General features: G+C 31.7%; 5 protein-coding genes across 6 annotated transcripts; 2 read left to right on the top strand and 3 right to left on the bottom strand.

Annotated features, from left to right (window-relative positions):
- Positions 1 to 57,610: 57,610 nt before the first annotated feature.
- Positions 57,611 to 58,762, bottom strand: LOC139492865 (RING finger domain and kelch repeat-containing protein DDB_G0271372-like). Its single transcript, XM_071281017.1, has one exon. The coding sequence runs from the start codon at positions 58,760 to 58,762 to the stop codon at positions 57,611 to 57,613; it is 1,152 nt and encodes a 383-aa protein (XP_071137118.1).
- A 2,586-nt stretch (positions 58,763 to 61,348) lies between these two features.
- Positions 61,349 to 65,653, top strand: LOC139491585 (uncharacterized). The gene is made up of 2 exons (XM_071279344.1): positions 61,349 to 61,461; positions 63,899 to 65,653. The coding sequence occupies exon 2, from the start codon at positions 63,903 to 63,905 to the stop codon at positions 65,592 to 65,594; it is 1,692 nt and encodes a 563-aa protein (XP_071135445.1). The 5' UTR covers positions 61,349 to 61,461; positions 63,899 to 63,902; the 3' UTR covers positions 65,595 to 65,653.
- A 16,534-nt stretch (positions 65,654 to 82,187) lies between these two features.
- On the bottom strand, positions 82,188 to 89,092 carry LOC139491594 (trafficking protein particle complex subunit 3-like). Its single transcript, XM_071279354.1, has 5 exons — positions 88,951 to 89,092; positions 86,455 to 86,552; positions 85,927 to 86,026; positions 83,891 to 84,073; positions 82,188 to 83,147 (listed from the first exon to the last, which is right to left on the bottom strand). The coding sequence occupies exons 1-5, from the start codon at positions 88,990 to 88,992 to the stop codon at positions 83,028 to 83,030; spliced, it is 543 nt and encodes a 180-aa protein (XP_071135455.1). The 5' UTR covers positions 88,993 to 89,092; the 3' UTR covers positions 82,188 to 83,027.
- A 55-nt stretch (positions 89,093 to 89,147) lies between these two features.
- On the top strand, positions 89,148 to 112,851 carry LOC139491593 (RWD domain-containing protein 1-like). The gene is made up of 7 exons (XM_071279353.1): positions 89,148 to 89,338; positions 90,130 to 90,204; positions 94,088 to 94,215; positions 94,892 to 95,035; positions 96,359 to 96,485; positions 97,688 to 97,750; positions 112,696 to 112,851. Exons 1-7 carry the CDS (start codon positions 89,266 to 89,268, stop codon positions 112,803 to 112,805), a joined length of 720 nt encoding a protein of 239 aa, XP_071135454.1. The 5' UTR covers positions 89,148 to 89,265; the 3' UTR covers positions 112,806 to 112,851.
- Positions 112,852 to 119,971: 7,120 nt separating this feature from the next.
- LOC139491584 (uncharacterized) lies at positions 119,972 to 123,425 on the bottom strand. 2 transcript variants are annotated; one of them, XM_071279342.1, is made up of 2 exons: positions 123,293 to 123,425; positions 119,972 to 122,151 (listed from the first exon to the last, which is right to left on the bottom strand). In XM_071279342.1, exon 2 carries the CDS (start codon positions 122,131 to 122,133, stop codon positions 120,691 to 120,693), a length of 1,443 nt encoding a protein of 480 aa, XP_071135443.1. In that variant the 5' UTR covers positions 122,134 to 122,151; positions 123,293 to 123,425; the 3' UTR covers positions 119,972 to 120,690. The 2 variants fall into 2 exon arrangements, with proteins under 2 accessions (XP_071135443.1, XP_071135444.1); XM_071279343.1 differs by having other exon boundaries at positions 123,317 to 123,417.
- Positions 123,426 to 144,179: the final 20,754 nt, after the last annotated feature.

The raw sequence follows: 144,179 nt of genomic DNA, 5'->3' as shown, positions 1-144,179 counted from the left end.
TTACATTTGATGCCTCAGGAGAGTGCCAAACTTTGTACATTAAAAAAAACCTGGCTACAACTCTTTGAGGTGTAACTCCATGTAGGTGGCCTTTTGCAAGGCTGAATTTCTGTCCAATGTACAATGTACCTCATTTTCCCCAAGCGGTCCAAATATCACTTACCTTCGTCCCAAACTGCCTCTGTTGCAGGACCTATCTATTGTGCTAATTGTTAATTTGGTCTTGTACTGAACATGTATAACATGTATAATGCAATTGGATGTTCAGCAACCAATAATCATTTAACCATATTAAATTCTTCAGCAAATCATGATAAGTGTAATGTATTGAAATGTTTCTATGTTTAATGAATTTATATATTGCATCTGGTGTGATGCATTTAAATAGGTGGTAGTGGTATACATTGATGTAGTTTTTTAAGGACAGTCCTTAATAAATGTTCATCTTGTTGTATTCACAAACATGTATAGTTGTGTATAAAAGCTTTATACACGCATATGTTTATTTGAAATAACAAATCATTATATATGTGCCTGACACAAGTCAGCTGGAGCCTGTAGTTCACTTGTTGTTGGTTCATGTTTGTCAAATTTGTTTTTCGCAAATTGTTTTGTTATGAATTAGGTCGTTACTTTTCTCAAATGAAAGTTTCATATCTTTCATGTCGGGGCCTTTTGCAGCTGATCACACGGTACGGGTTTTCTCATTGTTGAAGGCAGTATGGTTGCCTATAATTGTAAATATCAATTTCATTTTAACTTTGGAAGATAGTTGTTTCATTGTCGATCATAACACATCTCCTTATTTTTATAATGCATCAATTATAACTGTCACTAAACATGAATGTGTACCTGAATGATGCTGTTGTACTATTTCATTTTCAGCTAGATCTTTATTTGAGCAGACTACATAAAGTTGTCTACGCTTTGCTTCTAGTCATTCATGTTTGTACTTGAAATGTTGTGAATAGATTTATCAGTGTATATGAGAACGTATTAGGAAGCAAAAAAGGGTAAATATATGAAGTAGGATATTAAACAAATAAAGAAATGAAGCATCAAAACTGTGTAAATATCTGATCACTCGCTTGCATAAAATGCTTTTCATAGATTTTTACTTTAATATTTCAAAAATAAGATCGCTCGCTTGGAAAAAAAATAGTGTTGCCTGCCAAAAAATAAAAATAAGAAAGAAAAGAAAAAAAAAATCAAATAAAAAAAAATTGCTCTCTCGCTACCTTTTTTTTTGGAAAGTGTCCGAAGAACTTGAAATTAATTTGGTTTAGCCTAAATTTGTTGTAAATCTGTCAGTGCAAAAACGTCCAAATGTCATGATCTACTTTTTTCTTATTTTACTTAATTTCTTAAAAGGAGTTATTGCGCTTTAGGATGATTTTCATTACTTTGTATTATAAATCAAAAATGTTGAAACAATAAAAGATGGTGTGTGAAAACTTTATAAAAAATGAGTTTTTGTTCTTAAATTAAGACATAAAGGTTTTTATTTTAAAATTGCGTTTTAGGCGAAGTTCTTAGCAGATAGAAAGAAACTGTAAAAGAGAGGCGAATGATACCATAGGGACATTTAAAGTCGGAAATAAACTGACATGGCAGAAAAAGGAAAGGACCAAAAGACAAACAATAGTATACAACACACAGCATAGAAAACTTAAGAAAATGCAACACGAATCACACTAAAAACCGGGTTGATCTAAGGTACTCCGGAACGGTAAGCAGATTGTTTTTTAACACATAAAAACTAAATATTTTAGTCATGCAGTATATGCTTTATGCTTGTCTTTAATGTTGGATAGTGGCTATATATATATAGTTGAAGATGACATAGTTCGAGTTGAGTAACACAGATTCTTCAGAGCCTGAAGGTGTTACAAGCTTTACAATATATGAAGAAGATACTGAAGTTTGGTAACGATGATCGAAGAGTTTGTCATTCCAATTGTCCATCTCTTGTAATTTAATATGTACTGTTCTTACACATTGTATATACGTTGTATATACGTAATTCTCACATAATTTTAATTTAAATTTCACACTATATTAACTGTCATTATAAGCTAAAGCTGGTGTTAATTAAATGTATTAGTTTGTTTTACATATAATCACTTTGATATACGATAATCAATTATATCCCTCTGTTAACGCCTACGTTATCGAAACAGATATGTTATTGGTAGGATTTAAATTCAAAATGCAACATTGAGAACAGAGACACGCTGACTGCTTGGTAAATGCTTAAACAAATTTACGGTAAATTATTTTTAATTGCATTTTTTAAGGATGTACTTAGCAGAAAAAATCAAAAGGGAAAGTTCTTAATCAATTGTCAAAATCAAACCCATCAAACGAATGGATGACAACTATCATATTCCTGACTTGTACAGACATTTTTGTATGTAGAAAATGGTGAATTGAACCTGGTTTTATAGCTAAATGAACCTGTCACTTGTATGACAGTCGCATCAAAATCCATTATAATGACAACGATGCGTGAACAAAACAAAAAGACACAATAGGTAAAATTGTCGAAAAAAGGGGGCATAGCAGTCAACATTGTGTTATAATTTCAATCATTATAAAAACTAACAAATATGTAAGAAAGAAGCACAAAAGGCTTATGTTAAATCCACCATAAAGGATTGAAAGATATTAATACTGGGATCAAATCCTTACACTGACAGGCACATGTTATGTTAACATTAACTCTAACGTAGAATCGCGCGATTGACGTACATCAGTTGATAATCATGTAAACGTCACACAGGTAGACATAAAATAATTTTGACGTTCAAAGTATGAGCAGAATATAGTCTATAGTTCTTTTAGTAATATCCTCTGCACAATTTAAATTAGAAGCTTCCCTTGTCTTTCTTGTGAATTACTTCTACAAAAGAGGCACGTCATTATGTATCAAAGAAACACAACGACAAAGCATTAGAAAATATGAAAGACAAGAATATAAACATAATCATAGAACATTAACACAATGGCGGGATGCACTTATAAAATTAATAAATCATCATTTGTATTTTTTTACAAACCCATATTAAAATTGATTATATATCGACATAATCACATTTGACTTTATTAATATTTTAAGTTTCAAACTCATATTTTGTATTTTTTTTTAAATATTTATATACTAGTACTCGAATTTTAATTATACAAATATTTACATGCCCATCTTCTGTTTTTGTTGTAAAGAGTGTAACTAGTAATAACAGTATATTCTATATAGAGAAATAAATTTCAAGATATATCATGTATATTGGTCATGATTTGTAAAACTTAGAATTGTAAATTAAATTTAAGACACAACTCAAAATGTTCAGAATATGTCAAGCAATACTGAAAAATAAAATGTCGTGAACCTGTTGAGAAATTTCAAGACAGTATTCAAATGTCAAAAATTTGTCAAAAATTTCAAGACCATATTCAGAAATTTTATTCAAATTCAATATAAATCAGAAATTGTCAAGAAAAAATAAGACACAAGTCATACTTTTGGAGAATGTCGAGTAAATGAGATATTGCATCTACAGCCATACCACATCGCCTTATGTATATATAAATAGTTTGTATAACAACAATGTCGCTGTTTTGATTACGTAGCACATGAACCTGTAAAACTCCGCCTCTTTTTTTAAATAAAGCTAAAGCCACGCCAAATTAATTCCTCGTTCGTCGGCTTTCCCGCGTATTGCATGTATTGTAAAAGGTCGACAAGAAAAAAGCATTCGGCAATCCTCGGTAGAATCCGCTACTCTCCTTCTATCCGTACGGAATCGGCCGAGTTGAGACGAATGAAGAAAAAAGTACTTTTTTTTAAAACCCCGAGTCCAGTATGGAGCCAAGCGCGTTTGTCTCTTAATTTATAAAACCAAAATTTTAATCCGTTGTGCGTTTTTAAAAAAAGCCATTCAAGCACGACAATTTACATCAGAAACGATCTAGATAAAACATTCTAAAAGTAAGACACAAGTGGAAAAGGTGTAGTAACACTGGAAACGCAGGCAAACGGCCTTACTTCCAAACACAGATGTGGAAATTAAGTGATTTGAAAATTTCTTTTATCGATAATGCGATATGTTTAAACTTAAAGTGCTCTGTGGAAGACCACAATTTGGCACAAAGCACCAACGCCTCCGAATTGGAAGATTTGAATATCTTGATGACATTATAACATGGACGAAAAGAGCATCCCGATGATGGCGGTACATGCATTGGAATGGCTACGCGATGTTAATTTTTTTTTTTGTATTTTATAATAAATTTTTTTTTGCCTAGACACGTTTATTTATTTTTTACAAATTTTCTGGGTAATTGAAATAACACATCAATACAACTTAACATTTGACTAAATCTTCTTAAAAACAAGAATTTGTATGATTGTCAATTAGACAAACTAACACCAGAGACCAAATTTGTTGAGGTTTGTAACCAGTCAAGTTCACATTATGGCCTTCAACACAGAGCAATATCCCAATATACATCAAGATCTGGTTGCTATAAAATTCTTCTCCCCCTAGGGTGACTGGGGAATAGAAATATGATCACCTTAGGTCTTTCTCATACTCAAAGTAAAACCCTCACTAGAGTAGGGCATTCATTTGACTGTACGGGATGTATAAGTGCACAGCCACGTACGGTAACAATTAGGATGTTACATTTGATGCCTCAGGAGAGTGCCAAACTTTGTACATAAAAAAAACCTGGCTACAACTCTTTGAGGTGTAACTCCATGTAGGTGGCCTTTTGCAAGGCTGAATTTCTGTCCAATGTACAATGTACCTCATTTTCCCCAAGTGGTCCAAATATCACTTACCTTCGTCCCAAACTGCCTCTGTTGCAGGACCTATCTATTGTGCTAATTGTTAATTTGTTCTTGTACTGAACATGTATAACATGTATAATGCAATTGGATGTTCAGCAACCAATAATCATTTAACCATATTAAATTCTTCAGCAAATCATGATAAGTGTAATGTATTGAAATGTTTCTTTGTTTAATGAATTTATATATTGCATCTGGTGTGATGCATTTAAATAGGTGGTAGTGGTATACATTGATGTAGTTTTTTAAGGACAGTCCTTAATAAATGTTCATCTTGTTGTAGTCACAAACATGTATAGTTGTGTATAAAAGCTTTATACACGCATATGTTTATTTGAAATAACAAGTCATTATATATGTGCCTGTCACAAGTCAGCTGGAGCCTGTAGTTCACTTGTTGTTGGTTCATGTTTGTCAAATTTGTTTCTCGAAAATTGTTTTGTTATGAATTAGGTCGTTACTTTTCTCAAATGAAAGTTTCATATCTTTCATGTCGGGGCCTTTTGCAGCTGATCACACGGTACGGGTTTTCTCATTGTTGAAGGCAGTATGGTTGCCTATAATTGTAAATATCAATTTCATTTTAACTTTGGAAGATAGTTGTTTCATTGTCGATCATACCACATCTCCTTATTTTTATAATGCATCAATTATAACTGTCACTAAACATGGATGTGTACCTGAATGATGCTGTTGTACTATTTCATTTTCAGCTGGATCTTTATTTGAGCAGACTACATAAAGTTGTCTACGCTTTGCTACTAGTCATTCATGTTTGTACTTGAAATGTTGTGAATAGATTTATCAGTGTATATGAGAACGTATTAGGAAGCAAAAAAGGGTAAATATATGAAGTAGGATATTAAACAAAGAAATGAAGCATCAAAACTGTGTAAATATCTGATCACTCGCTTGCATAAAATGCTTTTCAAAAATAAGATCGCTCGCTAGGAAAAAAAATAGTGTTGCCTGCCAAAAAATAAAAATAAGAAAGAAAAGAAAAAAAAATCAAATAAAAAAAATTTGCTCTCTCGCTACCTTTTTTTTTGGAAAGTGTCCGAAGAACTTGAAATTAATTTGGTTTAGCCTAAATTTGTTGTAAATCTGTCAGTGCAAAAACGTCCAAATGTCATGATCTACTTTTTTCTTATTTTACTTAAATTACTTAAAAGGAGTTATTGCGCTTTAGGATGATTTTCATTACTTTGTATTATAAATCAAAAATGTTGAAACAATAAAAGATGGTGTGTGAAAACTTTATAAAAAATGAGTTTTTGTTCTTAAATTAAGACATAAAGGTTTTTATTTTAAAATTGCGTTTTAGGCGAAGTTCTTAGCAGATAGAAAGAAACTGTAAAAGAGAGGCGAATGATACCATAGGGACATTTAAAGTCGGAAATAAACTGACATGGCAGAAAAAGGAAAGGACCAAAAGACAAACAATAGTATACAACACACAGCATAGAAAACTTAAGAAAATGCAACACGAATCACACTAAAAACCGGGTTGATCTAAGGTACTCCGGAACGGTAAGCAGATTGTTTTTTAACACATAAAAACTAAATGTTTTAGTCATGCAGTATATGCTTGTCTTTAATGTTGGATAGTGGCTATATATATATAGTTGAAGATGACATAGTTCGAGTTGAGTAACACAGATTCTTCAGAGCCTGAAGGTGTTACAAGCTTTACAATATATGAAGAAGATACTGAAGTTTGGTAACGATGATCGAAAAGTTTGTCATTCCAACTGTCCATCTCTTGTAATTTAATATGTACTGTTCTTACACATTGTATATACGTTGTATATACGTAATTCTCACATAATTTTAATTTAAATTTCACACTTGTCTATATTAACTGTCATTATAAGCTAAAGCTGGTGTTAATTAAATGTATTAGTTTGTTTTACATATAATCACTTTGATATACGATAATCAATTATATCCCTCTGTTAACGCCTACGTTATCGAAACAGATATGTTATTGTTAGGATTTAAATTCAAAATGCAACATTGAGAACAGAGACACGCTGACTGCTTGGTAAATGCTTAAGCAAATTTACGGTAAATTATTTTTAATTGCATTTTTTAAGGATGTACTTAGGTGAGGTTAGGTGAAAATTAATAAATCAAGAAATTCAAAATGATACTATTAGCCGGCAAAGTATTCTTTAAAGTCATAAGAAACCTCAAATCAAAAAAAAATAATGCATATGATTTTAATAACTCAATGGATAGTTTTCATTATAAAACTTATGTACATATACTTTTTTCTGTAGAAAATTCTTTAATTTATTCATATTTAGAAGAAGTTTACTTTATTTGAATAGCTTCCTTCCAGCAAGCAATTCCCCCGAGATATTTTCCGTATGCAAGGTGACTTTAGTGTGACCCATCTCGTAAAACTCCGGTGACCACAATACGCATGGATGTCCTTAAAATAAACTATTATCTGAATTTACATGTTAAACACGTGCTCAATTTCCATGCTTTTTTGTTTATTTTTCGTCAATTGTTGACAAACAGGTGACAATCGTTAAACTTCGGCTTCAAAACACGAACTTTAATTACCTGCCATATTTTCACAACAACACTGACCGATTGAAAAAAAATTGACAATTATACGAAATTTACACGAAAAAAATGATAAATTCGAGCACAGAAGACTAAGTTTATGATGTTTGTATGCATTGGTTCAAGAATTGGAAGAACATTATTTTTCACCGGTCACTCGTTTCTTATGACTTTAAGGATAAAAATAGGTTAAAAATATTGATAGGTCATGGACCACCTTTTCGAGATTTTTAAGATTAAAAATATGGCGGGAAAAGGCTGACTCGGACTATTACCTTATATTTGCATTGGTATGATTTGGGTCTCAAAACAAAAGAAATGAAAATCAAGAATCTTCTAAAATTTTGGTAAAAGACCTTTCATGAGCTATTTAGTTTTATATGAAAAAAATAAATGGGTGTTATGGGGCAAAATATTTTACCTTGTATTGTATGTCACACCAAGGAGTCCGAACATTTGACATGAATTCAAAAAACTCACCTAAGAACATCCTTAAAGATTGTTATTTATGTCACACCCTGTATTTTATTAAAGGTTTTTCAATGTCTGTATAGCAAGTGATATTGTTTTGTATTATGTAATATCATTTTACAGCATATACGAAAAATTCTGAGCGCCTGATTTACATGTACATCCATTCCTGTATTTTTTGGGGTTTGTGTTATTCAATCATCCCTTTTCTACTAAATATTGTGTGATTTTTTTATGCTCATGATACAATCTGAGGGTACCACCTGATTTATTCAATGCAAGATAAACTTTTTATTGATCTTAAATGTTGTTTACCAACAAATGTTGTAAATGCCGACACATATATTTAAAAAAAATCGATTTAAATATCAGTCTTAGCCGTTTTAAAAATATAATTTCTCATTTTTGTGATATATTTAAATCTTTTATTTGACGCATTGTTGATTGAGTATATCTCATGAGTCTTTTATTTGTAATAACATTGTTTGGTGACGCTATAAAATGTTCACCCAGTAAGACAATATCGTCCGCATAGTTAGCGAGCCTATTTGCATGTTGCATAACTTTGCGCTTAAATTGTTGGTGAATATTGCAATGATAATGGTGTTATTGTATCGTTTGTACAACAGAGATGATCATTTTGCTCCTTGGCGAAGCCCTTGCATTCTGATGTTTCATTATTCCACATAATTTTAAGAGACAGATTTTGATATATGTTCCGAAGTAAAATCCACATATCGCCGATAATTCCATCATGAAAGAGCTTATTTAACATGATCACATTGCTCAGGGTGTCAAATGCTTTTTCTACGTCAAGGGCTACGAGCTCTAATAATATTTGAAGTAAATAATGACAACAGTAGTATACCGCTGTTCGAAAGTCATAAATTGGTTGAGAGAAAACAAATTCGGGTGACAAAACTAAAACCGAGTGAAACACATCAACTATAAGAGGAAAACACCGAAACAACAGAAACACTTTTAAAAGTGCAACAAAAAACAAACGACAATGAAATGTACACAGAAACGAACTATAAGATAACAACTGCCATATTCCTGACTTGGTACAGGACATTTTAAGAAAAATGGTGTGTTGAACCTGGTTTTATGGCTAGCCAAACCTCGGACTTTTATGGCAATGTTAAATATAAAATGACAACATTACACGACAGGAATACAGTACAAATAAATGCAAGAACATTCAGAACAGAGAAATATACAAATAAACAATACAATAGTTCATTTCGACATGCTTACCACAGAATAAAAAACAAACACGTAAAACAACCTAGGGCAGTACACAAAAACAGCACAACAGAACCACGAACTGTCTGTCTCACAACTGGATTAACGCCACAAAAGTGAAGTCTGAAGTATACTTCTAAACATTTGATATAATTCATGTCGTTATTTCTTTTAAATCAAACTGTAAAACAAGTAAATCGTGTATTTATAGTTGCTTTAATCTAAGATCTTATTAATGAACTGTGTGATTAATTATCTTTACTTTTACATACGAATAAAAAAAAATACAACTACCAACGATAAGATATTTAACAATATCTGATCAGAATTACAAAAACAACATCATAACTAAATACATGAATGATGGATAAACAAATACCGTGACACGTCTTATAGCAAATGCGAATTCACACTCAGTAATACAGCCATTTTCGGGAATAGGTTATGTTCGGTACTTATAAGACCAGACGACGTAAATAGTAAACCACAATCAAAGACGTGGTTAAAATGTCCTTAGTTAGTTTAGAGACAGACACATCGTATGGATCAACCAATTCGGGATAGTATCAATAAAGTTTACGGAGTGTCATTTTTAATCTCTCCTCCTCATAACTTTGTAAGAGCAGTTTATTGCGTAAAGAGCACACTCCTGTATATGAAGTCCGTATAGGGTGAACATGCACGAACATAACGTATCAACTGAGATATTTAAAAACCATACGATGGGACAGAGGGTATTTTACCTCTGAGAAATGAAATTGGAAATTAATTATTGGAAAGTTGAAATCGTCCTGTTTGTCATAGATTTTAGTGTGAAGTCGTCCATCTGTGTGAATATTGAGGAAAAGTTTAAGGTATGAAGCAGTCCTTCTAGTATCAGTTGTATCCTTAAATTCAAGTACACTAGGATATATGAAATGTTTGTACTGACTTAAATATAGGTTATTCAGTGATAGGACATCATCAATATATCTGAAAGTTAAATTACAGAATTTCGCGAAGTTCTTTTTCTTTTTGTCTTTTAGAAGGTTCTGAATGAGTACAAAAACAGATAGGCCAATAGGGATGCACAATTAATTGGCAAAACTTTTAGGAATTTTGGTCCTCAATGCTCTTCAACTTCGTAATTTATTTGGCTTTTTAACTTTTTTGGATTCGAGCGTCACTGATGAGTCTTATGTAGACGAAACGCGCGTCTGGCGTATTTACTAAATTTAGTCCTGGTATCTTTGATGAGTTTCTTAATACACATTGGAATAACGACTGTCTGTTGGAATATCAATCTTCCAAACTCAACAAATATATTGTCGATCGAAAGTCCAGTATTTTGATAATATCATCTTTAGTATATGGTAGATTCAGTGTGATTCTTCAAAAAAATAAGAATTATCATATCCCAAAATAAGCAATTTTTATCTACGATTTCCATGTAAACATTAAAACGAATCGTTTCAGATGTAATAAAGGCTACACACAGGCTTGATGACATTCTGTACACCCTCGTTGTAATAGATTTTGTGATTGTTGTAGTTCATATTAAAGCCTCCGTTTAACAATAGATTCAAATATTTTAGAAACTTGTAACGACAATTTCCCTGTGGTTTCCAGGTATGGTTTAATCCTTCTTCTCTTTAAGGACAGGTGTTGCTATTCCCTTTTTAAGAATCTGATCTTTTTTTTGCAGAGCTGACATAGGAAACAACTGTCATATTTCTGAATTAGTACAGGCATTTCCTTATGTAAAAATGGCTGGATTAAACCTGGTTTAATGGTTAGCCAAACCTCTCACTTGTATAAGAGTCGCATTGAATTTCATTGTATTGAAAACTACTATATTTGAAAATAAATTTTCGTGCTTTCATCAGGAAACTTTCTAACCTTAACTCTTAAAATGCAGTGATGTATGAATACATATAAACACTAAGAAACATATATATGCCAAATAAGAATCCTTAAGAAGTAACGATATAGTTATCAAAGGTACCAGGATTATAATTTAGTACGCCAGACGCGCGTGTCGTCTACATAAGACTCATCAGTGACGCTCATATCAAAATATTTATAAAGCCAAACAAGTAAAAAGTTGAAGAGCATTAAGGAATCAAAATTCCAAAAAGTTTTGCCAAATACGGTTAAGGTATAAATCTATCACTGGGATAAGAAAATCCTTAGTTTTTCGGTAAATTAGAAATTGACCTATGTTCAACTTTCCTTGACAGAGTTTGAACCTTTTTTGGTTTGTAGAGAATAACCGGTTATTCCAGGAAATAGTGTTGAAAATCATGTCACAACTGAAGCATCAGAAAAATAAATAAGGAATACATAATCTTTATTTCAAGAGGATAACTCAATTTGTTAAAAGTAATCTCCCTGACTGAGAGTCTTCAAAATAATAATAATATATTCATAAAGTACACATAAAGTTATAATTAATGATATATACAAAATACACAATTTCATAAAGATATTAAATTAAATGAAAAGCATTATAATCTGACCTCGTCATGAAAAAATTGCAAAAGATACGAGTGTCTTATTTATCTTTATTTCATTTGGTAAAATGTTCCATATTTGAGAACAAGAATATATAAAAGTTTCTTAAAAAAAAATTTTTTTGGCTTCGGAAGTTTTAATAGTTTTCATCCACTGAACGTAAATTATAATTTCGATTATCAGTAAAAGTTACGGTACCATACACTTTGACTAAGATTCATTTGGCTCTTTTAATTTCATAACATTTTTAAACATAATATTTACTTTGATTCTGACAAAAATATAAATAATTCAAAAAACTTGAACCACACACTTTATCGGAAAAATTTCTTTGGATATATAGCAGTTTGACAAACACTAATTTTGATTATGAGAAGCTTAAGGGCATACGATACAGTTACAGGGGAGGAAATGACGTTGCTAACGTAAAATTTTCTTTTCGTTACGTCAAACTGTGACATATTGGGAAAAGATGCATTTTTCGACTGATTTTTATCATTCAAACTGATTTAATTTGAAAACGAGTGCATGGACCCCTATTTTTAAAAACGACCATTTGTTTTATTTTGCAGGTAGGTTATGTGGACCAAATTTGATAAAACTGTAGATAATGAAATTTTTTTTATTTTGATAAATATACAGCAATAAATTACGTTTTTTCTCAATTCATGACCATTTGATAAATATGAGTTATTTCTGAATATAAAATGCATAAATTTTTATGATACTTATAAAATACAGAAATTACAAATTATTTAACAAAAAACAATTTGTGTTTATCTTTCAAAACAAAAAAGTTCCGGCTTTCTTTGGAAAGGACAAATACGGCCACAAATCCAAATTTTGAGCAAATTTATAAAATTTCGACCTAATTTAGGCTAAAAAAATAGCCTAGTATATGGAAATTTTCATCAAACTGTAAATACGGCATCAAAACGATTGAAACTTTTGTAGTGTAACTGGGATAGGTCTTTCAAATGTTTTCCATGTGGGATAAGGCTCCAATTTTTATATTTGTCAATGACATAACATGCTTACATATATTTTAACAAATTCATTTCCCCATTTTTTCATTGGAGAATCATAAAACAGGAAAAAAAACATTATTATTAGACTTTTATTCATTAAAGGAATATATTCCTTTAGTTTAGTTTAAATATATTTATTTATAGTGGATTGGGAAACAAGTTTTGCGACTTATATTTATCCCTTTCCACTTTGCGGGTGCGAGTGCTGCCTTGTAGCGGCATCAGCCTACTCTTTTTTGAAATCTACAAGGGTGTCTTTAACATATGTACTCCTTTAGTAATTGGTCATACAATTACAAAAAAAAAAACCACAACAATTAGAAGAAATAAAGAAAGATTTTGATTTTACTGTTATTTCAAATGTTAAGAGTAAGCAAGCAAGAACAAGAATGTATATATGTTTTTTTTTTTGCTTTCTTGCAGGGTATTCAACTGCATGTCGTATATTGCACTACATTTCCTCTTAATGTTTTTATATCCGAATACTATGACATGTATGAGTGCTCGAATTTCTTTTATATAATTGAAAACTCTTTCATCTCTTTCACTTTTTCTAATAGGAGATAACTCAAAATATAACTTTTACTCTTGCGGAAATCTTAATTATTTTATAATTTCCATAATATTTCACAATTGATAAACACCAGAACAAATGTTTGCATTCCTTCATTTAGACATTTGTTCCATACTTGACATGAGCCTTGCCCAAAGTGTTGACTGTATGCAGAGTGGAATATCAAAAACAATAGTCATGAATAAACTGCATTATTTATTTATTATTTTATTGACACTGATATTTGATAAATTCCATCTTGTATCCCAGTGTCACTATTTGAATTAATTTTTAAATACTTTCCTAGTTTTATTAACTTTTTATAATATGTTCTTACATTTTTCACTGTATCACTAGATTTTATTATATCCAAAGTTTTCCGTTTAATTTTCTATAATATATATCCCAATTACAATTAGATAAGTGCAGAGTCTTTATATCAAATCCATAATTTGGTATTTTTTTTTATTATTTCCAATATCACATTCAAAATAATTATCCTCACAATACAAATGTTTTGGAATATTTTATTTATATTTTTCACCATATCATTGGATTTAAGTATATCCACAGTATTCAATTTTTATTTCATTTCCCATGCTATATATCCCAATTTAACAATATTAGATCAAGAATTTTATTATGATAACACTTTTCCAATATCACATTAAAATTGTTATTCTCACGTGATATATTTTGGAATATATTTTACTTTTATTTTTCACTTTATCACTAGATTTGTGTATATCCACTGTTTTCACATTTTATTACATTTACATGATATATATCACATTTAAACAGGTTAATCATCTTCATATTCGATCCAACATTTTATAATGATTATTTTTAAAATCACATTTAAAACCACAGAAACATGTTGGATGAACTTATTTCTCCTACTTGCACTCCAGTTTTGATTTTTTTAAAACATTTTAGATCAGCTAAATCCCGTCTTATAAAAAAGGGAATTCCCTGAGTGACCACAGTATTTTTATGCACAAAAATCCTTATAAATTTCACTGCATTGTATACTCCAAATTATTTCGAATTTTACATTTACATCATCATGTGAAAACCAAACAAATTATTTTGATTGAATAATTACACTCTATGTAAGAATGCTGGATTTTGATTGGTCGATAGTCAGTGTATTTTTCACCAATTTACTGTTATTAAATGAAAATCGTTCATTTTTGTAACGCCGCCGGTGTATTTGCCAACAGGATATGCCTTTTTTACCCTCACTGCCGTGGTATTTGCCAAAAAAATACTCCATCCGACTGGACGCTTGTAACGTCACGATCATCTATGCGTTTTTGAACATTAACATTCGGTGTAATTAAACAGATATATCATGTTCTTGAGGTGTGTTAGGGGAAAATACCAGTCTTGAGAATGAATTTCTCTCGCCTTACGGTTCGCGAAATTTAACATTCTCTCGACTAGGATTTTTCGCAAATACACCTCCTTAACATGATATATCTGTTTATTTTTTCCTCCTTGGTATATTCATGACAATCCATCCTTGGAAAAAAACCGTCATATTTTAAGAAGCAAAATGAAACGGCATCTCAGAACTGAATTCAAATAACATACATCCCAATATTTTATGCACATTGACTCCAATAGATTTCAACGATACGAATACTACTCCAAAATGGAAAGTTCAATGGGATATATGGAAAAATGCATAACATATCCATCTGAAAACTGAAACTGAAAACACCCGAATAGCTATTTCTTGTTTCAGTGACAACTGGACAATACCATGTATAAGGGTTAGAAATTTAAAGATTCATTTATTATGTTAAAACAGTTTTAATTTTCATACGTATTAACATGAAGTTCTGAAAATCTTTCACTGATTTATATTTTTGGGTCAAATAAGATTAATCATCTATATTGGGGATTTCGGTGAATAAAAAAAAACAGTACAGGTAGCTTACATTTTTTGGTCATAATGATATTTGTCTTAGGCTCTTCTATATGTTGTCCATTCAAGCATTGAAACAATATAATTTTTGAACAACGAACTTTTGTTGCAAAATATAGTTAAGTCATCGAACAAAAAATGCCACGATAAGGAAAAGAAAACAAAATTTAACTACTTTTTTAAACATCATTAAGGATGTATTCTTCTGACTTTTCAGTCGCGTTCAGTCTCGTTGAAATCTCGTTCTTGAATTATTTCCAAAACATGTGATACAAGTGGAAAATATCAAGGAATTTTTTAAATATTATTATCAAACATAACTTTGTGAAAAAATTGTGTTTTTACAATGAATGGTAAATAAATGGTTTTTGAGTAATCCAGTTTTCAAATTTTACGACCAATCAAGTCAGTATTTTTAGCCCAAATTTTGAGAAAATGGGTGGGGGATACAAAAAATGATTTTACAAAAATTATGGACATCCCATATCATTTTGGTCTTTTCAAATTTCTTAGATATGTATTTTTTCAATCATTTATAACAAAAAAGTTGAAATAATATCCATTTTGTTCTTAAAACTGATAAAATTTACAAAAATACAAAGTTGACAAAATATGATAAAACTTTCTTATATTAACACCTACCTATAGTTTTTGAAGTAAAATTTATTCAGATTGGTCCACTTCATCTTTATAGAAAGTATGAAAAAAAGTTTAATTGTAGAACTGTGATTTTTTTTTCATGATAATAGCCCAAAAATATGTAAAAATCGATGAAAAATGGGAGAATCATCAAAATTGTGCATTTTCTATGGGCCGTAGCAAAAAAAGAAGTGCACCACCATATGATTTTTTCTTCACCAATGATTTTGTTACAGTCTTATAAACCCCAAAATCAGGTTAAGAAAAAAAGTTTAATTCTAGAATTATTTGGCTCTTCAGAGGTGTACATCCTTAAGTATCTTTAAAACAAAATATACTGACCGACTATAGAAACGCAATACTAGATTATTCTTTTTAATTCCAGTTTTCAAATATGCAATTTTTATTAAATAAATGTATGCACATAGATTTCATTTAAAACTTCAATGTCTAAAAAAAAATTAAAAGTTCGAAAGTTAAATTAATTACATCATTATTTTGTCAAATGTATGCTTTGCTATCATTCGTCACAACTCGGCCGATTCCGTACCTCATCTAATGGATATAAGGGGAGTAGCGGAGTAACCCGAGGATTGCCGATTGCTTTGCTATTAAACTCTTTTTATGAAGTACGGTACATGTTCTATGAAAGCCCCATGTTTCACCATCGCTGTGACAGTGTTTCCATGAACGCCTCATGTTTCCCCATCGCTGTGACAGTGTTTCTATGAAAGCCTCATGTTTCACCATCGCTGTGACAGTGTTTCCATGAACGCCTTATGTTTCGCCATCGCTGTGACAGTGTTTCTATGAAAGCCTCGTGTTTCACCATCGCTTTGACAGTGTTTCTATGAAAGCCTCATGTTTCACCATCGCTGTGACAGTGTTTCTATGAAAGCCTCATGTTTCACCATCGCTGTGACAGTGTTTCTATGAAAGCCCCATGTTTCACCATCGCTGTGACAGTGTTTCCATGAACGCCTCATGTTTCGCCATCGCTGTGACAGTGTTTCGATGAACGCCTCATGTTTCACCATCGCTGTGACAGTGTTTCTATGAAAGCCTCATGTTTCACCATCGCTGTGACAGTGTTTCCATGAACGCCTCATGTTTCGCCATCGCTGTGACAGTGATTCCATGAACGCCTCATGTTTCGCCATCGCTGTGACAGTGTTTCCATGAAAGCCCCATGTTTCACCATCGCTGTGACAGTGTTTCGATGAACGCCTCATGTTTCACCATCGCTGTGACAGTGTTTCTATAAAAGCCTCATGTTTCGCCATCGCTGTGACAGTGTTTCCATGAACGCCTCATGTTTCGCCATCGCTGTGACAGTGTTTCTATGAAAGCCTCATGTTTCACCATCGCTGTGACAGTGTTTCCATGAACGCCTCATGTTTCGCCATCGCTGTGACAGTGTTTCTATGAAAGCCTCATGTTTCACCATCGCTGTGACAGTGTTTCTATGAAAGCCTCATGTTTCACCATCGCTGTGACAGTGTTTCTATGAAAGCCTCATGTTTCGCCATCGCTGTGACAGTGTTTCCATGAACGCCTCATTTTTCGCCATCGCTGTGACAGTGTTTTGATGAACGCCTCATGTTTCACCATCGCTGTGACAGTGTTTCTATGAAAGCCTCATGTTTCACCATCGCTGTGACAGTGTTTCCATGAACGCCTCATGTTTCACCATCGCTGTGACAGTGTTTCTATGAAAGCCTCATGTTTCACCATCGCTGTGACAGTGTTTCTATGAAAGCCTCATGTTTCACCATCGCTGTGACAGTGTTTCTATGAAAGCCTCATGTTTCACCATCGCTGTGACAGTGTTTCTATGAAAGCCTCATGTTTCACCATCGCTGTGACAGTGTTTCTATGAAAGCCTCATGTTTCGCCATCGGTGTGACAGTGTTTCTATGAAAGCCTCATGTTTCACCATCGCTGTGACAGATGGTTACTTTGTTATTATTGTTTTCTTTATACCATCATGACCATTGGATCTACAAAGGTATTGGAATAAATTTAAACTTCAACGGTACGAGTAAAAAAATGTAAAGTTAATGACAATGCAATAGTTATTCAGCAATGCAAAATTTAATAAGATGCATCAAGGGATAAACCTGCGATCTTCATTAGCAGACAAATGTCTTTATACAATTTTAAAAAGGTTTGTTATTTTTTACGTCACACTAAATGATAAAATATTGAGATAAAATATGAGAAAATAGTTCTTATAAAACGCTTTCAGAATATCAAAAGAAAAATGGGTCAGCTTACGTTTTTTTCCTGCTATAGAAATGTGTTGAAGTTTCCGTTGTACATCAATGAATAAGCTTAATTACAATTCTAGACCATTTGTGTTTTTCTATTTTAAAATCGAAGATGGCAAAAGACATCAGTACTGACTTAAACCAATTCTTATTATTTCCACTCCGAATGAATAAATAATAGAATTAATCAACGCAAAATTCCAAAAAGGGCAGATGTTGCGACCGGAACATGTACATTTCATTAAAAGGATATTAACGATCTACTAATTGAGCGTGTAAAATATCATTTAAGCTGTTAATTTTAATTGATAGTATATACGTTCAGTTTGGATAAATGAATACCTACAAGTAATCGGTATTGCCTTTGAGGGTATAGTGCATCTCTAATGGCGAATTAATTCCTTTACTTACAGAAATACAAATTAATCGCGAAGCTTTAAATAAACCTGCAAACCACCACTTGAGATATTTTCAACAAAACAATCAAATATATAAATAATATATTCTAATAAATACATAAATCAATATCTACCATCAAAATTTTGTTACTTTTATGAATAAAACTACTATAGTCGCCGTCAGCTGAAATTCGTAGCGGTTATCTGTAAAAATAATCTAAACTATCAACTACGTTCACTCGAGATATAGTTTTTCACATTCCATTCATAAATCGCGAAAAGAAAAATCACTACTGGCCTACCTTTTAAGTGATTGCACTGTGATAATCCTGACGGCGACTATAAGCCCGAATGATAAGATTGAAATTAAGAGAATTATGAACATGTAACACCACTGGGTCGATGCTACTGCTGGTGGACGTTTCGTCCCCGAGGGTATCACCAGCCCAGTAGTCAACACTTTGGTGTTGACATGAATATCAATAATGTGGTCATTTTTATAAATTGCCTGTTTACAAAACTTTGATTTTTTCGAAAAACTAAGGATTTTCTTATCCCAGGCATAGATAACCTTGGCCGTTTTTGGCACAACTTTTTGGAATTTTGGATCCTCAATGCTCTTCAACTATGTACTTGTTTGGTTTTATAAATATTTTGATATGAGCGTCACTGATGAGTCTTATGTAGACGAAACGCGCATCTGGCGTACTTAACTATAATCCTGGTACCTTTGATAACTATAGGAACGGTGCCTACTAATGTGAAGTCAAAATGAAAACTATGAGATAACCGTTTTTAAAGTTGTGTTTTCATTTATTTCATTACAGGCTACAACATCAGTGAGACCTTTTAAAACGTAGGAAAACAATGAATGTAAGTAGAAATAATTGAAGGTTTTAGAACATGATATGAATATACATTGGTATCATTTCCCTTTTACACACCGTATCAATAGACAATAAGCGACCGTTTATGATAAAGTTGCAGGAGTGCTTCAAAGATTATAAAGCACCATTCCTCTCATAATCAATATGATACGATTTCTTTAAAATACAGTGTAAAGCATTCACTTCCCAATTGGTCTTGTCTTAAATCACTATCTCCATTTTGAATACAAGTTTTTTTGATTTGCCAAAATTTCATTTACAAGAATGTGCAACTTTGATAGATGAAAGTAAATTTCTATATTTTTCCAGATTTCTCTATATCTAAATTTTCAAACGTAACATCAGAAAGATTTTTTTTTAAGTGGCTTTAAATTGATATAAACTCATCAAACAATTATCCAGACAGCATAATATCGTTAACTAGTATTGAATCCCAATCTCGGGCACACAATGTATGTTTTTTAACATATTTGGTAACAAATGCAAATTTGCATTAAAAGTCAAATTTACACTTTTTCCATATTTAAAAAGATAACTTTGGTTATGCTACATTAAAGGAGAAATGGTGTAAACCAATGAAAAAGCAACCCAACAACAAGGAATACCAAAGAGGTTACGTACAATCCTCAACATATAACATATGACTACTCAAAAATAACAAAAATTAGCTGAATTTGTCTTTTCTTTGGGTATAAAAACAAGGAGATGTGGTTTGATTGCCAATGAAACAACAATGAGTTCAGATGAAGTGGATTTAAAAAGTAAAATTACAAAAATACCGAACTCCAAAGAAAACTCAAAACGGAAAGTCCCTAATGAAATGGCAAAATAAAAAGCTCAAACAAATCAAACGAAATGATAACAACTGTTATATTCCTGACTTGGTACAGGCATTTTCTTATGTAGAAAATGGTAGATTAAACCTGGTTTTATAGCTAGCTAAATCTCTCACTTGTATGACAGTCGCATCAAATTCCATTATATTGACAACGATGTGTGAACAAAACAAACAGACACAATATCAACAAAGAAACACAAAATGCATACAGACACAGAAAACCAGCAAAAACGAAAGAAAAAAGTACAAAAATTTACCATAGCACAAATATAGACAACCGTACGGCCTTCAACAATGAGGTCGCTTTTGGTAACAAAGCTGCTCAAGTATTGAAGTATATATATATATATATCATTGACTTTCACAGTTTTTGGTTAGAGCGTACCTTATGAACTTACGAAGTTTCGACTTTAGACAAGATGCATTTAGCGGGGTTTGATGAGTTTTTGAGATCTCAACTATTTCCGTTTTTATCTCGACAAGCGATATGTCATTATTATCTTAACTTTAGATGGAATTATATCTTCACAATATATCACTATTTTTTTTACATTACAATTGCGTTATTTATCTGATACATTTATCTTACATATAATCTTACAATACTAGTTTTTAATACTAGTATCATTTTAGACAAAATGTGTACTTAAAACTATATGTACAATAATTTAATATATCCGAAAATGTCCTTAGTCAGCAGTGGAGAGTTGACAAATTGACAATCATACCACATCTTCACCTTTTTAAATATTAAACGTGCTCCTACTAAGAGCAGATTAAAATCAATTTTAAAGCTGATTGTTGTGTCTCTTTTGAACAATTGATAGAATATATACCTTGATCAATATGAAAAGAAACTAATCTGAATAAAATCTTGGCATTTTAAAGATACGGAATAGCGCAATAAAATCCATATATCGAGGAATTGTCGGCAAAACATGTACCACGAAAAGACAAAAACATCAACATACATCAAAACATAAAATTAGCATCTATGAACCCTTACACGTTTTCCAAAAAGGCTATCCGTGGAATTGTAGCTCCACATCTTTCCTTAGAAAATCGATAAAAACTTGCAATCGTTGATATTCAAACATGGAAAGGATAACGGGATCGTAGCTAAGACGAGTGAAACGTAACCGTGAATAATTTAATTTTGGTTGTAACACGTCTTCTGATTGACTGAAAGTTTTTTGTCTATCAGCTCGTAGACATATTTTTGTCATTTGACCGGGACTTCATCAACTTTTATTGATGATTTACTCCTTGGAAATGGAATTCAGAATTAAATAATAAGGAAAAAGTGTTATAATTTGTCTGTCTATTCGAAATTAAAAAAAATGCGGTGCACACTTTTAAATAACCCGCTATCATGAAGTAATAGATTTTTTAAAATAAGCAAGCCCTTAAAAGTAAACGCGAGTCCTGGAATAATGTATCGACCAGGAAGCAATATAACACCTGTTTAGTCAAAAATTTACGAAAAAATATCATGATGAAATACCATTATATGATTTTTCTTTTATTCTGTATATTTAAGGAATGACTTTAATATTACGCGTCTTCTGATTGGCTGATGTCATTTTGTTATCAGCCCATAGACATAATAAAGGGATATTTTTTCTGTCTATGAAGAAATAACATAAAAAATTTGGTGCTCACTGAATAACGCGCGTAGCGGGTTATTTAACAGTGTGTAACTCATTTTTTATGTTATTTCAAATGGTAGAAAAAAATATTACAGTCATTTCTCATAATTAAATTCAAAATTCCATTTTAAACCGTAGAAAACCATGAAAAACGTTGATGACGTCACGGTCACATGACTTAATTATGTCTATGAGCTGATAACAAAATAACGTCAGCCAATCAGAAGACGGGTTACATCCACAATTAAATTATTGCAAAACGTCATCAAATTATACAATTGGTTCGATCAAAGAAGATCGATCTATCAATACAGGTAATGCAAATCTAAAATCAATGAAAATTATTGATGATTGATTTGTCAGTGTTTATCGCCACTCTCAGCACTATTGACTATTTCATGGTGATAATTTTGTATTGGCTAAAGAAGCCGGAGTACCCGGAGATAACCACAGACCTTTGGTAGGAAAACTAACAATTATAGACAACCAAGGTTTGAGTCGAGCCCACGTGTTGGATTCAATAAAAAGTAAGCTTTTTATATAATATACTAATTTATTCGCATCTTTTTAGGTAACAGTTACCATGCAACCGGCTGAACAGGTTAATCGTACAGCGACAGTTTGGTTTGCTGTATTAGCTGGACTTACAGTTATAGTGGACATCAGTTATTTCATAGTCTGTTTTAAGGCTCTGAAAAAAAATTTTCATCCATCTTATGATTTTAGGTCTTTTTTTCAGCGACAGTATTCTTGGGATATCCTCAGCACTCTTTTCTTTAAGTTCTTTAATAAAACACGAATTCATCGGATCCTGCCTAGTACAGTTCTTTCTTTTTCTCTTTGGTATTCAATTGAACTATCTTTTGATATTCATGCTGTGCCTACAGAGGTACTTTGCGGTGAAGTCATTCAACTTTGGAACAAATGAAAGATTTGATAGGAACAAATTTAAACACATCGGGGTAGCTATCGTTCTCACGTTCTCAACTTCAATATGTGCATTACTGACTCCAAAAGTTGAATATGTTCAAGTTTGCACAGGTTCAGCCGTATTTGGGGATAGTTTTTATATTTTTGCAACTATTATCTCTTTACCCATAGCTGTGATTATTTTTTCTATACTGATACTGTCAATTATCACAAGTTTTCGCTTATGGAAAATATATTTCAAAGGAACAATTGCACCGATTCGAAGAGAGGATATTAACATTTCTTATCGAATGCAGTCGGCTGTTTCATACACAAATCATTGTTCTCACAGTTCAGATAGGAATGCTTCTGACATACAAATACAAGATGAAGACAAGGAGGAAACTATTTCATTAACTGATATAGAAATTCTAAATGTGACATCAAGCACCGAAGTCAATGGAGATATGTCAGAGATTCGAAAACCATGTAAGATGAATTCAGGTCAGTGTTGCAATGTCGTGAGTTGTCAACACCCTCAGATTTTCACGATGACGAATTATGAAAAACACTCGATCTACAACTCAACTACAAATAAGGATAAAACAAACATGTTTCAAGTGCAGAAGACAGTGCAAAGAAAATCAGAAAGTTCAAGCTCAAAGAAAAAAGATTTTAAACACGAGGAGAACAGCAATGCGATGGTTGATTTGAAACTCTATAGACATAGAAACCATGTTACGACATCCACTGACGACAGCCGTTCATTTGATGAAAGTAGACAGTTTAAAAAGTCCTGGGAGATTCGAGCATTTGTAACTTGTATTATTATTGCTTTCCAAACAATAATATTAACAGGACCTTTTGTAGCGTCGCTTTTGGTAGAGGTGTTCTCGGATGCACCGTTAACACAGCAGTCTGAAATTCTGATCTTCATGCCATACTTGATCAACTCCATATCGAACCCTTTTATATATGCATGGAGAATCCCAGGAATTCGACACGAGTTTAGAAAACTCTTTAGAAAAAATAATTGATTAGACTGAAATCAACTACACTCAACGTAATGCATATAGTTTAGAGAGAAATATACAATATTCTTGCTTTGTAAATATGCAAAATGTCATGTACTACATATAATAACAGATTGCAAATTTTGGTCATGTACTACATATAATAACAGATTGCAAATTATAGGTCATGTACTACATATAATAACAGATTGTCATGTTCTACATATAATAATAGATTGCAAATTATAGTGTATCATCTGTGGTACTTGAACTTTTCTTTCTTCACAATAATTAACCGTGAATGTTGGTTTACGGTTATGGAACGACGGATAAGTTTCTTAAAAATTAGTCGAAGGATACCAAAGGGACATTCAAACTCATACAAGTCATAAGCAGGCATGGGGTAATGCAAATTTGTAATTGTTGTAATGCATGGTAATGCGTTACATTTTTCTAAGTAATTGCATGTAATGTGTAATGCAGCATTTTTTTAATTACATGTAATTGTAATGTAATGCATTAATTGGGGGAAAAGTTGTGTAATTTCATGCATTACATTGCATTACCAAGCATTACTTTTTCACAGATTGTTGGAGATTTAGCTAAAGCAGAATTTAATATTTCTAGATTAATTAAGAACATAATCATTTTGGATATTGATATTATTATTTGTAAGGCATTACTGTAAAAGTTTTTTATTTTTGTCAAAACATCAATGAATACCTTGTCATTAAATAACAGACAACTGACCATTGTCATAAAACACTAATTAGTTTGTTTTACAATCAATCTTTTCACCATTTTGACACTTGGTCATCAATTAGGCTCTTTGTTTATTATATAATTAGGAAAGAAATACTCAGTACATATTTTTGATTTGAATTAATAAAACAAATGTATATTAGAAAAGTAAAGTTAACAACAGTTGAAATGATTATAAACTTCAAATCTGTAATTTCTTTTTAGAGAAAATTAACACAGACTGAGAGATGTATACCTTGAAGCCCTTATTATGTTAAAATGTAATAGTCGAATTGAATAGACTTTTTCTTGATACTTAAATTTAATACGGATGTATACGGAATAATCTTTTCTGACCTCATATTGTTTTTCAAAATGTTTGACTTTTTTTCACTTAATAATAACATGTACAAATGGAATGTGTAATTCAGTGCATTACTTTTCAAAGGTAATTGTAATATAATGCATTACTTTGATAAATGCATGTAATTGCAATTGTAATTTATTGCATGGTTTTGTCAAAGTAATTGTAATATAATGTATTAAATTGCAATGTAATTCGCCCCATGCCTGGTCATAAGTCGAAAATAAACTGACAATGCAATGGCTAAAAAAGAAAAAAGGCAAACAGACAAACAACAGTACTCAACACATAAAATGGAAAAACCAAGGCTCCGTGTTGAAGGCCGTACTTTAACCTATAATGGTTTAATTTTTAAATTGTTATTTGGATGGAGAGTTGTCTCATTGGCACTCACACCACATCTTCCTATATCTATAAACAACAGTACTCAACACATAAAATGGAAAAACCAAAGACTGGGCAACACGAACCCCGACAAAAACTGGGGGTGATCTCAAGGTTCTCCGGACGGATAAGCAGATTCTGCTCCACATGTGACACCCGTCGTGTTGCTCATGTAAGTACAAACCCGGTGATAAGTCTAATTTGGTAGGTACATTCATGGGAAAGGGACCGGGACTGTGATTTCGACAATCGGAACGTATCCGTTGTCATCTGTGAAACGGATACTCAATAACGGTCAACCAACGCGTGATGGCGTCTGTAAAATTGATGAAGGGAAGCTTTCAACTTTACCACTAGTAAGTCTTTTGTTTTACAGCTTACTTGTAAGCAGCAACCCTCTATTAAGTAAATTATGATAGAAAAATACAAGCCCTGGAATATCGTATCAACTTTGAGATATAAACTCCGTATGCAGGAGCTGCGTGAATGTTGCTACTTAGAAATGGAAAGTGCACAAATGGGAGGCTGAAATAATTTCTTTTGTAGCAAAGTTTTGTTTTAAACCGACCATCATTGTCAATTTCTAGATTTCAGTCTAGATATGAGGCAGATTTAACTGTATATGTTGTATCCTGTATATCAAGTTTAATGGGAAAGATGAGTTCAATATGGTCACAAAATTTTGATTTAATTAGTGCGATAACATCATCAATATATCTAACTGTCATCCCTACAGTTCCGTCGTCTTTTCCTCGAATGTAACATCCACAAATAAGACGTATCCCTGATCTGCATACCCCTCCGGTTGTTTTGTTTGGTGGAATGTATTGTGTTTTACGCATTTATTTTCATATGTTGTTTTAGTTGTTTGCCATTGCGTTTTCTGTTTGTCACAGACTAATGAGTCGGACTATATTTTGTACTTGAGCGACAAACTGATCCAGATTTTCAATATGCTTGTTCACGGGGTATCATTCCGCAGGAATACATTTCATCATACGGACACATTTTCTGACTCCGGGCAAGTCATTCTTTGCTTTTACTCATAAAAATGCATTCTATGCGGGGAAGTAACAATACAATTTTTTAATTATTTTGTTTGACCTGCCTAGGGATCGAACCTTCTACCTCCCGCACTCGAGGTGAGTACGCTACCAGGAAACAGACGGCGCGGTTAAAAAAAATAGTAGTAAGAAACACCTAAGTTTATTACGCCATCGTTATTAACAACACAAATTATAGTTCATGTAACACAAGAAACAACGTAAACTACAATGTATCAAAACATGCTCGCAGTTATTTAAAACAAACTCAAAGTTCTTAACATCTAATATAGTCATAAAACCTTCTTACATTCGGTGGCTATATCTCTGAATAAATTGAAACTAAGTTATCCGTGTATACTCTATAACTTAATACTCTTCATATATCCCTCTTGCTGTCGAGTTTTTTCTTGCTTTCACGCGCCAAGAGCATTTTGACGTTGAGTATCTCACGTTGCAAAACTTGTGTAGAAGAGGGCTTAAATTCCCGCCGTCCATAATTTTCCCGCGTCAATGAAGCCGTTATTATGAAAAGCGATGTAAAAGTAATTTTATGAAAACTATTGCTCTAATATGGTTATAAATGATGTTTTTAATACAACATTACTGAAAAATACAACTTTATACCTCGAAGGATAGTTTTTTTTTTTTATCTTTCTTGTCTTTAAAAAAATTGAAAATAATATACCCATTGCTACTAGCTTTATAAGCGCTTTTGTTTTATCTTTGTCAAGATAAATGCATAACTGATTGTTAACCAACTCTAAAATACTACAATATATGTATCCTTGTTTTCCGATTAGCTTAGTAAACCTTGTTAAAATATAACTGATAAATACCGTAAACAATCTCTCAAATAATTATATAAACAAAACAATGGCACCCAATAAAAATAAAAATAAAAACAATGCGTGTACAAATAAAAATAAATAAAAACTCCGAGCAGCCGATTCTATGTCAAACTACTTCTTGTTGTAAAGTATCAAACGTGTCAGATTTAAATTTTCATTCAAAGCATTGTTTCGGTAGGGGAGGAAATAATTTTTATAGACGTTATTATTCATATTCATTTTGTTTATATTTTAATCATGTTTATTATTATTTTGTTGACCACTTATTGCTCAAAATTTTAGAGAAATTTTTGAAAAATCGAATTTAATAATAAAACAACAGAAAAACGAGGAAAGAAATTCTCTAAAATTAATTTCTAATGTCTACAAGTGAACCTGAATCAATAATAATTCATTTTCATTTTCTATGATGAAGTTCACACTGTAATTGGTATACACGAAATATCTTTTAAAATCTGTTGATTGGTAAATTGTTCTCTTCTCAACGTTCAGTGGCAAGTATTTCATGCAATATTCAGGACGTCTAAAATTTAATGTACAATAAATATGTTGCTCAGTGGGTCCTACAAAGTAAAAAGGTCTGTGATGAATGGCTGAAAATTGAGGTTGCCACTGGGAGGGGTCTCATTGGGGGTTCTGATCCCGCATCCCGCTTACTGTTTTGTCAGATTCCCGTATCCCGCTTTCACTATGTACGTAAGCAATTCTCAGTATTTTGTAATTTCCCGTGTCCCACTAGACTTCATTTCCCGTTTTCACGGAACAATAATTTGACTTTCACGTGTGACACTTACAAAAAATCCACAATCCCGCTTCACGCTTAGACCCCAATGAGACCCATCTGGGAAAGGATGATATGTAGGATAGGAAAAGAAATCATTGGGTCACCTACTAATTTAACATCCCCATTTCGAATGAAAATAAATATTTTTAGATTAGTGCTTCAATGATGAAATGGGTATAAAACGTAATAAAATATCGTATGGCAATACAAGTATATCGGGTAACATTTGTGTGCTTTTACAAAAAAAATCTTCACTGAGAATTCAATCGCGGCATTTGAGCCCTAAATAAATTTTCCACGTAAACCCTACAATAGGTAAACGCGACGTCGTAACTCCCGCGGTATTCTCAACATCCTCCAATCCCGTAGCTGTATTTGAAATTCCGCGAAATATAATGACGCTTGCGGTCAAATAGTTTCATCGAGGTCCAATAGTTGGAAACTATTGACCGGTCAAATAGTTCAACTATTGCAATTTGCAAAATAGTTAAAATATTGTGTACTTATTTTATAAGAATTCGTTAACTGAGGTATAATAAAGAGTATAATTTTATATTCTTCACTCTCGACCGAGTAATTTGAGCAGTTCTTTATATATAGATCTGCTTCGGGTATCAAACTTTAATCTGTTAGCGCTGTGGTCATTCGCAAAGCCGGATCTAAGGTTTTCGAAATGCGATGGCCTAATGCTATAATGTTTAAACCTTGCCGAGCATATAGGGTTGTTTTTATTGTAATTTCGCAAAAAATTATGTGTTTTCTATCAAAGGAGAGGGAGAATATGCGTTTCACACCAAATTAGTCCATCACTTATCATGTTAATCTTTTAAATGATTGTGTTCTATATTTAAACGAGGATCGCACAATTAAGCTTCATTCATATCTTAAGTATGGTAATATTAAGTAAGACGAAAGTGTTCTACAATACTAAATAAATTACACATGAATATAAGATACATAAATCATTTTATTAATCAATAGTTTTACTATATATACTTTGATATAAGTACAATAATCTTGTCCTGGATTGGTCGAAAGGAACCTGGGTTCTACCCTTACGAATTTTTGTACTTCAATTTCCGAATTTCTGAGATGAATTCAAAATTTATTCCACAACAAACTTGGGCCGACACATTTTTTGTCTGTAGCAGTACGAAGTTTCTTCGATGAGATCACGATAATCCATGATCTTATTTCCATTGTTGTTGTTGTCAAGGTATGAACTTCCCCTCCAACATTGATTAACGACGACGGCAATCCATGATAGTCCTCTGGCCAATTAGACGAAATTTAGTACTATGTCCTTTTCTGAGTTTGCAATACGTCACACATTTGTAAATTACACACTAAATTAAGCGGTTATTCAACTTTATTGATCCATCTGAATTATGGCGACTGTGGTGTTTGACCTTGTCTTACTTGTGTTTGACTAAAGTGTTAACGTTCAAATATGATCACTGGTTATTTTTCACGAAAACTCATGTCTGATTTGACGATTCGGTCTCCTTCTCGGAGAAGTAAGCTACAAAAAGTAAAAACACAAAAATACTAAACAAAGAGTTTACTACCACTTAAAGACGTGGAACAGTTAAGGTATCTTTTTTCATATTGTATATCGGAATCGCATGTTTTATATGTTTGTTCATCTAACGTCATAAATGTAATGCATCTATCACATTCTTCGATTATGTACCAAAGCTGCAGCATTCGCCTTTTTTTCGTTTTTTCAAAGTATTAAAAAACAACAGGGTTGATCAATTGTTATGCACTGTACCTTTGCAATTATATCACGTGGCATCAATATACGTATCTATTGTCCAGTAAAACTATTATGATCTCTCTAAATCTGGATATATAAAAATATGGAGATGTGGTACCATTGCCAAAGGAGACAAATATCCACCAAAGTTCAAATGAAGTGGATGTAAGCAATTATAGGTAACCGTATAGTCGGCTATAACAGGATCCGACATGTAAAATATGAAACAATTCAAATAAGAAAACTAACGGCCTTATTTATAACAAAGCAATTTGCGAAAAAAAAATTACAGACGTGAACCAACGACAACCACTGAACTACAGACTCCTGACTAGGGACAGGCACTTACAGAATGTGGCGGGTTTAACAAGATTGCTGGCGCCAAACCCTCCCCTAAATCTGGGACAGGTTGTACCAGTTCAACATAAGAACAAACTTCATTTTTAAAGGCCGTATAGTTGCCTTTAATTGCTTACATCCACTTCATTTGAACTTTGGCGCATAGTTGTCTCATTGGCAATCATATCAAATCTTTTTATTTATAGATATATAAATAAAAATCCGTTGAACAGGGCTTTACTCACCAGAAGGAAAAAAAAACATATGGTCTGAGAACACAATTATTTCCCCCATCTGTCTATTATAACATAATGACAAATAAAATAAAAAAATCCCACCTGCGCTTTTCTAACAAGATTTGGTGTACATAAAGTTTGGCATTAACCATAAAACATATAAAAAATAAAAAAAATCATCGGCTCATTTTCTCTAGGCAACATAAAACACAAGGACACCGGTATGGGTTAAGCCAGAGAGCTTCCGAGAAGAGGAAAATACACCTAATTCTACCTAACCAAATCACTTATTTCTGCTCAAAATATCAAAAAGAAAGTTTACAGAAATTATCTTAGATTACTTTACATTCACATAAAAGCAAAAAAAGGAAAAAATTCAAAGGAAAGGCAAAAAAAATAAAAAAAATAAGAAAAAATATACTGAAATTATATATTTGTGTGTTCCCGGACCTAATATAGCGAAAACCAAGACCTGATGTGGCAGCGTATCTATACAGCCCACAACAAAAATACACGGAGTAAAGACCTAAAAGTACTTTGAGTTACTAGCAGCTATTTAAAAGCCAATAACAAGTAATAAACTAAAGCATGTATCTAAGACTGAAGAATAATCAGTACACATCTAACATATTCAATGGATTTATGGATTTAGTGATATTCAGCAATGCAAGATACATGTTTGACAGGTGAGCTATTCAGGCTCTTAGGTATCTTGTAATTTTAGTTTAATGAGAAAAGTCTTGTCCAATAAATGCAGCAACATATTTCAGTCTCTCGAATATATGAGACAGACTACAATGTATATGTTCCGGACCTTATGAGTATTTGGACCATACGCGTATGGTTATGACCATCTGCGTGTATACTCGTATGGGCCGACCATACGCGTATGGTCCGGGTAATTGACACGATGAACGTTGAAAAGGTGTCACATAAATCAAGACTTTCTAAAAATGAAATTTTGACTTATTCAATCATATGGTAGTCATGTTTACATGATAAAGTTAACAGAGTGAATATTACTTACAAATAAGAATTATAGTAAAATAATTTAAACATGATCATTATCGATTTGTCGATACGTACCACAATATGCCGACTTTAATTGGAAATTTACTTCAAGAAATATCTAAATGAACCGTTAAACAATAAGTAAATTGCTTAACTCACAAGCACTTGGTCATTGAACCCTTTTTCTTTTCTTTTAATAATTTCTTTTGGTGTTTAAATTTGTTTTTATCAAATTATAATTTCTTAAAATTTCTTATTGTTTTTAGTAAATTTGTTCTTGTGTTAATGCTCCTATACATACGATCTTACAATGACAGTAAGATCGTATGAATAGGAACAAGAACACATCATTTAAATGAAAATAAGTAGAAAACATAGAAGAAATTTTGTTTCTGAAAAAACCAATTTAAACACTTAGAAAACATAAAAAAAAACAATGCCCCATACGCATGTGGTTTCACTTACGGACGAATAACGGAAGTATAAAGGCGATTTGAATTGACTCTTAACGAAAGCATTATAACAGTCATACCAAGATTTAGACAATATCTATAAGATAAAACCATTCAAATAGTAACTTGTGTCGTTTTTTGTTCAGAAAATGAGCTGTGTGTTCCTGCAAAGAAAGATAGAATTATTAAAAAAAATACCTAAATGGTCTAAATATTCGTATGGTCCGGCCCGTTAATAACCAATCGAGTATAATACTCATATGGTCCGACCATACGCTTATGGTCGGACCATATGAGTATTCGCATATGGTCATGGCCATACGCGTATGGTCCAAATACTCATATATATGGTCCGGAACATATATAGATGCTTTTGAATATAGTCTACTATTTTACTGTATGGAAATACTCTTATCCAGGAAATAAAAATTGAGTTCTCAATTGACGGAAATACGCGAACTCCGAAACAGCGGTTACGTCATCTTTACTACGCTACGTTGACTTTAATAGTTTAGCAAAGCAACGTCACCACTGTTTCGGAGTTTGGGAAATACGCCCAACAGATGTTTTGCAGAACTACAATAACTCCGCCACCGCCAAACCCTCGGTCCCCTAAGAAACGGCTCACCTGCACTATATACAACTCGTCTAAACATCAACCCAACAATGTTAGATCTGTAAATTTGCTTTCGCAAATTTTTGGTTCTTCCCTCGCCGGGATTCGAACCCATGCTACTGTGATATCGTGACACCAAATCGCCTGCACTGCAGCCGTCCCGCTAGATCACACGACCACCTGGGCTCTCAATAAAAAGAGCTTCCGGTGGGCATGTGTTACCTTTCCACGTCAGCGTTAATCTAGCGGCGTACTACAGTACATGATATATAAGGCATGAAGATATTATTGTTACAGATCAGCTAAATTATCTATAGTAAAGGATCCTACAAATTAATGTAAGATACAGTCACAGAAAATAATTATATTCATAAGTACGTCTGAGTCAGTGACAACCCTATATATATATATAAAACATCTGAATAATAGTCAACGATTTTTCCCACGAGGGCGCTGGATAGTTACAAGTAACGATACATGTACACAATAAATAAATTATAGAAACACCTAAAAAGTGTACACAACATCAATAACAAACAAAAGGAACTATAAATGTAATTATATTTCGGATAACAGATATCCTTCATCGGTATATATGATTGTGATGTTGAATTAATCATTTATCAGTCTATCACAATCTTGAAATTTATACAATAAAAAAATCAAACCGAACATCAGGTAGACGCTTGCACAATACTAAAAAATTGTTAAACACGACATAGGTTATACCTGCAAGCGTCTTACCTGGCAAAATCAATTCCCAATGTCAACCATTTGATGTAGAACAGATAGACGGTCGTATAATAGCAATCACCACTGGTTAGGAAGGTGGCAAAATCATACTGAGGGAAACGTTAAGTTGATATTTAAAGATCGTTTCCTCTAAGTATCGCTTTGGATCATTACGGGAACATTTACGTAGTCGGATACAAATTTTCAAATATTGTTGTTATCTCGCCGGACGGAAAACATAGCAAAGTTATATTGTCGTCTGCAGATGGACTTGATTGTCCTCAAGTTTTTCATTGCAATCGAAAAAATAACCGGCTGCTACATGTAGTTGCAAACGAAAGTGGACATGCTTTTCTCTTCAATGTAACATTGAAGTGAACAATCATACTTTAAATGCTCTTACATCTTACATGTCTTTTGTACGATTATTCAGTCTGTTGTTTTCTATGCTTTTATTAATTTTGAATTTCCAATTCAATGCTTATAAAACTTTGTCTCCTTTGATAAATTTATATATGATATGGTTCTAATTGTATCATTAGTATGACAAATCTCCATGTATCATTTAATTTTAATGCTACTTTGTAGTCGATGTGAATTTGATCACTGTATAGTATACACACCATTTATTAAAAACATGTGCATAAACACTGTTTTGAAAAGAATGATCAACAATTTTAATCAATCTCCTATTTGAAAGTAGCCACGCTTCTTTTTCGGAAATAAGTTCTATTTTGTTCACAAGGTTCATACTACAGGGAAGACGGATAATTCTTTCAAAGTCGTTCTTATATTCGTCCGAGGAGTTTTCGACTCAATCATCTGGCGCTGTACATGTGTATTCAGCATCAAACCATTCTGTATCTGAGTCTTCGTCAGGATCTGTTTGGGTTGCAGTATTAGAAAATGAAGAATTTAATAGTGCAGAACCTTTTGATATAGATTTCTTATCCGTTGCTCTAATCAAATTTTCAATTAAAAGAGATATACCTGCTGTGAAAACAGCTTGTTGATCTTTTTTGTGTTTGTAACAGGTAGAGGAGCATAATTTTATTGCGGACAATGTATTCATGATATAGTCAAGGTTGTGCTCGTTAAGTTTATCAACGTCTAAATAAGTAAGTTTAGTTCGTTAATTGTTGATCATTGTCTCATGTTCTTTAAAAGTTGTTTGGTAGCCTTTGAATGTATAACATACCTCTGACAGCAAATATTCCTCTGACAAATGTAGTTGTTTCCTCACTTTTTTCACTTTTGATCTTATTTCGCCTTTTAAACTTTCCTCGTCCCGAAATAGCTCTTTCTTTTTCTCAATGAAATTTTCTCTTAGAATATGAAGTTGTTCAATGAAATTGTCTTCTAATAATATGTTCCTTATTTCTTTCTTGATATTTTCCTCGGCATTTTGTATTCCACATATATCGTGTTTTTGGTGTAGTTGTCCTAAGCATTCAAAACATACGAAATCCTTGCAGTCATTGCAGAATAGCTGACATTCTTCTTTGTCGTGGAATCTACAACGAAGTGTCTTTGTAGAGTTAGGATCTTCATGTATTTCAGCACTTTCTAATGTATAAGCCGCCATTATTGAAAGTGTTACTTAATATGCCTATACATTAATACCTGGTTACTATGAGGTAGTTTGCCATTATTGATTTTATATTGATTCTTTCTCATGATATCGTAAACTATTATTCAACATGCATTATATGTTACGACGTATACACTCGGTGGCCTGTTTCAAAAGTAAAATATCGATTACAATGAGTTTAAAAGTATAAATGAACTGTAAAACCTGTTTTCAACACATACATACTTAACTGAAAGTAAATGATTAATTAACAACATGAACTATGCAGTGAAGAGTTGTAATGCTGCAGTCCAATAGTCCCTGTGCATTTTGACGTTTCAATATTCTTTCACATCCTATTTTAATAGATGAAAATATTCTGCTTAAATGAAAATAAAAAACTAGATTGCAAGAAAAAACAATAAAAAAACCTAACTATTCACAAAAAGACCCTTTCATGAAAGAGGTTACATAATTTATGACATGTTAAAAAATATTGAAAAAAGTAAGCCAAATGGGCTTTACCATAACCATAAGTCTAAGTATGGCAGACAAATACCACGACGAACAAGGTAAGGTCCCCCCCACCAAATATCAATACAAAGCTAATTGGTCAACATGAAACCACTTAAATATTGGCTAACCTGATACGCTCCGATAGAAAAATAAGTTCGTACTTCATTATTGACACCTATATTGACATGGATGACCTAAGTAAGATTTGGTACAACTATCATATGTTTTATGGACTATTTGGTCCGTCGTATAGTTTTTAAAGTTAATTGATATGTAAGCAATCAGCAGAGTTATAAAAAAAAACTTTCGATATTACGTATTAATTTTACAGTGTTTATACAAAATAATTATTATTGGATGTAAATGCAATGAATCAAAAGTAGGATCACAGATACTGCTTATATTTTTATACACCAGGTGCCCATTAAGTTCATATAAGATTTGCATTATTATGTAACATAGGCAACCTATGTTTATTCCTTATTAAGTGAATTGAATATCTAAATACATTTTTTTTTGTTAAAGAAATACAGCAATAGTAAATCTAAGCATTGCACATGCACTATTTTAATGTACATTTTTGAAAACAGAAACAAGTTAAGGAAATGTCTCGATTACAATACTCAAATTTGATATTCAGATTCCTACACATCAGCATATTATGATTTATTTTAAATCAGTGATTTTTAACCAGTTATTTGGAGTGCAATGAAGCATGCATTAAGTTCCATTATAAGTGACTTGTAAATAAATGAATAAATGGCTAATGATCTGGAATGAACTAATTGCTGGAAGGTTATGACTGACGTTACGTTAGTACGACGTTGTTGTAACGTTGTGAGAATGTAATTTTACGTCACGTCAGATACGACGCAGAAAAGACGTCACATGCGTCAGGACAACATTATTATTGTTTTCAATAAAGTCCATCTTACGTTGTTGCAATGTCATATAAAGAAGTATCTGTAACGTTTTAGCAACGTCGTCGTATTTTTGGTCGATAAAATATCAAGTTGATTTTTACGCTGTTATAAAAGAGGAAGTATGTTTTGGTCATCAATAATACATTGCAATAATAAAAAAAAATAGAAATAAATTAGATAACTGCAATATGTACTGTATCCGATCAAAAAAATCACGTAATTAAAACGTTGTTGCGACATAATTATCGACATTCCTAAATTTTACAATGGCAAATTTTCTTCTTTTACTGTTTTTTCTTTTCTTTTGTTGTACTCACATTAACGTAATGTTTATAATTACATTTTGGTTTAAGGACTCAATTGATGTAGTTGTATACAGAGAATTACTTGTGAACTGTGCATATTCCTTGCCAGTTGAACTCACTCCACAAGTGGAAAGAGTCAATCTATTTTAATTATGTAATGTTGTAAACTGAACGTTATGGAGTATTTCCCTTTAGGGAACAGTCATTATTTATCAGCTGAGGGGGTCGGTGCATTTTAGGGGGGGGGGGGGTCATTGCCAAAAATATCATACCACTGGGGGGGGGGGGGGGTTACCATCAAAAAATATTTTAACTAGGGGGGGGTCACACAATAAAGGTTTTTATGTCTGACTTGTATATAAATTGTTGTGAGTGTGCGATCTGTGAAATAATGTCTGTTTATTAAATCTTTGATAGCGTAAACTGTAAAGCACCATGCAGCAGGATATGCCTAATTTCTCAAGGGCAGTGAATCTGATCACTCCTTATCACAGCTGTGTAAATTACAATCAATAAATTAACAACTCTATGAAACGTTTCTCCTTAGTTTTGACCACAGGAAACAGTGAGTTGGAAAGGTTTCTGGACATGCATAATTAACTTTCTATAGTCATGATAGTGTTTAAATCATTTTGATGTGATTCTTGAGATGAAATGGGTGTGTATTTATAATTATTTTGATGAAAGCAAGGATGCATGTTAGTTATATGTCCGTCGCGTGGTAATAGGTATACTTATTTTATGAAATTATTACAAAGATATCGAATAAGAATAAAAGATGATCTCGATATTATAGGTATATCCCTTCTGTATTCTTTAATTTTTAAGGTAATATTTTTCTATTTGTTAGTATTTTTTGCCCTTTTCTCCTTTTATTCATATTTGAACACCAGTGTTCTCTGTTCTTTTTTAAAAAAAAAATTTTTGGTCCATTTTTCTGTAAATTTTATCCATTCTCCGATATTCTTTCCTATCCAGATTTCAGACCTTTTTAAAAAAAAAAATACTTGATGGGCACCCTGGTATTCACACACAATAAACAATACACTATATGATTTGGAAAAAGAACAAATATATTCAGCTGGAGCCTCTAAATAAAAATGTGTACTTGTTCAGAAAAAATTGATAACACACTAAACTCTTAAAACATACATCTGTACAAAACAGCTTGGTTGTATATTTCTTTATCTCAAATAAATCATTTACATATTTAATCAAGAAAGGACAAGAACCATTTAATCCGTGTTATTTTATTTGCACTTCCTAAATCATTTGTACATTGGAATCCTGAACCCCCCCCCCATTCATAACTAGATGTTTTAAAGTTCAAAGGTTAAAAAAAATAAGATACAAGGGCCTGTGACTTGGATTAAAATAACAGTCAGTATTGAAAGTTTATCTACCAGTATACTGATAAAATTTGTAGAATTATAGGTTGCAGTAAAATAAATTAATAAATTGGAACATACAATTTTCTGTATATTTTTTTCTATTTGTCTACATGCACGTGTCAGATATTCCTTTTTGAAAAAAAAAAACAATAAGAAAAGCTGTTTGTTATACTCAGAGCTTCTCAAAGCCGGTTACTATGTAGCTGGTCATCATCTCCTCAACACAACTGGGAATTCTTTTTTTTTTGGGGGGGGGGGGGGGGTCAAACTTTTGAAATTATGTTCTTAGGAGGGTCATTATGTGGTTTTATAAAATAATGGGGGGGTTCCCAACATAAAATTTTATATTGAAAATTTGAACCGACCCCCTCAGCTGATAAAAAATGACCATTCCCTTACATATGCGGTTTTAAGCATATATGTAGTCTTTATAAAAATATTATTATTTACACCTTAATAATTGTTGTCATGTAATTGTAGGTATAGAACAAATAATATCTTTTGTCCCGATTAGTTTAATGTTATATTTGCAGTTTTAACTTTAGTTTTGTAACTCAGGAATAGATTACCGTAGCTGTATTTGGCAACACTTTTAGGAGTTTTGGTCCTCAATGCTCTTCAATTTTCGACTCGAGGGTCACTGAAGGGTCTTTTGTAGACGAGACGAGCGTCTGTCGAAATATAAAATTTCAGTCCTGGTATCTATCATGCACAAAGTAAACCAGTGAACATTATATAATACACTATATTTGATAGACGGTACCATTCTTGTGAAGTGTATCACAATTGAAAACCACATTTATGATTCACGTTGAAGATATATGAGGTTTCCATGGTAAAAGAGACCATAAGCTCTCCCGTTCTCACCAGACACAAGTTGGTTCCTTTTTCCTTTTTCCTTTTTCGATATTCAAATTTTAAAAAATATTACAAGTCCAAACTAAAAAAAATTTTTCCTCAGAATTTTTTTCCTCAGAATTTTTTTTTCCTCAAAATTTTTTTTCCTCAAATTTTTTTTTTCTCAAATTTTTTTTCATAAAAATATTTTTTCCTCAAATATTTTTTTCATCAAATTTTTTTTTCCTCAAAAAGTTTTTTAAAATTTTTTTTTCGTTTCCTTATTCGGTTTATTTTTCCTTATTCGATTTTCATTTCCTTATACAGTTTCTATTTCCTTATTCGATTTCCATTTCCTTATTCGATTTTCATTTCCTTATTCGGTTTCTTTTTCCTTTTTCAATGTTCATTTCCTTTTTCGGTTTCTATTTCCTTATTGGTTTTCTATTTCCTTATTGGGTTTCTATTTCCTTATTGGATTTTCGTTTCCTTATTCGATTTCCATTCCATTCTTATTCGATTTCCATTTCCTAATTCGGTTTCTTTTTCCTTTTTTAATATTCATTTCCTTTTTCGGTTTCTATTTCCTTATTCGGTTTCTATTTCCTTATTCAGTTTCCATTTCCTTATTGGATTTTCATTTCCTTATTGGATTTTCATTTCCTTATTCGGCTACTTTTTCCTTATTCGGTTTCTATTTCCTTATTCAGTTTCCATTTCCTTATTGGATTTTCATTTCCTTATTGGATTTTCATTTCCTTATTCGGTTTCCATTTCCTTTTTCGATATTCAAATTTTGAAAAATATTACAAGTCCAAACTGAAATTTTTTTTTCCTTCAAAATTTTTTTCCTCAAATTTTTTTTTCCTCAAAAATTTTTTTTCCTCAAAATTTTTTTTCCTCAAATTTTTTTTTTCCTCAAAATTTTTTTTCCTCAAATTTTTTTTTTCCTCAAAACTTTTTTTCCTCAAATTTTTTTTTCCTCAAAATTTTTTTTCCTCAAATTTTTTTTTCCTCAAAACTTTTTTTCCTCAAAATTTTTTTTTCACAAATTTTTTTTCCTAAAAATATTTTTTCCTCAAAAAGTTTTTCAAATTTTTTTTTCGTTTCCTTATTCGGTTTCTTTTTCCTTATTCGATTTTCATTTCCTTATACAGTTTCTATTTCCTTATTCGATTTCCATTTCCTTATTCGATTTTCATTTCCTTATTTGGTTTCTTTTTCCTTTTTCAATGTTCATTTCCTTTTTGGGTTTCTTTATAGTATAACTAATCGCCGTATTTGAATATCAAAAATAAGACAACTTGTGACCGAACGCCGCTATGGATTAAACTCGTGCTGCGAGTTTAATCCATAGCGGCGTTCGGTCACAAGTTGTCTTATTTTTGATATTCAAATACGGCGATTAGTTATTCTTTTTATTACATTGGCAAGTGGCTTTTTTTTTTATGAAATTAATGTGGAAAATGTAAGGAACTATATCTTTTTCCTACGCATTGACAATTTGTTTTGATCCGACGTTATCGACGTCTTGACAACGCCTATTGTTGTATGACGTCAGAGAGTGAAATAACCACGTTTATTTCACATGTGAAATTATCGGTTTTTATCTAACTGGGAAATCAATGTAATTCATTGCAACCAATGTAATAAATTTCCTTATTCGGTTTCTATTTCCTTATTCGATTTTCATTTCCTTATTCGATTTCCATTTCCTTATTTAATTTCCATTTCCTTATTCGGTTTCTTTTTCCTTTTTCAATGTTCATTTCCTTTTTCGGTTTCTATTTCCTTATTGGGTTTCTATTTCCTTATTGGGTTGGGTTTCTATTTCCTTATTGGGTTTCTATTTCCTTATTGGATTTTCGTTTCCTGATTCGATTTCCATTTCCTTATTCGATTTCCATTTCTTATTCGGTTTCTTTTTCCTTTTTCAATATTCATTTCCTTTTTCGGTTTCTATTTCCTTATTTGGTTTCTATTTCCTTATTCAGTTTCCATTTCCTTATTGGATTTTCATTTCCTTATTGGATTTTCATTTCCTTATTCGGTTTCTTTTTCCTTATTCGTTTTTTTTTTCCTTATTCAGTTTCCATTTCCTTATTGGATTTTCATTTCCTTATTGGATTTTCATTTCCTTATTCGGTTTCCATTTCCTTTTTCGATATTCAAATTTTGAAAAATATTACAAGTCCAAACTGAATTTTTTTTTTCCTTCAAAATTTTTTTCCTCAAATTTTTTTTCCTCAAAATTTTTTTTCCTCAAAATTTTTTTTTTCCTCAAATTTTTTTTCCTCAAAAAGTTTTTCAATTTTTTTTTTTCGTTTCCTTATTCGGTTTATTTTTCCTTATTCGATTTCATTTCCTTATACAGTTCCTATTTCCTTATTCGATTTCCATTTCCTTATTTGATTTTCATTTCCTTATTCGGTTTCTTTTTCCTTTTTCAATGTTTATTTCCTTTTTCGGTTTCTATTTCCTTATTCGGTTTCTATTTCCTTATTGGATTTTCATTTCCTTATTCGATTTCCATTTCCTTATTTGATTTCCATTTCCTTATTTGGTTTCTTTTTTCTTTTTTCCTTTTTCAATATTCATTTCCTTTTTCGGTTTCTATTTCCTTATTCGGTTTCTATTTCCTTATTGGGTTTCTATTTCCTTATTGGGTTTCTATTTCCTAATTGGATTTTCGTTTCCTTATTTGGTTTCTTTTTCCTTATTCGATTTTCATTTCCTTATACAGTTTATTTCCTGATTCGATTTCCATTTCCTTATTCGATTTTCATTTCCTTATTCGGTTTCATTTCCTTTTTCGGTTTCTATTTCCTTATTCGGTTTCGATTTTCTTATTCAGTTTCCATTTCCTTATTGGATTTTCATTTCCTTATTGGATTTTCATTTCCTTATTGGATTTTCATTTCCTTATTCGGTTACTTTTTCCTTATTCGGTTTCTATTTCCTTATTCAGTTTCCATTTCCTTATTGGATTTTCATTTCCTTATTGGATTTTCATTTCCTTATTGGATTTTCATTTCCTTATTCGGTTACTTTTTCCTTATTCGGTTTCTATTTCCTTATTCAGTTTCCATTTCCTAATTGGATTTTCATTTTCTTATTGGATTTTCATTTCCTTATTCGGTTTCCATTTCCTTTTTCGATATTCAAATTTTGAAAAATATTACAAGTCCAAACTGAAATTTGTTTTTCCTTAAAAATATTTTTTCCTCAAATTTTTTTTCCTAAAAATTTTTTTTTCCTCAAATTTTTTTTCCTCAAAATTTTTTTTTCCTCAAATTTTTTTTCATCAAATTTTTTTTTCTCAGAATTTTTTTTTTCCTCAAAATTTTTTCCCCAAATTTTTTTTTTCCTCAAATTTTTTTTTCTTAAATTTTTTTTTCCTCAAAATTTTTTTTTCCTCAAAATTTTTTTTTCTTCAAAATTTTTTTCCTCAGTTTTTTTTTCCTCACTAACTTTTTCAATTTTTTTTTCGTTTCCTTATTCGTTTTCTTTTTCCTTTTTCGATTATCATTTCCTTATTCGGTTTCTTTTTCCTGACTCGATTATCATTTCCTTATTCGATGTCTATTTCCTTATTAGAATTCCATTTCCTGATTCGATTTTCATTTCCTTATTCGGTTTCTTTTTCCTTTTTCAATATTCATTTCCTTTTTCGGTTTTTATTCCCTTATTCGGTTTCTATTTCCTTATTCGATTTTCATTTCCTTATTCGATTTCCATTTCCTTATTCGATTTCTGTTTCCTTATTCGGTTTCTATTTCCTTATTCGGTTTCTATTTCCTTATTCGGTTTCTTTTTCCTTATTCGGTTTCTGTTTCCTTATTTGATTTCTTTTTCCTTATTAAATTTTCATTTCTTTATTCGGGTACTATTTCCTTATATTCGGGTACTATTTCCTTATATTTTCAACTATCAAACATCAACACACACCAATCTGGATGTAATTGAAAGATATCTAGAGGTCAATATACAGGCTCGAACAAAAGACAAAAAAGGAAAAATATAGCGAGCTTTTTTGGGATGAAGATGTAGTAAAGACCGAACGTCAGTTTTAGTCGGATATACTTTAATGTTAGTCTTACATGTTGTTCTGGAACTCATTCCTCATTTATTCGTCAAGTGATCATCATTTTATATTGTTAACGTTCCATTGCGTACATCGATTAATGTGCGCCAGTTTTAGGAGTTTTATACAGGACAGTGTAGGAATCCATGATACTTTCCCCTTTCTCTGAATAACGAAAACTGCTCAGCGTGTCATGTGCACAACTACAAGGAACATTCAGCGGACACGTTGCCCAAAGGAACAATTCATGGCTAACCACAGCGTGAGTTACATTTACATCAGCCATGAACTGTTTTAATATCTTTTCTTATGTTATAAAGAAATTATGAACATTTTACCGTTCAAACTGTTCGTATCTGCGATGAGACAACTTAATTCCAGACAGAACCCGACGTGTGCAAGAATATTTATCTGTTTATTATTATAAAGAACTTTAACGGCTTTATATATCTACGAACTGTTTATCCGTATATTTTATGGACTTAAATTATCATTGAACACATTGTAAAATTGTATTTATATTTGTATTTTCAGTTTTTCATCTTTTGGATTGGTAGTAAAATAAAAGTCAGCTCCTGATTGTTATATCCTTACATTAACCCAGTCATCTGGGTTACACTCACTGGTCCGGCCAGTACACATGTATAGATGTGTATATATATCATTGATTCAGTGGCGATGGCAAATAGACACTGATAAGTCTTAAATAAAATTTTATAGTTTTGAATGTTTCTTCATCAGTTGACTAAAAATAAGTGGAGGTATGTTCTTATTGCCGACAAGAGAGGCACTCTACCTATATTAATTTGTGCATAAAGCGATTGAAAGTTGTTAGATACTGAATGCTTTTACCACAAATGCGCCTAAGTTTTAATCTGTGTATATATACTTAAAATACGATGATAAAATTCATGTCTTTTTCAGGTTTTCTGTCAGATCCAACCATGAAGTAAGTCATGTTTGTGAGATATGGTTTTAGTCGATGATGTTCATGAAGGATCTGTAGTACAAAGTATATCACTGGATTGAGCTCTCTGTCTAAGTGTATCATTAAAGTGCTTTGCTTTGAGCTGAGTTCATTGCGGTGCAATTCATTTTTTGTGAAATAAAGATTTGACAGACAACTCTCATGTACAAGGATTTGTCAAAGTAGTATTCATTCTATGTACAATGTATGTAATCACTGTGCTTAAACGGCCGTGGGTAACTTAAGTTACCTACAGCCCAAAATGGAGCCGCCTGGCTTCGGTTAGGAAGTTTGCTCCTATATGATAATAATACAATGAATACAAAAGAAATGTTCAGTACTTAAAAAGTTATATAAATCTTTTAAGAAAACTCTGCAATGTAAAACGTGGTTTATTACTACAAAATAATTGATTACAGCACGATTTTCCAAAACACTTATGATGTCCGTAACTTCAAAACAGCTCGTCCGTAACTTTTTTCCTTATACCAATAGGGCTGTCCGTAACTTTAGCATGATGTCAGTAATTTTCAAAGAATCTTTATTCGTAGATGTAATTATAAAAAAAAGAAATGATAAATAACAAAAATACCGAACTCCTAGGAATATTCAAACGGAAAGTCCTTTATGGAATTGCAAAGCCAAAAGCTCAATTTAACACACCAAACGAATAGAAAACAACGGCCATATTCCTGCCTTGGTACAGGCATTAAAAACTAAAATTACAAAAATACTAAACTCTGAAGAAAATTCAAAAAGGAAAGTCCCTTATCAAATGGAAAAATCCAAAACTCAACCGAATGGATAACAACTGCCATTTTCCTGACTAGGTACAGGCATTTTGTTATGTAGAAAATTGTACGGCAAAATTAATGTATAATCATACATTCTACTGACTTTATAGATTGTTTACTGCTTAAGTTTTAGATGATAAATCATGACATGCAGGTTATAAATCTCACCATTTCCAACTGTAGAAATTACATTAATAGTGAACACCCCAAAGGGTGACTGGGGAATAGAAATATGGTCACTTGGTCTTCTCCCGACCGACAGTAAAACGGTTGCCGAAGTGAGGCGTCCGTTTGACTGTGCGGGATGTATCAACTACGCAGTCACGTCCGGTCAGATTTGGGACGTTAAATCCGATGCCTCGTGTAAGGAGGGCACGTTAAGAACCCTTGCAACACTTCTTTGATGGGTCCGTAGGTGGCCTGTAGCTAGGCAAAATTTCTGTCCCTATCCGATATACCATTAATTTCCAGTGGCAGTCCATATTTCCCCGATCTTCATCCCAGATGGCTTCTATTATTTGGTAGGTCTTGTGAACTTGTTACCGTCTGGATGTGCATGAAATATTTGCCACTGGACGTTAAGCAACCAAAAATCGATCAATCAATTAATAGTGAACATATGCAAATGACATTAGGAGAACAATTTTGGAGGACAATCCTTAGCAGAAATACATAGATATATCAGTCCAAACCTTTAAAGAAGATATGTATGATTTGATACCCGATCTTATTGAATCCCTGAGGTCAATGAAACTTTTAGAAGCTTTTAAATCTACTTTTATTGCTATAATAAACTAAATCCTGTTTAACAATATAGCCTTCCATCTATTCCTAGATATTGGCATTTTTTTTTCTCGAAATCAACAACACATCACACTAGATATAGTGAAGAGACAAACAATTCAGAATATCATGATTTAAAGGAAAGGATATCAATTTTTCCGCGGCTACACCGACCAAGGACTCATCAGTGAACAATCTTTAAAGCTAGAAGAATGTTAGATCAATTTCGCCGTACCGTAAAATCCCGTTTTATCCCAGGAATATTTTTTTTAATTTAACGGAAAATCCGTGACACTCTTGTTTGCTTTTTGAAGCATATCGTTATTGTATAAATCTATGTAATAATTAAAGGGTTTGATAGTGTTTATTGTCCTTTAAGTGTTGAAATTGTTAATCTTACAGTTTTGAAAACAAAGTTACCCACATCCGAAAATAAAGTTACGGACAGTCTGATTATTTTTGATTTATAAGTTACGGACATCTTATGCTTTTTTTAAAAGTTGGCCTTGCGCTAAAATGAAGTCAAAATTAACGCATATGTAGTGATGGCAAGTGATTCCTTGATTCAAAAGTCTTCTCAATATTTACATCGATCATGAAAAACGTTGCAAAAAGTAGATTTCGTATCAACTATCATCTCAACAAGTTTAGAGTCCGCCATCTTGGGCTGTGGGTAACTTAAGTTACCCACGGCCGTTTAAGCACAGTGATTACATACATTGTACATAAAATGAATACTACTTTGACAAATCCTTGTACATGAGAGTTGTCTGTCAAATCTTTATTTCACAAAAAATGAATTGCACCGCAATGAACTCAGCTCAAAGCAAATCACTTTAATGATACACTTAGACAGAGAGCTCAATCCAGTGATAAACTTTGTACTACAGGTCCTTCATGAACATCATCGACTAAAACCATAGCTCACAAACATGACTTCTACATGGTTGGATCTGACAGAAATCCTGAACAAGACATGAATTTTATCATCGTATTTTAAGTATATATACACAGACTAGAGAATTTTAGGTTTTTGACGTACGTAATACGTAACATACCTTAACATTTCAAAAAATGTTCATTGTTATCTCCCGTTGGCCATTTAACTTGTAAATTAAACAAAAATCATATAGTTTGACGTACGTAATACACCCTAACTTGGTCGTTGTAAAATTGTGTTTGTCTCCCTTTTTCCATTGAGTTCAATTCTATTTAAAATAGCGCATCCACGAGCGAGGGTTTGCACTTCATACGTAACGAAAAAAGCAAACTTTGCTCGTAGGGGACACAGGTATATTTTGAATGATATACAGTTAACAAGTTTCCTATTTTCGTAAAAGAATAGTTTTTTGTCGAGCCTGCAACTTTTGTTGCAGAAAGCTCGACATAGGGATAGTGATCCGGCGGCGGCGGCGGCTACGGCGGCGGCGTTAGCTCACTTCTTAAAAGCTTTATATTTTAGAAGGTAGAAGACCTGGATACTTCATACTTCGTATATAGATGCTTCATGTTACGAAGTTGCCGTCAGTCACATGTCCAATGTCCTTGACCTCATTTTCATGGTTCAGTGAGCACTTGAAAAAAAAGTTCAAATTTTTTGTAATGTTGAATTCTTTCTTATTATAAGTAATAGGATAACTATATTTGATATGTGCGTACCTTGCAAGGTCCTCATGTCTGTCAGACAGTTTTCACTTGACCTCGACCTCATTTCATGGATCAGTGAACAAGGTTAAGTTTTGGTGGTCAAGTCCATATCTCAGATACTATAAGCAATAGGGCTAGTATATTCCGTGTATGGAAGGACTGTAAGGTGTACATGCCCAACTGGCAGGTGTCATCTGACCTTGACCTCATTTTCATGGTTCAGTGGTTATAGTTAAATTTTTGTGTTTTGGTCTGTTTTTCTCATACTATATGCAATAGGTCTACTATATTTGTTGTATGGAATGATTGTAAGGTGTTCATATCTAGCGGGCAGATGTCATGTGACCCTGACCTCATTTTCATGGTTCAGTGGTCAAAGTTAAGTTTTTGAGTTTTGGTCTTTTTATCTAATACTATATGCCATAGGTCAACTATATTTGGTGTATGGAAATATTTTATGATCTTTATGTCAGTCACGCAGGTTTTATTTGACCCTGACCTCATTTTCACGGTTCATTGCACAGTGTTAAGTTTTTGTTTTTTGGTCTATTTTTCTTAAACTATAAGTAATGGGTCATCTATATATGTTGTATAGAAGCATTGTTAGCTGAACATGTCTGCCTGGCATGTTTCATCTGACCTTGACCTCATTTTCAAGGTTCATTGGTCTTTGTTTAGTTATCTTGGTTAATGTTAAGTTTATGTGACAGTTGTAATAAAGCTTAGCTTTACACCTAGGACTATCAACATAATATCAATGATTAGTATAGAAGGCGAGACATTTCAGCGTGTGCACTCTTGTTTCAACTAATTTATGAATATGGCGTGCCAGAGAGTATACAGGAAAATGAGTTTTTGAACATATTTATTCTAAAAATGATAAAGTTGATCAAAGATTAAGGACCCAGTACAAGTTCAGTAATTTAGGTAAATATATACATGTAGGTTGCAGTGTCTTTATAATATTTAGGCATACTAAAATACCTGGATTATTTGATTATTAAATTGTTTTGGGTGTCATTTTATTTGATTGCCATTTACTTGAGAAAGGGCTTTTGTTAATATTTGTAAGAATACCATATATCCGAAAAAAAACACAATTTTTGTCTCCTTTACCGTAATATTTACATTTTTTTTTAATTTTCGAAAAAAAGGTAAGATCCAATCACAGACCCCACCCCTGGTACAGCCACTGAGTAAATTATTTATAACTTTTTATCTGTTGTACATAGTACGCTTGCATGGTCTGCAGGCAAACTACAGAGTATTACCAACGATATTTGACTTTCTTTTGATTGACTGAAATTGATGCGCAGAATTCCATAATTGATGACCCTGACATTTGGCTTTTTAGTTGGTTTTTAAGTTCATTTTCTTTTCTGATTCATATATTTTTTTTAAATGTATAAATAATATATTATTATTGTTCAGTATAACTATTTTCCACGATGTATATATAAGAGTTATTGTGTTTCGAGTCATATAATCATGATACAAACGTTTAAGTTATTAAATTTGTTTATTTGAAATTAAACTTGATGCACTGTAATTTGAAAAATGGACTGAAAAGGTTTTTAAATATTGACAATTTTATCTTAAAAGAAAGAAAAAAAAAAACAAATCTTGCATGGCCCTATCCAGCAACAATAGGAACATCTTGTTCTTCATCAAGATCATTTATAAATTCAGCCCTTCTCTTTGCAAGTCCAACACATCATTCAACAATACACAAGAGTCAACCTTAACACTTGTTAACCTGTCGACCTATGTCTGTTAACCTTTACACTTGTAAACCTGTCGACCTATGCATTTATCGACTTTTCAACATGTCGACCTGTCAGCCTAGGCCTGTTAACCTTTACACTTGTTAACCTGTCGACATATGCATTTATCGACTTTTCAACATGTCGACTTGTCAATATTTTAACCTTTAACCTTTACACTTGCCAACCTATCGACCTATGCATTTATCGACTTTTCAACATGTCGACCTGTCAGCCTAGGCCTGTTAATTTTTAGTTTTACACTTGTCAACCTGTCGACCTATGCATTTATCGACTTTTCAACATGTCGACCTGTCAACCTAGGCCTGTTAACCTTTACACTTGTTAACCTGTCGACATATGCATTTATCGACTTTTCAACATGTCGACTTGACAATATTTTAACCTTTAACCTTTACACTTGTCAACCTGTCGACCTATGCATTTATCGACTTTTTAACATGTCGACCTATCAACGTTCTAACCTTAACACTTGTCAAACTTTGTAGACCTTTCTAATGTCAACTTGTCCACCTTTCTAGTGTAAACCTGTCAACCTGTTACTCTGTCAACTTATGTACAAACATGACTAAGCCGATCTACTTCTTTAGTTAAACCGATGGAACTACAGTACCTTTATCATAATTGAACTCCTTAAAGTCTCCTTTCTGTCAGATCGATAGAACGCCTACCATGCAGACCGATTTTTATTCTGGTATAGTGAGGTCGATAATTCCCTCAGTCCCTAGAAGACGGAAGACGAAAATAAAGGAATGGAAAATATTGACATTCAAATACCAAAAACGTTTGTGGTAAATTATTTTTCTGTAAATGTGTTATTTTCAATTTTTTGTACAAATTTTACTTTCGTTTAGCTAAATAAATGTCCATTGTTTTTGATAAGGATGCAATCAATTTATATTAAGTGCATGGATAAACTTTGAAGGCGAATTTTCGATTGAGCCTATTTTGTCCAAGCTTGCCAACATTTTTCTTTACTCCAATCATCTCGTTTTGCGTCCATTTTTGGGTTCTGCCTTTCGATTTTGTAAATACTCTTCCAAAATTGGTTTCATCATAAATTCAAGGGTCCTGCCTTTTTATTTAAAATTTGATCTAGACCCCTCCCAGATAGAAATGATTGTATAAAAAAGACCCCTCCCAGATAGAAATGATTGTATTAAAAAAAACGTATAATTAACGCAGAAATATATAGAATAACCATATTGTCTCGAAATATCAATGCTAAGAAACAGCCTCACTTTCTACCTGTTTCTAAGCATTGTATAAATAACATTGCTATTTCGAGACAATTTTACGGTTATACTGTATTTAATTTTTAATGAAGTCATCGATCATTTACATTTTTTAGGGTGGGGGAGACTCTGACGTGGAAATTTTGTTTTCAAAATTATCTAATTGGCAGAAATGTCTTCATTTTAAATTCCCAGCATACCCCCCCCCCCCCCCCTCGAAAATCGAATGGTCCGTGTCTGTAACATGAATGTTTTTTTAGAATTAAAACAATATCATAACTTTATTCGGTTGCAATCTGAAATACAGAAACAGGCGAAAAGAGACAACCACAATTTATATTATGTATTATAAGTCCGTATAATTGTAAGCCTAAGTTTCTTGCGTTAACGTACGTAAGTTTCGTTTGAAACATAAAATTCTCTATTAAAACTTAGGCGCATTTGTGGTAAAAGCATTCAGTATCTAACAACTTTCAATCGCTTTATGCACAAATTAATATAGGTAGCTGAGCAGTTTTCGTTTTTCAGAGAAAGGGGAAAGTAACATGGATTCCTACACTGTCCTGTATAAAACTCCTAAAACTGGTGCACATTAAGCGATGTACGCAATGAAACGTTAACAATATAAAATGATGATCACTTGACGAATAAATGAGGAATGAGTTCCAGAACAACATGTAAGACTAACATTAAAGTATATCCGACTAAAACTGACGTTCGGTCTTTACTACATCTTCATCCCAAAAAAGCTCGCTATATTTTTCCTTTTTTGTCTTTTGTTCGAGCCTGTATATTGACCTCTAGATATCTTTCAATTACATCCAGTTTGGTGTGTGTTGATGTTTGATAGTTGTAAATATAAGGAAATAGTAACCGAATAAGGAAATGAAAATTTAATAAGGAAAAAGAAATCAAATAAGGAAACAGAAACCTAATAAGGAAAAAGAAACCGAATAAGGAAATAGAAACCGAATAAGGTAGCACTCCACAGTTAGATGTGTAGTTTCGCATTTTGGCCCCTGTGAATTTTTCAAATATGAGAGCTAGTGTGCAATAAAATTCATTTTTGGATAGCTGAGTATTAAAATAATCTTTGTATTGGGTTTATATGAACATCAAGGTTATGTAATGTATGTAATATAGGTTGTTTTCTGTATGACAGTCCGTATTTGCATGTCCCTACCATACACTGGTCCGGCAATTATTGCAATGTTTTTTTCCAACTTTTTATCGCACGAATTTTGTGATTGGATTTTACGAAAAAAATGAGACGAAAGACACCCATTTTTTATTTGATCATTAGGAAGATTTAGGGAAACAGTTTCTGAAAAGGTATCACTCAAAGGCATTGAAATTCTAGTTTGATCCAAATTTTTGGGTGAAATGTGACATGTTCACCCCCCTTTTTGCAATATTTTATGGGAAATAAATGCAGAATGTTGCCATGGATACACATAAAAGGAATTAATTTTCACCCTTTTCACTTTTGAAAATCAAATCTATGGAAGATACTGATTACATACATATGCACATTTACAACACAAACAGTTAGGTTAATGTATTAGAAATCCAGGAATAGGAGATGATAAAACATTTTGTGGCTCTTTTTTAATTTTATTTTTTAACTGTGGAGTGCTACCTAAGGAAATAGAAACCGAATATGGAAATAGAAACCGAATAAGGAAACAGAAATCGAATAAGGAAATGGAAATCGAATAAGCAAATGAAAATCCAATAAGGAAATAGAAACCGAATAAGGAAATAGAAACCGAAAAAGAAAATGAATATTGAAAAAGAAAAAGAAACCGAATAAGGAAATGAAAATCGAATCAGGAAATGGAAATCGAATAAGGAAATAGACACCGAATAAGGAAATGAAAATCGAATATGGAAAAAGAAACCGAATAAGGAAACGAAAAAAAAAATTTGAGGAAAAAAATTTTGAAGGAAAAAAAAATTCAGTTTGGACTTGTAATATTTTTCAAAATTTGAATATCGAAAAAGGAAATGGAAACCGAATAAGGAAATGAAAATCCAATAAGGAAATGAAAATCCAATAAGGAAATGGAAACTGAATAAGGAAATAGAAACCGAATAAGAAAAAAGAAACCGAATAAGGAAATGAAAATCCAATAAGGAAATGAAAATCCAATAAGGAAATAGAAACTGAATAAGGAAATAGAAACCGAATAAGGAAATAGAAACCGAAAAAGGAAATGAATATTGAAAAAGGAAAAAGAAACCGAATTAGGAAATGGAAATCGAATAAGGAAATGGAAATCGAATAAGGAAACGAAAATCCAATAAGGAAATAGAAACCCAATAAGGAAATAGAAACCCAATAAGGAAATAGAAACCCAATTAGGAAATAGAAACCGAAAAAGGAAATGAACATTGAAAAAGGAAAAAGAAACCGAATAAGGAAATGAAAATCAAATAAGGAAATGGAAATCGAATAAGGAAATAGAAACTGTATAAGGAAATGAAAATCGAATAAGGAAAGAGAAACCGAATAAGGAAACGAAAAAAAAAATTTGAAAAACTTTTTGAGGAAAAAAAAATTTGAGGGAAAAAAAAATTTTGAGGAAAAAAAATTTTGAGGAAAAAAAAATTTTGAGAAAAAAAAATTTGAGGAAAAAAATTTTGAAGGAAAAAAAAAATTCAGTTTGGACTTGTAAAATTTTTCAAAATTTGAATATCGAAAAAGGAAATCGAATAAAGAAATGAAAATCCAATAAGGAAATGAAAATCCAATAAGGAAATGGAAACTGAATAAGGAAATAGAAACCGAATAAGGAAAAAGAAACCGAATAAGGAAATGAAAATCCAATAAGGAAATGAAAATCCAATAAGGAAATGGAAACTGAATAAGGAAATAGAAACCGAATAAGGAAATAGAAACCGAAAAAGGAAATGAATATTGAAAAAGGAAAAAGAAACCGAATTAGGAAATGGAAATCGAATAAGGAAATGGAAATCGAATAAGGAAACGAAAATCCAATAAGGAAATAGAAACCCAATTAGGAAATAGAAACCCAATAAGAAAACAGAAACCCAATAAGGAAATGAACATTGAAAAAGGAAAAAGAAACCGAATAAGGAAATGGAAATTGAATAAGGAAATGGAAATCGAATAAGGAAATGAAAATCCAATAAGGAAATAGAAACCGAATAAGGAAATAGAAACTGAATAAGGAAATAGAAACCGAATAAGGAAATGAAAATCAAATAAGGAAATGGAAATCGAATAAGGAAATAGAAACTGTATAAGGAAATGAAAATCGAATAAGGAAAGAGAAACCGAATAAGGAAACGAAAAAAAAAATTTGAAAAACTTTTTGAGGAAAAAAAAAATTTGAGGAAAAAAAAAATTTTGAGGAAAAAAAATTTTGAGGAAAAAAAAATTTGAGAAAAAAAAATTTGAGGAAAAAAATTTTGAAGGAAAAAAAAAATTCAGTTTGGACTTGTAATATTTTTCAAAATTTGAATATCGAAAAAGGAAATCGAATAAGGAAATGAAAGTCCAATAAGGAAATGAAAATCCAATAAGGAAATGGAAACTGAATAAGGAAATAGAAACCGAATAAGGAAAAAGAAACCGAATAAGGAAATGAAAATCCAATAAGGAAATGAAAATCCAATAAGAAAATGGAAACTGAATAAGGAAATAGAAACCGAATGAGGAAATAGAAACCGAAAAAGGAAATGAATATTGAAAAAGGAAAAAGAAACCGAATTAGGAAATGGAAATCGAATAAGGAAATGGAAATCGAATAAGGAAACGAAAATCCAATAAGGAAATAGAAACCCAATTAGGAAATAGAAACCCAATAAGAAAACAGAAACCCAATAAGGAAATAGAAACCAAAAAAGGAAATGAACATTGAAAAAGGAAAAAGAAACCGAATAAGGAAATAGAAATTGAATAAGGAAATGGAAATCGAATAAGGAAATGAAAATCCAATAAGGAAATAGAAACCGAATAAGGAAATAAGGAAATAGAAACCGAATAAGGAAATAGAAACCAAAAAAGGAAATGAACATTGAAAAAGGAAAAAGAAACCGAATAAGGAAATGAAAATCGAATAAGGAAATGGAAATCGAATAAGGAAATAGAAACCGAATAAGGAAACGAAAAAAAAAATTTGAAAAACTTTTTGAGGAAAAAAAAATTTGAGGAAAAAAAAAAATTTTGAGGAAAAAAAATTTTGAGGAAAAAAAAATTTTGAGGAAAAAAAATTGAGGAAAAAAAAATTTTGAGGAAAAAAAAATTTGAGGAAAAAAATTTGAAGGAAAAAAAAAATTCAGTTTGGACTTGTAATATTTTTCAAAATTTGAATATCGAAAAAGGAAATGGAAACCGAATAAGGAAATGAAAATCCAATAAGGAAATGGAAACTTCATAAGGAAATAGAAACCGAATAAGGAAAAGAAACCGAATAAGGAAATGAAAATCCAATAAGGAAATGAAAATCCAATAAGGAAATGAAAATCCAATAAGGAAATGAAAATCCAATAAGGAAATGGAAACTGAATAAGGAAATGGAAACCAAATAAGGAAATCGAAACCGAAAAAGGAAATGAAGATTGAAAAAGGAAAAAGAAACCGAATTAGGAAATGGAAATCGAATAAGGAAATGGAAATCGAATAAGGAAACGAAAATCCAATAAGGAAATAGAAACCCAATAAGGAAATAGAAACCCAATAAGGAAATAGAAACCGAATAAGGAAATGGAAATCGAATAAGGAAATGGAAATCGAATAAGGAAATGAAAATCCAATTAGGAAATAGAAACCGAATAAGGAAATAGAAACTGAAAAAGGAAATAAACATTGAAAAAGGAAAAAGAAACCGAATAAGGAAATGAAAATCGAATAAGGAAATGGAAATCGAATAAGGAAATAGAAACTGTATAAGGAAATGAAAACCGAATAAGGAAAAAGAAACCGAATAAAGAAACGAAAAAAAAAATTTGAAAAACTTTTTGAGGAAAAAAGAATTTGAGGAAAAAAAATTTTGAGGAAAAAAAATTTGAGAAAAAAAAATTTGAGGAAAAAAAATTTCGAGAAAAACAAAATTTTAAGGAAAAAAAAATTTGAGGAAAAAAAAATTCTGAGGAAATTTTTTTTTGAAGGAAAACAAATTTTTAGTTTGGACTTGTGATATTTTTCAAAATTTGAATATCGAAAAAGGAAAAAGGAAAAAGGAACCAACTTGTGTCTGGTCCCGTTCTCTGATCAACGAACATAATTAATCGAAGTTATTCTGTAGCATTATATTCTTTTCTGGCATTGTTATCAATATTTGTGCATATCTTTTTATTTTAAAATAATGTAAAAATGTGGTTTTTGATATTCAGATATTCAAACATTTAAAGGTATTAACATTTGTATTAACATTTGTTTCTGTTTCAAGTAATCATTTTTTTAAATGCTCAGAGTAACATTATCTTTTTAGTCTTATCAACATTGTTCTCATTCTATTTTTTATCAATAGAAAACATTGTTTTCAAGTATACCACAGCAAACATCGAAGTTCAATGAATCTATCGTAATACGGCGACAGATTGTATTTTCTAACATTTTAACTAGTCAACGTGTGTACAATGTTTTGAAATATCCGTAAAGTTTGCCTTGTAAAGAGACTTTGAATCTCGAAATAAATGCTCGACTGGTACAAAAAAAGTATTTTCTTGTATTTCATTTCTTAAGTACATTAACACTATGCTGATGTAAATCTAACTCTAATATATTTCCAGCAAAATCAGCTTATTTGATTTACAGAAGAGCACACGATAAGAATCAGATGAAAAGGATTGAAATCATTAAATCGATACAAAGCAGAAAACATTCAATGAAACCACAGACCGGACATGCCACCGTATCTATATATCCCACCAAAAAAAAGGATGGAGATCTAACAACTAGTAACAATAATCGTGTATCTAAGACTGAAATGTCAATCAGTATACTTCCAGCATCAAAATGGATTTAGTGTAAAAACATCATTAAAAGTAACGGAACATAAAACCTTGAGTAATGCCAACATATAGGTATTGTTTCTAGGCTTAATCCGTTTATGTCTTTTAAGTCGCATATTGATTAGAATTTGGAAGCTGTATCCTCTCAAATATTTGTGCGATTTCGTTTTGATATACTGTTGAATATTTTTCAGTTGCAAAGACCTGATTCAACATTATAATTTTGGTTGCTGCCATGTTGGTTCATTGAAGGACGTCTTGATAATCATGATGAAATCGCTGTTTATCTGTTTTACTATTATATCCTTGTCTTTCATTTCCTGATATAGACCTTAGATAAATTACTATTAAATCATATTTTGAGAAGCAAACACTATACCCATGATACGGATAATAACACGTTTACAAACATCTGCAATATCACAAGTCGTTTATTTGAAAGGAGTTTCATTATATATAATTCATCAAAACAGAGCAAGAAGACGCAGCCATTTTCCAACTCTGTCTAAGTACAGGTCGTCTGCAAAAGAAGGGTTAACAATTGTTTGAAAACAAAAGATTATTAACAATATATCGAATGGACGAGCCTCAAAAATGAACTTAACAAACGATAACGACTATGCATTAACACTAAAAAATTGAAATCATTTTCAAGGACTATCTATTCATCTACACCACAACACACGACAGTGTCGATTACAAAAAAGAATTGAACAATCGGTTAAGTCTAAAAAGATTAACATGAATGAGTACTAAAAACTAAAAACAATTATTGATTTTAGACTGTAAATGTTTCAAATAATCATTAGTATGTACTTGAAACAGAAACTTTTTATGTCCGACTGCCTACCGGTAGCAACAAATGTATCTTGCATATTTTGGTAGGTAATCGTGTTGTATAATCAAAATATAATTATCTTTGTATTAAAATGATTAAGACCAAAACGTTGCAAAGGATGTTAAACATAATAACAGTAATTTACCACTGAAAATGTAATTCAACTTAGAGTCTACTAGTATTTGTTATAAATATGCATGTCACATGATTAGTGATGAAAAAGCAAATATCAAAATTTAAGTAATTGAATTGTTTGCAGATAAGCTAAAATGAGATCACAGAGGAAGTATAAAGCATTGCCATGGTTAAATGTTGTACAACAACCAACCTGAAGAACTGTTTTAATGGTTCTATTTATAACTTATTACTAATGTATAAAATGTTGTCTTCCAACATATGTGTTACAAATTTGTAGATTCAACTACTTCATCATGTGTATGTGTACGCTAAATTGAAAATGAATATTTGATTTCCGTCCGTGATCCACATATTGTCATTCAAAATACCAATAGCCGCTGGTTTATCAAGTCCATGTTTAGCATCAAGCAATGTTTTCTTGTACTTTAAATCCTTGTCAACCATGTACACACTATGATAACGGTAATCTGATATCATAACATTACCAGCTTTGTCAACACACATCCCGTGACTTTGGAAATTGCTGCTTGCATCAAATCCAAAAATACCACTGAAACTTTTAAATGAATTACATTTATCGGATTTTTTCTCCAACAGCACTATGCGATTCAAGTTCGATGTGCCAGTATAATATAACACGCGCAGATATGATTCTAATATTTGGATACTACATGGTTTCTGAAAGGTGCCCTTAGAAAATGATGCTTGGTCGGTGACAATTCCATCAGTGTTCATCCATACGAAATGGTTTATAAATTCATACCTTGGACTCCCGAATTGGATTCAAGGTAAATTACTAACAAATCATCCTCGGAAATGCAAAAACAATGCGGCGTTCTACCAGATTCTCCTATATTAGCAAACCGAACCAGGCGTCCATCTGTTAATAATTTCATGATAAATGATTTTTTCTCACTGAGAATCAGTACACATGAATCTTTTAAAACGACAAAATCACTAACGTTATTTGCATACACAATGTCGTCTAAGGAATGGTTAACAATTTTTAGCAATTGCCGGTTTGCAAGTATCCACGCATCCTGTTCAGAGATTGGTATTATTTTTCTAACAAGGGTTAAATCCTGCTTTAATTGGAAAGTAATCGGATATTTATCTGTAACTTCATCGGATGAGCTTTCTATTAAGTTGTCTTCCTCAAAGTCGTCAGCATCGAACCATTTAGTCTCTGAATCTTCAAGAACATCTGTCTGGGTTGATATATCAGAACATGCTGACAATGATATTGCGTCTGTGTCACATTTTCCACTTGAATTTTCAATCAAATTTCCAAATGAAAACTCCATAGTTGGTTTGAAACCAGGTATTGGCCGATTTGCAATTTTGTCACACTTTACAGAGCATAAATTAATTTCAGACAAAATATTTATGATATGACTAAACTCGAACTCGTTAAGCTTATTGACCTCTAAATTAGTTATGTCCGATTGTAAATCTTTGACGTTAGTTTCTTGCTTGCGTAGTGTTATATGGTAGCTTTCGAATGTGTTGTGTAACTCTGACAATAGTCGTTCCTCTGTAGAGTCGAGTTTTGCCTTCATGTTTACTACACTTGTTTTTATTTCACAGTTAAGACGTTCCTCGTCTTGTAAAAGTTTCTTCTGGATGTCTGAAAGCTTATCACCTAGTGCAGTTAGCTGTTCAGAATATTTTCCATTTAACAACAGAACCTCCATTTCTTTCCGAATATCTTCTTCCGCGTCCTGCAATTGACACAGGTCATGTTTTTGGTGTAATTGTCCGAGACATTTAAAACACATGAAGTCCTTACAACCTTTGCAAAATATCGTGTATTCTTCTGTTTCATGGTATCTACACCGAAGTGGTTTCAATGCTTTACCAATCGCTGCTTTTATTTCACACTCTAGCATATTATCCGCCATTACGGATATTGTAATTTATTATGCAAACATGTCAAAATATGCACTAGACTACAGTATAGAAATATGTCATTATTGATTTTTATTAATTTAAATGTGTACACGATTATAAATATCAATGTTATGTAAGAAATAAATAACTTCTTGTTTGTAATCAAACTAAAGGTAAATAAGTTGACAAACGGAAGATGAGGAACACTATCCACTGACGCAGAATCCACCAGTAAATAAATGTGTATTGCAGTTTGTTTATTTGGTAGTTCGTTTTCTTAAATGTTTTTTTTCATAATTACAATAATTCTGATAAATTCAAAAACTGGAAAAGGGAAACAATGATTAAGAGGAAAGGGGGGAAAGTTAACCAAGGTGTACACGAAATAAAACAGTTTATTGGTACGATAAATTTAGTTACAAGGATAGAGTTTCCACTGCCACCACCACCACCGTGTACAAAATTCTCAATATCAATATTTTCCTCCTTTCTATATTAATAAATTTTCTATATAGATATATGGAGACAGGTTACTGAAAAGCTGTTACTATTCAGAATTAACCATCAAAGTTTCAAGGGGGCATCGATGACCGAGTGGTCTTAGTAGATACTACTGTCATCACTAGCCAGTCAACACTGAGGTTTTGAGTTCGAATCCTGCTCGTGTGGGTGCACTTGACTGCAATCTTAATTGACTAGGATCGTCAGTATTCCTATCGAAGGTCTGTGGGTTTTCTCTGGACACTCCGGCATCCTCCACCAATAAAAACTGGCCGCCACGAAATAGTCCAAAAGGGGACTTAAAAGTAGCGGTAAAACACAAAAAATCAAATCAAATCAAATTGAAGTTTTATAAATCTTCGATACGGAAACTGGGCAGAGATATGTGGGAAAACAATGATCTTGATCATCTGCTACTGCTTGCTGTAAATAGATGATATTTTGATTCTTTCGATTCAATACAAGATTTGGTGCTAACAATTTCAAAAGATAAATGTTTCGGAGCCGTTACCACTTATCATACTGTGACTTTAAGATGAAGAACAGCAAAAACAGTGCTGTTCCTTTCCTTTTTCTGTGTGTCTGTTTTGTTTTTGCTGTGCAAGGACTGATTTTGAGTCTAAGACCCCATATCCTATTATAATCAAAACAATATGTTATAAGTGGTGTTTGTGAAAAATTATAGTAGAACATTTTCAATTCCCAAGTTTTAACTTTCAATTTGAATAAGCGTCAAATAAAAATTTAAAATTCACAATTATTTATCGTAGAATGACTGAATACCATTAACGGTACCAATGTTCCTGCACCAGATGCGCATTTCGACAATACATGTCTCTTCAGTGATGCTCGTGGCCGAAATATTTGAAATCCAAAGCTTATTTAAAAGATGAAGAGCTATAATACAAAAGGTTCAAAAAGTATAGCCAAATTCGTGAAAGGAATCCGAGCTTTGTATGAGGGAGATACATTCCTTAATTTATGATAATTTCTAACATTTTGTAACAGCAAATTTTGATAACACAAAAAGTCCGTATTTTCATGCCAGTACCGAAGTACATCGACCCAGTGGTAGTAATAACATTAACGGTACCAATTTTCCTGCACCAGATGCGCATTTCGACAATACATGAAAGGATGTTATTTATTCAGATTACATGTTTCAATGTTGGACCAATTAGTGAAAAGGTAAAATCATAAGGCGTATATGCTACATACAAGAATAACCGTTCGACTGGAATCGACCATTATATCTATTCAACTCTTTTTCTTAATCTTGTTTTTACCCATATATACGGTTGTATTTATTAAAACATGAATTGTATTTGTTTGGTTCATTTTATTTTAACTTTGCCATATATGGGGAGATAGCACTGATAGTAGGAGAGATAACTCAGATAACGTGATATTTATTATAGAAAGTGTTGTGAATTTACGTATTTTAATATGAAACCAGATGATCTCATTTTATTTCCTTATATAAAAGGATAATGTTATAAGAGCTATCTTCTCACTTTTTCTTAAAATCTTAAAATTCTAGATGAAGTAACTTTTAATCACATAAAATTTTACTTTTAAGCATAATCTATACAAAATGTAACAATTTCGCAAACACTTGTAGCGTGAAAATGTGCATGGTGACCCATATTTTTAACATATTTTAAAAAACAGCACGATAAAAACTATATTATCGACAAATTATTAAAAACAATATGCATTTAAATGTTGTTGTAGATTTTTTAGACTCTATTTCGTTTTTATTATATATTGTTTTAAGCTTTCGTGGGAACGATATTCCTTAATTCCAAAATATCTTTTAAGAAATTAGGAAACGACAATAAAAAAAGGTAACCCTACAAAAGAAAAATAATCGTTGCCTGAATTATGTCAAACATCTAGACCTATTCCTTTGGGTAAACATACTCTGAAGTATTGTCCACCTTGACTGATTAACCAACAGATAGTCGATCTGATTCTGGTTATGTGGTTATATGTTCCATTTGTTTCTTGCCGTTTGATAAAACACAAGGAAAATTTAAATTTAACCGCGTATTCCTACTATGTTATATACGTCAGCAGTTTATAATACACAATATATTTAGTGCAGATGTTTTAGTGGGACTTCATTTAACGGGGATAAACGATATTCATAGTAGATGAGTAGAGTACTTGTTACATTTGGTACAGCGTAAAATTTATCTTTATAGGGGTAAGTTGATTAAAAGGAAGGCATTTTGCAAAAGTTATATATATATATCAATATATAATTATATTTACATTTGGCGTGTGTACTTGATTTTATATAGGACATAATACACGATTATATGTTATCAGTGTACACAGGCCTGATGTCTCATTTTAAATAGGAAAAAGATCAATTTTATTTTTATTAAACTTTACTTAATACGTCTTTTTGGCAGCTATTGTACTTTATGGGCTGTGTAAAAATAATGTGCTTAACGAGTATTATTCATTCAACAAGTCATTTCCTGTTCTCATTTCCATACTATAAAACGATTTTTAGAAAATCCCTGTGGAAATAATTGAATGCATGTTATAAATGAAAGCAATTGACGATAACATTTTGCGTGAAGCGCGTTTCAAAATGAATCCATATCAACCTCAAAAATCAAATCCGGAATATGACCGAAGTTTATCACTCACTCATTCCGCTGTTAACGTTTGGTTTTATCGGTTTTTGTGGACTTCCCGTTTTGGAATTTACTTTGGAGTTCGGTATTTTTTTATCCTTTATTTCCAAGTACAAGCATATAATCGTAACTTAATGAAATGTCCTATATTTCGATTAAAGCAAACATATAATTCTTATATTTACACATGAATTCGTTTTGAATATAAATTGACAAAACACAAAAATACGACAGCAATTGTTAATTGAATTGACTGTAGTATCATGCCAATTACAACCAATTCAAAAGGATGAAGTTTTCATACGCAGGAGGAAACAAATCAATAAATTGTCAAAGAATAGAAAATCAAAATTATAGTATATTGAAAATCATGCAATACTTTTCTGAAGGAGGTTCTCACATGATATTTTAAAGCTTACGGTGACATATGAGTAGACGGTTCAGACGGGAGGGAGGGGAAGGAAAACTTCAGAAAGTGAGATTAAATTATATTATATATATCCCAAAAGGGGTGCGTAAAACATCGCCCTCTTTGCCCAAGCTCCCATAGTGTAGACGGTAAAGTCGGTTGGGAGGCGAAGGCAAGCTTCAGAAAAGAGGGACGAAAGATACCAAAGGGACAGTCAAACTCATAAATCTAAAACAAACTGACAACGCCATGGCTAAAAATGAAAAAGACAAGCAGAAACACAATAGTAAACATGACACAACATAGAAAACTAAAGAATAAACAACACGAACCCCACCAAAAACTAGGGGTGATCTCAGGTGCTCCGGAAGTGACATGTACATTATATTTTTGCCAAAAAGGAGTTCGTAAAACATCGCTCCATTTGTCCAAGCTCCTGTACTACATGTACCAGTGCCATACTATCTCCCTCAAATTTGCAGGACTTGAGAATAGTAATAAAGTGATAGAGACAAAGTTTCCGTCAATAGGTCAATAACCGCCAATGAATTTTCAATCATAATGCTCTTAATTAAAGGCAACAGTAGTATATCGCTGTTAAAAAGTCCTAAATCGATTAAGAGAAAACAAGTTCGGACTAAAAACTAAAACTGTGTGAAACACATCAACTATAATAAAAAAAAAAACGGAAAAAACAGAAGCACTGAACTGTAACAAAAATAAACGCAAACATACATAGAAACGAATTATTTGATAACAGATGCCATATTCTTGACTTAGCACAGGACATTTGAAGAAAAATGGTGCGTTGAACCCTGCTTCCCACTTATATGACAATGTTAAAAAAATAGCACTTACAGTTAAAATGGCCTTTACATTTTTTTTTCATAAGTAATAATTAGTCTCATGTTGAAGAAACGCGCGTCAAGGTGACGAATTTAAGGCCTGGTGTCTTTTTCGGGGGTATCACCAGCCTTATAGCCAGCTCTTTCGTGATGAATTGAAATATGATTGACATGTTTATTTAAAATAAATTGGGCAATATTTGAATGTCATTAGAAGTCTTAGTTACATATACATTTATTTGATATTGTTTTCTTTCTGAAATAAAGCATACGTATCACAAGAGAGAGTATTGATGTTTTCCACGGCCAACATACTAAAAAATAGAATAATAAAGTCAGAAGAATTGTATACTCAATAAGAGGATGAATAAAAGCGCTGTTCCTTAGCTCACACCAGGTATCACAATCTAAAATGCGCGGAGGTGTCAGAATCATGAAGAGCAATCACACGAGACTACCACACGGTTGTTACGTCATCCTGAATCGGCGCATAATCCTCCGTGGGAACCAGATCAATATTTCTTTTTAAGGAATTGCAATCAACAAAGTATACTTGCTTCTCAGGATTCGGATCCTTCAGCGGATTTCAGATCGGAATATACAGTGTCTAGTTGTTTGGATTTTCAATGTACATATAGTTTGTTCACTATTTTCTTTCTTTTGCATTACATGAGTATAACACATTGTGCATTAATATTCTTTTGTATGATGTATGTAATATGCAGTATCTATTTTATTTAGGGGAATGACAACTAACTGGACTATTTGTGGGACATGTGATTTTCGCCATATAACTAAACCATCAGTATTTTGGTGTTCCGAATGTGAAGAAGGCCTATGTCATGAGTGCACCGAACATCACAGCATATCCAAGGCAACTAGGGGGCATATTACAGTCTCTATTGATGCATACAAGAAACTACCATCGATAATTCTAGATATAGCACAATCATGCAAAAATCACAATGAAAAGTTCCAAATATACTGTAATAAGCATGATTGTCCATGCTGTAAAAAGTGCATTGTGGAGACTCACAACGAGTGTAAAGATTTTGTTGATATTGACGATTTCTTAAAAGATATAAAATCTTCAAATGCGTTCGTGGAAATTGAACAGACCTTAGCAGAAATTTTAGAAAATATTAAAAGAATTAAAAAAGACCGTGAAGAAAATTTGAAATCAATCAAGGAAACAAGAGAAAATGTCGAGTCTGAAATAAAACTGACAAAGTTAAAGATGGTTAGCTATCTTAACAAACTCCAAGAAGATATCTTGACTGAACTGGGCAAAATAGAGGAATCAGAGAGCAAACTCATACACAAATCGTTAATGTCATTACAACACACGGAAAAGGACGTCATTGAATACCAAAATAGCATAGCAAACATAAAGCAACATGCATCAGGCCTTCAGGCATTCTTGGGCCTTAAACAAATAGAACATGATATAGAAGAAAAGGATAAAATTATTCAAGCGATAGTGAAGAATAAGGATTTTAATCATGTTACTCTTTCATGGAAGATAAACTCTGGTGTACAATACATTCAGAGCAATTTAGCAACGTTTGGCAAAATCGTTGTCGAGTCCAAATCAAGTGACATAACTATTGCAAGGAGAAAAAACATACAAGCTCAGATCATGGTTATAGCATCAGTACCGTTATCTTTAGATAAAATAGAACTTAAATTAAAGAAAATTGTTTCTTCGAGAGGCAATGACATTACTGGATGTTCCTTGTTTTCAAATGGTAAAATGATATTTTCGAGTTATAAAGACAAAAAGGTTGTTGTTCTAAAAAACGACGGGTCAAAACCGGGGAAAATAAATTCCGAATTTCAAACATTTGATGTAGAACAGATAGACGAAAGTTTAATTGCTATAACGACTGGCTCTGAAGGTGGTAAAATAATATTTGCAGATCTACTAGAAAAGAAAACTAAGAAAATTATAGACGTTAGTGTACCAAATGATGGAATGGCAGTGTATGGTGGTTGGCTTTATTTTAGTGCAGGGACTAACGGTTTGATGCGAGTAAACATAATTGATGGATCGATTCGTGAGGTACTATATAAGCCAATGTGTGGAAGTGCTTATATAGCTGTATTCGGCAACAAGCTTTACTTCACAAACAAATCGGAGAATACTGTGACATGTAGTGATTTGGAGGGAAGCGTCAAGTGGATATTTAAAGATGAAAGAAATTTGTCTTTTCCTCTCGGCATCTCTTTGGATCATTACGGGAACGTTTACGTAGTTGGAAACAAATTTGCTAATGTTGTTGTTATCTCGCCGGATGGAAAAAGAAGCAAAACAATATTAACATCTGCGGACGGACTTGATTGTCCTCAGGTTTTACATTACAACCGAGAAAATAATCAGATTCTAGTTGCAAATCGAAACGGTAATGCTTTTCTTTTCGATGTAATATTCCAATGAACTGTCATACTTCATGTGATTTTCATATTTAATTAAATTTACAGATTTTGCCTTTTATAATTTTACTAATTTTGAATTTCCAATTCATTGATTATAAACAAAAGTATGTCTGATGTCACCATGATGAGTTTAGATTTGATCTGGTTCAAATTGAAATGCACATTTCAACAAAGCAATAAACTATGTTGCTATTATGTTGTCATAGTGGAATTCTAACCATATACAGCACGCGTAATGGGTTTAATATAAGCTACTTGTTCATTTCAGTTGAATTGAGAAGTTTATAGTTTAAATAGTAAACAAAAAAGCCAAACAAAATTATAATTTAACAACATGCATAACCTCCACCTATAACCAATGCAATGAACTACTTAAAGAGTCGGCGAGCATAGTTCGCAAACAAAAATTCCGACCATGCAATATCATTGATTTGCTAAGGAAAACTGATTAAAAAAAACACTTTAGCTAAAACCGATGCAAATAGGAGGTGCATAATAGCATTATACTGTAAAATTTCTAAGATGATTATGATTAAGTGTTTTGGAGAAGCGGATTTTAATTTCTACAATATATCGTGCAGAAATGAAATATTTGCCTCCATGTTTATAATCAGTTTGTATATGTGCTCGTTCAGCCCGGTATTACATCAAAGAAGCATATCGATGTCAAAGTTTCGCTTTTTATAAGAACGTGTTCGTTGCAGTTGTTACACATCAGGCATTCATGTTGACATGACTTACTTCATTAATGGATTTCAACCGATCTTTGCCATACACATGATACAGTTGACAAGTAAAAGCCTCGATGTCCAGGATAACTGATTCAAGACTGCTACAGAGATATTCCAATTTTTCCTATTAGTCTGAAACATTCGTTTCTCTTGCATCACATTAACAGATGCTGATTGTGCTATGGAAAAATCTGTATATATCTTATTCAATTGCAAGGTAATAAATCATCCTATTCTAGAACATCAAAATATTATGTGTAGACATAATTTATAAAAAAAAAAAGAACAAACGTTTTGAATAAATTTTTGCAAAACAGCAAAATATGAATATCTGAAATTTCCAAATTCTCAACAACAAGCGCTGACCAACATTATCTCCGAAATATTTTATTGATTGTAATATGAAAATTTGACATAAATACAACACAATAACTCTAATAATTGCTTAGTTTCATTGTTTGTGATGTTTATTGGCCTAATATCATAGATATTTGCCTATTTTAGCAGGGCTGTAGGTTTAGTATTTTTAAATATCAGATCATTGTTACTATAGAAAAAATATAATATATATAATATTTAGTTCATCTATGTGTATATGTCAGAAGAGGTCTCGTCGTACTTTATTTGGCCTTTTAAACATTTCTTGATTCGAGCTTCACTGATGAGTCTTTTGTAGACGAAACGCGCGTCTGGCGTAAATTTAAATTTTTAATCCTGGTATCTATGATGAGTTTATTGTAAATATTCATAATGTAAAATGTATGAAATATATAGATATATATTTGCCATCTCAAAACAAAAACTATATGGATCCTTAGGGAAGAAGGGTGCAACGTATGTCTACTTAGCCCAACACCTCATAAATGTGTTACCTTTTGTACATGATGTTATAGCATATTGAATTTGTCATTCATCATATTTTCACATCATACATTGATCAGTGCTTTTCATTTACTTCATTTTCTATAAGCAAGTGTTTGACTATTTTGTTTTCAATAATTGTGTATTTGTAATACGTTGTAACTATTCATTTCAAAGTGCAAGTTTCCTTCCTCATTTCAATGTTAAAAACCGATTGTTCGATATCAAACACAAACCATGATTAAAACTGTATACATTTTCTCAGTCATTAGACTGTCAGTGGTAAGTAATCATAGCAAAATTTATGTTTTTATAAGTTCGTTTGAATTTTCAAATCAGTCATGGTGTCAATTGTGTTGTATGTCTGTGATGTATATTTACACAGTTTTGGCTACCTGATCCAAATAGAATGAAATTCAAAACAGTGTGGCTGTTGCCATTGATTGACACATTAAATTCATCCATTGACTGGGACAATTTACGTGAACGTTTGTCTGTAACGACCACTGTTCACGACGTACATATGATAGACATTTAAACTGTGAGGTCACCAAAGGTTTCTTAACGCCTTTAATTATAAAATAATTCGAAAAATTAATCAGGAATAACCTTTATGTTTTGATTTATATAATTGATATAAATCAAAACATCGTGTTATTTCTGATTAATTTTTCGAATTACTTTATTAAGGTGTTGAGAACCTTTGGTGACCCCATAGTTTAAGTGTCTTTAAAAAGTACATAGTGAGCAGTGGTCGTTACATACAAACGTTCACCTAAATTGTCCCAGTCAATGGGTGAATTTAATGTGTTAATCAATGGCCACAGCCACACTGTTTTGAATTTCATTCTAATTGTCACATTAACCTATTATGCTCGTTTGGATTGTTAGCCCAGTTTTGTCAATGTAGAGGAACTATAAACAAATGATGAACAAGTGGGAGGTTTAAATAGCTATAAAACCAGGGTTAAGACACCATTTTCCTAAGAAAATACATGTAACAAGTCATGTATATGACGGTTGTTTTCTATTCGTCGCGTTGGTTGAGAATGTTCTACGTTCAGTTTTATAGGTTTTTGATGGACATCCCTTTTTAATTTTCCTTGGAGTTCGGTAGTTTTGTTAATATTTTGTCTTTTATAAATACTCATAATTTACAAACAAATTTTTTCATATATTTATCTTGACTAACATCTAGAAATTGACAAAAAGGGTCGGTTGAAAACAAAACTTTTCGACAAAAGAGATGAGTTCAGCTCCCAATTGTGAACTTTACATTTCTATTAGCAACCATCCAACAGCACCTGCATACGGGGTATATATCTTCGAATTGATAAGATATTCCTTGAATTGTATTTCCTATCATGATTTCCTTGATAGTGGGTTGCAGCTTACAAGGAAGCTTTTAAACCAAGAGTTCCAAATGATGAAGTTGAAATCATCCCTTCGTAAATTTTACGGACGCCAACGCAAGTTGGTTGACCGTAATGGAATATCTGTTTCGCAGATGATATCAGATATGTTCCGTTATTAAAATCCCGTTCACTTTTCACGAATCTAACTTACCAAATTATTATATTTACCGGTTTGTAATAACATGTGCAACACGACGGGTGTCACATGTGGAGCAGGATCTGCTTACCCTGCCAACTTTCTAATATACAACAAAAATGGGGAGATGTAGTGTGATTGCAAATAAGACAAATATTTACAAGATAAAAGAGGGCGAGAACCAAAAACACTATACGCAATGCATAGCGTTTTACAATGATAAAAATTCATCTACAAAAGGCCCCGACTTTCGATTTGAAACAATCCAAAAGAGAGAGACATACGCTCCGTACATATGACAGTGGTATCCCAAAAGAACACAATATTCAAGTCGTATTATAGAAACAATACATTAGTTTGCATACACAAACTGATGCACGATCAAGTTTTAAACTTGTAAATGAATTGGTTTTAAACCAAAGACACTCATACAAACTAATCAAATAACAATATGTATCAAACACAACCCCTGAGCTCTTATATAATTAACAGGTCTAGAAAAACGATTGTAATAGTATTTTATACTGTGTACTGACATAATCATAGTAATGTTACATTTTGATTTAAGTTTTAGGATAATGGCGAATAATTCGTTTGTATGTGGTATATGTGATTTTCGCCAAATAACTAAACCATCAGTAATTTGGTGTTCTGAATGTGACGAAGGTCTATGTCAGGAGTGTACGGAACATCACAGTATCTCCAAGGCAACCAAGGGGCACCGTATATCCCCTGTTAAAGAATACAACAAACTACCACCAACTATTCTAGAGATAACACAAACTTGCAAAGTCCACAACGAAAAGTTCCAAATATACTGTAATAAGCACGATTGCCCATGCTGTAAAAAGTGCATTGTGGAGACTCACAACGAGTGTAAAAAATTTGTTGACATTGATGATGTCGTAAAAAATGTTAAAATTTCAAATGCGTTCGTTGAAATCGAACACACCTTAGCAGAAATTTCTGAAAATATTAAAAGAATTCAAAAAGACCGAGAAGAAAATTTGAAATCAATCAAGGAAACAAGAGAAGATATCGAGTCCCAAATAAAAATGACAAAACAAAAAATCGTGAACTATCTTGACCAACTCCAAGAAGACATATTAAAAGAACTGAGCGACACAATGGAAGCGGAGAGCAATCAAATACGGAAATTGTTAACATCAGTACAACAAACAGAAAAAGGTGTCACAGAATACCAAAATAACATGGCGAACATTAAACAACATGCATCAGATCTTCAGGCATTCTTGTACCTTAAACAAATAGAACAGGATGTTGACGGAAAAGATAAATTGATTCAAACATTAGTCGAGAACAAAAATTTAAATTGTGCCACTCTTTCTTGGAATGTGAGCTCTAATGTGCAGAGTTTCCAGACCTGTATCTCAACTTTTGGGGAAATTGTTGTTGAATCCAAATTAAGTAGCATATTTATTGGAAGCAGAAAAAATAAACAAGCTCAAATAACGGTCGACAGTCTGGAACATAAATCAAAGAAGACTGATACTTCGAAAAGCAGAAGCATGACTAGTTGTTCTGGTCCTGCATTTAAATGGTAGAATGATTAATCATCTATACTATTTAACGAGGAGACCTCATTTTGTGTGTCGCTTCTCTTCCTTCCACATTAAATTAATCATCATGCCTCTGTGTCCTATAGGTACCATACATAGTCGCATTTGTCATCCTTGCTTATGATTATTCCGTATGGGTTATTTTGGGAGGAAAACGAAAACAAAGGCATCCAGATATTGGTTCCGTCATTGGACGAAATTTTAAGTCAGACTACAGTTTGCGTTTTTCTGTACACTTTGAACACACATTCTATTAATAAAGTGTATTTGCTATCTGCTATCATTTTCAAGTTTACTATCCACGGCGGTCACAGAGTTTATTAAATAGAGAGGGTTTGTAAAATGTATTTTTCATGTCGGTTAAGAATAAGCTTCTCCTATTGGATAAAAAGAGGCCACATGACATTCATTATTCTTCAGTAATACATTCAATCGGTCATTAACAGAACAAAACGGACCAGAAAACCGGTCGATCGTTAACGAACTTTTGACATGATAATGACCGGTGGGCGTGGTTTCCGTCTGACAATGACCGTTTGGGGCGTGGTTTCTCTGTTAATGACCGGTGGGGCGTGGCGTCTCTGTTTAGGGAGATGTCCCTTTTATAAAACATTTTCCTGTTTTCAATATTATATTTAAGTTGTTGAATTGTTAACTATATGTTTTCGTTAATTATAAAATTATAGAGAACTTGAGTAAGTATTTATATACTGAAAAATAGCACTAAAAGAATATCAGTATTACTACGACTGGTATTTATTCTTGCCATAGAAATCGTATAACTACTCGAGTTTGCTTTAGGTATTTTGAATATATGAGAACTTACCAAAACATGGTTTCTCAATGAAATAATCATAATAGTTTTTGAAAAACTGGTCATTATCGTGATACAGGGACTGCCCGTAGGACAGTGGTATTAACTGCGACAGCGATAATGAGCTCGCCTCCGGCTCAGTCATTATCACTATCTTAGTCAATACCACTGTCCTAGGCAATCCAGGTTTTCAAGAACTATTATATAAATGTTTATAATATACAAATATGCACTATACATATTTTTCATGTATTATTGAATAAAATAAAAAAAACCAAAATAATGGGAATTTTGGAAAAATAGAAGCCACTTTTTAGCCAGAAAAATCTGAAATTCTCCAGTCATAAAATCTTTTTCAAAATTCATCGGGTCATTAAGTATATTAAATAGAGAGGGAATATATAATATATCAATGACCTCCGTGGATTGAACGGTAAGTCTAAACACCACCTAGGCCGCCTTGGTGCACTAAGCTCCAGGAATTGCACTAAGCCCATGATGGACCAGTCTTGGGAGAAGACTTTATAAGTTTGATTAACTTGTGTCTCATCCCTTTTGCACATTTACGCAAATAAAATATGTTTAAACTAAATGGACCAGTCAAATAAGCACCAAGGTCATTCAGTACGATACAGATTTGAATAAAGAGCATATATTTAAATTTTGGTGTAAATATATTCAGAAATAAAAGAGTTATTAACATTTTGTATGGCACGCGCCGATTTTGTGTAATATGTCCAGTTGTCATATTGTTGATTGAATCCAATGAAGCTTGACGAATGTATATATACAGCACCAAGTATATGAAGCAAAGGTTAAATATGCACCAAGATCATTAATCAAGATAAATCATTATTTTCCCCCAACCCCGACCCCAAATTTAAGTTCGATACCTAAATAGTCCCTTTATAGGAATAAATATGCCAAAAATCGTAATGAAATTCATTGAGTCTAAAACTTATTCAAATCAGATTTCATTTACTTCAATATTCTTAAGTATATGATTTCTTTTTTGGCAGAAACTAGAAAAAATCTTTATTATCTGTTCTGACCTTGAAACACTGATTTCAGATTTACACTGTACACAAAATAAAATAAAATATTTCATGTCCCAGTTTAGATAATAAAAAAGGAAGGAGAAACCTTTCTTTTTTCATCAGGGGCCTCGTTTGCCAAGAAGTCTAAGTAGTTCTACAGTAATCACTAGACAGTCAACACTGAGGGTTTGAGGGCAAACTCCGCCCGTGCTGTGGTTTTCGACTCCAATATTAATTGATTGGGACTGTCAGTTTAACTTTTCCTATCAAATGTGTGTGGTTTTCTCCGGACACTCCGGCTCCCTCTACCAATAAAAACTGGGCGCCACGAAATAGCCGAAATGTGGCGCTTAAAAGTAACGTTAAAACATAAAGAATCAATCCATCACTTTTTTCTTATAGTGTTTAATTTATTAATTAACTATTTTGTAACTTCAAGTCAGATGGCGGATTCGGTTTTTTGTTTTTGTTTTGTTTTTCTTTTTTTTTGGGATTTGGGGGGGGGGGGGGTCGAATAGGCTGTTCGATAACGAAACGTTTTAGTCTCGCTACAGTCGTTGATATTTTTTAATTTTATAGAATACTTGTCACACCCTTTTCAGAATCCAGGAAACGCCCCCATGTCATGTGTTAATTTAAAAGTTAGTAACATTTTTAACGTGACACGCGCTCTACTTGTGTAATGTCTGATCACCTTGTTAATTGATCCAATCAATTCTGAGGGATTATCTTTTAACTAGTAAATTATTTTCTATGTTCCTAATTAGTAATGATAAAAGGGCTGTTGATCTTTTTCATTTTTCTTTGATGCTTTGTGAGAAAAAAATATTTTGAAAAAGTGTTTGTTTGCGCTTTTCGAAATAAAAGATTTGCGGAAATGATAGTAAAAACAATAGAAATTGGCTTTTACTCAAAGCGGACTATATTGTAGTCTAGCCATGAGCTTAGTGCACCAAGGCGGCCTAGGTGGTGTTAAGACGTAAACTGAGAGTTGATTGTAAAAAGCAAATACACAATTTATGTGCATGTTGAAATTACTAGAAAACAAAAAAAAACTAACAAAACAATGGGAATTTTGAAAAAAAAGAGAGAAGGGAAAAAGGGGGGACACATTACTTAAACAGAGCAGTTGCTTAGAAACATGCAAAGGGTTTCCCACATTTTTATACTATTTTCACCTCTTTCAAAGAAATCTGTCCCCCTATACAATATGGCCGAACAAACCGTGAAGAGCCCTTTTATTAGCTATTGAAGTCTTCTACTGAAGAGAAAATTGGGTGGTACGAGGCAAAATACGTTTTCCTGTATCATAAGAAAAACACCATGGAGTCCGAACAGCGAACAAGAATTCCTGAACCTGACATGAGTACATCCTTAAATAAAATTATTTCTGTGCAATAATTAAGTCGTTTGCTTTCTATCATTTTTTAATATAATCAATTTACAGCATTCACAACATAAACTATAAACACTCATGGTCAAAAAAGGATAAATGGGTCAATTGACGACAAATAGAGCAACACAAAAAAACAACAAAAAAGAACGACCACAGATACTGCGAACGAAAATGACAAAATGATATCCCGGAAAAAAACACTTAAAGATGCCTAATGGTAATTATAATATTATATTGTATGATTCTTGAAACGTTCATTTAAGGAGAGACAAAAATAAATCAAATGAACAAACAAACTCATAAGTAATATATTGACAAAATAAATGACATAGCAATAAAAGAAAAGACCATAAGACAAACAATGGTTTAGAAAGCACAAAATAGAAAACTGAAAAATGAATCCCGGACTAAAATTGGGCCGGGATAACCTGCAAAGACTAACAGATCCTGCTCTAAAATTAATGTGGAATCCGCTGTGTTGATTATGTAAGTACAAACCCGAGGAACAGTTTAATTCTGTATTTGAATTAGGAATGTAGATTAAGGGAAAAAGTGGATACACATTTGTGCTATATATATAGTGTTCAGATATTACTGTATAAGGAAGTCCATGACAACATAAATTAAACGTCAGAAAATGATTTGGACGAAGGAATAAAACATTAGGTGACAAAAACTGTCATTAGTGAAGTACCATATGGAAGTTTCAGAACGGATTAGAGCCAGTTGTGGATATAAAAAGAACAAACGTTAAGAAAGCTTGGTTAAAAAAAACCATACACAAAAAATCAAATAAAAAAATAGATATGTACTATGCTCTATTATAGTTTGACAGTTTGTTCGAAACATGTATAGCAAAATTGTTCAATCAGTGCTACTAGTATATAAGGATACTTTATTTAGGATGAAGCCGCTTTGATAAAATTGATGAAATTTCAGTCAGAATGAACCTGCAATTAAAAATACACCAAACATTTGCCACTGGACATTTAACAAAAAATCTAGCATACATGAATATCCATGGGAATATAAAACTCTGGGTTATAGTTTGATTGTCAAAATGTCAATCAGTCTTATATAATTTTATAACTCGTTGTTACTCCTGGTCCTGATTATGCAGGTTTATCAAAAAGTCATTTGGTGGATGAATGTCTCATTGGCAATCATACCAATTTTCTTGTTTTTATTTCTTTCAATCTTCTGTTTACGAAGCAATGAGATTATAAAAACAGCTAGTCCCAAAATTTTCTGTATGAAAAAAATAACTTGCTCAAAGACGATAGTCTCAAGGATTTTGTATCTGGAATAACTTTCAAATAAATAAATAATATAGTAGTATAATAGGGAATGGAAACGTGGAATATGTCAAAGAGACAACAACATGATCACAGAGCGACTACGCAATAGTCTTCAACACAGCAAGAATACTCGCATCGGGCGGAGGTTATAAATTGAAATTGACACATGCAACACTCCGAAACATACAAACGAACCAAATTTTAAAGAGAAGAGAATTTTTACACACAAAACAAACAAAGGTTACAGGTTCCTGACTTGAGATAGGTGCAAAACTGCGGCGGGTTTAATATAAAATAAGCATGGTTTTGTCCTTGTATGAGGTCAATACCCTAACTAGGCTCTATTTATATTTTACTAGTAAAAAAAAAGCATTTATACATAAATGTCTCTGTTTGGTGTCATCATTTGTAGACCGAAGGAGTTTGGCAGCAAACTTAGTAGGCCTAAACTCGCCGGTTACAGATTTAATTCATTTTGGGTAATATCAAAATATTGTGGATTGGAATGATGAACCCCTGACCACATACTAACTAACATAAACAAGTTGTTATAATATTGTGAATGATAAGCATTATTGTCGGATGTGGAAGGATTATATACATGATCATACATAATAGTTTTAGAAAATGATAAATTTGCAGAATAACTTGAGAGAAAAAAAGAAGAAAAACATAGGAAGAAAATTAAAGAAAAGATAACAATATGGTGCTAATTTATAGAGAATAGAAAATAACATGCACACTTTATAAAGAATAGATAAAAGGGTTTAAAAGGGGCAAGGAATGTAGGAATGAAAAAAGGACGACATACAAAATATTTTGATAGTCGGACATTCTTTCTGGTACCATTTTCCATATGTTTTCTTTATACCAATTCCTCTTAAATATTTTAAGACAGCCATCAAAACTTATTATAAGTGATTTTTTGCTGAAACTGTAAATTTGTATTCGGACTAAATTTCTTTTAAGCAAGTTCTAGAACAATTACGGGTCTGGACTTATTCTGTTGCATGCAATTGATTGAGGTAACATGTACGACGGTGTTTATATAGAAGCTAAGAGCACTTTGATGAGAGTTTTTTTTTTGACGGACGGACGGACGGACGGACGGACGGACGGACATAGAGATGAAGTAAGGTGCAGCCTTAGGTGACGTATGTAAAGAGAGAGAGAATAGCAAAGGACAATCTATATTCATATTTTACTTTGTAAAGCCCACTATCATTTTATTTTATTTTATTTTAATAATACATTATAAAGCCCACTAGTCTTTGTTCAATTATTGGAAACTATGAACTCCCCCTTTTTTCAAAATCTTGGATCTGCATTTGAGTGCCAGTCGACCGGCTATGAAACAAAACTTAGGACGAAAGAAATTACGTTAATCGTGTTAATATGCAATTTTGTGAATTAAAGGGAGTGAAGATCCTTTTGCGGTGCACTCACGCATGTCAATTGCGAACTGACCAAATATATGTTCTCAGTTATATCATGATCAGGCTGATACTGACGTCGACATTATAAAGGAGTCCACATCAAAGAAAAAATGCACAAATTGCCGATAAATAATTTACACATCCTGTTTCGTGTGTATCACTATCTCCTGTATTTTTTTACCCTACATTTTTTAAAGAAAAATGCTAGTCCAAATAATTATGACGTCTAGGATATTTAAAATTTTTGCTTTGACACCTTTCTGCGACGAATCAAAGCAAAAAAATACATTTTCCATCTGACCGTATTATTTCATTTTAGACCAAAAACTATATATGTAGGACATTCGTCCTGAACATGCATGAAATATTTGCCACTGGACGTTAAGCAACCAACAATCAATATATATATATAACAAAGTCTTGGTATAAAGCTGGCATTTAATGTAGCGCCTTCCTCATATTAATAGGATTTGGTACCAAGATGAAAATTATGAAAAAGATGCTTGAATATGCAGTATATCAAAAGGGTATTCGTTAAACTTTCACATTCTGTTAAATGTTTAGTTGTTCTGAAATGTATAGGATGGATGACTGTCTGAGTAAATGGTACCATTTTTTTCTTATTATAACCAGAATTTGATAAAATGACCCTAACTACTCAAAACAGTACTATTGTCTTTTAACTTATTTTTTATACTAGTATACTGCCACTCTTACAACTATTCCAAATGAAATATTTAGGGAAAAAACATCAATTTTAGATTTTGAGCGAACGACGTTAAAAAATCATAAAAAAGTGTGCTTTTAGTTACGTCACTAGTAAAACTCTACGGCAACCCATTGTCAACGTCATAAACAAGACGGTCAATGTGATTTAACTGCGCGGAGTATAAGTGTATACTGTAACAGTGTAATGCCACAACCCCCTGCTTTGATCTGTTCTAGCGTGAATAACATCGCTGAATATTATAAAATTTTTAGTGAGCACGACTTGCAGCAGTATTTTTAGCGCTAGACCTTTATTAAGTGTTGCATAATGGCTGAAGACACCTCTATTATCTATTATATATATCATAAATGAATTGACCCTTTTTTATTTGAGATATTTCATTCAGATGTTATTGACTGTTTTGTGCATTTAAATACATGTACAAAGTGTATATCTAGGTTTTTCCAACTTCGAATTCTATCATTTGTTGGATGTAGAATTTAGCTGACATTTAGGGCATAGCTCATATGCTTTAATCTTTCTTCAGTGTCTGTGCCTGGTCATCTGTACTGTAGTATATTGTGTAAATTTGTGTAATAGAACAGAAATTACAGACCGTATACACCTGTGTTCATTGTTCACCCTAAAAAAATGTTGTTTTCGTTCGAAAGTCTAAAAGTAAAACCGTGTGAGGGTGTGTGTGATATCTTATAATGTTGTCGACTTATGGAATAAGGTTTGGATATGTTAATATCGGAAAGTTAAAGGGTTTGTAAATTCTATAGGTAAATTAAATGTCTTTTTATGGTAAACAAAGTAATCATTCTTTCTCAAAAGTATAGGATACCTTTTTATATTATTTAATTGTTTTGAAGAAAAAAAAAGTCCCCTAAAAAATATTGACCACTCAAAAAATTAACAACCAAGAAAAAGATTTTTTCCAGATTTATAATTTAGTAAAAATATATGCTCTGGGAATTGAGAAATTCGAAAACGAGAAAAGAAAATTTTATTAAATGGTAAATTTTATTAAAATATTTAGAAACAAAATAAATTAACAGTCAAGAAAAAAGTATTTTCAGGTTTTAATTTAGTTATGATATATGTAAAGGGGATTAAGAAATTCAAAAACAAGAAAAGAAAAATTTATTAAATTGAAAAAATATTGATAAGAAACACATTAAATTAAAAAAAACAAGAAAAAGTATTTTTAGATTTCAATTTAGCAATGATTAAATAATTCGAAAAATAGAAAAGAAATTTTATTAAACAGAAAATTTTATTAATATGAAAAAAGGGACATGTCTTTTTAAAAAATAAGAAACCGAAATTAAATAAAAAAACTAGAAAAAGTATTTTCAGATTTTATTGATATGAAAAAAGGGACATGGCCATATTTTAATAAAGAAACAAAACACTGATGTACAACAATTGATAGATTCTTTTTGAATAATTTATCCCCGCTTTCTGGTGCCTTGAACTACTGCTTCCAAATCATTGGTCTGGTGTCACTGCATTGAATAATCACAATAATCACAATTCACTGAATATATCCAATCTTTAATATGTAACATCGGCCGATAACAATAGAAATTTGGTCAAAATTCTGTTGTTTGTAACTAAGGATGCTCATAGGCGATCTCTAACAAGTAAACAACACGAAAGCTACCGTCGTGTTCCAACTGTTACGAACGCGTTCACAGTTGAAAACTTGTCAATCTCACCTGTAAATAACTATCGCTTAATAGCTCTTACATTCCGTGAAATTCCCTTTAAAATAAAGGGGGCAAATTTCTATCGTATCAACCAATGCCCAACACTATTACTGCAATCTTCACCACATGGCTCCACCATTCCTCTTCCTTCAACACCCATGACCAACAACCAGAAGGAGCGTGTTGTCCAAAAGCAGCTTACGGCGGGAATGATTGTCAAACGCTAACGTTGCTACCTTTATATTTTAAACGCGGACGTGATAGACAGCACCCACGACGGATGTAAACAAAAAATGCCTGATAATTACATTGTGTTTCTGTGTAACTTTTGAATGTTAAAAATTAACAAGTTATAGAACACGGAGTCCATCTTGAGAATAATATTTGAAGAGACAATATAAGGGTAATCCTTGTATTTCAACAAAATTCAATACACATGCGGTGTTTTAGCCCTCGCCCGGAAAATGAGCTTTTGAACATACTCAGCCCGGTGGCGGTGCCAAACCACGAACGTAAAAATTGTTTAGAGTCTTGATGCAGACTTAGTCCAAATAATTATGACGTCTGGCAAGGAAGGCGTCCCAGAAAAATAATAAAATAGCCGTCCCAGACGTTATAATTATTTGGACTAATGCAGACTGTGAAAAAAATTGACAAAAAAATAAATGAATAGTATAAGATCGGCAAAACAAATGAAGAATAGAAATTAATAGGGTGCTATTGTACAAAGAATAACTGATTTTGATGGGTTTTGATGGCAGTGGAAAATATTAAAAAACAAAAACAAAAGCATAAACGGCTACTATAGCTGTACTAGTCCAAATAATCATGACGTCTTGAAAGGCTATTATATTTTTTTTCTTTGACGCCTTACTTTGAAAGGCTATTATATTTTTTCTTTGACACCTTACTTGGAAGTGAGTAAGTGACTACTGGCTGTACATGTGTTGTTTAACTTTTAATGGCAGTAGCTATCTTGCTGGCGTTGGCAAAATAGCAAATATGCTTTTTTCCGAATCTGATTAAAAGCCGGCAAAAAAGAATAATTCTATATCATTACCCCCTTTCTCCTCATTATCGGCTATTTTGCCAGAACCGTCAATAAAATGACAACAAAAGATTTACTTGAAGTAAAGGCCGCCTACTAAAGAAGTTGACCAAGACTATTGATGATATTCCCCCAAAATGTTTGAATCACGATAGATTAAGAATATGTAATGTAATTCTAGTTCAAAAAAGATTTATTTTTTATACTTGCTGAATAGGTTCTGGAAGGAGGTTACAGAATAGAGAATTTATATTGGTGAAAAGGTGACCTAAAAAATTAAGAAAAGAACTTTCATGGGCTTAAATACTAAGTTTTTAGTTGGCAATATTTTTTTTTCAAATAAAATCAATATATATAATAGCATCCTATTTTCATGAGTTTAAAGCAAGATACTAAGCAGAAATGATCAGAAATACATTTTTGTCATGGGTCTTAGTACTCGCATAAAAAATGTAAATCATGATAATTCTTGTATCTCATTTCTGAAATTTCTGTTGGATCAACATTTATATAAAAAGAGTGCAAATGAACCATTGTTGCCCTTCGGCTGTCTTTCGCTCTGTTGTTGTATTTTTGACACATTCTCCATTTCAATTCTCAATTTCAATTCTCAATTTCATTGTTTAGACACTTGAAAATTAGGGTGAGACAAATTCATGTGACCACGACTTTGTGAGAGTCTGGATTTGGAGGGTCAATTTCTGTTTATGTCATTATTCCTTATGACTTTTCTGTTTTTGTTCAATATCATTTATTCTGGTCTTTATATTTAAGTATCCTGTGTATCTTCATACATGTATGTTACCATCCTGTGTATATCTTCATACATGTATGTTACCATCCTGTGTATCTTCATACATGTATGTTACCATCCTGTTATTCTTCATATTTTAAGCACACTCTAATTTTTTTATATTTAAGAATCCTGTTTTTCTTCATGTTAGCACCCTGGCTGGTCTTTAAATTTTTTAGCATCATGTTACTGTTTATATTTTAGCACCCTGCTATTCTTCATATTTCAGCATCCTGTTATTTTTCATATTTTAGCACCCTGCTATTCTTCATATTTCAGCATCCTGTTATTCTTCATATTTTAGCACCCTGCTATTCTTCATATTTCAGCATCCTGTTATTTTTCATATTTTAGCATCCTTTCATTCCTGTTTTTTAGGCATATTTTTCACCACTCTTTATTTTATTTTGGCATATCATTTTCCCTCTATCTGTAAAGCCCATACAGACATTCATTATAACTGATTAACTTGCAGTAAATTATATTGAAAACGTTGAAATAACATTTAACCATACCATTTTTTTCTGCAACAAATGAACATTTCTACAAAAACTTTTGTCTTTTAGCAAAGATAGATACCATGCAATGTATTTGTAAATTATAATCTATAATAACAATCATCAAAAATTCAAAAACTAGTATTTGTCTATAGCTACTGATGCCTGTCCAATTCAAGAGGCATGTAGTCCATTGTTTGTTGTTGTTAATTCAAAAAAGAAGATGTGGTATGATTGCCAATAAGACAACTCTCTACAAGAGACCAAATGACACAAAAATTATCAGCAGCTGCTATAGTTTGCTGCTTGTTTTATGCTTTAGTCTGTACAATTTTGTCTGTGGTAATTTTCATTCACTTTTGCTAAAAGGATTGGTTTTGTCCATTATTGAGTTCATACAGTAACATAGTAGTTGGTTATACACTTTTAAAATTGTGTTTGTTTGGTGGATAGTTTTCTATTTGAAAATCATTCAAAATCTCATTTTTTCATAATATTCATATCTTGTTCAAAATACAGAATAATATATAAAGATTTCCAATGGCTTGATACTGCAACTTAAATCTTAGCAAAGTATTTGCAGATTTTTCCATGAAATGTTTAGGATATAAACCAATCACCACACTTTGGATGTCTCTGGTTGGATTCTGACATTATTATTTTAGCCACAGTAGGGGCTCTGAGTGTGAAAAGAAAGCAAAATATAAATATTTTAAAACAAACATAAATTAAAATAAAAAAATTAACATGCATTTTTTTAAGGGTATTTGAAGTACGATAAATGTTTAGTAGGAGTGAGATATAAAGATATGCTTCTAAAAAAAAGAATACTGTAGAGAAAAAGTAAAATCGCAAAAGTAAAATCGCAAAAATTTAAAGTGAAAAGTCCCTAATCAAATTGCAAAATCAAAGCTCAAAACACGTCCAACAAATGGACAACAACTTCCATATTCCTGTCTTGGTACAGGTATTTTCTTATGTAGAAAATGGTGAATTAAACCAGGTTTAAGAGTTAGCTAAACAGTTTGACAGTTGCATAAAATTTCACATTCAAAAGAAAAAAAATGAGGGTTCAAATAATTTATCAATTACCAGCTGGAAAACATTTAAAAAAAGTATAAAACAATGTCTATAGTATTGCACTTTATTATCATGGCCACAACAAAAAGAAATAGATGTTATCAATGTTAATTTTATATAAACAAATTAATTATTGTCCAACAGTATTAAGACTATAATAGTAATTACATGTATTCATTTTAATATAAATACAGACATTTTTTGTAGATTTCAAAAATGGGTCACATACATGTATATATAACATGTATAAACAAAATATATAATGTTTTTCTTTTTTATAAGTTGCATTACTCATTTACATTAAATTGTTTTTATTTTTGTGCATGAATTAACATGTACAAGTTTATAAACAACACCATCTTAAAGTTACAAGATTAATGCGACTTCTATTTAATTTAGAGATTAAGATCAAAAAGACTTTTTCTTTGTTTTTTGTTAAAAGCTGAACACATACTGTTGATTTTTTATTTTTTGTGGGATTTTGTGGGTACAGGTGTACCACAAATTCAAATGATAAAAAAGTAACAAAATTTCGACAGGCTTGTTTGAAGACTTTGCCAAAACCATAAAATTAATCATCCACGAACATGTACATTTTCCTTAATCTACAAAAATTGGTAACCATGAAAATAAATGAATCCACAGTATCTAAAATATTTCCATGTTTCTATATTTACTACATGTACTATGAATCCAAATTAAATGAAATTATGTTATGTAAATTTGGTAAATAAAATTATCCATGATATCATCACATAAATACTGGAAATTCAATTCATTTACAAAATTCACCATTTGATATTTGACATCAGACACAGGTCATAAAAGTGCACACTGGAATGTCCTTTACTAAATTATCCAATTAAAACATTCTAAAATAATTATTTCTCAATCCTCTCCTACAGGTATAGCATCTTCTAAACGTCTTAAAAATTTAAGTCTCAATTCTGTTATATTATCTCCCTTTAATTGATCTTGAACAAACCGCACATCAACATCCATCTGTACCTGAAATGGAAAATTGCAAAACAAATTAAAAGATGAATTAAATGTAATGCATTATTTTACTTCAAATAATGCCAAAAGTATAAAAGAACCTGATACATTTTGCTCATTGTTGAAGGCCGTACGGTGACCTATAGTTGTTATTGTCTGTGTCATTTTGGTCTCTTGTGGACAGTTGTCTCATTAGCAATCATAGCACATCTTCTTTTTTATAATATTTACCCTCCAAAAATCAAATAACTTTTAGTTATACATGTACACGTATTATAAGGTTTCTGCATTGATACATACTTTTTGTAATGGCCTCTGACATCAAAATTACATTTCTATCAAAACAGGATAAAACCATATGAATAAAATCTACATGTAAACTGAAGGTTAACATACATTTTGGAATGATAGATAAGTCTATATACTTTAGCCATGTATTCAGATCAAAATTGTACTGCATTCAATAATACTGTTAATAAATGTTCATACATGTACAAAAATATGAATGTACATGAAGTTCCCCCTTTAAAAAGACATTTCAGACAGCAGTGCATCTGTACAACTTTTGCAAGAGATGTTTTTTTTTCTGGTAAGCATTCTTTTTTTTTATTTGAATTGTGAGAAATGCTGGTTTTAAGCCCAATAAATCTAACACTGCATATGTATGAACATGGGTCATCTCTTTAGAATGCAGCTATAAACATGATAAAATGGGAATGCAAAAACTTTTTTAAAGGAAAATAAAGTTAACATACCATTTCTAATGCACCTTTTAATACTCCACACAGAAGATTAGAAAAATTCAAATTATTATGTCCTGGCGGTAGTTCTACAAAATCTGCTAGAGGATTATTTTCTATAAGTAAAGAGAACTCATCACCAGCAGGACTCCAGTTACTGACCACTGGGGTTATACCGAGGTACATCTTAAAGCCAACCTGAAAGTTATAAGGAAAGTGATATTAGTTTCATCCAGTAATAAAGTTTGGATTCAATTGTTTTATTTGAGGGAAATATTAAGCTTCTCAATGATCAAAATTTATGAAATATGTGTTTGTCAAACGGCTACATATATCCAGGGCTCACGCTACCAGGCGACTTGGGCGAAGAAGTCGCCTTCCCGACCGTCACTTCGCTTTCCCCGACCCCCAAAAGCGAAAACAAGTCGCCCTGTTCTTGACGATAGTCGCTTTCAGTCGCTTCCGTCATCGGACATTTTCAATTTTTACCAAGTTGATGAAACATCAATTTTTTACTGATAATTAAAGAAATTCAGACATAAACGATTCATTATCTTTAGAAAAGAGGTTGAAGCATTGTCTTCGCAGTGTGTAGCAGGTTATTTGATAAAAATACAACTTTTTATCACTTCGTGCATTTCCGCAAGTCCCGGTGCTTGTTACTCGAAAACGTACATCAACCTAAATTTCGGCGGCAAAATAAGTTTGTTACTTTATTTAAACGTGATAAAAGATGCCTCCAGTAAATGTTTAATCCATTTATTGCATTAAAACCGTCATGTTCCTTTCCAAATAACTTGTCAAACATCGTTTATTTTTGTAAATTTTCTTGCATTCGTCCGCCATTGACCGATTTCTAAACTACGGATCTGAACCGGACCAGCTATGACCGAAATCCGTACTTTTACAATAAGTACTACGGACGCACGGATGGAACAGCTGACAGAAGAATATTGATCCCAAAGGGGAAAATTACGTATTCCACACGCATTAAGAGACTTTTGGTTACATCTAATTGATTGGTGTATATAATTCCCTATATTTTTTATGGATTGTTTCAAACTATTGATTAAAGTTGCCTAACTCTGAGACTATTCTACTAATATCAATATATTATGGCCCAGCTTAATAACTCTTATATTTTTTTATGAGAAACACTGAATTTCATACACAAGATAATTTTTAATTAAATTGTAATTGATATATTATAATTTCTTTACATTTTTTAAAATAATTTTTTTTTAGTGCTAGATATTTAGTTGGTAGTTTCTCACAAAACCTTAGTTAAACTTAAATTACTTTTAATTTGAAATGTTACTTTAATTGTGTACTCAGATATGAATTGAATAATATAAAAAGAACATTATTTACATATGGCCCTTTATACTATTGTAAAATCCAAACATTGTAGCGCACCGTGCGAATGAGCACTTCTCTTTCAAATCTCACCACTTCTCCCTATCAGTTTCAAAAAGAGAAGTCACTTCTCCCTATAATTCTGAAGTAGTGTGAGCCCTGATATCCATTGAAATTTTAGCAATACAGTGTGTGCTTCGTGCTTTTTTTTTCTTTTTCTTTTTTGACAAAGGGTCAAAGTGAGTATTTTGTTGAAAATTAAATTAAATAAAAATAAAATTTTATGAGAATGATCAAACAAGCTAAATTAATTTTATTCAAGTTGTTTGGTACCAAGTTGAAACATGTGGTACAAGAAATTCTGTCAAAAGATCTTAAACTAATTATTCCAAATTAAGAAAACAAATTCTTCTAAACATGGTAACAGTCAGTATAACCAGTCGAATTTGGTTGATTTATGAAGGAATTTTAAATGTTGCCCTGTATTATGTGGACAAAGGGGAATAACTCTTAAATAAATTATTTAATCATCTATTCAAATGTGTACATGTATCTATCATTTGTCTATTTATCTATGTATTTAATCGCAATACATGTATATATGCCAAATATGTTTGTAAAATATTACGAAAATCTGTAACACACCAATTCATTGAACTTGGCTTAACAATCTAACTGTAAATTTGTGTACATACTTTTGAAATAATATCTGCAGTTTCTCTGAAATCATTACATCTACTTGAATTATTTCTTGCCAAGAAATCTTCTATCAGTCTAACACCAATATTATATCCCCTGAAACATAAAAAAACCTTGGTCTCATAAAACAATATTAATCAAGAGAAGATTTGAAGAAATGTGGGAGGGTAAATTGACCAGATTAAAATTGTTAATATCAGATTGTCTCCCTTTGAACACGTGAAACTGTTACTTGTTAATGAGTTATTAATAAATGGAAGTGATTGATGAACTCCAATGTACTGTTGACCAGTGAGCCATTGCACAAGATACATGTATTGCTAAATGTAACAATCAAGTTAAATCTTATTTGTGTATTTGTGACAATTATCATTGAGCTAACAATTTAGGTAATTTTTTTAGTTGTAACTTGCAGTGACTTTTTTAAAATTTTCATTTTGATTCAAAAGAAAAATTCTTTTGTTATAAACCTGAAAGATATTTCATAATGATCATAATGCATAAAGTTTTTAAACTAATCTTACATTTTCTCCAGTTGTTTATTGACTTCATCATCATCTTCATAATCTCTTAATAATTGTGCTACAAGTGCCCCATATGTCAATGTAAATAGCTCGCCATTCTGAAAAAAATAAGATGTTTTGCTTTCATTAAAATTGTATCATGCTTATAGTCCAATCAATCTAGCATAAATTTGACCCTAACCTTGAAGTAATTGCAACAGAATTTTTTTATTTTTTAATCTTAGGCACTATTCCCTAAATATACACAGAAAAAGTCCCTTAAAATCTAACTTGAGGAAAACTAAAAAATCATGGTTTTAAAATTCCTATTGAGATTTGCTTGGATATGGGAGATAACTCTGCAAAAAGGCAGAACTTATAACCCCATCAAAGTATCATATTTTTCATGAATTTTAAGAAAAACTATCAAAACGGAAGATAAAGCAAGAATCAATTTTGTGGAGCTATTTCCCTTTACAATGATAATTTCCATTAAATCAAAAATGCTGATTTTGAGTTTTCCTCAATTTAGATTTGATGGGACATTTTTCTTTTTATATTTGGGCTTAATGCATCAATTAGAACTCAAACAATTTCTGTTGCAATTAGTTTGAGGTTCAAACTTAGTTTGACTGGATTATTAACGTACATCTAGCATGCATAGAGCAGGATATGCCTTAAAATATTAAAGCATACAGAAATGAAGGACCATCCCACTCCCATCTATCATGTCTATGTCTTTATTGCAGGTCACATTGACAAACAAATATTTTCAAATTTCTGTATTTACACTTCCATCATTTCTATGCAATTGTCAGTGATTACTGAAAAGTTCAAACAAAATATTGCATCACAATTCAAAACATTTGGCTTCATAATGAGCAGGCAATGTACATGTATCTCAAACTCTGTCCGACTGACAAAATGTCAGACAAAAAAATCATTCGGTCAGAGAGAACTTTTAAGACTTTTTAGTGGAATTAATATATATAGTAGAAAAGTTTAAATTTTCTATTTAGGTCAAACAAATCCTTAAAAACAGTTTGGCACAGACTGGTCAGGATGTAATTTGTGGCAAACTAAGGTCGTTCAGAGACATGCAATTCTGACAGCTAAAAACCCAAAAATTGTAAATCTGTTTATTAGAATTTAGCAGAAATCAGGGTCCATTTGCCAAAAACCACGTTCATTTTCATTCCCCCCTTTCACATAATGATCACATTCACATCTAAAAAAACATCTATTAATTGAAATGCAATTCTGACAGCTAATAACCCAAAAATTGTAAATCTGTTTATTAGAATTTAGCAGGAATCAGGGTCCATTTGCCAAAAACCACGTTCATTTTCATTCGCCCCCCCCCCCCCCCCCCCCCCTCGCATTTTGCATCCTGGGTCTGGTTGCACCCTAATTTATGGCGTGAACGTTTAGGGTCAGAATGTGTTTTCAAATTAACAGGTTGGGAACAAACCCTCTATATGAATGGTGATTATACCTGTATAGAGGGATAATCCTTCTATAGAGGGGTATTTTTGTTTAGACTGTATTTAAATCAAAATAGGGCAGAATGGCATTTTCTACTTATTATGGCAGTGAGTAACCTGCAACAGTTGATCATGCACCAATTTGTGTACTTAATTTAATATACACATGCCCAGTTTGCTGCTTATCTGACTAAATATACAATCTATTGTTCACCATGATTGAAAGCTGTGATGATCAGGTAAATTCTACTCACTTATGCCTCACTGAACAGGATTTCTATTGTTAGATTTAACATGAAATTAAAGGTCAACTATTCCTTTTGTTGTTGATCAGGTGTTCAGATACACAAATGTAGGTATACAATAGATTGCAAGTTTTGTCACTTTAGAAGAAAACTGGTCATCCCAATTTTTAGTAAACATGGTAAAGTGCATATGTCATGTATGTTGATGCATATAATGCTAGAGATTATAGCCAATATAACTAGAAAATGCCATTCTGCCCTAATTTGCTTTAAATCTAGTGTAAACAAAAATACCCCTCTATAGAAGGATAATTTTATCCCTCTAAAGAAGGTTATCCCTCTATACAGGTATAATCACCATACAGGGGATTTGTTCCCAACCTGATTAAGCAGGATTTATTGTCAGATCATATCATGATATCTTTTCATACGTAAAATGAATTTATACTACGCATGCCTTTTGAAATAAAAATTGTGACATCACAATCCAATTTAAATAGCTCAAAAACCCATATTTTTATTAAACTGGGGTAATATTTGGGTGAGAAAGTTCGTAGCGATTTGCATCTAGGGTCGAGTTGTCATACTTCCACTCATAAATTGCATACAAAATTTCCTTAACATTAAAATAACCCAAAATTCTTTTCATATGACATTAATGGGGATAATCATATAATACATATTTTTGATGATGATCCTCCCCAAATCTTCTTTTTTCATAATCATACAAGAACATATAAAGGTCTCTGTCATGTCTGTTTACTTTTCTATTTGATAAATATTCTTACAACTTTACGAGGATCAACTCCTCGTGTCCCTTGCCGAGACATAGCTTTGAATTTGATAATCAGATCTGGTAAATAGAAGAATAATAGTGTTTGCTTCCAATAAATAGATTTTCGGTAAACACCTTTACCGGAAGTAAATTTCATTTGTGAATCACACGGGCGTTTTAAATAACGAGAAAATTACACTGTGATCAAAATCAAAGTTGCCATTGAAATTTACATGTGTTGGAAAATTTGGGGATCGAAAAAAACTGACAGCATCTGAAACTACAGCATATATAAACATTTCTTTTTGAACATGAATAAACTTCCATAATGACAGATCACAAGGAAGATCAAGTCAATGAAATAGAGGCTCTCGAGTCAATATACCCAGATGAAATTGAAGGTTTATAATGTTAAATTATTAAATTTATTGTTTTGGAAAAAAAAAGCAAACATTCTCAATATAAACATTTATGAAGAAGAGCCCTGTCGCTTGGTCTTAAACTTCCCATCACTTTATGATCGTTGTGTGATTGTGATACGAGGGTGCTATAAAGTATAATTGATATAAAGCACTTAGAAACATGGTTATTGTCGAGCCTTTGACTTTAGTCGAAAAAGCGAGACTAAAAAGTAAAAACACAAAAATACTGAACTCCGAGGAAAATCAAAAATCAAAAGGCAAAATCAAAAGTCCAAGCACATCAAACGAATGAATAACAACTGTCATATTCCTGACTTGGTACAGACATTTTCTAATGTAGAAAACGGTGGATTGAACCTGGTTTTATAGCTAGCTAAACCTCTCACTTGTATGACAGTCGCATCAAATTCCATTACATTGTCAACGATGCATGAACAAAACAAACATACTCAAAGAGTAAAAATGTCAAAAATAGGGGTACAACAGTCAATATTGTGTTATCATCTTAATATCACTACATAAACAACAAGCGATCCTACATTTCGTCGTCGTCAGTGTCGTCGGCGGCGGTGTCCACAAATATTCACTCTGTGGTTAAAGTTTTTGAAATTTTAGTAACTTTCTTTAACTTTCTTAAAAGGGTTTACTACAATCATGACAATGTATCATGTCACTTTTGTCAGACTAAACTAGTTTATTTATCATTGCATGAAAATTGCATTGAAACTGTTAAATTTTTATATGATTACATGTATTTATTATGATTTCAGTTCTGGAAACAGATCCATTTTACATATTTAACGTCATAATCAAACCTACAGAATTTGAAGAAACAGACGAGTCAGGTTAGTGATATAAATTAAGAAAATGTCACTGCAAAATGTATACTGTATAAAATTCTGAAATTATTGCAATATTTTAATGAATGCGAATAATATGACAATGTAAGTAAAAAAAATGTATGTTTCACAATAATAAGATATCTTATATACATAATTGTAAGCAGATTTTTTTCTAACATCACAAGAATAAATTTTGCATAACAGTCCATTTTTCAAAAATCGCAATGATAAATGCACTCAAAAATTTCTGAATTTACAGTATATATATATATATATATATATAATTATATACAATGTATAATGTATGTCATAAGAAAATGTCAAGTTAGTACTTAGCATACTTAGTCGTCATGGTAGATTGCAACCCTCCTCATATATAACATGTATAATTATTTCACAATGACTCCAAATCATTAAAAATCCTTTTTTTTGTTTTTTTTGTTAAATAAACCCAGCTCTTGAGAACTTTTGTGAAGAACATTTTAGATACCTTACTAGAAATAGTTCATGGAAAGGTGTAAAATGTTGACAAAATAGAAAGAGAGAATGGCTTCAAGAACATAAAACAACAGGGGTGGTACTTAAACAAGTGATTTCAAAATCACTTCTTTGAGTGATTCTGGCTGTGAAATATTTAAAAAAAATTCAAAATCACTGAAACAAGTAATTTTAGAAGTTAAAATTTAATCACTTCAATAAGTGTTTATAACATTTTTTGCATATTTTCCCCACAAGCTTGATTTTTTATTGGTAAAAAGACCAGAATTCCATTGAAAAAACAACTATGTACATGCAGAAATTGTCATAAATTGCTTGATAAGCCTGCCAGTTTTTACAGTTTATTTGAATATGCAAAAACTGGAATAATTTGTAGATCAGGACATACATTAAAATAAATCATTTTAATTCTAAAGAAAACCAATCAGGTCACCTAATGTTGACGTTTGTCTCATAGTAAGAGTAGTTAATGAATATTTGATTACAGAACAATTTCCAAGGGTACTTTTAAAAGCTTAAGGCACTAACTTACTGCCCAAGCCCACTGGTAAAATTGATATCCAAAGATAAAGGGATAATTGATATATATAGGAAAATTATAGAAAAGTTTGTGAAAATCTGGAAAATCAATGAAATTAGCATTTGAAGATCAAAGAAAACACCAAAATCACTTAAATAGGTGATAACTGAATATAAAAATTCACTGAAATAGGTGATAATGAAATCACTTGTTTAAGTAGCACCCCTGACTGATAAAGAAAACAGAATAATTGGGTGCTGTAATATAAAGAATAGAGTACAAATGTAAAAGAGGCTAAAAATAATGAGAGCAGAGAATTGTTCAAAAAAACTTGAATACAGAGATGAGGGTTCTTATCCATGTTATCCAGACAGTCAACTATAGCTATGTCTTTCTGATCAATCATTATTCGTAAAGCATAAAAAGAAAAACAGGATAAAAGTTAAAGAGATTTTTCTACAGGGATATTTATATTTTATGTACATTCCAGACATATCAGAGACTAGGCTAGCTATCTAGAAACTCATTTTCTAGTAAACAGTAAACTGATGAAACTATCTATCAAAAGAGAGGCAAAATATACCAGAGGCACATTCAAACTGATAAGTCGAAAATAAACTTAATTATTTTAATTTATAGATATTTTTTATACGACCGCAAATTTTGAAAAAATTTTCGTCGTATATTGCTATCACGTTGGCGTCGTCGTCGTCGTCGTCGTCGTCCGAATACTTTTAGTTTTCGCACTCTAACTTTAGTAAAAGTGAATAGAAATCTATGAAATTTTAACACAAGGTTTATGACCATAAAAGGAAGGTTGGTATTGATTTTGGGAGTTTTGGTCCCAACATTTTAGGAATTAGGGGCCAAAAAGGGCCCAAATAAGCATTTTCTTGGTTTTCGCACCATAACTTTAGTTTAAGTTAATAGAAATCTATGAAATTTCGACACAAGGTTTATGACCACAAAAGAAAGATTGGGATTGATTTTGGGAGTTTTGGTTTCAATAGTTTAGGAATAAGGGGCCAATAAAGGGCCCAAATAAGCATTTTTCTTGGTTTTTGCACAATAACTTTAGTTTAAGTAAATAGAAATCTATGAAATTTAAACACAATGTTTATGACCACAAAAGGAAGGTTGGTATTGATTTTGGGAGTTAAGGACCCAACAGTTTAGGAATTAGGGGCCAAAAAGGGACCCAAATAAGCATTTTTCTTGGTTTTCGCACCATAACGTTAGTATAAGTAAATACAAATCTATGAAATTTAAACACAAGGCTTATGACCATAAAAGGAAGGTTGGTATTGATTTTGGGAGTTTTGGTCCCAACAGTTTAGGAAAAAGGGGCCCAAAGGGTCCAAAATTAAACTTTGTTTGATTTCATCAAAATTGAATAATTGGGGTTCTTTGATATGCCGAATCTAACTGTATATGTAGATTCTCAACTTTTGGTCCCGTTTTCAAATTGGTCTACATTAAGGTCCAAAGGGTCCAAATTAAACTTAGTTTGATTTTGACAAAAAATGAATCGGTTGGGTTCTTTGATATGTTGAATCTAAAAATGTACTTAGATTCTTGATTATTGAAGTTTTTTGGTCCAGTTTTCAAATTGGTCTACATTAAGGTCCAAAGGGTCCAAAATTAAACTTTGTTTGATTTCATCAAAAATTGAATCCTTGGGGTTCTTTGATATGCCAAATCTAACTGTGTATGTAGATTCTTCATTTTTGGTCCTGTTTTCAAATTTCAAATTCTACATTAAAGTCCAAAGGGTCCAAAATTAAACTAAGTTTGATTTTAACAAAAATTGAATTCTTGGGCCTCTTTGATATGCTGAATCTAAACATGTACTTAGATTTTTGATTATGGGCCCAGTTTTCAAGTTGGTCCAAATCAGGATCTAAAATTATTATATTAAGTATTGTGCAATAGCAAGTCTTTTTAATTGCACAGTATTGTGCAATGGCAAGAAATATCTAATTGCACAATATTGTGAAATAGCAAATTTTTTTTTAATTAGAGTTATCTTTCTTTGTCCAGAATAGTAAGCAAGAAATATCATATTGCACAATATTGTGCAATAGCAAGAATTTTTTTTAATTGGAGTTATCTTTCTTTGTCCAGAATCAACTTAAATCTTTGTTATATACAATATACAATGTATATACACTTTTTACTACCAACTGATAAATTTAAATAATCTTTACCATTCAGTGATAACAAGCAGTTTATTTACATCTTAATATTTTATGATGTATTTAAATGAGTAGTTATTGTTGCAAACTCCATTAGAAATTTGAATTGATATCAGTTTTGAAAAAGGGAAACGGGGATGTGAAAAAAAGGGGGGGGTAAACTTTTCTCATTTCAGATTTCATAAATAAAAAGAAAATTTCTTCAAACATTTTTTTGAGAGGATTAATATTCAACAGCATAGTGAATTGCTCAAAGGCAAAAAAAACCTCTTAAGTTCATTTGACCACATTCATTCTGTGTCAGAAACCTATGCTGTGTCAACTATTTAATTTTAGATTTAAAAAGTTTGAAGAAGAAATCTTTAATTGATTTGTAAAATCTTGGCATTTGTTTTGTGTAAAAAAAAACCATGTAATGTCAAAAATTTGATCACAATCCAAATTCAGAGCTGTATCATGCTTGAATGTTTTGTCCATACTTGCCCCAACTGTTCAGGGTTCGACCTCTGCGGTCGTATAAAGCTGCGCCCTGCGGAGCACCTGGTTTTTTATCTTAAAGTAAAAAAGTGTACATTTGTTTATACATGGAGCAGTCTTGTTATTTACATATAAATAACCTTCATTTGAACAATAGATTATAATGTAATATTTTTATCTATCATCTCTATTACAGCAAGTTGTACTGTGAAGTTTCAGTATGTTCAGAATTATCCAGATGAAGCTCCTGTGTTTGAGATCACAGATCTGGAAAACTTGGATGAAGAATATGAAGATATTCTAAATGATTTTATAAATGAACAGGTAAAGTGCATTAAATTTTAACATTACCTGCTGTTTTGGCTGCAGGAAAGAATCTGGTAAAAATGTCTGTAGATTTTGCCAAAAGATGTGGTTTAGTACAGCCATGACATTGCACATGTTAATTGCTTACATGTTATTCCTTTAAGAATCATTCTTGAATGACATAATGAAGCAAGTGTAACCAAAGGTGTTTTTTAGGTTGCATATTTTCTGTGTCAACTTTTACATATTTTACCCATGTCTGTGTAAAGAGTAGGTATCGGAATCCTGAGTCTCTGATCCTTCATATGTGACATTGTAGAACTTAACACTAGCAATTGCAAGTTTTCATTAGTTTATTAATAAATTACAATATAGCAAATATCAGCAATTTTGTAAAGATAAAAGTGTTCAAATGTAAATAAGTTAAAACTCACATAAAAGTGACAAAATATGGTGAGGTATGTGCAAGACCAGCAAGACTGAAAGAAAGCTATGTCTTTCTGACCAGTCACCAGTTTAAGAGCAATTCATTAGGAAAATGGATAGATGTCTGGGAAATCTCCATATGGATATTGTATGCATATTTCAGAGCATATTGGTCATGGCTAAAAAGGGTTGGCAGTCCCTGAACCTTAATATAAAGTAAATTTATGAATAAATTAAAATCTTTTATCAAATGTTTATATTAATACAGATTTCAGAGAATCTAGGAATGGCAATGGTATTTACAATTGTATCAGCACTTCAAGAAAAAATAGCTGTGATTATTGAAGATAGAAAGAGACAAGAAGAGGAAGAAAAAGAAAGAGTATTTAGAGAAAAAGAAGAAGCTGAACAGGTAATTTGTATATCTGAAATAATTGATTGTTGGTGTTGAACTTAACTTTCATCAGCACCCTTTGCTATTCATGTATCATGCATGTATTGCAGCCAGATTTTATAAGAGAAGGAAGCCATAGCTCCCTGAGAGAACCACAACTATTGACATGAAAACTGGCAATCCTAGTCAATTAAGAGCAGAGAAAAATGCACCTTGCCACAAGCTGGATTTCAAATCCACACCTTTAAAAGGACAAAATTTGAAGTATAGTTTTATGTTTTAAACAGAAATAAAAGCAGAAAATTTGAATTTAGTAGCCAGTTTGCTAAAGTTTAAAAAAAAATCTGCTCAAAAACATTACTGATGTATAATTGTCTTGAAAGACAATAAATTAACCTAATTTTGGTCTGTATACATGCAACTTTTAATTTGATCGTTCATTGGTTATGAGTTGCACATGTTCTCAGCATGTTCATTATTTGAAAGAAAAGAATGAACCATTCTGATGACTGTCGTAACTGTATCAATCCACAAAAGATTATGCTTATACAGATAAAAAAAAGAAAGAAAGAAAAACAATGGATATGGGGTATCCATCCACAACACAAAATCAGTATGTGCACAGCAATAAAACCCAAAGAAACAGTGCTTTTATTGCTGTTTTTCATCTTAAAGTTACTATAGGATTTTTTACAAATTTAAACAGATGGGAAAAAAAATCGTCAATTATACTGGTCATACTGATGCATGTGCTTGTTTGCCTACTTATATTAATGCTTTATTTTTATGTTGGGTCACATGACCATAGTCTTCCGAGGTCACTCAATGGTTTTTGAGAAAGTTTTGAGTTCAGCCCTAAGTTGGGCAGGAAACGCTGATACTTTATAATGATCCCATGTATTGTTTATTACCTTATATGGAACTTTTATAAATTTGTACATAATTTTGTATGTTCTTAATCAAGATAAGAGTTTGAGTCAAATTAGTGGTAATTTATTTGACAGCTTATTCCTCATGTTCCTCTTTTATCATGTTTATGATATTTTAATGATCTTTAATCTGATAATTTCAATGTTGATTTTGAATGATACATTTTTATTTCAATGTTATAATGTTATAAGGAAATATTTATATATTGCTATATATTGAAACATTTCATTATGGACTATTTAACACAATCAACTTCCTTCCTCAAGCTTGCAAATGATCATTTGATGATGTCATGACCAATCAGAACATCCAAATCAGATTTTCCCATGATGCACCATGAAACATCACCATTTCTTGAAAATGGTCCATTGTAGTCTGTTTATACTTTAACTGTTATTTTTCTACTTTCAGAAAAGGTTTGAAGGCACAAAAGTTTCAGTTGAAACATTTTTAGCATGGAAGTTGAAGTTTGAAGCTGAGGTCAATGAACTGAAAGCACAGCGATTAAAAGATAATCCAGAACCAAAAGGATTATCTGGTAATTTTATTCTAGATAGTATATACATGAAAACTCCGTGTTGAAGGCCGTACCTTGACCTATAATGGTTTACTTTTGTAAATTGTTACTTGAATGGAGAGTTGTCTCATTGGCACTCATACACATCTGCCTATATCTATGAAATTACAGTCAAACCTGAATATAAAAGTCACCCTCAGAAAAAGAGAAAAATTACCATTATAAATGAGGTGGCATGGAATTAAAAAAAGTTCAAAATGATAAGGTATTACCACAGTGAGACAGAGAGAGGTTGCCCTTGCAAGACAGGCCTTTGCTTAATAGAGTCCTAGGTTGTTTGATTGACTACATGAATAAAAATAATGTTCTATCGATACATGTATAGCAATATGGTTTAACTTTAATACTTATTTATGTATTTAAAAAAAATGAAACGTGTATTAAATAGCAAAAGTTCTATTTATTTCATTTTATGCAGAACTTTAAAAAAGGTTATTCTTTTGACATGAATATTACCTTATATTTTACTATCTATCTTCAACAGGTTGCTTTTGTTATTTGTCAAAAAACAAGAAAAGGAATCACCGTAGTGTGTTTAAGCATGAGGCTTTTTTACTTTTATTTTCTGTAGTGTGACAAGGGAGACAAATCTTTTTCAACAAATTGACATTTTCATAAGTTTTTCAAAATAATCCTGTTTATCTGTATTTTACTTATAAATGGACTTAGTTTTCTGCCAGTTAACATTACATTCACTCTGTGGTTTAAGTTTTTGTAATTTTAATAACTTTCTTAAACTGTCCTGGATTTCTACCAAGCTTAGACAGATCTAAGCTTGGTTATGATCAAAAGCTAGTATCTAGAAGGAAATTTTGTAAAAATATATTTTCTATTTTTCCGTATTTTACTTATATATGAAAGTACTTTTTCTTCCAGTTAATATTACATACAATGCAATCTGCAGATAAAGTTCCTAAAACAATTATTAGCTTCATAAAATAGGCGAGACACTGGGTTCCATGGAACCCTTACAATTTCTTTTTAGAATGATAGTGATACATATATATATATGTGAAGTATTTTTTGTCACTCCTTGAAATTGTTGAAACAAAACATGTATTACTATTAAAGTCATAATGAATAAAAGACTGGCAAATAAGGATAACATTTTCTAATTTTGGATTCAGTTTATTAAAGTAAAATTATTTTTTTTTTGTATGCAGGCAAAGAAATGTTCATGCAGGATGACAAGTTGGATGAATCAGATATGATATTTTTACAGTCAGGTATGTTCACCTATCAAATTTCTTTATTATGTCGCGCTACAGCAGAGGGGGCATTTAATTTTCCCTTCTTTGTCTGTATGTATGTCCTAAAACTAGTTTCCGTTCTCTAATTTAGTTTCCCTCAACCAAATGTTATGAAACTTGTTATTCACAATGCTTATTACCACAAAACTCAGATCAAGTACAAATTGGGTAGCGTCACTTTTACAGTTCCTTAGTAATGTCCTTGTATAACATTATATGCAAGTTATGTCCTTATATAACATTATATGCAAGCTGGGGCATCATCTTTGTCCCATGGACACATTCCCCAATTATTTAAGAAACTGCTTACTCAATTAACCATTTCTGAATATATGTTTCTATTGTTTAAAGCATTGCTGTCTCTTTGACCTACTGCCCATATCTTCAATAATGCGTATAAAAAAGTAGGGCATATAATTATAAGTATATCATACATGTACCTGATTATTTTCATTTTCACATCATGACATGTAGAAATTTCTATAAGACAGTTGAATGAAATGATATATTTTGGCTTAACTAATATACATTTGTATTTTAGGGGCCAGCTTAAACCTGGCCTCTGGTTGTGTGATTTTCTTACTTCTCTTGAGAACCATTGATGGCCTGTGCTCTCTAGTCAGGTTGTCTCTATGACTCATTCACCATTTCCATTCTCAATTTTACTTTTAAAAATATTTCTGAAACTTCATTATATGATTAAGATTGTGATCAGCAGTGTTCTCCCCAGAAATTTTTGAAGGCGCAAAATTCAAGGGCGCGTAACTCTTTTTTTGGGTGAAATATTGTGACACGAAAGCAATCAGTCATAAATCATGTCATGCAATATGAATTATAAGGCTTATTATGATGTATTATGAAAGAGTATAAATGAGAAGTCAGTGTGTCAAATCAGAACTTTATGACTAGGATTAATAAAATATGGTTTTTTTCTTCAAATAAAATATAGTTCTTGTTGTTTGGATGGTAATTTTCATTTAATTTCTGTGGATTTTTTATGTCCCTCAAGCAACTCTTTGCAGGGTTGATAGAATTTTTAGGCGTCGATCGGATTGTGCATCAATTTGTCCAGTCCTGTAAACTCTCTCACATGTACAATTCCTTCCAGATTTTTATGAAACTTATATCATAGGTTTATATAAGCAATGTCTTGAAAATCAGTGCTGATCAATTATTTTAAAAAGAGTTGTGTCCCCTTGGAAACATTGATTATATGGAAAATGATACAGTTAGGGCTCTAATTTGTACAATTCTTATGTTAGTAATGTCTTTATGCAGATGGAATCAGTATCAATCTATTATTTTGAAAAAAGAGTTATGTTCCTTGGAAACATAAATTATATATGGAAAATTGCATCATCTTAGCGCTCTGATGTGTTCAATTCTAGTCAGATTTTTATCATAAGTTTATTTTAGCTATTTCTTTGTTGAGTTCAACAATAAGTGTTGATCAATAAGTTTTAAAAGAGTGAGGCCCCTTTAATATTATGTATCGTGTTTCTTGTGGTTAGTACTTCGCTTAAAGGGATAATTCGCGAATTTTCACTTTTAATCTTATTTTGTTCATAATACCATAAAAAACATATTCACCAAGTTTTATTTTGATATGAAATCTAATAAAGGAGAAAATTGGGAATTATTAATTTTATTTCTTGAAACTTCCTGACTTATGTGACGTAGTTTAAGTCTTTGATGCATGCCGGGAGTGAAAATATCTCATTTAAGTCTTGTTCGTTAACCATTTAATAACGCCATTTAAAGCGCATCGACGACTTTTGGTGTAGCTATTAACCAACGAAAAATAAGTGATAGCCATGCAACTTTTAAAATTAGATCGTGTGGATATTTTAAATCGAATTTTAATAATAAAATTAATTCATACAAGAGAACATTTTTATGATTTTTTCTACAAATACTTTAAACAAACATATGAAATTGACATGATCAATAGTGTAATAAAAATACATGTTTGTATTTTGACCTTTTTGCTTCATTCCAGCAAACATTTTCACTTGCTTGTATCACCAAGGAAAAATGAGGTATTTTTCCTTAGCAATATTTTTGAATAGTTTTGTATTGTAATAGAAAAATGTAGTTTATTTTATTTCATATGGTTTATTAGTTAATGTATGCGGGTTCTACTTTGTAAACTATTTTACATAAAATTATTGTTTAAATGTTCTATACATTTTCAAGCGTAGGATACTTCAAATATGTCAAATAAGCACTTTTATAAACTATTGAACTTGTCTGGACAATGAGACTGCAGCAGTTACCAAATTATATATATGTCTAGTAAAGTTATAAAGAGCATCTTAAAAGTTCGGACAACGGTCAAGCGTTATAATATTTGTATAAATAAATCTATATTTTCTTTATTTCTTTAAGGATAAATCAAAGTATTAGAATGTCAACATGTCAAAACTAAGTAAAGGCTGAATGCAAATAATTCACGTTTCAAAGAAAACATAATTAGACTGTCTTTCTTAATTCTGGATTAGGGATTAAGTTAAACTTGAGGTAAAGCTATTAGCACCTTCAAAATATTACAATAAGACTGTAATTAGCTATTTCCTATTTAAGATAAAATACAATAGAAGTGCTATAGTTTAGTTACATAATTTTATATTTTAACTATATATTTGAATTGATAAAAATGTATCTAAGGGACCATAAGTTGAATACTAAGGATTAAAATAATTACCCTCCCCTTTTCAGGAGTTATGTATTTTGATTGGTCAAGTTAATATGATATACATAAAATGATTATTGAAATTATGGCAGATGGAGATGCGTTTTTAGAAAGTGACTTGGATATATGAACTTAATGTAATTTTAGAGATTGGATAACTTAGGGTTTTGTCACATCATGGTGACTTAGTTGCATATTCGTTTACATGTATTTCTTGTGTTGTAAAATAAGAATGCTTTATCTATTCGAGAATAATTAATATACCATCATTGAACTTAGTGTTTTATTGACTTCTTGTGCGTTATATGAAGAAAACCAGACAATGAGATACCTATGCTCTACCATCACTATTCAGAGTTAGTTCCCCTACAAAATAATATGATAGGAACTGGGTCGCAGAATGTCAGCTAGTTCCCCCACTTATTGACATGCAATCCGGTCTGGTCATAGAGTGGTTCGAGGACCCGGGTTCGTTTCTCGTAAAGAAGATGCTTGCTGAACTTTAAGGACTAGTGCCATAATATAGAAGATCCAGGACAGGAAACCGTATAGGAATTTAGCTATTTACTTATTCCTTGGTAACTGCAGAGGGTGAGTACAGCCTACTATTAAATCACCTGTGACACTTTTATATATAATAATAATTTTAATTTATTGAACATATAATTAGGTCTGATAAGTGATAAGGCTTATATTTTTCATCCCTCCTGAAGTCTAATATTATATTATTAAAATGGCAAAGTCTTTTGAGTTCAAGAACAACTTCATGGCTAATGTAGAAACAGCCATTGTAAATAGTAATAAAATAAGGGTTAAATTAGGTAATATTTATATTAATGCTCTTGTAGACTCTGGTGCTACAATTTCTGTTATTAATGAGCAATTGCTTAGAAGAGCATTTTATAAGAAAGAATTACCAGTCATAACTACTACAGATTTACATGAAATTCGTGGAGTATGCAATACTGTACATAATGTTCAAGGGAAAATTGATTTGGACATAGATGTCAATGGATTAGTTATGCCCTTTTCTTTTTATATTTTAAGAGATGTTGGATTTCACTTAATCCTTGGTCAAGATTTTTTGACTACTCATAAGGCAAATATTGATTTTTCAAATGGTTGTGTTTCATTTCATAATGATTTTACTATTGCTGCCTTGGAGTCTGGAAAGAATTTAGAGAGATATTTCATAGCAAACACAAACAAAACGCTGACTTTAAAAGCATATACAGAGAATGATATACAACTTTCTATCAATAAATTCCCAACAAATACAACAGTGCTGTTAGAGCCACACGATAATTTGATAAACAGACAAATATTAGGTTCAAATTGTCTCAGTGTAGTTAAAAATGCAAAAGTTTACTACAGAGTGCTAAATCCAACAAATGAAGACATTGTTATAAAGGCAAATTCACCAATTTCAAAAGTTTGGAAATCACCCACAAAACCAATCTGTGCCTTAGATAACAAATCAAAATCAGATGTTCAATTTCAAGACCCAATTAAAGAGGCATTAAATCTTAATGTTACAATTGATTCCGATAACATTACTAAAGAACAACACCAAAAACTTCTAAAGTTAATAGGATCAAATAGGAATGTTTTCGCTAAAGATGCGTCTGAATTAGGCAAAACAGACTTGCATTATCACAATATTGAAACGACAAATGAATCACCAGTAAGGTCTAAACGGTTTCAATATTCACCAAAAATGCAAGAAATTATGGAGACACAAATCAAAAATCTCAAAGAAAATGACATCATAGAAGAATCAATGTCTCCTTACCATAGCAGTGTAATCTTAGTGAAAAAACCAAACAATACATACAGATTCGTTTTAGACTTTCGAAAATTGAATGAGGTCACTAAAAAAGTTTCTTTCTCAATTCCTAAAATAGAAGAGGTTGTTGATACAGTTGGCTATTCAAGAGCTAAAATGTTCAGTTCACTTGATCTTGCTAGTGGATTTCATCAGGTGCCACTTGATGAACAGTCAAAACATAAAACAGCATTCATGACACCACAAGGTCAATACCAATTTAAAAGATTGTGTTTTGGTTTAACAAATGCACCTGCAACATTTCAAATGTTAATGACTAAAGTCTTACAAGAACTAAATTGGAAGGTTGCACTTATATACATAGATGACATATTAGTGTTTTCCAAAAACTTTGATGAACATCTTGAACATTTGAATCTGGTATTTCAAAAATTAAAACAAGCAAAGTTAACTTTACAACCCTCAAAATGTCATTTTGCGGCAAAACAAGTAAAATATTTAGGACACATTATCTCTGAACATGGCATACAGGTTGACAAATCTAAAACAGTTGCAGTTTCTGAATATCCCATTCCAAAATCAGTCAAACAATTACGTAGCTTTCTTGGTATGTGCAACTATTACAGAAAATTTATTCAAAACTACAGTAAAATTTGTTCCTCTCTTACAACACTATTAAAGAAAGATGTAAAATTTGATTGGACAACAAAACAAGATGATGCATTCAATACATTAAAAAAAAAACTGACATCTGCACCAATCCTTGCATTTCCTGACTTTGAAAAAGAGTTTTTCCTGTCAATAGATGCGTCAGATTCAGCAATTGGTTATGTATTAGGTCAAAAACATCATGAAGGACTAGAAAAAGTTATTGCATATGGAGGTAGAGGTTTAAGAGATCAGGAAAAACGTTGGCATATCAATCACAAAGAAGGGTTAGCTCTAATTGAAGCTATAAAAACTTTCAAACCGTATATAGTAAACAATCAGTTTACAGTTTACACTGATAGTATAACCGTGCGATGGCTAAATAACTCAAAGGACGCTACTGGACGACTTGGGAGGTGGTCATTGTTTTTACAGCAGTACACTTTCAACATTGTTCATAGACCAGGCACCCAGAACCAAAATGCTGATGCTTTGTCACGAAGAGATTATCCCATAGATAGCCAAGACAAAGAATACCAATCTGATGATGACCTTCCAGAGATTGGTTCACTTCATGCTGAAAGGAAAGAACATATAGCAGTCACCTTTGAGTTTGGCTGGGAAAACAGCATCCGGATTCCTGAAGTTCTAGCTATTGAAGAGGACCAACCTAAAGATCCTGATGAGATGTTACCAACACGTCAAACCTTGTACCAGCTACAAAGAAACTGTCCAGACTTCAAACCAATTTTTGATTATAAACTAGAAGGACTTGTTCCAGATGAGGTTCAAAAGGCAAGATCTCTTGTTGCAAAGGCGTACCATTATGAAATTATTGAAGGCATTTTGTACCATATGGTTTCCGAAAATTCAAGAAAACTTCCTCCAGGCCACAATTTCCTAAAACAACTTTGTGTTCCAGCTGTCCTACGACGTGATGTGATGTTATGTTACCATGATAGTAAAATGGCAGCTCATCCAGGTGTTGAGAGAAACCATGCATCCTTACGTTTAAAATACTATTGGCCAAATATGTATTCCGACATAGACAAGTACGTAAGAACATGTGAACAGTGCCAGAAATCAAAGAACTCTAAACATCAGAGACCAGTACCCCTTACTCCTTTGCCAATTGAAAATGTGTTTGAAAGAATGCATATGGATTTTTTAGAACTATCAACAACACCTGACAAACACAGATACTTGCTACTAGTGGTTGACAGTTACTCGAAATGGTGTGAGGCATTTCCCTTGAAATCTATGGAAGCGAAGGTGGTTGCTAAAGTATTATTCAATGAGATAATTTGCCGCTGGGGAAGTCCACGTTGTATCATATCTGACAGAGGTGCCAATTTCATGTCCAAGCTTGTTCAAGCTCTTTGCGAGTTATGTGATGTTACTAGACACTATACAAGTAGCTATCATCCGCAAACCAATGCAGCCTGTGAAAGAATGAATTCTTATATCATTCAATCCCTTCGTTCATATTGTAACAAAGAACAGACAGATTGGCCAGATTTTATCCCTCCAATCATGATGGCTTACAGGTCCACACCTGCAACACAGTCAACTCAATTCTCACCATTTGAAATACTGTTTGGACAACCAATGAGGCTGCCTATTGATGTGTCTTTAATACCAAAACAAACAATGCCAAGGGAAACTAAACAACATGTAAATGAATTGGTAAACAGATTAAAACTCTACCGTGAAGTTGCTGCTAAAAACCAGAAAGAAAAACAAGACAAATATACCTTTCAACACGACAAAAAAGCAGTTCAACCAACTTTCGTTGCTGGGGCAAAAGTATGGCTATATTGTAGCAGAACACCAAAAGGCAAGAATCACAAATTAGTTCAAAGATGGACAGGTCCTTACCGAATTCTGTACAAAGGGCCAAATAATACCTTTAAGATTAAGAATACTGAAACACAAAAAGAGGTTAAGGCATTAGTACATGCTAAGAGACTGAAAGACTACCATAATCCCCTAGACCGTCCAAATTATCTGCTGCCTGAATATGAAGACATTCTACTTGATGTAGAAGAGCAAGATGATAACGAAGCCACAAATGTTGAGCGTAATAATGACCTTATTGATTCACAAAACATGCAAAATGAAGACAATAATCAGACACAAAATGAAGTTCAGACTCAAAGTTCAGTTCAAAATGATACAAATATTCAAGACAAACATAATTCACAGGTCAAAAATTCACAAAAGGCAAACCAAGGGGCATCACAAAATCAAAACAGATTACAAAACCCTCAGCATACCGCATTTCAGTCCAATGAAATTGAAAAACTTGTTGAATATAGTCTTTATCAGGGTAAACCTATATACAAAGTAAAATTGACTGGTAAGCCAGGAACTAGTTGGCAAGATGGTTCACGTATTCCAGAAAATTTAAAACAGGATTACCATAGACAATACAATGCAAAAGGACGAAAGCGGAAACGTCCAGGAAAACACAAATTTTTTGAGTCAACTAAAAGTCCGTCAGTTCAAGTCATACAAACTTATAAAGCATTTCCCAAAACAAAACCAAATTCATTTCAAAACAAGGGAAATAGTCAACAATTCAGTCAAGTACCTAATCAAAATATTGTAGGTGTCTTATTAGACAAAGATCAAAAAGAGTCCAGATATTTAGTAAAGTATTCAAACGGTAATGTCTGTCGAGGCCCAAAAAGTACTTTATTTATGAGTGATGATTTAAGGCCTGATGTGTTCAGGCAATTTTTAAAAGTGCTTAAACAAGAAGAAAATATATGTGCACAATCTCATAATCCAGTACAACCAAATGATTTTGTTCCAGTTTCACAGTTTAATATTGAAACAATGAAATTTATGCACCATTTTACACCTACAACACGAAGAGCAATACCCACTCAATATTCATCTGGTCATGGCATTAACAGGTTCAGATTAAAACTTATTGAACATTATGCAAGGGTTAATGGCAATGATCCAAGTCTGTACTAGTTCCTTACCAAAACTGGGTAGGTTATAGGTTCTGCTTTAATCGAGCTTTTGTTCTTAAAAAGACATGCTCGTATAAGTTGTTAAGGATCTATATACTTATTTCAGCATTGTTCATGCTCTTGTCCTAGACAAAGACCATGGAATACAATTTGTTTTCCAATAGTAATGTAATTTTTGTTGTTCTTATCAATCAACACTAAAATAAAGTAATAAGACATAAATTAAAAATAACAATGATTGTTTAATGTGATGGCAAATTTAGAAACATTTTTAAACTGTAGAGTAAGGGTTGGTCTCGTCAACCAAACCTTACTTCTTACAGGCAGTTTAGTATGGAAGTGACGACTCCATGCTGAATTATTATCAAATTCGGGAAATTCATTTTCCTTGATTTCTTAAGATTATGATACATCATTGTTATTTTTGGTTTTTGAAGTATTAATATATATATCTAATCAGTCAGTTATAAAAGTCCAAAAATTTATTTTTACCCTATATTTCTTAAGTAATGTGTTAGTTAATCCCAAGGGTTTGTACTTTATAGTTTTTAATAAATTCAAAGATCAACTAAAGAATAATATTAATGCTATGTACATGTAGATACTAAACGTTTCTCTATTAAATATAAACTCTGCTCTTCGCTTTTCAAAGGGCTAAGAATAAATAGTTTTTCAAGTTTATAGGATATTAATTTTTCATGTATTAAGGCCAAAATAAATTGTCACAAGGTGATTTTAGTAAGCTGTGTCTCATTATACTCAGTAGTATGGAAGATGTTACAATAACATTTATGATTATACAGTTTAGACTATTTCAGAGGATTCTAGTACAGAAAATAACCAGAATACAAGACATTTTCAAAGTAAATTGCAGTTAAGCAATCAAGTTCTGTGCTTTGCTCGTGGGAAAAAGAGATATATTCAGCCTCATTCTAGTGTCGGTTCCTCATGCTTGTCAAATATTATATAAAGGAAAAATCCATTAGGTTATGGATTTCATGTTACATTTCGGAATATGTAACATTTCATTGTGTGTCTTTTTTTGAAACTTCCATGTGGACATGGATTTCAAAAGTTTTACATTCGTTGATGTAAAACATTAGTGGATCAGGTGAATCTCCATGTGGATATGGAATTCACAGTTTACATCCGTCATATGTAAATTTCTTCAGTTTCATGCGGATTGAAACTTCGAAGGTCAGGAAAACCATATATAAGGTATGAATCGCCATGCAGAAATGGGATTTAGAAGTTTCATGTGGATTGAGACTTCAAACCAGGCAACTGGTTTATGCCGATAAAACATCCTTCGGGTACCACTCTCTTCTGAGAGGAAGGTTTGTTTTGTATCCAGAAGAATTGTCGTGTTCGTGCAACAGAACAGATGTGTTCCAGAATATTTCAGACCAATAGACTATTATCAAAAGATTCGTATCAAAAGATTCATATCAAAAGATTCAAATCATAAGACTGTGTTAAAATAACTATTCATTTCGTTAATAATGAGATTTATGTCAAAGGATTCATATCAATAGAAGCAAAACCAAAAGATTCATATCAATAGAAGCAAAACCAAAAGACTGTGTTCTAAGGACTATACATTTTTTGTTCAATGACGTTAATAATGATATTCATGTACATAATTCAGGATGTGTTTACTTTCAATGAGGATATTTCAATTATTGTAGAATAGTTTGCTTTTATGATATAATGTTAATTTAAATAATGTGTGTTACCATGTAGTATATATATTATGCACATATATGAAAAGTTTTTTTTTTTATTATTGTTATTTCTTCTTTCTATAAGAAAAAAAAAATCTTTTGTGGAAGAAGGGAAAGTATATCACCAAGGAAAAATGAGGTATTTTTCCTTAGCAATATTTTTGAATAGTTTTGTATTGTAATAGAAAAATGTAGTTTATTTTATTTCATATGGTTTATTAGTTAATGTATGCGGGTTCTACTTTGTAAACTATTTTACATAAAATTATTGTTTAAATGTTCTATACATTTTCAAGCGTAGGATACTTCAAATATGTCAAATAAGCACTTTTATAAACTATTGAACTTGTCTGGACAATGAGACTGCAGCAGTTACCAAATTATATATATGTCTAGTAAAGTTATAAAGAGCATCTTAAAAGTTCGGACAACGGTCAAGCGTTATAATATTTGTATAAATAAATCTATATTTTCTTTATTTCTTTAAGGATAAATCAAAGTATTAGAATGTCAACATGTCAAAACTAAGTAAAGGCTGAATGCAAATAATTCACGTTTCAAAGAAAACATAATTAGACTGTCTTTCTTAATTCTGGATTAGGGATTAAGTTAAACTTGAGGTAAAGCTATTAGCACCTTCAAAATATTACAATAAGACTGTAATTAGCTATTTCCTATTTAAGATAAAATACAATAGAAGTGCTATAGTTTAGTTACATAATTTTATATTTTAACTATATATTTGAATTGATAAAAATGTATCTAAGGGACCATAAGTTGAATACTAAGGATTAAAATAATTACCCTCCCCTTTTCAGGAGTTATGTATTTTGATTGGTCAAGTTAATATGATATACATAAAATGATTATTGAAATTATGGCAGATGGAGATGCGTTTTTAGAAAGTGACTTGGATATATGAACTTAATGTAATTTTAGAGATTGGATAACTTAGGGTTTTGTCACATCATGGTGACTTAGTTGCATATTCGTTTACATGTATTTCTTGTGTTGTAAAATAAGAATGCTTTATCTATTCGAGAATAATTAATATACCATCATTGAACTTAGTGTTTTATTGACTTCTTGTGCGTTATATGAAGAAAACCAGACAATGAGATACCTATGCTCTACCATCACTATTCAGAGTTAGTTCCCCTACAAAATAATATGATAGGAACTGGGTCGCAGAATGTCAGCTAGTTCCCCCACTTATTGACATGCAATCCGGTCTGGTCATACTTGTAAGGTGGAAATAAAATGTGTATTGTTTTGTGACACCTAAAGAATGTTGAGTGCGTCGGTTAACTCAAGGTAATTAAAGGATTAATGCATAGCATTATGTAATTCTAATCCTTTGATCCTCATTCAGTGAAATCTAGGCGTCACGGTTTACTGGCTTGAAGGTGTGAACAACATTTCGTATGAATTGAAAACGGTAGTCAGTCAAAGTTTTAGACACAGAAATCAAGGACTTATATAGACGTCCCTGCAGAAATGTAAAAAAAAGTTAATTAATTAACGGGAATAATAAGGTCGCACAATAACTGGATAGCTGTTGTATATTTTTATATTTTGCATAAGCATGATAAGATCACTTTTAAATGAATTATGACTTTTGATTAATTCAGTAACGATAAAATACTTTATTATTTTAATTGAAGTATAAATTCATAATAAAAATGGCCTTCTAATTACGAGTGTATGAACCAAAAATTGTACTATTTTAGATTAGGATCGGCAGCCTTAAATATTTCAAACAGATCATTAACAATTGCAATTATATAATTTAGTCCATCCAAAGTTATCTTTAATTACCTATTTAGGAATTAATGTTTTCATCAAAATATTTCAAATCTCACAAAGCACGAATACTTCAGATATTTGATAATTTTTTTAAAAAATTGACAGAAAATTTAAGAATCTTTTTGGAATGGAATCGAAATTTACGAACATATATGCTTTTCAAGTGTGAAAAACAACATCATTTTGTTTTACATAATCGGGAATGTCCTTAACAAAATAGTCTTCGTCTCACACCGTAACTATATCGGGCCCAATTATATATAATACTTTAGCTATTTGACCAACAATGTATAAAAAAAAAAAAACAGAACGAATTTAATGTCATCTTTCCCTATTGTTTATTAATGTTATTATAAGTCTGTTTCAACTGGCAAGAATACCTATAAAGCGGACAAGCAGTTTGTTCTTTAAATTGCTGTCATTGAATATCAAGAAAGAAAATAAATCCCGAAATTGATTTGAAACTTTGATACTCTATAGTTTTCCTGGAAAATATTCACATCCCTTAGGGATTATTAGTGTACGTCCAGTTGCGTACATATAACATGCATGTCGGAACAATTGTGATGATGACGAATTTCTTCTTTTATTCGAGAACAATCTAATTGATATATAAATGTCCATAACTTCGATGAGCCAAAGAAAGTTATATATCGACCTGTATTTAAATCTCTTCTTCTTCTTCTTTTGGTATACAATAGTCTTTCGACATTTGATGATTACATACTGTTGGCATACGTGGACTAGTCCACTAACAAAACTTTTACCACAATTTACACAAAATGTATGTTTCTTTCTTATGTACAATGTATACATGTATATATTTGAATTTGCGCTATAGTTCCGTAACTTTTTATCCTGGCGTATATACGATGGTCAACAAGTGCGTACATTTTTTTAAATCAAAATTTCTGGTATGGTCCGATCTGTCCTTCACCATTGACAAAAAATATGTATATAGATTTTTATTTCATCAAATCTGTTGTTTATTTTTAGGTATTATCTATATTTTTATAAATAATTTTCTTTACATCAGAAATTTTATTCATAAACAAGCGTATGAGCAAGGATTTGTATAGTTAGACTAACTATACAAATCCTTGGTATGAGTTTAGTAATGACTAGTATATAATATCACTTTCGGACACGCAAGATAGAGATGCATATTATACACCTAATAGTTCAAAATGGAAAGTTATAAGTTATCGGCCGTGTACACTGACCAATACCCTAAGAAGTGAAACGATGCATGAATTTGCAAGGTCGACAGGAAATCGCTTGAATACCTGGACGTGTCACACCCCCTGCAATACCTTGTGGAGTAATACCTTTAGCCATGCAGGTGATCAGTGGAGCGAAGATCCTAATTTATTTGAATAAAGTTTATTACATAAAAGAATTATGAACTAATTAGATTTCCGAAAACAATTCAAGTTTCACGGAACACTTATTTATGATTTGAAACTTTTACTTTTTAACTAATTCCAATACTATCATTATTGTTAAAAATAACAGATCATGGTTATTAAAAAAAAAAGATAAGAAAATTTTCTGTATCAACTTAGTTATAGTTAACTAGTTGGATAAAACAACCGTACGATTGACAAGATATCAACACGCAATTACGACTACATCGGGTTACTGTAGTTTTGGTCCTTAGACATATCTTGGGAGCAATTCGGAGAAGGTAACAAAATGGCCGACCGGAGAGAATTGATACTCAAAATTTAAAATCGATGGTGATCTCTTATCAAGCAGAATAAAACTTTAATATTCATGAATTTGAGCATTTTTATACAGAATGAACATAATATCAATTTTTGATTTTTTTGCGAAGTTTCCCTTTAAGGGTTAGTAATGAAAGGCGTGTGTTCATATCAAATTGTATTCAAGTTATGCAGTGTTGCGCACAAGGCAATGTATGTAAACAATAGGCAACGTAAAACAATAGGTAACGTTAGTTACTAAGTAATGTACAGTAGCTAATACTTGACACCCCTCTGAAATATTGATTACATAAAAAATTACATTGTCAGTGTTCTCATTTATAATACTAAAATTACGAGGTCCAATTTGTCAGCCGTCATCACGTAAAAACGACAAATCAAAGAATTCAACTTTATATACAACTAATATAGTACAAAGGTGTAGATTAAAAATTACACCACTCCAGGCCCTTTTGTTTTCCACGTAATTAATATCGCCAATAATAAGAAGTTCCGGGTCGATACCGATACCGATACCAATAGTATAATCACCTGTTACCTATTACCTTATCTGTACGTTCCGCATCTGACAGGCGCACCACCAAACAGTGTATTCAGGATTAATATGCTATATAAACGGGTCATAATCACAGGGTTGATACTACTAAATTGTCAAATTGTTACCTATTGTAGTATTTTAATCCGTAAGACTTTCTAAGATAACAATACGAATACTAAAAATCTGGACTAAAAATAAGTTTCAATTTGTTAGCGGGCATGACGTAAAACAGCGAATCAAAGAATTCAACTTTATTTATAACTAATATAGGACAATGCTGTTGATTAAAAAATACTCCATTTCAGGACCTTTTGTTTTCCAAATATTTAATATTACATTTGTACCAATAATTGATAAGTTCCAGTTCGACGGGTTCAAACAGAAAGATTTGAAAGCAGAGAAAATTGTGTATTTTATAATGGGCATGACTTTATCAGATGACAGTACTAATACTAAGATAAGGCTTGCGCATAGTTATATACTTTAATTCAGTCACGGACCCTCGATATATGGGTGTGTTCTATTATGTATAATTATTACCCAAATATATCAGCATTATCTTTGACTGGTTTGAAAATAAATTCTGATGTATTATTTTTAAGGACTTATTCCCTTGAAATATTCATTGCAATAGAAATTACATTGTCTTTGCTCTGAAGCTTTCATTTATCTTAGATATTAGTATTAAAAAGTTTTAAAGAACAAAAAAAATGCTCTGTAAGTTATTGCCCTTGTACCCTTGATAGATTATATATGTGCAACAAGGGGGACACAGGGCTTGACATTAAAGTTTCTCCCATTATCCGGGACAAGTGGACACAGATGTCGGGCAAGTAGATTCACAATACTACTTGTCCCATCCTTGTCCGATAGGACAAGTACAATATCATGTCAGATATAAAATATATCAAATTCAAGACTTAAATTAATTCTCAAAATTTTAAAAGATTCTTTTGTTAATGATTGATAAATTGATTTATAATTTCAAATTAAATGATTTTTTTTTGTGTTCACAGAGGATGCAGATGTGGAAGTTGATGAGTCACTGTTTCAAGATATGGAAGACCTTGACATTGAAGATGATGAAGGCCTTGACCTTGATGATAGTGATGGTGCTGTTGATTAACAAATAAAAACTAATTAGTTTAATAAATTATATATGTAAATAATAATTTTAGATTTATAAAGGTGCACAACCCTTTTCTACATGCCATCATTTTGAATTTATAATTCATTCATCACTAGCAGTATACTGTTTACAAGTGATTATCTATACAGTGTGATGTGTTTTCAGATTCATCACTTAACAACTTCCTGTTTACCAAACACTTACATCATTTTACACATGAGTAGCCAAGCGGAGAATTTTCGTCACATTTTTCTCAGGAACTACAATTCAAGGATTTTAAAAATTTGGTTTCAGGGTTTATAAAAGTCAGCAGTACCATGTGACGGCTTTCAGATTCATCACTCAACAATTTCCTTTTTACAGTAATATTTGGGCGGGGGATCATCAGTTTCGCTATACCAAACTAAATACCAGTATGTAATAAAATTTTGTTATGAAAGGAAACTTGTAAAATGATTAGCAAGACATTTACCAGATAATTAGTTGATAAATTTTTTTCTGTTTTTATATGTGGATAAAATCCATCTAGAGACAAAGTGATAACAGAAAAAAAATATCAGCAATACAAGATCAAGAAAGAAGAGATATTTGTTTATTCAATTATGTTATACTTATTTTCATGGTTCAGCAACTTTTTCAAAAAATGTTAAGTATTTTTGTCATGCTAATTTCTCATTTATAAAAAAAAACGTAATTAAAGACAACAACACCCATCAATTACCGCATGGTGATTAATTTATTGTGGTCAACATGTTTCGCCAACAAGCGTGGCGTCTTCAGGACAATATTATACATGAAATCAAACAGTGAAGTACAAATTTTGCGGTTGTGCGGTTTGCCTTAACAATAGAGGTTGCTATAACGTGCACATATTGATTGTTGGCGAAACATGTCGACCACAATAAATTAATCACCATGCGGTAATTGATGGGTGTTGCTGTCTTTAATTACGTTTATTTGCTTTTATAGTGAAAGACAACTGTGAATACCGCGTGGTATCCACCCGCTATTACCCAACCGCACGATAACCACTTCAGGTGTTGGTTCACAATTTTTCAAGTTATAAATAATAAGAAAAGTATATTTGGTATATAGGTTTCTTGCAAGGTCTACTTGTCTGTCAGAGGGTTCTCCTGATCTGAACTTATCTTTGATTCGATTATTGATAAATCAGGGATGACAACAGGCATCCTGGCGGGCAGCTACCAAACTGTGTGTGTGCATGTACTCATAAACTGTGTGACCGAAACTTAACATTTTTAGTATTTTGTTACAGATGACAAAGTGGAGGTCAAGCTCAATATTGATGATTTTCACTGTTCAGGAGTTATGGTCCTTGTGATATTGAAAAATGCCAGGACTCAAATAAATGTCCAAAATTCAGTTTGCTGTCTGTGTGATATCCTCTTCTTCTCAGATACTTTAAGCAGTAGGTCGACTATATGTGGTGTATAGAATGATTGTGGGGTCACTGGGGTGTACATGTCTGTCTGATGTTTCAAAGTTCATCAGTCAATGCTAAGTTTTCCTCATTAAGTCTGATACATAAATATATACTTTTAGCAATAGGTCAATTATAGTTGGTGCACATATTGATTGTTAAGTGTATTATGTACCATTTGACCTTAACCTTATTTTCTTGGTTGTCCGTTGATTGTTTAACGTTAAGTTTTCATAGTTTGGTCTGTTATTCAACGCAATATGCAAAGTGTATTTCGTTGATTGAATGCATTTAAGGTGAACATGTATGTGTGGCTTTTCACGGATCATTGATATGTGAAACTTGTAGTAAAACTTTTAAATAACGCAGGCGAAGAAATGCTGACCTTCCTGAAAGAAATTATTATATAAGACTACATATGATTTGGAAATCAAGAAAATATATGCTCTGTGTACTGTTATTTTTATCATAAGATATAGAGGAGCCAACAATTTAGTCAAAATTAGGAGCAACTGTATCAAGCTTACTTTCAATCTAAGAAATCTGATAGAGAAACAAAATAGTGATCTTAGTTACAAGCTTCACCACTACAGCACATAAAATATATTTCAGTGACATGCAAAAATGGGGAAAAGAGGAGGGGGTGAATATCAAAAGAAAACAGCAAAAAACACAAACACTCAGTAAGAACCAAAGATTAAGATGGCTTGACAAATGTGAGGGTCTAGAAGAAAGTTCCTTTATTTCTTTTTTTTTTTTTTTTTTTTGGATCATTTTCTCTGTTCTTCATTTCTTATTTGTCTATTTTTCTCTCTCTTCTTTTTCATATTTGTCTATTTTTCTCTCTTCTTTTTCATATTTGTCTATTTTTCTCTTCTTTTTCATATTTGTCTATTTTTCTCTCTCTTCTTTTTCATATTTGTCTATTTTTCTCTCTTCTTTTTCATATTTGTCTATTTTTCTCTTCTTTTTCATATTTGTCTATTTCTCTCTCTTCTTTTTCATATTTGTCTATTTTTCTCTCTTCTTTTTCATATTTGTCTATTTTTCTCTCTTCTTTTTCATATTTGTCTATTTTTCTCTTCTTTTTCATATTTGTCTATTTTTCTCTCTCTTCTTTTTCATATTTGTCTATTTTTCTCTCTTCTTTTTCATATTTGTCTATTTTTCTCTCTTCTTTTTCATATTTGTCATTTTTCTCTCTCTTCTTTTTCATATTTGTCTATTTTTCTCTCTTCTTTTTCATATTTGTCTATTTTTCTCTCTTCTTTTTCATATTTGTCTATTTTTCTCTCTTCTTTTTCATATTTGTCTATTTTTCTCTTCTTTTTCATATTTGTCTATTTCTCTCTCTTCTTTTTCATATTTGTCTATTTTTCTCTCTTCTTTTTCATATTTGTCTATTTTTCTCTTCTTTTTCATATTTGTCTATTTTTCTCTCTCTTCTTTTTCATATTTGTCTATTTTTCTCTCTCTTCTTTTTCATATTTGTCTATTTTTCTCTCTTCTTTTTCATATTTGTCTATTTTTCTCTCTTCTTTTTCATATTTGTCTATTTTTCTCTTCTTTTTCATATTTGTCTATTTTTCTCTCTTCTTTTTCATATTTGTCTATTTTTCTCTATTCTTTATTTTTTGCCATTTATTCTGTAATATTTTCCATTATTTTTATTCTCAAATGATTTCATAAACCCCATTCAGACCCTCGTATGTGATATAGACATATGTTTATTTTAAAGACAAAACAATTGATATACAACTTTGTACTCTGTTTCTGGCTTGCTGTCTAATTGATATTCAAACAACGAAACCATTGTTTCTCAATACCAGTCCACTTAAACTGCAAGGTAATCGTTATATATTTGAATATTGTATAAATAAGGATATACATATAATTCTAGTATTTGATATTAATATATAACTGTAGAATCAGAAATTTTTGTTACAAGTTTTTATTGTTGTGAATATTGGGACAGAAAGGCTTCCAAAAACTATAAGAAACTTGCATTGATAGAAATGTTTGTACACTGCATTTCCAAAAGTTGTTATAATTAATTTAGTTTTTTTGCTAAACAATTATTGATGACCTTCAGCTGTTTTCTACTCTTTGTCCAGTTTTTGTCTCTGACACATTCCCGATTTCCATTCTCAATTTCAATTGTTGTAATAAATGCAGGTACCCATTTCTGACAAAAGACGCAATGAAACAATAGTAAAAGGAGTAAAAGGGACCTCTTATAAATGACTATACAGAATGTATTTTTTTCTCATTGTTGAAGACCTTTTGGTCACCTTTAATTGCTTACATACACTTCATTTGAAATCTGTAGGATATATAAAAAAGATGTGGTATGATTGCCAATGAGACAACTATCCACAAAAGACAAAAATGACACAGACATTAACAACTATAGGTCACCGTACGGCCTTCAACAATGAGCAAAGCCCATACCGCATAGTGAGCTATAAAAGGCCCTGATAAGACAATGTAAAAAACCCTTAACTGTAAAAATATAAGGGCATACACTACAGGCAAGGGGACACATTCTACTGAATCCACACAGCACAAGTAACAAACCCTGCAGAAAATATATAGGATAGTTTTCTCATCATGCTCACTGGCAATAATACCCCATTTGATATTTTTTATAAAGAAGCATACTTCAGTTCAGAGATAGTCTGTTTTCCTGTTACTGATATCATTTTACTTAGATCTGTCATGGGATAATGTCAGAATCATAATTAATGATACTAGTATACAAATTATAGCTTTTATTATCTCAATTTATCTTTAACGTAACAATACAGAAACACATGCATGTATCACCAGAAAAATAAGAACATTTGATTATTTGTGAAAAATAAAAAATTCACAATTTTAAATACAATGTAGGAGAAAACTATTTTAATTATTACAAGACAGTCATGTTCAAGTGACTGTCAGTCAGGGGCAAAATAATTTTACAAGACATATTAATTTACTTTAAGATTGTAAGTAGTAATGTACAATGTATAAGTAATTTTGCAAGATTTTTTGTTTATTTTCAAGGTTTGAATTATCTCCCCTTAATATCCTACTAACTTTACAAGTAAATGTTATTAAATTCTCTAGTTTTTGGGAGGTCAAGATATGCCTGATAGAATGTTTCTGGTTTGCTCATAAAGTTTCAATTAGCGCTAAACATTTATTTCAAGAAATAAGCAAAGAAATCTATGATGCAAAGATTTTAAGTAGCTGTGCAAGACCTTCAAAAATTGTTCCCTGGAGGCTGGTAAATAAGCATTATTTTGATTATAACTGACAAATGTGATGTTCATTGTCCATTAAACAGACAGAAGTATTACTTAAACAAGTGATTTCAAAATCACTTCCTTGAGTGATATTGGCTGTGAAATATTTAAAATTTTCACTCAGACTTCAAAATCACTGAAACTAGTAATTTGAGAGCAAGATGGAGAAGTTAAAATGTAATCACTTATTAAGTGTTTATAACATTTTGGGGAAATTTTCCCCACAAGCTTGATTTTTTTATTGGTAAAAAGACCAAAATTCCATTGAAAAAACAACTATGTACATGCAGAAATTGTCATTTGCGTAATAAGACTCAGTTTTTAGTTTCAACTATGTGCATGCAGAAATTGTCATTTGCTTAATAAGACTCAGTTTTTAGTTTATTTGAATATGCAAAAACTAGAATAAATTGTAGATCAGGACATAACCTTAAAATAAATCATTTTAATTCTAAAGAAAACCAATCAGGTCACCTAATTATTGACCTTTGTCAGATAGTAATACAAATGTAATAGTAGTTAATGAATATTTGATAACAGAACAATTCCCAAGGGTACTTTTAAAAGCTTTAAATAGCGCCTGCCCAAGAGCATTGGTGAAATTGATATCTAAAGATATAGGGATAATTGATTTATGTAGGAAAATTATAGAAAAGATTGTAAAAAAATGGAAGATCAAAGGAAACACTGAAATCACTTAAATAGGTGATAACTGAATTTAAAAATTCATTGAAATAGGTGATAATGAAATCACTTGTTTAAGGAGCACCCCTGGCTGTTAAATTATGGTTTTATGAATAGGTAATTATATATATTAAGACAATAATATTAAAGACACACAATTAAACACTCTGTGGTCAGGAGAAATTCAAGAAAGGAACGAAATAAGACTTTTACTGACATAAATAAACAAAATCTGAATATTTAAGGGACATAACTCTACCTCAAAAATAATTCACCAGTACATGTACCAGTAAAAGAAATAACACTTGTTTAAGTATTACCAATACTAAAGATGTTAAGCTGTATATAATTACAAATGTATAAGATAACCTGATAATTTGATATTTCTGCAAATCTTAAAACTGTTGAAGTAAAAGTTTGAAAAAAACAAATAGCATATCATTAAACTGAGTTACTTTACTACCATGACTACACATACATGAAAACAAATAATATAATAAACATGATAAATAAAATATCAGAAAAAAGAGCAAAAATAGAGGCTCTAAAGAGCCTGTGTCGCTCACCTTGGTCTATGTGAATATTAAACAATGGACACAGATGGATTCATGATAAAATTGTGTTTTGGTGATGGTGATGTGTTTGTAGATCTTACTTTACTAAACATTCTTGCTGCTTACAATTACCTCTATCTATAACAGTACTTTCTGTGGAAAATGTTATTGAAAATCTTCAAATTTTAAGAAAATTGTTAAAAATTGACTATGAAGGGCAATAACTCCTTAGGGGGTCAATTGACTATTTTGGTGATACTGACTTATTTTTAGTTCTTACTGTGCTGTACATTATTGCTGTTTATAGTTTATCTCTATCTATAATAATATTCAAGATAATAACAAAAAAACAGCAAAATTTCCTCAAAATTACCAATTCAGGGGCAGCAACCTAACAACCGATTATCCGATTCATCTGAAAATTCCAGGGCAGATAGATCGTGACCTGATCAACAATTTTACCTTCTGTCAGATTTGCTCTTAATGCTTTGGTTTTTGAGTTATAAGCCAAAAACTGCATTTTACCCCCATGTTCTATTTTTAGCCATGGCGGCCATCTTGGTTTTTTTAACTATATACCCAATGATGATTATGGCTAAGTTTGGTTAAATTTGGCCAAGTAGTTTTTCTAAAAGATTACTAAGATTTACGAAAAATGGTTAAAAATTGACTATAAAGGGCAATAACTCCTAAAGTGGTCAACTGACCATTTTGGTCATGTTGACTTATTTGTAGATCTTACTTTGCTGAACATTATTGCTGTTTACAGTTTATCTCTATCTATAATAATATTCAAGATAATCACCAAAAACAACAAAATTTCCTTAAAATTACCATTTCAGGGGCAGCAACCCAACAACGAAATGTCCGATTCATCTGAAAATTTCAGGGCAGATAGATCTTGACCTGATGAACAATATTACCCCATGTCAGATTTGCTCTAAATGCTTTGGTTTTTGAGTTATAAGCCAAAAACTGCATTTTACCCCTATGTTCTATTTTTAGCCATGGCGGCCATCTTGGTTGGTTAGCCGGGTCACCGGACACATTTTTTAATCTAGATACCCCAATGATGATTGTGGCCAAGTTTGGTTAAATTTGGCCCAGTAGTTTCAGAGGAGAAGATTTTTGTAAAAGTTAACGCAGGACGACGACGACGACAGACGACGACGACGGACGCCAAGTGATGAGAAAAAAAAAGAGATTCACTTTAATTTGACTAGATTTAGATTGCACTAAATTGTAAATACATAATTATAGTATGCATGAAAAATCAATGAACATATTATATCATTTTGTATATGTTACATAAAATAATTAATACAAAAAACACAATACTGACAATAAAAAAACAAATGTTTTTTTTTGTTGTTGTTGGACATATGACAATATATAAAATTATTCAAGAGAGTTTTAGAAACTTTAACCAACAACAAGTTAAAGAAATATATAATTTCATCATATTCTTTTGAGGGTTATTTTTGTGTCCAGTTTCATTATGGCTCATAACCATGATATAAATAGAACAGGAATAGAGTATCAGATATTGCATGTCCATTTTCATAAATATGACTATACAAAATTAAAGAACTTAAAGTTTGATTTAAAATTAATCCAATATTTCATACATTTTGTACTTTGTGCAAAATGAGTATTAACTCCCCAATTCAAGTAGCCATAATGTTAAAGCTAAGCTTTAATATTGACAAAAATAAAAACAACATTTTCATCATCACAATAAAAATGATAAACATGATCATTGATTATAATACAATGTATAAAGACAATGCAAATTATAACAGAATACTTGTTTTGAAAAAAGCAGGTTATCCTCCTTCATCGTTGTACATGTAGCATTTAACAATATACCGGTAATTGCACCTATCCAGCACTTTTCTATCAATATTGACGTTTTAACGTGGATCACTATCATATATGTCTGCCGCACGTTCATAGTTTGTAGAACAACAGTTTGTTGTTTGAAGCTGAATGTCTTCATCTTCAATGTTGTCTCGAATTTTACTTGGTTCAACAAACACAATCCAGTCAAAGTATAGGGCGTTCAAACTAACCAAAGCAGAATTTTCAAAGACCTTTGATTTATTTTCCATCCTAATTCCGTGGAGATAAGCATTTGGTGATGGCGCTTTCACTTTTCGTATGCTCCCTCTCTCCTCACCGTAAGGTCCATACTGTGTTCCAAAGTTGGATATGAACTTCAAACTCCTGACTCGTACAGCTGTCTTACAAAAATGGACCTCCACAATCACCTCATTTTCTCTTAGGAAGAAATCTTGGTCTGAGGTCACCACTGGGACATTTTTACGACTTCCATAGGTCTTCTCTTCTCCGATCATGTAAGAAACTGATATTCCTGCTAGCTGTGATGGTGTGTAACCAAACCAAATACGAATCTTTCTGATTCTATCATTTACAGATAAATTATCAAAATAACTGTACCCTTTTCGCAGACTATTGTTGGAAAATACCCTTTTACACATGGAGGAAAATTTCCTACAAATTTGATTGAAAAGTTGTGGTTCACCTTCTTGTTTGAACTCTCCGCTCAAATAATTTTTTACAAGAAACTGTTCAACTAAAGTTTGCACATCAATCCCATTGAGCTTTTTCTTCCATAATTCAAACATGTCAAATGCATCGAACTGAGTGATCTCTGAAAAATTCACCACCTGAAGTAAAGGTTTTACCTCATCTGGTTGTAATTCGCAAAATTCAGAGTACAGTCTTATCAAATTCAGAATATGAACCTCTGGTTTTTCAGCTGGTATGCCACACTCCAAAACAGTCAAATCCACACATTTCAATAAGTATAACAAGTCATCATAAGGGATGCTCAGCAAAACATTGTCTCGTAAAGTGAAACTAAGAAAATTCTCTGAAACATAGTGGCACACACTTGAAAACAACTTCGGCAAATTATGTTGTATTGAAAAAGACAATAGGCAGACAACATTTTCAGATGTTAAGTGTTCTGAAATATACTCTTCACATTTAATACTGATAAAAAGAATCTGAAGAAAATTAGACGCAACTAGCAAATCCTGAACATTATCATCGGTGATTTCTACATCTCCAGTGTAAGCGTATTCCACAATGGCTTCTAGACATTCTTCTGTGACAACATTAGGATCTAATTTGCACGTCTGACAAACATCATCAGAATATTTGAACAAGCTTGTGAAATAGTCTGACACCGAGGTCAAGATAAGTTTGTGAGCCCTTAAAGATGTGTTTCCAGAGGTCAAGGTGATGTCACAATAAAGTCCTTCATGTCGGGCTCTGTTGATTTTGGAAATTATATTCCCATGGCGGTTTTGATCAGAATATTTCACCATTTTCTTAAAACTTTTGATCTGAAAAAAGAAAAGAAAAAGGATATAAGAAAAGGACAGTTCATTTAAATCATATGTTAAACAATCATGACAATGGTACCGGTAAATTAATTTTTAGAAGTTATTTGATTTTGAATTATCCCTTTGCTGCCATTGGTCATGTTGGTGGGAAAACTGAATGTTCTACAAATTAAAATATCTAGTAAACCCCCCCTTTGTCCTGGGTTGGGAACCCCCCTTTTTCATGTTTTTTAAATGGCTGGATCCGCCCCTGTATTCATGAAAGTGCAGAGAAAAACAACCTTACTTATATATATATACATGTAATCATGATAATGTATACAACATCTACCTGATCATGATGATATACAAGGCTTACAGAAAATAAAAATTGTTCAGAAAAACAAAAACAAAAAGGTCCATCAGTCATGTCAGTATATACATGTAGTAGATTTATGATTTAATTTGTGCAGATGTTCCTCAAACATGTTGGCAAAGGAAAAACTCATACCCAATACCCAAATCATGTCTTTTAAAAAAAATATATAAATCATGTAAATACATGTACATGATGTAGGTCATCAGTCATGGTATACAATGCTATCTAATTTAAATCAATAAAATCAGGGGCGGATTCAGCCATTTTAAAAGGGGGGTCCTAACCCAGGACAAAGGGGGGTTCCAACTACATTTCCCCATTCAAATGCATTGATCGTCAAAGAAAAAGGGGGGTTCCAACCCCTGGAACCCCACCACTGGATACGCGCCTGAAAATTATTTTATTTGGTTATCAAAATCTGCATATACATGTATATATAATTATTAGCCTATCATGCCTACAATTTATAAACATGTTAAAAAATGTATACTTTTTAGAATATTTATATTCCTGGTTTAGGTATCATGGTTACATTTGCAAAATCATGATTGTTCAGTGGTTGTAATTTGTTAATTATCTTCATTTATATATATAAGTGTTTCTTGTATTTTATACATATTTGACAGTTGATTTCATGTTTGAATTGTTTTATACTAGCTAGTCATTCTGTCTTTGATCATGGATAGTCGACCTTCGTATGGATAGAAACAAGTGCCTGTGAGCCTAGCCTATTCTCAGATAAATATAAAGTGACACGATATATCATCATAATACAACACATACGGTACACAATAAAACTGTTTTTACATTCGTCTGTCTGACAGTTTACTCTTCATTATACAAGAAATCCCTCAATTTCTATTGTTTTGAGGATTTTCTCAGTTCATATGTCTGGTTTCCATGCTAATAAGTATACGAAGGGAAATCAGTGAATAAATTATATGAATCCAGTTTTTCTGTCAATAATATCTAGGTGTTTGACGGACTATTTTTCCGTGTTTTTAATTTTATATCAGTAATATCCTCCTTCAGATTTTAGTGCCAATATACCGATTTTAAAATCATGAACAGTTTGCCGTAATTATCTGATTTCCAATTTAAAGTTTAAATTCCAATTGCTGATTGGCTGTCTGAGAAAATTTTGATGGATTCAGTGTTTTTTTCTGTTGTTTGGAATTATAAGAAAATCGAATTCCCCTAATAAAATAGCGGATCCTCTATTGGAAACTGGCTGTGTTAACTCCACATGATCTGTGCTGTTTGATATAATAATAGCTGCCCCAGCCCCGCATGGACCACAGGCACTTGTCTCAGAATTTTTTTTCCTATATACCTTATGTTATATATAATAAGGTATATAGGAATTTTTTTTCTGAGACAAGTGCCTGTGGCATGGACCCGTGATTCCTTAGCAGGAGCCATCAGTGAAAGTATTCTTTTTTAGTTGATGTATTTTTTCCAAAATAATAGTCTTTCCCTGATTCAGAAATGCTTGTTCCTCTGATCTAGACAGAACTTCCGAGATGTTTCCAATACTCTGGTGGTGATTTTGAGGCTGCTAACCCTCGGAATTCAAATTGAGACTCTATACAATCAGAATCAATCTCCGTTGACCCTCTTCATGTCTTCAGACTGTAATACCATTCTTCCAATTGGTGAGACTATTTTTTCAGGTTCATTTATATTTTTCCAATCTTCAAACATTTGTTTAATAGGGATAGTGATTTTATATGATTTTATTTTTTGCAATTTGTCTATACCGGCTTCTTCTCTTTTGAGGTCCAGTGGTAGTATTCCTGCTACTACTTCTAAGGCTTCTATACTAGCTGTTGTTGGTTGGTTGAGACATAAGGCTATAGTCCTTTTCTTTGAATAGCATTTAATTTATTTATATGGCTTTTGCATGTTGTCGTTGATTTTCCATACACGACCATACACTGCTAGCATATAACATTGTAGACAGTACTATACTTTGATATAATTATTTGTATTAAAATTTTTGTAGATACCTTTGCTATTCCCTTGATGTTTATGATTTTTGTGCTTTTTGCTCAGCACAGATCATGTGGAGTTTCCAATAGAGGATCTATTTTATTCAGGGGAATTAGTAGTCTATCAAGCTGGTAATAGAATTTTGTGGCAGTCAGTTGTCATTGGTGGCGGAAGCCCCAGTGTCTGGAGAGAAACACCGCGGACATCCGGTAGTAAACTGACAATCCTAGTCAATTAAGATTGCATAGGTCAACAATGTGCGGGACTCGAGTTCCGAAAACCTCAGTGTTTACTGGCTAGTGACATAGTTGTTTGACTTCCTTTTCAGATTCTTGACTACATAGACCACTCTTCAGTATTGAGACCATCAGCTCCCTTTATTTTAAAGCCCATTTTCAGGATACGGATATATGGAAAGTAGACTGCAAATTTGATGGAACACAGAAATGTTGCTGCCAAGTTAAAAACGTTACTAATGTAATACAAATCAAGAAATACGAACCAAAATTTTATATGTTTTTTGAACAGAATTGTAATCTGTTAACCGTTTCTCTGTGGTCAAAATATGGCACTTTAATATTAACTTAAAATCTTGTATTGCAATCGGTTATGATCTTATCAAGTTGATAATTGTTGTTGTTTCCTCACTGTCAAAAATACAAAAAGGAAAAATGGGAAAAATCGTCCTACAAATTCAAAAGATTTTAAACATTTTGGTCATGTTGATTTATATCAAAATACAGTTTATAAATCCTATTGTTTTGATTTTCCTGATACTGCGGATTCACTTATTTTCGTGGATTGAACAAGTCCTGCATCTTCGCGGGTATTTAATTTCGTGATTTTGCCAATCTCTCCTCACAAAGCCTATATAGAAAAAGTGTAATTCGTTGAACATTTTAATTCGTGGTTCACCTGTATCCACGGAAATCACGAAAATTGGTATCCGACGAATATTAATGAATCCACAGTAATATAATAAAAAAAATTAAAACAAGAATGTGTCCTCAGTACACGAATGCCCCACTCGCACTATCATTTTCGATGTTCAGTGGACCGTGAAATTGGTGTAAAAACTCTAATTTGGCATTAAAATTAAAAAGATCATATCGTAGGGAACATGTGTACAAAGTTTGAAGTCGATTGGACTTCAACTTCATCAAAAACTACCTTGACCAAAAACTTTAACCTGGAGCGGGACAGACGGACGGACGGACGAACGGACGCACAGACCAGAAAACATAATGCCCCTCTACTATCGTAGGTGGGGCATAAAAAAAAAACTTTAAGTGAAACTTAACCGTGAGACCAATAACCCCATAAGGGTCAATAACCTCTAAGGTGTCAAATGACAATGATTATAGTCAAACAGGCAGGGCTAACTCTACATCTTAAGAACAAAAACCGCCAAAAGGAGTTCATTGACAAATCCAGGTGTTAACTTTTTTGGTAGATCTTATCTTACTTTTTATTTCTTTTATATTCACTCTATTACTTTAAGGGGCGACATCAAAAGATCAATGATAAAAAACTTAATTCAAATAGTTTGGGGGTGGAGGTGGGGGTAAAAATTGCTGCAAGTTTTCTTTATTTGACATCGATTTTAGATGTATCTATATTGGTCAATCAATCAAAGAGGGGGTGGGGTGGGGGTCAGAGAAAAACTATGTGAATTAAGTTTTTTTTTTTATCCTACATTGAACTTTTGATGTCGTCCCTTAAACATTTATACATTTTTTTAGTGTAAAAAGCAAAATAAAATCCTAGACTAAAATGACAAAAATGTGGCTGAGGTGATACTTTTATACACAAGATGAATAAACACATTAAAAATACCTTTGTTTTTTAAATTCTATCTTCCATAAATTTCTTTTTGTGAAGAAATGCATGATCATGAGTAGTCTTTCGTGTGATACAGTGGGCATGCTTTATCAATCAAATATGGATCAAAGGGCAGCCTTCCTTTTGAGAAATTGCAATTTTCAGGTTGATCATTTGCACCAAATATTATGTTTCAATGTCTCGCAAATTTTCAGAATTCCTTTGAATTCATTTGCGCCAAAACACATGTATTGCAAGGGATAGTTCATGCCACTAGCAAGTAAGAGTCGGTGACCAGCAGGGACTGCCATTAGAAATTGATGGTTATACTGGATAGACTATTTATAAGTGCAAGGCATTACTTGATATGACACCATTTTTATTTTTTATAATGTACTTAAGTTAAGAATTTTATATTATTCTTTGCAAACAATACTTAAAATGAGCTACCGAAATTGAATGGTGAACTGAAATTGTTAATTTATATGTTATTTTGGTCTCTTATGGAGAGTTCTCACATTGGTATTCGTACCACATCTTCTTTTTATTTATACAAACGTCTTTACAGTGAACACACTGCGTACAATTTTCCTTCCCATGCCAATTTCCGTCTTGTTATCGATAACTACATCAGTAGAAGTAATTACAGTCCTAGCAATCCTAGTTTCTCGCTATATTGAAGATCTAGACCCATTGATGGCCTTCGGCTGTTGTCTGCTCTATGGTCGGATTGTTGTCGCTCTGACACATTCCCCATTTCCTTTCTCAATTTTATTGAATGTTGTAAATGTTTACCAAATATCATGGACTTACAATGTATACTGTTAAAATTATCAACCACCCGTCTTAAACACATTACTAATTAAAAACAAGAGTGCACTCGCTGAAATGTCTCGCTTTCTTTACTAACTATTGATATTATGTTGGTAGTCTTCAATACAATTGAAAGCTTTACTACAACTATCACATAAACTTAACATGATACAAGAAAGTTGACCTATCGCTTATAGTTTGAGAAAAACAAACACAAAAACCATGAATATGAGGTCAAGGTCAGATGACAACTGCCAGTTGAACATGCATACTTACAATCCTTCAATATACCAAATATACTAGACCTATTACTTATAGCATCTGAGATATGAACTCGACCACCAAAACCTAAACTTCTTCACTAATCCATAAAATAAGTTCGAGGTCAAATGAAAACTGTCCGACGGGTTTGAGGATCTTGCAAGGTACGCACATACTAAATATAGTTATCCTATTACTCATAACAAGTGAGAAAGTAGTATTACAAAAACTCTTTCCAAGTCGTCACTGAACCATGAAAATGAGGTCAAGGACATGTGACAGACATAATCTTCGTATTATAAGGCATCTATATACACAGTATGAAGCATCCAGATCTTCCACCTTCTAAAATATAGAGTTAGCTAACGCCGCCGCTGCCGCCGAATCACTATCCCTATGTCGAGCTTCTTACGACAAATCCGTAGGCTAAACTAAAATGAGCCTATACACACGACTATGAATGGCAGGGTTCAAATAAAACTGCAAGCGTTGTAATGTAAAGCACTCAAATATCAATTTTATAACAAACGAATAACAAGAGTGCACACACTGAAATGTCTCGCCTTCTTTACTTATCATGGATATTATGTCAGTCATAAATATAAAGCTCTATTACAACCGTCACATAAACTTAACATTAACCAAAAAACTAAACAGACAAATGAACCATGAAAATGAGGTCAAGGTCAGATGAACAATGCCAGGCAGACATGTACAGCTAACAATTCTTTCATACAACAAATATAGATGACCTATTGTTTATAGTATAAGAAAAATCGACCAAAACACAAAAAAAATAACACTGAACCGTGGAAATGAGGTCAAGTTCAAATAAAACCTTCGCAACTGACATATACATCATAAAACATTTCCATACACCAAATATAGTAGACATAGTATTAGAAGAAAGCTGAAACCACAAAAATTATCTATAACCACTGAACCATGAGAATGAGTTCAAGGTCAGATGACACCTACCAGTTGGACATGTACACCTTACAATCTTTCCATACACCGAATATACTACTCCTATTGCTTATAGTATCTGAGATATGGACTTGACCACCAAAACTTAACCTTGTTCACTGATCCATGAAATGAGATCGAGGTCAAGTGAAAACTGATGGACAGGAAGACCTTACAAGGTACGCATATACTAAATATAGTTAACCTATTAGTTATAATAAGAGAGAATTTAACAACAAATCTTAATCTTAAATTTTTTTTCAAGTAGTCTCTGAACCATGAAAAATCAGGTCAAGGACATTGGACATGTGACTGACGGGAACTTCGTAACAGGAGGCATCCATCAACAAAGTATGAAGCATCCAGGTCTTCCACCTTCTTAAATATAAAGCTCTTAAGAACTTAGCTTACGCCGCCCTATGTCGAGCTTTTTGCAACAAAAATCGCAGGATCGACAAAAATGTCCATGCTACTTTTTATTTCATCACTGATTATATTCTATTGTTTTGTTGTTCAATTAAAGTTTGTTGATCAAACCATATTCTTTAGTCTATTTTTGTTTTGTTTTTGAAGTTTTTTGTTTTGCACAACATATTCCTGAATCTGTTGCTTTCAGATCTTTATATGGGTCTTCCTTTGCACAGCTTGTTCCCGAGTCCATAAGTGTTTGTAGTCTATATTCTATCACATCTAATTAAATTCCAGAGTTGTATTTTGTGACGGAGTCTCTCTTTTAAAATTGTGGTCTGTGTGATGATGTCCATCCTTCACTTTCACCTTTCCCCCAAAAAAATCCTGAAATGAACAATACATTTAAATGGAATGATAAATTCTATCACAAGGTTCTTAAATATGAAAAGGAGAATCAGTTTTTTTTTTGCAATAATTATTCTTCATAATCAGGTTAATCATTGACAGTTTTAAGTATGTTTTGCTGCTTATTGCAGACATGTTCTTGATTTTTTTTTATACCATTTGGTGTCCAACATTGAACAATTACAATGCAAGGCAGGTGGCAAATATTTTGTTTTATTAAGAATACAAAATGTTTCAAATGGTAAAACTTAGCCATTCTGTGGTTCTTGGATAACAAAAAAGATAAACCAGACAGCAAGATTATTTCGGCCCTATATTAGCAGATCTCATTTGATGATGGCATAATATTGTATAAATCAATCCTGAAAATATAAATCCCAAAAAATTGTCTCCCTTGAAATAAATATTTTCAGCAATGCATTTTCTCCATTTTTATAAGTGTGATTGTGTGATGCACACATTTGTATATAATTAGTATACGTCTTCAATTGGCGATTAATTAATGAAATCAAATATCTGAGCAACGAGGCTTATGTCACTATAAATATATAATATACTGCTAGAAATAAGGGAAATAACTGTCATCTGAATTCTTTGACAAGAAAATTTGCATACAAGGATATTTGCATAGATCGGCCTCTAAACAATGCATTTGTGTAGTGTTTTTATACTATTGCTGACTTACCTAACCTTATTTGTATTTGGCAATTTATATTCCGTTGTAAAGTTTCTTTTCTTCAGATTATTTTTTTCAATATATTCCAAATTTCTGCACATAAACGTTAGACATGAAACTCTATCGAGGAATGGACATTTCATTTTTAACTCCCAGCTTTCTTTATGTTATTGTATTTTTTGCTACATTCATTTGAAGACCTGTTGGTGACCTTATAGCTGCTGTTGTTTTTTCTATGGTCGTGTTGTTGTCTCTTTGACACATTCCCCATTTCCATTCTCAATTTTATCTGCTTAATTTATTTATTGACCATGTTCAAAGCTTCCCTTCAAACCAAATATAACCAACAGTCTCAAATGGCACTAAAATGAGCATTTAATCCTTGCCTTATAAAGCTTCAAAGTCAGCTAGTTCAACAATCTGGTACACAAATAATACAAAATACAATAATAAATTGTGTCCCTGTAAGAATAATCTGCAACTTGCACTTATTATTTGAATGTGTCATGATGACATTGCTTTGCATAAAATTGACAACATATTAAAGTATTCAAGAACTGTTGCATCATAACTTTAAATGTTCTGGTTAAATCAACAATATTATTTTGTTAACTACTATTAACTTTTGAAACTCGGTTTATTTTTTGTTATTTTTTGGTTTATACTTTAAATACGTTTTGGATAAACATCACGTTTTGGATTAACTTTTGGATAAACTTTAATGATCGACGTTTTGGATAAACATCACGTAAATAACAAACAATGTGTTGGGAAATTTGTTAATTTCTGTCATTTAATCTCTTGTGGAGAGTTGTCTTTTTGACAATCATACCACATCTTCTTTTTATAGATATTTAAGAGTTTGAAAATCAAACTGATACAATAAGGTGTGTTATTCATATAAAAAATTATATTTGATTGAAAATGTTGTAATTTAATTTAAGGCAAGGATAAGTTTTGTCATTTTATGGCACATATCACTACATTCATGTGAGAAAAGGAAGGCCCTAATATATTGATATAATTCATTAAAACACCACTCTTGAAAATTCCAGTTGCAGAAAATAACTGTGTCGCTCACCTTGGTCTATGTGCAAATTAAACAAAGGACACGCATGTTTTTTTTTGACAAAATTGTGTTTTGGTGATGATGTGTTTGTATATATATCACTTTACTGAACATTCTTGCTTCTTACAATTATCTCTATCTATAATCAACTTGGCCCAGTTGTTAAGGGAAAATATTTTGTAAAAATTTACAGAATTTATGAAAATTGTAATAAATTGACTATAAAGGGCAATAACTCTTTAAGGGGCAGTAACCCAACAACAGGTTGCCTGAATGGTCTGAAAATTTCAGGACAGATAGATATTCACCTAATGAACAATTCTATCTAGATTTGCTCTAAATGATTCGGTTTCAGAGATATGAGCCAAACGCTGCATTTTACCCTATGTATTCTTTTTAGCCATGGCATCCATCTTGGTTCACGGGCGGGGTCTTCGGACACATTTTTAAAACTAAATACCCTAATGATGATTGTGGACAGTTTGGGTAAATTTGTCTCTGTAGTTTCAGGAGAGAATTTTTGTAAAAGGTTACAAAAATTTCCTTAAAATTGTTAAAAATTGACTATAAAGGACAATAACTCTTTAAGGGGCCAACTGACCATTTTGGTCATGTTGACTTATTTGTAGATCTTACTTTGCTGAACATTATTGATGTTTACAGTTTATCTCTTTCTATGATAAAATTAAAGATAACAAAAAACTGACAAATTTCCTTAAAAATACCAATTTAGGGGCAGCAACCTATCAACGGGTTGCCGGTTCATCTGAAAGTATTAAAGCAGATAAACAGTTTTACCACATGTCAGATTTGCTCTAAATGCTTTGGTTTCAGATATAAGCCAAAATCTACATTTTACACCTATGCTCTATTTTTAGCCATGGCAGCCATCTTGGTTCGCGGGCGGGGTATTCGGACACATTTTTTAAATACCCCAATGATGATTGTGGACAAGTTTGGTTAAATTTGTCATAGTAGTTTCAGGAGAGGATTTTTGTAAAAGATTACAAAAATTTACAAATAATTTACTATAAATTGGCAATAACTCCTTGAGGGGTCAACTGACCATTTTAGTCATGCTGACTTATTTGAAGAAACTACTTTGCTGAACATTATTGATGTTTACAGCTTATCTCTATCTATAACAAGAGGCTGTCACAACGACAGCAAACCGGATTTATTAACATTTATTTGTGTCCTGGCAATATCACAAGAACCATTACTGATGAATGGTGAAAGTGAAAATCGTCAATATCAAATTTGACCTCCATTTTGTCATCAGTATCAACATATTAAAATTTGAAAAGCTTAGATTGAATGGTTCATGAGTAAATGCAACAACCTGAATGGAAACGCCATTTTACGATCTTTCAAGAACCATAACTCCTGAACGGTAAAAGTCAAAATCGTCATTATTGAACTTGACCTCTATTTTGTCATCCGTAACAACATATTAAAATTTCAAAAGCTTTGGTTGAATGGTTCATGAGAAAATGCACGGACACGACGGGAAACACCATTTTTCAATCTTTCAAGAACCATAACTCCTGAACGGTAAAAGTCAAAATCGTCATTATTGAACTTGACCTCCATTTTGTCATCAGTAACAGCATATTAAAATTTCGGAAGCTTTGGTAGAACAGTTCATGCATAAATGCACGGACACGACTGGAAACTCCATTTTTCAATCTTTCAAGAACCATAACTCCTGAACGGTAAAAGTCAAATTCGTCATTATTGAACTTGACCTCCATTCTTTTATAAGTAACAACATATTAAAATTTGGGAAGCTTTGGTAGAACAGTTCATGCGTAAATGCACGGACAACTCCATTTTTCAATCTTTCAAGAACCATAACTCCTGAACGGTAAAAGTCAAAATCGCCATTATTGAACTTGACCTTCGAATAGTTGTCAGTAATAACATATTAAAATTTTAAAAGCTTTGGTTGAACGGTTCATGAGTTAATGCACGGACAACATTTGATTGCCGCCCGCCCGACCGCCCGCCCGCCGTACATCCCCAAATCAATAACCGACATTTTTGTCACAAAAATCCGGTTAATAAAATTCAAAATAACCAAAAGCTGCAATATTTCCATAATATTACCAATTCAGGGACAGCAACCTAACAACGTGTTGTCGGTTCATCTGAAAATACCACAGCAGATAAACAGTTTTACCACATGTCAGATTTGCTCTAAATGCTATGGTTTCAGATACAAGCCAAAATCTACATTTTACACCTATGCTCTATTTTTAGCTATGGCGACCGTCTTGGTTGGTTGGCCGACGGATGACGGACGCCAAGTGATGAGAAAAACTCACCTGGCCCTTCAAGGCAAGGTGAGCTAAAAGGAACTATTAAATTGTGCATTTCTATTTAATAAATATTATGTCTGCTCAATTTCATAAAAAGTGTTTTTATGATCTTGCTCATTTTTTAATTCTTTTCATATGTAAAAATATATGCTACAAGCTATTTGTTAAATGATCATGAAAAGGAGAAATAGCGCAAATATACATCTTTATAAGTATATTCTGACAATGTTGTTTTTCATCTGTTTTAAATTTAAGACTTGAATATTTAAAATTTGAGAATACATTTAAAGCAGAAACCCCTAAAGAGCTGCTGTCATCACCAAATTCTCTACTTTACAAATAAAAGTAAAAATTGGACAAGAATCTTGACAATTTTAGTAAATGAATAATATGCACTACAATGGTAATATAATTAAGAAATAATTACGAAACATATCAAATTATTAATAAATCAAATGAGACACCCATAGATTAAAAAACAATACCATATGAATAAACTTCAGAAATACATAACTAAGAAACTCTTATAAAACTAAAGAAAACATTTCGACTATCAAATAAAGGAAACCATTCAAACAAGCAAAATAGTCAGAAATAAAGAAATCAGAACTCAGAAATGACCAATGATAAAGAAAAATGTTAGGTCTATTAGATTGTAGGTTAAATATTAGTATAGAAATGGCTAGTTAGTAAAATGTATTTCTGAATTTATAATTTGATATTTATTTGCATTAAAACATTTTACTTTTGAATACAAATATTTTTCTTCCAATTTATAATGTAGTGCACATATTCCCCTTAACATAAGATAATTAATTATGGCTATTAACACCAAATAACATCTCAAATTTATTTAATGACTTATAACTCATCATTAACCAGACATCTAAATATGGCATTACATGTTTCTGAAAACTGATTTTTTTTTCAATTAAGTAATTTGTTGATGATGAAGATCTTTAATAGTCTCAGCTTAATTAATACACTATTTCTAAATAAGTGTTTAAAATGAGGGACAAACGACACATGGCTAAGAAAAAAACCCACATAAGCAACATGAACCCAACCAAAAATTGGGTTGATCTAAGGTACATACTCCGGAAGGGTAAGCTGATCCTGCTTCACATGTGACACCCGTCAGTTTAAACCTATTCGTCTAATTGTGTAGGTCACATTCAAGAAAAGGGATTTTAGTTACTACAGAAGGAACATATCCTTTATCATCTGTGAAACGGATATTCCATAACAAGATGATAAGCTTTAAGCTGAAATTAATCCGTTAATAGTAAACAAAAAGGTAAGTTATGATCATGCTGAAGTTTCTGATTAACAACATATTTGTTGAATATTGAGGTAGACTTTTTCTATAAGAAGTATATATGTATCCTATCAAGTTAACTTGAGCAGAAAACATAGCATAGAATTGGTAATTAATTCAAAGTCACTGGACAATGACTTACAGGGTAGGGCCTCAAAATAGTCTTCAAAATGTGATTGCAGAGTCAAACTTTTCTTAAATTTGTAAATTATTGCAAAGTCAAAATGTTCTTCAAGGAGTAGGGGCATTAAGGCCTGGTTTTGGCCCAAGAAAATAAAATGTTTGATGACTTTTTCATATGGCACATAATCTTTAGTAATGCATAAGGTAAAAAAATATAAATGAAAAACATTAAGATTCTTATGTGCTGACGTCACAATTACGTCATAATATGTACTGTTTTCATAAAAACGATGAAAATTCAGAATTTATGCAGTTTTCTATCTTTATTTCTGTTGTGGAAACATCGTGCGCAGCCAATTGCAAGAAACAACAGAAGCTTCATTATTACTATTGACAATATCTTACCAAATATAAAATATAAATACAAAATATGCAAATTAAGGCATGATTTGTTGCCATGGTAACTTGTTCAATGTCCAAAATTAATTTGTTTTTCTGAATACCTTCTACCTGAGATACTTTAAAAATATGTATGATAACTTTTAAATTAATTTTTGGGCCAAATCAGGGCCTTACTGCCCCTACTCCTTTGTTAAATTATATTGACCTAACAATATATTTTTCTTTTATTCTGAACACTTTCATTAATTCCTTAAGAGAATATACTTGCTACTCCCCAATGGAGCTTATGGTTCTGTTGTTTGAAGTACAATCTGCTACAAAAACAGTTTGATTAAAACCATTCCCTACTGCAAGTGAATGGTGGGGCTGGTTTTAATCAGACTGCAAAAAAGAATGATTACACACAAAAAGCATCACAAATAACAATAATATCATTCATTTATAAAAATATGCGATTCAAAAGTCAAAACTTTTCTTACACTTGTAAAATTATATTGCAAAGTCTAAATTTTCTTCACTTTGTTAAATTATATTGACCTAAAAATATATTTTTCTTTTATTCTGGACACTTTCATTAATTCCTTAAGAGAACATACTTGCTACTCCCCAATGAAGCTTATGGTTCTGTTGTTTGAAGTACAATCTGCTACAAAAACAGTCTGATTAAAACCAGTCCCTACTGCAAGCGAATGGTGGGGTTGGTTTTAATCAGACTGCAAAAAAGAATGATTTAAATACACACAAAAAGCATCACAAATAACAATAATATCATTCATTTATAAAAATATGTGATTCAAAAGTCAAAACCTTTCTTTCACTTGTAAAATTATTTTGCAAAGTCTAAATTTTCTTTACTTTGTTAAATAATATTGACCTTAAAAATATATTTTTCTTTCATTCTGAACACTAGCTTTCATTAATACCTTAAGAGAACATACTTGCTACTCCCCAATGGAGCTTATGGTTCTGTTGTTTGAAGTACAATCTGCTACAAAAACAGTCTGATTAAAACCAGTCCCTACTGCAAGTGAATTGTGGGGCTGGTTTTAATCAGACTGCGAAAAAGAATGTTTACACACAAAAAGCATCACAAATAACAATAATATCATTCATTTATAAAAATATGTGATTCAAAAGTCAAAACTTTTCTTACACTAGTCTTGTAAAATTATACTGCAAAGTCTAAATTTTCTTTACTTTGTTAAATTATATTGACCTAAAATGTATATTTCTTTTATTCTGAACACTTTCATTAATTCCTGAAGAGAACATACTTGCTACTTCCCAATGGAGCTTATGGTTCTGTTGTTTGAAGTACAATCTGCTAAAAAAAACCAGTCTGATTAAAACCAGTCCCTACTGCAAGTGAATGGTGGGGCTGGTTTTAATCAGACTGCAAAAAAGAATGATTACACACAAAAAGCATCACAAATAACAATCATATCATTCATTTATAAAAATATGTGATTCAAAAGTCAAAACTTTTCTTACACTTGTAAAATTATACTGCAAAGTCTAAATTTTCTTTACTTTGTTAAATTATATTGACCTAAAAATATATTTTTCTTTTATTCTGAACACTTTCATTAATTCCTGAAGAGAACATACTTGCTACTCCCAAATGGAGCTTATGGTCCTGTTGTTTGAAGTACAATCAGGTTCAAAAACAGTCTGATTAAAACCAGTCCCTACTGCAAGTGAATGGTGGGGCTGGTTTTAATCCGACTGCAAAAAAGAAAGATTACACACAAAAAGCATCACAAATAACAATAATATCATTCATTTATAAAAATATGTGATTCAAAAGTCAAAACTGTTCTTACACTTGTAAAATTATACTGCAAAGTCTAAATTTTCTTTACTTTGTTAAATTATATTGACCTAAAAATATATATTTGTTTTATTCTGAACACTTTCATTAATTCCTTAAGAGAACATACTTGCTACTCCCCAACGGAGCTTATGGTTCTGTTGTTTGAAGTACAATCTGCTACAAAAACAGTCTGATTAAAACTAGTCCCTACTGCAAGTGAATGGTGGGGCTGGTTTTAATCAGACTGCAAAAAAAAATGATTACACACAAAAAGCATCACAAATAACAATAATATCATTCATTTATAAAAATATGTATTTCAAAAGTCAAAACTTTTCTTACACTTGTAAAATTATACTGCAAAGTCTAAATTTTCTTTACTTTGTTAAATTATATTGACCTAAAATGTATATTTCTTTTATTCTGAACACTTTCATTAATTCCTGAAGAGAACATACTTGCTACTTCCCAATGGAGCTTATGGTTCTGTTGTTTGAAGTACAATCTGCTAAAAAAAACCAGTCTGATTAAAACCAGTCCCTACTGCAAGTGAATGGTGGGGCTGGTTTTAATCAGACTGCAAAAAAGAATGATTACACACAAAAAGCATCACAAATAACAATCATATCATTCATTTATAAAAATATGTGATTCAAAAGTCAAAACTTTTCTTACACTTGTAAAATTATACTGCAAAGTCTAAATTTTCTTTACTTTGTTAAATTATATTGACCTAAAAATATATTTTTCTTTTATTCTGAACACTTTCATTAATTCCTGAAGAGAACATACTTGCTACTCCCAAATGGAGCTTATGGTCCTGTTGTTTGAAGTACAATCAGGTTCAAAAACAGTCTGATTAAAACCAGTCCCTACTGCAAGTGAATGGTGGGGCTGGTTTTAATCCGACTGCAAAAAAGAAAGATTACACACAAAAAGCATCACAAATAACAATAATATCATTCATTTATAAAAATATGTGATTCAAAAGTCAAAACTGTTCTTACACTTGTAAAATTATACTGCAAAGTCTAAATTTTCTTTACTTTGTTAAATTATATTGACCTAAAAATATATATTTGTTTTATTCTGAACACTTTCATTAATTCCTTAAGAGAACATACTTGCTACTCCCCAACGGAGCTTATGGTTCTGTTGTTTGAAGTACAATCTGCTACAAAAACAGTCTGATTAAAACTAGTCCCTACTGCAAGTGAATGGTGGGGCTGGTTTTAATCAGACTGCAAAAAAGAAAGATTACACACAAAAAGCATCACAAATAACAATAATATCATTCATTTATAAATTTTTAAAATATGTGATTCAAATGTCAAAACTTTTCTTACACTCGTAAAATTATATTGCAAAGTGTAAATTTTCTTTACTTTGTTAAATTATATTGACCTAAAAATATATTTTTCTTTTATTCTGAACACTTTCAATAATTCCTTAAGAGAACATGCTTGCTTCTCCCCAAATGGAGCTTATGGTTCAATTGTTTGAAGTACAATCTGCCCTAAAAACAGTCTGATTAAAACCAGACCCTACTGCAAGTGAATGGTGGGGCTGGTTTTAATCAGACTGCAAAAAAGAATGATTACACACAAAAAGCATCACAAATAACAAAAATATCATTCATTTATAAAAATATGTGATTCAAATGTCAAAACTTTTCTTACACTTGTAAAATTATATTGCAAAGTCTAAATTTTCTTTACTTTGTTAAATAATATTGACCTAAAAATATATTTTTCTTTTATTCTGAACACTTTCCCCTTACAGAAATGAAAAGTTTGCTGCAATATTGCAACAATATAGCGGCAATATTGCGGCAAACAAATTTGTTTGCAAGAAGTGTTTGCAAGAAAGTTGCAGGTTGTTGCAGCTACCTGCAATATTCCCGCAATGTTACTGCAACAAAATCTGTTTGCAAGAAAATTGCAGCAAGTTTGCTGCAATGTTGCAAGAAAGAATTTGTTTGCCAGAAAGTTGCAGGAACCTTTTCTTTTATTATTTAAGGAATGACTATTTGCAACAACTTTGCAAGAAAAGTTTCTTTAATAATGTCAGACATGTAGTATTGCACCAATATTTCAAGCATTTTAAAATATTACATATGACTTTTTTTTTTTTTTAAAGATTTAAGGTTCAAATAATACACAACATATGGTTTCTTTGAACATTCGATTATGGAATTACTTCAAATTATCTAAATTTGTTATGGTCATACTTTATTTTACTCAGATATATCTGGATGTTTGAATAATTTATTTGAAATAATCTTCAAATAACAATTAATGCTTATAAAGAATTCCTAAACTGCACGTTTATCACAATTATATGATATTTTGTAAGGAAAGAATACTTTGGTATTTATTTCAACAAATTTAATCTAAATAATTGAGTCATAATAATTTTTGTTCTATATGTATTATTATGCCTTTTTGTCACTTTTTTGTTACATTTTTCTTTGAACAATATTTTTAATTATAATATTTTCCATCAAATGAATTTAGCCTCACCTGCAGTTTAATTTCTAGTATCATTATTTTAAAATTATTTATACACAAATTATCTTTCTCATCTCAATTAGTAATATGAGCTGGTGATAGAAATGTAATGTGCCATGCCCATCTGGTTTTCATTTATCTCTGTGTAGTGGTAAAGACAGGAAGTACCATAAATTAATGTACACAGAGTTAGAGGCCAAATTAAGGGCAGAGCATTTCTTCTTTGTATATATTTCCATTATAACTTATAACACCAAAGATAAAAAAAATGTATTTATAATTATTTTTTATTATAATAAATAACAAATATTCAAGATTTAGGCAATTGATATTTATAATTATGGGCAAATTTCAAAGGGATCACATTGAAACAGTACCCTAAGCAACCTTGATCAATATATATTCAAAATTTGAACTGGATATGAACATGCATACAACAAACAAAGATGTCTTCTATCAGGAACAAAGTAATATGAATTTTACAATGGATTTAGACATGTTAGATCCAAAAGTTCCAATTGATTCTATTGACACTGGGTAGTGCAGATGATAGCCTTCAGTTGACATGACTCTTGGATTCAGGAAAATTTGTGTTCAATACACACAATTTGGACAACATCTTTTGGTAAGTACAATGGATTTGAATGTCCACCATTTTGAATAAGTGCATGCTCTTTAACAGTCCAAATAGTGATAAATAAAGAGTCTTCTTAATTTAATAGAGTTGGCAAAAGTATTATACAATAGATTTATGCACATGAATATTATCAAAATTGTGTAAGACAGGAGATATTTTTTTTAAATCTTTTTATTACTGTATGTTTTAGAAATAACATTACTTAAATTGAAACAAGAAATCTTCTAATAAAAGCAGTTTGGTATTAAATTAGAGATCTGTGATTTAACTGCCAATAAGAGGTTTGTCAACAAATGGCAACAATGTATAGCTTTCATATATATATACACAACTTATCACAAAAATTAACATTTTAAAGAATAGACAAGACCAATTATGTTATAGTTCAATGAAAAACAAATATTCAAAAAACAATAACAACCTAGTACTGGCATGAGGTTAAATGTATTCAATAGTTATATGCAATTTCTAGAAGGACTTAATCACTTTTAGACATTGACCCTTTAAGTGAAACAAATTCATGCATAGCAAGTCATTTAACAGTGAGCACCAAATTTTTTATGTTATTTTGAATAGATAGAAAAAACATTACAGTCATTTCTTATAATTTAATTCTAAATTCCATTTTAAATCGTAAAAAACTATGAAAAAACGTTGATGACATCACGGTCACATGACTAAATTATGTAAATGGGCTGATAACATAATAACGTCAGCCAATCAGAAGACACGTTACATCCACAATTAAATTATATAGTAGTAACTTATATCTGTATATATATCTTTATAATTTTAGTTATTTTTTTTATGTCTACTATAATTAAAATTCTTCAACTTTTATTTTGCAGTATTTTTGAAATCAGAAAATTCAACTTTAAGGACAGTGAGACTTACAGAGAAACAGAACTAAAAGCTACACAGATGTAACACGACAACCTATAGAGGACAGAGACCATTTTCAACCTATAGAGGACAGAGACATTCTTTTTTTTATTAAAACATAAATTTTTAAATTTTTAGTTTTTAATTCAAATTTTACACCTGAATTGTTGAAAGATTTGCTGCAATATTGCCGCAATATTGCAAGAAATTAATTTTCCTGCAATATTGCTGCAACATTGCAGCTAATGAACTTGCCGCAATATTGCTGCAACAATCACAGCTTCTGATTTTCCCGCAAACATTTGCAGCAATATTGCCGCAATTTGTTGCGGCAATGTTGCAGCAACTGTTTGCAAGAAAACTAATTTGCATACGAAAAATGAATATTTGCAGCAATATTGCCGCAACTATTTGCAGCAACATTGCCGCAAATATTTGCAAGAAGCCTTATTTTTCTGTAAGGGTCATTAATTCCTTAAGAGAACATACTTGCTACTCCCAAATGGAACTTATGGTTCTGTTGTTTGAAGTACAATCTGCTACAAAACAGTCTGATTAATACCAGTCCCTACTGCAAGTGAATGGTGGGGCTGATTTTAATCAGACTGCAAAAAAGAATGATTACACACAAAAAGCATCACAAATAACAATAATATCATTCATTTATAAAAATATGTGATTCAAGTCAAAACTTTTCTTACACTCGTAAAATTATATTGCAAAGTGTAAATTTTCTTTACTTTGTTAAATTATATTGACCTTAAAATATATTTTTGTTTTATTCTGAACACTTTCATTAATTCCTTTAGAGGACAAACTTGCTACTCCCCAATGGAGCTTATGGTTCTGTTGTTTGAAGTACAATCTGCTGCAAAAACAGTCTGATTAAAACCAGTCCCTACTGCAAGTGAATGGTGGGACTGGTTTTAATCAGACTGCAAAAAAGAATGATTACACACAAAATGCATCACAAATAACAATAATATCATTCATTTATAAAAATATGTGATTCAAAAGTCAAAACTTTTCTTACACTTGTAAAGTTATATTGCAAAGTCTAAATCTTTTTTACTTTGTTAAATAATATTGACCTAAAAATATATTTTTCTTCTATTCTAAACACTTTCATTAATACCTTAAGAGAACATACTTGCTACTCCCCAATGGAGCTTATGGTTCTGTTGTTTGAAGTACAATCTGCTACAAAAACAGTCTGATTAAAACCAGTCTCTACTGCAAGTGAATGGTGGGGCTGGTTTTAATCAGACTGCAAAAAAAAATGATTACACACAAAAAGCATCACAAATAACAATAATATCATTCATTTATAAAAATATGTATTTCAAAAGTCAAAACTTTTCTTACACTTGTAAAATTATACTGCAAAGTCTAAATTTTCTTTACTTTGTTAAATTATATTGACCTAAAAATATATTTTTCTTATATTCTGAACACTTTCATTAATTACTTGTGAGAACATACTTGCTTCTCCCCAATGGAGCTTATGGTTCTGTTGTTTGAAGTACAATCTGCTAAAAAAAACCAGTCTGATTAAAACCAGTCCCTACTGCAAGTGAATGGTGGGGCTGGTTTTAATCAGACTGCAAAAAAGAATGATTACACACAAAAAGCATCACAAATAACAATCATATCATTCATTTATAAAAATATGTGATTCAAAAGTCAAAACTTTTCTTACACTTGTAAAATTATACTGCAAAGTCTAAATTTTCTTTACTTTGTTAAATTATATTGACCTAAAAATATATTTTTCTTTTATTCTGAACACTTTCATTAATTCCTGAAGAGAACATACTTGCTACTCCCAAATGGAGCTTATGGTCCTGTTGTTTGAAGTACAATCAGGTTCAAAAACAGTCTGATTAAAACCAGTCCCTACTGCAAGTGAATGGTGGGGCTGGTTTTAATCCGACTGCAAAAAAGAAAGATTACACACAAAAAGCATCACAAATAACAATAATATCATTCATTTATAAAAATATGTGATTCAAAAGTCAAAACTGTTCTTACACTTGTAAAATTATACTGCAAAGTCTAAATTTTCTTTACTTTGTTAAATTATATTGACCTAAAAATATATATTTGTTTTATTCTGAACACTTTCATTAATTCCTTAAGAGAACATACTTGCTACTCCCCAACGGAGCTTATGGTTCTGTTGTTTGAAGTACAATCTGCTACAAAAACAGTCTGATTAAAACTAGTCCCTACTGCAAGTGAATGGTGGGGCTGGTTTTAATCAGACTGCAAAAAAGAAAGATTACACACAAAAAGCATCACAAATAACAATAATATCATTCATTTATAAATTTTTAAAATATGTGATTCAAATGTCAAAACTTTTCTTACACTCGTAAAATTATATTGCAAAGTGTAAATTTTCTTTACTTTGTTAAATTATATTGACCTAAAAATATATTTTTCTTTTATTCTGAACACTTTCAATAATTCCTTAAGAGAACATGCTTGCTTCTCCCCAAATGGAGCTTATGGTTCAATTGTTTGAAGTACAATCTGCCCTAAAAACAGTCTGATTAAAACCAGACCCTACTGCAAGTGAATGGTGGGGCTGGTTTTAATCAGACTGCAAAAAAGAATGATTACACACAAAAAGCATCACAAATAACAAAAATATCATTCATTTATAAAAATATGTGATTCAAATGTCAAAACTTTTCTTACACTTGTAAAATTATATTGCAAAGTCTAAATTTTCTTTACTTTGTTAAATAATATTGACCTAAAAATATATTTTTCTTTTATTCTGAACACTTTCATTAATTCCTTAAGAGAACATACTTGCTACTCCCAAATGGAACTTATGGTTCTGTTGTTTGAAGTACAATCTGCTACAAAACAGTCTGATTAATACCAGTCCCTACTGCAAGTGAATGGTGGGGCTGATTTTAATCAGACTGCAAAAAAGAATGATTACACACAAAAAGCATCACAAATAACAATAATATCATTCATTTATAAAAATATGTGATTCAAGTCAAAACTTTTCTTACACTCGTAAAATTATATTGCAAAGTGTAAATTTTCTTTACTTTGTTAAATTATATTGACCTTAAAATATATTTTTGTTTTATTCTGAACACTTTCATTAATTCCTTTAGAGGACAAACTTGCTACTCCCCAATGGAGCTTATGGTTCTGTTGTTTGAAGTACAATCTGCTGCAAAAACAGTCTGATTAAAACCAGTCCCTACTGCAAGTGAATGGTGGG

The sequence above is a fragment of the Mytilus edulis genome, chromosome 10 (assembly GCF_963676685.1).
Source record: "Mytilus edulis chromosome 10, xbMytEdul2.2, whole genome shotgun sequence".
NCBI lineage: Eukaryota > Metazoa > Mollusca > Bivalvia > Mytilida > Mytilidae > Mytilus > Mytilus edulis.
The sequence above is the reverse complement of the archived record's forward strand: the minus strand, read 5'-3'. Positions and strand labels throughout refer to the sequence as shown.

What these genes read in the sequence shown, in the direction of transcription:
- LOC139492865 (XM_071281017.1), bottom strand. Translation starts at nt 58,762, where the DNA reads ATGGCGGATAATATGCTAGAGTGTGAAATAAAAGCAGCGATTGGTAAA.
- LOC139491585 (XM_071279344.1), top strand. Translation starts at nt 63,903, where the DNA reads ATGACAACTAACTGGACTATTTGTGGGACATGTGATTTTCGCCATATA.
- LOC139491594 (XM_071279354.1), bottom strand. Translation starts at nt 88,992, where the DNA reads ATGTCTCGGCAAGGGACACGAGGAGTTGATCCTCGTAAAGTT. An exon ending in CTGCAGATATTATTTCAAAA is followed by an intron (nt 84,074 to 85,926) that starts GTATGTACACAA and finishes TATAACTTTCAG; the next exon opens with GTTGGCTTTAAGATGTACCT. An exon ending in TAAAAGGTGCATTAGAAATG is followed by an intron (nt 83,148 to 83,890) that starts GTATGTTAACTT and finishes TTTCCATTTCAG; the next exon opens with GTACAGATGGATGTTGATGT.
- LOC139491593 (XM_071279353.1), top strand. Translation starts at nt 89,266, where the DNA reads ATGACAGATCACAAGGAAGATCAAGTCAATGAAATAGAGGCTCTCGAG. An exon ending in TGAAGAAACAGACGAGTCAG is followed by an intron (nt 90,205 to 94,087) that starts GTTAGTGATATA and finishes TCTCTATTACAG; the next exon opens with CAAGTTGTACTGTGAAGTTT. An exon ending in AGAACCAAAAGGATTATCTG is followed by an intron (nt 96,486 to 97,687) that starts GTAATTTTATTC and finishes TTTTGTATGCAG; the next exon opens with GCAAAGAAATGTTCATGCAG.
- LOC139491584 (XM_071279342.1), bottom strand. Translation starts at nt 122,133, where the DNA reads ATGGTGAAATATTCTGATCAAAACCGCCATGGGAATATAATTTCCAAA.